The following is a 144,179-nucleotide window of genomic DNA, read 5'->3' on the forward strand; positions in this document are numbered from 1 at the left end:
ATTATAATATATTCTGATTCTTTGTCAAGCCTAGAGCTTCTTTCGTCAGCTTCTCAAAATAAGATGGATATTGACACATTTCTTTGTCTTAGGATTATTGATATTTTTGCTTCAAAAGGTATTTTAACTCATATACAGTATATTCCAAGCCACTCAGGCATAATAGGTAACCATAAGGCAGATGAAATAGCCAAAAATGCTTTAAATATTGACCAGCCAAGTGGGAGACCAATCCCCATTAGAGATATTTACCGCTGGAGATTTACAGAGGTACTGATAATTAATAAGAATCCTACCCCATCACCTTTCCCAAGTAAGCACCTTTCCAAGATTTATCATAGGATTCGGTCAGGTTCAAATGGGCTAAATTTTCAGGCATTTTCATATCAGATTCCTAATTCAAGTGGCGAAGTTCCCTCGTCCCCCCTTTGCAGGTCATGTAATCTTAAGAATGAAACAATAGATCACTGCCTATTTGAATGTAATATGCTGACGTCTGCACAGTATACCCTGCGACGTAAAATGTTAGAATGCTTCAAACACCACAAAATTCCACCAACAGCCAAGAGTCTTGCTGACCATACTCTCCCGCAGAGCACAGAGATCAATATATACTCTCTTATAATTCAACTGCTGGTATCAAAAGATATACTTCAAGAAATCTGAGCAGATACAAATCATACAAGACAAACCAGCTCCATAGCTCTGTCGATCTCACAGAGTGAGCCAAAAGGAAAAGGGCTAAATAGTATCAACTGAAAAGCCCGTCTGCTGAATAAGAAGAAGAAGATCACTTACTGCGGTTACTGCCGGCTGTAACTATTCTCGTTCCCAGCGGGTTGGGCAGTAACCATTTTCCCGCTAGGAACGGAAATAGTAACCATTCGATTACTACAGTAAGTCCCTGGAACAGTAAGTCATGGAACGGTTACTACAGTAAGTCATGGAACAGTAAACCCAGTGTTCTTTTAATCAGTGTTCTGAATAATCAATTGTCTTTCCGTTCTACAATCTCTAATCTGAACGCACTCTTCGCCTTTTATCATTATCATCACGTAATATCTTCTTTTCCTTTTAAATTGCAGATTTTGGTTTGGCCTTGACGTGTCCAATTGTGCTAGGCTTTTTAATTTATATTTACGGTAAGTGTGGCTTAACTACGTAGTTGAACGGTGAAATATAGTGTTTGTCTGTGCACTATAATTTGCTGCATTTTTTTAACCTGAGAAAGGCTGATGAAATGCCGTTGGTTTTTGGAGAACCACACCTCAACTAGAAAAGTGTGTAGGCTACCTTTAGACATTGCTTATACTTATCACAACTGATATCTGAAATTTGTAAATATTTTTAGTCCAAATTTCCATGACAAAGGACTAGGAGGTAATTATATGACTATCCACATAGGCCTATTGACTTAGCAGTAAAGTGAAGATACCACTAAATCCCTTTTTTTTATGCTTTTTACAAACAAAATAATTGTTTATATGACAAAATTCATATGTAAGCATTTTTTGAGCTCTTATAAATGACAAATTTTCAATTGAAGTAAGTGTTATTGTTTGTTTTCTGACAAAATAATACTACATTTTCTCATTGTCTAAATTATTTATAATAAGGTTAGGTAGAGTTGGGTTGAAAAGTGTTTAAATATAAATTTGCAATAGAAGCAATTTTAAATTCAAAAAGAGCATAAAAAGGCATAGAGTAGTAGGCTATGTTCACTTTATTGGTAAGTCAATAATATGGAGTCATATATTTACCAACTAAGAAATCTAGAACCTATTTTAAAATACTGTAGCTTACTTATATCATTTTTTCTAGCTTTCATTTTCTAGCTAGGATGACAGCAGCCCATAAAGCATCTTAATTTTGTAACCACACAAAAAAGTTATCAGTGCTAGTAAAGGTTTTGGAAAATGGTTGTAAACATAGGCCTACCATTAGTTTATAAACAAATTGTACAAAAGTAATACACTGTTAAAAGTACTTATTTATAACAATAAAACTCCACAAAATATAATTCTAAAAATGTAAACATTTTGTATAACCTTTAGATTAAGGTGCATTTCTTCTGTGCAAGCAGAAAAAGTGCAATTCTATAAGATTGAACATGAACAGAAGAAGATCTAAAAAGCAATGAAATGGCAGTCAGTCATTGAGTTTGTCCTAAAAGTTAGCCCTCTGATAACATTAGAGACATAGCTTGTTGAGATGGTCCCTGCAGTAGCCTATGCCTTTTTGCTTGTATATATAAATTTTTTGCTTTTTGCCCTAGTCCTCTTCTGGTCAGGTGAACAAGTATAGAGAATACTCTGCTGACTTTTGTTGCTACAGTATGAAACTACAGTGTAGAGTACCTGTATATTTAATTCTAATAGGTCTAACATTAGACACTACCTTTCAAAGTTCTTAAGGAAGGGAGTTAAGTGATGCTCTAACCATCAAATAAGGCTTCCTAAGAAATAGTCCCAACTGTGTAAGGAGCTGTTGGTGCTGGAATATATTTTCTTGACTTCTTGTTGTGTTGACATTTATGCTTATAAAATCTAGCATACAAAGATAATTACTAGTGGCCAGTGTTGACAGTGACAGCTGAGAGGGCTGTCACCATATGTCTGATCTAAACTGTTGATGCTAGATTTATTTACACTATAAAATTTGAATTTCTCCAGTTTGTCTGAGTATGCATCTATTGTGTTTATGTTGTGCATTGAAGAGATAGAATTACTGTTTTGTTCTGTTTAGATATATACTGTTTTGTTCTTCTTGGACCCATACCAATTGTATTCTTAACACAACCAAAGATTGCAGAACCAGGTTCATGGTCCATGTATAGAAGAACTGCTGCTGGGAGGTTTTGTATGTTCTTGCTTGATGGTTTCCACTACCCTGGAAGAGAAAGTATGTAAAGTTAGAGATGGTTGCTTGAACTGTTTTGTTCATCCATCTTTACCAAGAAACATGCTCATGGGCTTCTTCCAGTGTCTTACAAGAGGAACATCATCTTTGTTCAATATACTTGGTGTCTGGGGTACTCCATATCTGAAGAACAAATTTGACAGGTGTCTACCTCCTCCTCTTTGTTAACAACTTCTATGATGTCTTCTTCAACCTGAAAATTAGGATCCCTTTTGCAATCTTCATCTGTTATACCTGATGGATGGATTCAACTTCTTTACAACACATACTTTTGGACAAGTAGGAATGCTGTTTATCCTGCTAAAAAGGTTGAAAGGCCATTAGTATCTGTATATAAGAAAAGATAATTTTGGAAGTATTGCAGCTATAGTTTCCCTTCAGATATTAGCCATTCAGACCCTCTATCAACCGTTTTTCAAAATAATTAACCCTGTTAGTTTTTTTATGCAAGTGGTTGGGTGGGCAAAAAAAAAACTACCCTAGACCTTTTTTACCTCCTTCCTGGATAGATGCTGAAAATTCACAGGTTCACCAAGGATTCTTTTTATGGCATTTAAAGATTATATAGAGCCTCAGTGGCACAGCCCCAAATGTTTATTGAGAAATCCTGAGAATAGAACTATGTGGGGTAATTTTAACCCTATCCCACCAGTTAAGGATAAATGTTCCATAGAATTTATGAAGGATTGTTTCTATATAAACTGAAATTCTTGTCAGCAATAAATATACTAGTTCAGGAGGTGCACTTAGATCCCAAAGGTTGTAATCTTTTATTGTTAACTTTTGTAATCTGTTTCCAATAAGTTTACAGGGAAATTTTAGACTTCTACAGGATGGGTCTTATGGGGGTATGTCAACAGAACTTCTATGGATTTTATATAAGATAAGATAATATTTATTTGCAAAAGACTGTCACAAGCTCTATAGAGCCAAACTTGCTTTTTTATGTCAAGTAAAAGCTAAAAAAAAAAAAAAAAAATTCAAAACAGTACATTAAGTCAAACACTTAAAATTAAAAGGAATTAAAAAAGCAAAATCATCAAAGATAAAGGGCAAATCAGTAAACTTAACAATTAAATTACAAAAACATTGCAGTAAATAAAAAAAATAAAATAAAAAAACGGCACTAGAGGAAAAGGGGAATTTGGCATGTACATAATCACAAATTATTATTAAGGTGTTCCAGAATAAAGGGTATAAAACTTTTACAAAACCTCTCTGTAACAGCATGGATTGCTAAGGAGGCTGACCGGGGAGTTGGAGTCTAATAGGATTGTGAAAATCAGGGAGTAAGTCCTCAGTACAGGGATTGGAAATGACTGATTTAGTGAAAAGCAGGCAAATTTTTTCCCTCCTTTCTTTTAAGGTGGTAATGCACGCAGCTTTAAGGAGGAAGGAGTATGGAATTTTGCCTTCTTTGTAAATGATCCTGAGCAAATGCTTTTGGACTGACTCGATTTTGTCACTAAGTTCATTTGAAAGTTGCAAATGCCAGACCAGACATGCATATTCCAATAACAGCCTGATAAAGGATAAGTAAACATGGAGGGAATGTATCTTAGGACAATTAAATTTGTTTAGTAGCTTAAAAATGGATAGTGAAACATTTGCTTGTTTAACAATGTTGGAAACATGTGTGTCCCACTTAAGATCATTAGAAATTGTGACACCAAGAAGCTTAACATGTTTCACTAGCATTTCACTTGGGATTGGATTGCAAAAAGCAGGAGTAGATTTCAAGAAGTTGATTGTCATTATTTGCGATTTAGTGGGATTTACTGTCATATTTAGATTCTTGGATTCATCTGAACATTGGGTTAGGATTTCAACGGGGTCACTTTTAATATTCCTATGACATACTTCAAGGATTGACAAGTCATCAACGTATTTCCATCTTTGGGGGAATTCCTTGCCAATTTTGTTAATCATCACAAGAAATAATAGTGGTCCCAATAAGGTTCCTTGAGGTATTCCACAGTACCTAGGGAGGGGGTTAGAGAAGGTATTTTTGTATTTTACAACTTGTGATCTGTCTGAAAGGAAAAATATAACAATATTTACTAATAGTGGGTCAATTTCAAAGTTATCATGTAGTAAACAAATTAGGACAGTGGGGTCAACTAAGTCAAATGCTTTTTGGAAATTGACTAAAACCAGGTTTAGCCAAACATTTGGTTTCTCTAGTTCACTTAGGATTGTGTGAATCAAGTCTACAAGGTAATGGGTGGTGGAGGTTTTTCTTAAATTACCAAAATGTCAGATGTCAATGTGTGGTATAATTTTAATTTTAAGCGAGTCACAAAGGAACCCTTCGTAAAGCTTAGAAAAAACTGGAGTGAGTGTAATAGGACGCATGTTGGTTATAGTCAGACTGGAAGATTTCTTTGGTATGGGTGTTATAAAACCTAGTTTCCAGCAACTTGTGAATTTACCAGATTTTGTAATTTGGTTAAAAATATCAGATAAAGGTCCAGCAATTGTGTCTGAAAAGGCTTTAATCAAGTCAATTGGGATGTCTAATGGGCAAGTACTTGATTTTTTGAGCTTTTGGATTTTATTTATAACATCAGAGGGAGAAATTTGGGGGAAAGAGGTGGAGGGAGGAATAGTTTGAACTGAGCCAGTGAAAGGGGGGAGACTTTGTACTATGGATGCAAGATGCAGATTCAAATTGTTGGCTATCTTGTTAGGGGGCTCAGGGAGATGAAAATTAACTTCACCAGGGTTTTTCCCGCAAATCTCTTTAATTTTCCTGTACCATTGTCTGGGTTTGTTAGAATACAAATCCTTAAGCTTACTATTGTAATACCCAGAAGCTGCCTTTCTCAGTTTTCTCTTCAGGAACTTTCTTAGATCATTAGCCTGTGTGATATGTCCTTGCTTGAACAAATTGATTTTTTTTCCTTATTAGTTTTTTAAAAGTTGCAGTAATGTAAGGTTTATTGGTAGAGCATATTTTAATTTTTTTTTCACTGGAAAATGGGCTTCATAATTACTCCTCAATAAATTTTGGAGGGACAAAGCCTTGAAGTCAACATCATTTGTTTGGTACACAGGGGACCAATTTTCACTAGTGATCCAAGGGCCAAAATTGTAAAGTCCTGAGTCAATTAGAGGTCTAAAGATGGTTTCAGTAATAGTAAAGGAATGTTTAACTGTAGCTAGTGGAGATAGGAGTAGGCTAAAGTGGTAACTACCTCCAAGAGGGGGAAGAATGGTGACGGGTCTGTAGAAATTTGACATATTGGTGCATATTAAATCAAGAGTAGAATTGCCTTTGGTAGTAGGGACTTTTACAATTTGTTTTAGACTAAAAGTATTACATGTAGACTCAAGTTTTAATTCATTTGCATCACCTAAGAGGAAAATTCCAGCATTTGGGTATTTAGATAGTACATAGTCAGCACTGTCATGCAATTTTTCAATAAAATTAATTTTTTCAGCTGCTCTCTGCCCAGGAGAGTAGTAAAAACAACACAGGACAATCAAATTGAAAGGATGTGGTAAGACTTTAGGTCAAACACAAACCCACAAAATTTCATCAAAGGGAGTAAGACAAGGAACTAATATTTCTGAAGGAAAAAAATCATTACGGACAAAGAAAAGAATTCCACTCCCTTTCTTACCCAGAGGGTGGGTTTTGGGTCTGAGTTTAATAAACTGGGTGAAAGTATTCATTTTTAACATGTGTGTATTTTGAGCATGTACTTCAGTAATAGCAATTATGTCTGATCTATATATTTTAGAAAAGGAGTCTAATTCATTAAGTTTTTCAAAATTAAGACTTTCAGCATTGCTTGACAAAAGTGTGGGAAATTTAAAACAACCTGCAAAGGTACCATTTTTACACTTAACTTTATTTAAATTACAAATGGCTACAGGGGGTATGGTGGGATTCTTAGCGGGGGCCGGATTAATGTAGTCAGAACAGGGGACCAAGGGAGCACATTTGACTTTTATGGGATGACTATTAGGGTCAACATCAAAAGGTGAATTATTAGAGTAAGAAAAGGATTTGTCTTGGGGGTGGGGGGATGGGCAATGATATGGATGAAGCACAAGGAGAACAATTAGGATTCATTATAAGACAATTAAAAAGTCTCGGACCTGAGTCAGGTTGACAGGGTAGGCACAAGGGATAAAACGAATGGGCTGGGGGTGGGGTTTTGTAAGGTGCTGGGAAAGGGGGCCTGGTTGGGAATAGTGATTCATGTCCGTCAAGAAAATGCTGGTTTGTGGCAGAGTAGGGAGGGTATAGGGCAGCATATTGTGAGGGGGGAGGAAATAGGACTTCTGTATGCGGGGAGGGGGAGGAGGTAGCAAAGGATAAGGGAGGAGAGTTTGGGATCAGGAAGGGTTTGTCAATTTTTGAGCTGTGCCTGATGAACTTTGATGAGAAATTTTTTGCTTGAGTGCAGTGCACTAAAAAAGGACGGCGGAAGGGAGATGAGTGGCTCTTACAATTTTTATCTTTGGACAGGGACACTGGAACAGGGCCCCAGGGAGGAGAATTAACATCATATACTTTTGGTGCATGGGCAAAACTACAATATGTGTTGCAATGCATGGTGGGAAAAGTGTGTATGGGAGGGGGAGGGAAACTCAAAGGGGATACTAAAGTAGGGGTATTCAGGGAGGGGGAGCTTGTTTTCCGAAAAAAACCCTCTTGTTTTCCGAAAAAACCCTCTTGTTTTCCGAAAGTCAGGAGTGACATAAGCAAAAACACATTCTCTGTTGCTACAAGTTAAGACACTACACAAATCTACATGGTCAAAACTGCAATCATTTTTGTTGCAACATTTTGATTGGAAATTTAAGCATAAATGCAAAAACTGACATTTTCTTTAGTCTGCAAAACCCTCGTTCAAAGAACTGGCAAAGCATGTTGTATTTACGAGTTCTTACGTCACTTTTCTCTACGAGCGTTGGAGGGGGTGCATTTGCACTAGTTGATGATGTATCACCAAGATTCATTTTGTCTGACAAGATCGCACAGTCGTGGGCTAGGCTTGGGCTAGATGTTATGTTTTGCACTTTATTATCAATGGGTGCATTTTGGTTAGCAACAGCGATGTCTTTGTCCGTTTGCGTTGACTGGGTAACTTGGTTATGGGGGATTTGCAAAGGGTCACAAGGGTGTGTTTCAATAGACACCGAGAGTTCTTGTTTCAGCTGGGCTATAAGAAAGTCTTTAACCTCCAAATGGCCTGTCAACACTTTAATTTGATTGTTCTTTTCCTCCATTTCTGACAGAAACGTTGAGTGCCTTGTCTGGATTTCTAGATTTTCTGCTTGACATGCCAATAAACTTGCATCAAGGGTCTTAATTTTCTCACTTAGGCGGGTTGTTTTGGATTCATAGTTGGGAATGTCTACACTTACCACAGCCGGCTTAGTTCCTTTCGGTATATCAGAGTTAGTTTTAGGTCCTGTAATAATCTGTGGTGAAGAGGTGCCAATTCTGCTTCCTCTTACAGGTCTCTTTGCACTAGGCTTTTGTGGGGGTTGAATAAGCCCCCATTGTGGGGGTTATAAAGGTCAAATGCTGTAAGTTGTGGTAATAATTCTGTATAATTAATTTTACTAATTTTATTATTTTTATATGTGCAACACAAGTGGGTAAGATTTTGTGTATTCTAGTAAATAAGCTATTAGAAACTTCAGATAATCTAGCACTTGGTTTGCTAAGAAATAAAAATTAAACTTGGTGACAGCTCAAATTAAGGCAATCCCGTGCAAATTAAGTGCTATTGTTATACAATGGCAAAGTTTATAACAGAGAAACCGTACCCTTAAATACAAGCACTATGAAAATGTTTTACTTTACAATTGCTTTTCAAATGTGGAATTTCATTGTTGTAAATAGGTATGTTAGGGGTATATTACTTTTGAGGAATTTATTATAAACTAATGGTATGTTTTTTGATCAATTTTCAAAACTTTTCCTAATGCTGATAACTTTTTGTGTGGTAACAAAAATAAGATACTTTTGGGCCCCTTTAAGTGCTCATGATGAAGCCTGCCTCAAAAACCATTATTGAATTGTGGAAGAGCATATAAAAAGGCATCAGGTGATATATTCAGTTGCATCCTTGCTAAATTATGTTGTAAATTGCAAATTAATACAAACCTATGTCCCAAACTATGTATACTGCCACTTGATTATTGTTTAGTGCTTCCTTATTGAGGGTTGAACCACTGAATATTTACCCTGAAAATATTTGTTACTTTGCAGAAAATGTTTTAAAAATTTGTCACATTTTGCAGGCTAATTTTTTGTTGACCTATGCTCTCAAATCCTTTTACCTTGGTCTATGATAGATGGCTAGTTTTTCAACACCACCTTATGAGCCAAAACAGTCAAGTTGAAATTGAAAATATTTTTATTATTATTCTTCTGTGGGCAGGTCCTCAACAAGCTGAGTTGAAGATTAGGTGAAAAGAGCCCATTGCCTTAACATCCTCCCCTCAAAAAAGCCTTACCAACAGCAAAGTGGTTACGTAAAGGGGGAGGGCCCCCACCCCCAGCATTATCAGCCAATTAATTTTTGTTTGGTAAATAGTCTGATGGAAATAAATAATGTAAAATAAATGCAGAAGAAGGTTGAACTCAGTTTGTATAAAAATGAAGTAATCTCAGTAGTAAAATCACCCATGTCAACAGGTAAAATTACTGGCCCATTTGTAAAATCAATTATCACCACCACTATCCTCATAATTTTCCCATATAGAGTCCTAGGTAATATATTTGTGTTGCTGTTTATCATTTCATGATGCATTGAGCATTGTGTGTTAAAATGAGTTTGCTGTATTGATTTCACAAAACTTGTGAAAACCACTCTGTCCATTCAGTTTTAATAGAATGGCTTTAATTATGAAGTTCCACCTTGTAGCCCAATAGTACACTGCAAAATCTCTATTATACCACCTATAAAGGGATTGTTTTGCCTTTGGATTTATCTAAATCATTTTAAGTATTTGGTTTGCTTATGTATTGTAAGCATTAAAAACAAAAACAATTTAAATGCTCTGATAGTCAATAATAGAGCCTAGTCACAAAACATATGTTAAGCTTCAGCCTAAACTTGGAAAGTGTTACCCTATATTGGTCATGTAGACTTAGAGTTAAAACAAAGCTAAATTGTGGGTATACTTTATCATGTATATATTCAGTCTAAGGCTAATGCTCTAAAGCAGAACAATTTTACTTCACAGCACTAACAGTATCATCTGATTCTTAAAAAAAGACATTGATACTTAAATTGATACTTAAATCAACATTGATACCTAAATTGATAAGAAATTAGTCTTTATAATAGAGGGGCCATTACCCAATCAGCCTCTCACCTTTTAAGTTTGCAAAGTATGAAAGAGCTGATTCATGTTCCTTCAGTTTAACTGTTTTAAAAGATTGTCAGTAAATAAAGCACTTGTAAGTAGCATTTGGCTATGTATAAATTGAACTAAAAAATGTTTTAATAAAGCACTTGTAAGACTTTAGCATATAGACTTAGAGATTGAAAGTGTAGCTCTCTCCTTATATAATAATTTCTACTTGATTTGAAGTTTAAATATTACCTTAAATCGCAGCTTGGAGCGATATAAGGATTAACTATCCTTGTGATGCTCCATGAGAAAAAAGAATTCGTTTGGTGTAGATTGTGGCTGTTAGATTAGACTCTTGGGGAGGACTCTGCAGCTTCCCAATTGTAAAGCAATTCCTGGCAGAGCCATTCCCTATCAAGGTGGGACTTGAACATGTCAGTTGAAGTAGCAGAAACTGTTTCTTCAGAGAGCTGGTGCCACATATTGATGATTCTTTGGCTGAAGAAGTGGCTTCTATGTCTACTCGTGGAACGCTGCATGGAGAGCTTCAAAGAATGTCCTCTAGTACCAGAATGCAAGGGCTGTGCAAAGAGACTGGGAAGGGTATTTTTAGAGAGGATTTTTTTGGTTAAAATAATGTCACCCCTTTTCCGTCGGTATGTCAGCGTTGGCAGCTTCAAACGACGTAGTCTTTCTTCATATGGAAGTTTATTCATGTTGGTAACCATCTTAGTGGCACAACGCTGGACATCCTCAAGCAACTTCCTATCTTTTTTGAAGAAAGGGGCTGCCAATGACATTCCAACCTCCAGGCGTGGACGTACAAGCGCCTTATATAACTTCATAAGAACTCTAGGGGGTCGGCTGGAGATGGTTCTTTTTATGATACCGAGGGTTTTATTTGCAGAAGATGAAACAGACTTAGCATGGCTGCTAAACTTTAATTGGTGATCTACAATAACCCTAAGATCTCTTTCATCAGAAACAGCAGAAAGGAAGTTGTCTTGAAGGAAATACTTATGATGCTTATTATTTTTGCCAAAATAGATTACATGGCATTTGTCAACATTGAAAGTCAGAAGTCACATGTTAGCCCATCTTTCTAGACTATCAAGATCTGTTTGAATTGATTGCTGGTCAGAGGGAGTAGCCGCTTTTCCAACTAGTTTTGAGTCATCAGAGTAAAGGGTAATAAGATTTGAAAGAATGGTGGGTAGTTCGTTAACATAGAAGTTGAAAAGTGTTGGTCCAAGAATAGTGCCCTGGGGCACGCCACTTAATGCAGTTGTGGGAGAAGAGAAATGAGGAGTTCCTTGCGAATCAAAAACTCTGACACTCTGTGATCTTTCAGAAAGGAAGCCCATAATCCACTGTACAACACCGTCGTTGACACCTGCAGCCCTCAATTTGATTATGAGGAATTCATGAAAAACTTTGTCGAATGCTTTGGACAGATCAAGAAGAATCATGTCGACAGGAAAACCCTCATCAAGCAGTGTAGTCACTAATTCATGTTTGGATAAGGTTAGTGTCCACAGATCTACCAGATCTGAATCCATGTTGTGATGTGGAGAGGATATTATTGACCTCAAGATGTTCAATTAGAGCTTTATTAACAAATCTCTCAATAATATTATCTAACAAATCTTTATTAATATTGCTCTTTAATTTTATTTAGAGCAAATTATATTGGTTTTTATCTGTATCATAAGTGTGCATTTTCTATGTATTTCATTTGTCTCTTTTTATTATATCATCATTTTTTGTTCCAAAAGAATATGTCCTAGTTTTCAAAACAGAGGAATGTATCCCATATATTTTTGCTTCTCGTCTTATCATATAGAATGGCTGATAATTGAAATATAGGAAGGCTCATTTGATAGTAAATTAAAGGTTCTAGTGTCCTTTTTTTATGACTGTAATCAATCAAAGGGCGACCAGTGACCCTACTGTCCCAAATGACATGAAGTGAAAATTTCAAGATTGTCATTCTAATCCCTATGGTTAATGATATGAAAATATTCCTCTAGGTACTACAGTCCTGTGTTGAGATACAGCCCCAAATTATGCAGATTACCTGTATACAACATAGGCTTCACAGTTGTATTTCAGAGTTCACCCAGTGTTACTGACTAATGAAGGAGCAATATTTCCCTAATGTTTTTTTCAGCGACTATATACAAGGGGCAGTAACAGAAAGTGGAGAGGGGCTCATTTGCTTGAAGATGCAAATATATAGCCCTCTTTTTAAGGCCCAAAAGGGAGTCAAGGAAATACCAAGAATAAGTATAGTAACCTTGCTTATCAGGTAAGTAATTACAGAACCCTGACACATACTCTTCGAGTTACTTGTATTTATTTTGAATATTTGTTTTGGATTTACTTATCTTCTTTGTATTTCAGGTCCATTCATATCACCAGAATGGGTAATGTGTTTGCCACCCTTTTCAAGGGCCTTTTTGGCAAAAAAGAAATGAGGATCCTGATGGTTGGTTTGGATGCAGCTGGAAAAACCACCATCTTATATAAGTTAAAGTTAGGTGAAATTGTAACCACAATTCCCACAATAGGTAATGTTTTTCTTCCTTTTACCTACTATATTGACACCTTGTAGATTAGTCTAGGGTTCAAAGATTTCCACTCATGGATAAAAAATGATGAACTTATAGTTATCTGGTCTTGTGTTTTGTACCCTCTCCAAGGAATAATCCTCTTATTTTAGATAATTCACTACCAACAAAATTCATAACTCAACCAAAATCATATGGAGCATGTACAGATGATGCTTTTATCTAAAATCCAACAACACATTTACCATTGTTGTCTAAAAACTAATGCACAAAATTTGCTACTTTTTCTGCAAACATCATGTTTAGCATATTTGGAATCAGTACATAAAGCAAATCAGGTGGTGTTTTCATTTTAACATAGCAAAGTAATAAAAAGTAAATATAAATTTAACCACCTGACTATATCCTGTCTCTTCCTTAATACCTGGATATATTCAAGTTTTTTTCAAGTTGGTGTTTTTTATTTGGGTTTTTATTTGGCATTGCATATCAACTCTTATTGAGAAACAATTAAAAATTATTTGAAATGAGCAAAATCACTAAACCTTTGTTTATAGCCTAAGTCTAAATACAGGCTAACATTTTCTGGTTGAGTACTTAATGAAGAAGAGGGCATTAACAAGACTTTTCTATTCCTCACACATTGAGTGGGGAATAGAAAGTGGTTATTTCCTATAAAGCATTATATTGAATTATGTTCAATTACCCAAATTCTATGTTCAGTTTGGTAATGCTTTAAAGATCATCCATATTGATACCACCCACCCAACGATTTTTCTTTATTGTGAAGGAAAAATTCATCACGTTTTTTTAGTGGAAGAGGAATGAATTATAAAGAAGTGTCTGACCCCTCTGCTAATGGATTAGTCAAGCATTTTTATACAGCAGATAAATTTAAAAAATAAGGTAAGCCCTGAATACTTTTATAAATTTTTTTTTAAAACTAACTCGTTTTATCACCCTTATTTTACCCGGAATCTGGAGGATTTGACTCACGAGAGAAGAAATACAATGAGAGCAGGATTTGTTCTAAGGAACATAGGTGTCAGCGTCTGGAATGACCTTCCAGAATCGGTCAGAGCGGCAGTAAGTCTGGCATCATTCAAGAGAATGGTTAAATTCCATTTTTCAAAAAGGAGAGAAGTGTGATAAGAGGAAAGGGTATTTATTTATTTAGTATTTAATATTAATTATTTTGTTTTTTTTTACCCCCCTCCCCCAAGGATTTTTTTTCTTTCTTCAAATCATTTGAAGAAATGATTTAGCAGATTCATGGTGGTTAGAATCGCGGCCACAGTCAGGACTCTTTTGTCTTAAGAGTGGTCGTTAATGGCAAATTCTTTGTTTAAATTATATGTTTTGGATGAAAATAAAAAATGTCTATGAAAACGGGCTCTTATTTATAGAAATATGTCAAGGAAAAGAAAATGTCATTGGAGTCATAGCTATCCAAATGAGTATTTTAAATTAGCGAAATTGCTATTTTTTCCACATTTATCTTGCCTGAAAAATTGAAAACAGAAACTTAAATCGATCAAAATACAAAGATATGTAATGAGACCTTTGATGGAGGAGCTTCCACCCTCCTCACCCCTTCCTCCCTAGGGCGTACCCCTTTTGAAATCCTTTTGTTTTTTTAACACTTAGTTGAATTTTTCGTTTATGTGTTCACCCTCCTCCAGTCCAACTCTTCTAGTAAACTTTATGTGGAGTCCAAGCTTTTATTACCAAATTCCTATTTCTCTATATTTAGTCATTATTATGCTATAGTCCTTTAGTTTTTTCTAGCATTTCAATTATTTTATTGGTGACTATAAAGAAGTATTAATAGTAAAAAAATTTCCTAGGATTCAATGTAGAAACAGTTGAGTATAAGAATATTTCATTCACTGTTTGGGATGTTGGTGGTCAGGACAAAATCCGACCTCTATGGAGACATTATTTTCAGAACACTCAGGTATCTTTTCAGTTTTATTCATTCATGTAATATATATTCAAACATATAATATATATATATATATTATATATATATATATATATATATATATATATATATATATATATATATATGTCATATATATATATATATATATATATATATATACATATATATATATATATATATATATATATATATGTCATATATATATATATATATATATATATATATATATATATATATATATATATATATATATATATATATATGTCATATATATATATATATATATATATATATATATATATGTCATATATATATATATATATATATATATATATATATATATATATATATATATATATATATATATATATATATATATATATATATATATATATATATATATATATATATATATATATATATATATATATATATATATATATATATATATATATATATATATAATGAGACCTTATAAGATATGTAATGAGACCTTTGATGGAGGAGCTTCCACCCTCCTCACCCCTTCCTCCCTAGGGCGTACCCCTTTTGAAATCCTTTTGTTTTTTTAACACTTAGTTGAATTTTTCGTTTATGTATATATATATATCTATATATATAAAAATAAGTTGTCTGTCTGTGGATGTGTGGATGGATGTGTGGATGGATGTGTCAGGTGACGTCACCTGAAAAAACTGGATTAGGTGACGTCAAAACTGAAAAAACTAAAAAAAGGCAAAAACTACAAAAAAAACTAAAAACTAATAAAAAAAATAAAAAAGCTAAAAAACTAAAAAAACTATAAAGGTAAAAACCAATAAAAAACTAAAAAAAAAACTGAAAAAACTAAAAAAAGGCAAAAACTACAAAAAAAAACTAAAAACTAATAAAAAAAGTAAAAAAGCTAAAAAACTAAAAAAACTAAAAAAACTAAAAAAAGGTAAAAAACTAAAAAAAATAAAAAATAAAAAAAAACTAAAAAAAAGGAAAAAACTGAAAAATAAGCTAAAATAAAGGTAAAAACCAATAAAAAACTAAAAAAAAAAAGGAAAAAACTAATAAATGACGACACTCAAAGAGAAAGCGACCAGGACAAAAAACTAAAAAAAAAGGCAAAAACTACAAAAAAACTAAAAACTAATAAAAAAAATAAAAAAGCTAAAAAACTAAAAAAACTAAAAAAAAGGTAAAAAACTAAAAAAACTAAAAACTAAAAAAAAACTAAAAAAGGTAAAAACTAAAAGAACTAAAAAAGAAAAAAATAAATGACGACACTCAAAGAGAAAGCGACCAGGACAAAAGGAATGCTCGATTAGCAATCAACAAAGCACCGGGACACAGGGAGTATAAATGACGACCAGGACACAAGTAAAAAAAAAAATTAACAAAACTAAAAAGAAGGTAAAAACTACAAAAAAACTAAAAAGAAAAAAAAACTAAAAACTAATAAAAAAACTAAAAAATCTAAAAATCTAAATAAACTAAAAAAGAAAAAAAAAGGAAAAAAATAAAGGAGAAAAACAAAACTAAAAAACGAATGTATATACAGACCGGTACACCGGGATACAAATGACGACCGGGACACAGGGAATATAAATAACGACCGGGACACAGGGACACAACTACAACGGGGACACCGGGGGAAACAGGGGGATATAAATGACGACCGGGACAAAAAAACTAAAAAGATACAGACCGGGACACCGGGATACAAATGATGACCGGGACCCGGGACACAGGGAATATAAATGACGACCGGGACACAGGGACACAACTACAACGGGGACACCGGGGGAAACAGGGGGATAACCTGACAATCTATTTATATGCAAAGACAATGGGACAGCAAAGAATGTTGTATATTCGCAAGTTTTACGTAGTTAAAACCATATATATATATATATATATCTATATTCACAGGTGGGACATAGGGACACAACTACAATGGCGCGTAACTATTATGGCGCGTAACGACTTACGCGCGCGGGGGGGCTTGGGGGGGGCGCGAAGCGCCCCCACCAACTAGGTGTTGGGGTGGCGCGAAGCGCCACCCCAACAGCTAGTATATATATATATATATATATATATATATATATATATATATATATATATATATATACCTAGACCATCGAATGTGACAAAGACCAATCCAAGCAATTGGGGCAAAGTGCATTGAAAAAATATCTTAAGTATTGATAAACGAAAATGAAGAACAAAGAAATTTGCGGTTAGAATACTTGCGAAAACAACAAATACAACGAGTTGCAAACACAGTTTTCATGAAAAGTTTTATTGGGGTTAAAAACTTTTTTGACCCCAATAAAGCTGCTGAAGAATGCATTGCACATCCTTTAAATTACGGGGTCTTTTGTAACCTATTGGATTTCTTGGGAGAAATATTGCGAGACACAAACAACTAAAATTTCTTCCTTTAAGCCATGTTAATACTTCTTTGTATACATGTTTGACCATTAGTCTCCTGAGGATTACAGAATAATTTTAAGGCTACAGCGTCCAAGTTTTCTTGATTACGATGGACGAAGAGACATGCTTTTCAACTTAACCTGCGGCTCTTTTTTGTATTTGATCTTTTTAGGTTTGTGTTCCCAGACGGACGTACGATATTTTTTCTCAATTCGCTTTTAACCGACTAATAACTTCACCAAAGTAGCCATTAATATCAAACCCTTCCATACCTAATTCTTATGTCGTTGTTCTAGTGGTAGCTGCAACCTAATAAAGAACAATCTTGGGCTATATTGACCAAGAAAAAAACGATTTAAAAAATTAATGAAAAAAAAAACTGAAACTAATACAGGAGTGGCAACTGTTATTTATTTTTAACTCAAAATTAATTTGTAGTCTTGAAATTTTCTTTCGGAATTAAAAAAATGTCTGAAAATTCACAAAATTGGCCTCAGATCGAAAAGTACACCACTGGAATCGCCATGTTCGAAAACCCTACATTAGAAGCTTATATCCTCCTATTAAGCCTCCATTTTTTTTTCATCCCCATGTATTCAGGTAGTAAATCATTCCAAACAACGACCGTGAAACAAGAATGTCCTTTCAAGCTATGAAGGTTATCTCGAGAACGAGAGAGAGCGGGGAAAAAAGAGTGAAGAAAAATAATAGAAGCTTGCAGAAAAAGAAAAGGAATTGCTCGCTAAACTTTTTTCCAGTAAGCGAAAAATACATTTATAAGCATATAAATAAGAAATATATATATTGTCTGTCTGTGGATGGATGGATGGATGTGTCAGGTGACGTCACCTGAAAAAACTGGATTAGGTGACGTCAAAACTGAAAAAACTAAAAAAAGGCAAAACTACAAAAAAAACTAAAAACTAATAAAAAAAATAAAAAAGCTAAAAAACTAAAAAAACTATAAAGGTAAAAACCAATAAAAAACTAAAAAAAAAACTAAAAAAAAAACTAAAAAAAGGCAAAAACTACAAAAAAAAACTAAAAACTAATAAAAAAAGTAAAAAAGCTAAAAAACTAAAAAAACTAAAAAAACTAAAAAAAGGTAAAAAACTAAAAAAAATAAAAAATAAAAAAAAACTAAAAAAAAGGAAAAAACTGAAAAATAAGCTAAAATAAAGGTAAAAACCAATAAAAAACTAAAAAAAAAGGAAAAAACTAATAAATGACGACACTCAAAGAGAAAGCGACCAGGACAAAAGGAATGTTCGATTAGCAATCAACAAAGCACCGGGACACAGGGAGTATAAATGACGACCAGGACATAAGTAAAAAAAAAAAAACTATCTATATATATAAAAATAAGTTGTCTGTGGATCTGTGGATCGTGGATCAGGTGACGTCACCTGAAAAAACTGGATCAGGTGACGTCAAAACTGAAAAAACTAAAAAAAGGCAAAAACTACAAAAAAAACTAAAAACTAATAAAAAAGCTAAAAAACTAAAAAAACTAAAAAAAAGGCAAAAACTACAAAAAAACTAAAAACTAATAAAAAAAATAAAAAAGCTAAAAAACTAAAAAAACTAAAAAAAGGTAAAAAACTAAAAAAACTAAAAAAGGTAAAAACTAAAAGAACTAAAAAAGAAAAAAATAAATGACGACACTCAAAGAGAAAGCGACCAGGACAAAAGGAATGTTCGATTAGCAATCAACAAAGCACCGGGACACAGGGAGTATAAATGACGACCAAGACACAAGTAAAAAAAAAAATTAACAAAACTAAAAAGAAGGTAAAAACTACAAAAAAACTAAAAAGAAAAAAAAACTAAAAACTAATAAAAAAACTAAAAAATCTAAAAATCTAAATAAACTAAAAAAGAAAAAAAAAGGAAAAAAATAAAGGAGAAAAACAAAACTAAAAAACGAATGTATATACAGACCGGTACACCGGGATACAAATGACGACCGGGACACAGGGAATATAAATAACGACCGGGACACAGGGACACAACTACAACGAGGACACCGGGGGAAACAGGGGGATATAAATGACGACCGGGACAAAAAAACTAAAAAGAAATAAAAACTAAAAACTAATAAAAAAAACTAAAAAATCTAAAAATCTAAATAAGCTAAAAAAGAAAAAAAAAGGAAAAAAATAAAGGAGAAAAACAAAACTAAAAAACGAATGTATATACAGACCGGGACACCGGGATACAAATGATGACCGGGACCCGGGACACAGGGAATATAAATGACGACCGGGACACAGGGACACAACTACAACGGGGACACCGGGGGAAACAGGGGGATAACCTGACAATCTATTTATATGCAAAGACAATGGGACAGCAAAGAATGTTGTATATTCGCAAGTTTTACGTAGTTAAAACCATATATATATATATATATCTATATTCACAGGTGGGACATAGGGACACAACTACAATGGCGCGTAACTATTATGGCGCGTAACGACTTACACGCGCGGGGGGGCTTGGGGGGGGCGCGAAGCGCCCCCACCAACTAGGTGTTGGGGTGGCGCGAAGCGCCACCCCAACAGCTAGTATATATATAAAAAAAAAGCTTTTTTAAGTCTCTTTTAAAAGTAGAATTTAGAGAAAGAGTCAAACTTTAGCGTAAAGGGCGGGGCGTTGAGGAGTGAACAACCCCTTTCATATACGGAGTAATTTCTGTTCGTTTTAAGTTTTAATATCGCTCCTTACTTTCAATTAAAAAACTCATTTTTTTTTATTTAATTTCTGAACGTTTTTGAATTAATGCATGTTTTGATTTTGGTTCTCCTCACATGGAAAATTAAAACAAAATTTGCATATTAATTTATTTTTATGGCTAAATGGCTTTCTCATAGTTTTGATCGGACTATTTTGAGAAAAAAGGAGCGGAGGAGTAGGCCTACTTACCATCCAATTTTTTGGTTATTTAAAAAGGCAACTAGAACTTTTAATTTTTTACGAACGTTTTATTAGTTAAAATATACGTAACTTACAAATTAACTTACGTAACGAACTTCTACATTCACACCAACTAGCAAAAGTTACAAACCCCTCTTCACTGAAGATGATTGTAGCCTAACAGACGATTATTACTTACAAGTCCCCTGCATGTCTTACCACTGGAAACAAATTGGTCTTACCATCAAATACACCGGAAACAAATAATAGGTACACCAACTAGCCGAAGTTGCAAACTCCTTATTGCCGAAGATGATTATGGTCTAACAGCTGACTGTTGCTTACAAGTCCTCTACTTGTCTCACAATTGGTATCGGCCTATTTTTGGTTTCGGTGTGTACCCTACTATTGAAGTTGTCAACCCCTTGAAACTTTCGAACTAGTATATCTCATGAAGGAATATTTGTACCAAAAAACGGATGACATTTACTATGATCAGCTCATCAAGAGCTATCGATTGCCGTAAAAAAAAATTCTATCTGTCTTAGTTCAAAAGTTGATTTTTTTTTTTTGCCGTAGGCCAACTTTTTAACGTTACCACTTAGAAAGGAGCAAAGGATAAGCTCCAATTTCTTTAGCAATGATAGAAATTTTAAAGTTTAAGAGGTACATTTAATAACATTTCTCTACCTCAATTCCAAGTCCGAAAAAAACAAATGATAAACCCAGCCGAAATCACGGCAGCACTTTCGGACCCGTGGGAAAATGCCGCTTTTTTGCTTCTGTAAATTTTTCTATTTATCGCTCAAAGAAGAAATATTGGCTCTGGGGCTAGGTAACTGCCGCGTATATTTAACACTTATAGATTTTAGTCCATCTTCAATTTGAAAGTGGTGCCTGCCTGCTAGAACGGAGCTTTCCACTTGAAAGCAGAAACATGGTTTGATGAAACGAAAGCTTGGCTGCACAACTTCAGATACTCCTCTCTGACATGGGCTATATAACTCCACTTCACTTCGCACACCATAGTCTCTGGCTCGTGGACAAGCAAAAACCATCCTTTTTGACCCCAGGCAAGAGTTCTGCAGAGCTTTCCAAAATGTAATGTCATATTCATCAATCCGGCCTGAGGTCCACACTTTCCGTAAAAACCGCACAGGTTAGACCCTTACCAGTTTCCAGGAATAAGCCGAGATCGGCGGCATAGGAAAAAAAAACCGGGACAAAACCAAAGTGTTGCTCTCGCAACACAATATATGGGGAAACATATTGTTTCCAAGGGTTTATTTGTTCTCAAAACAATACATCCTATATTGGTTAGTGCTGCTTAAAAAATAAAACTTGAGGAAGAGTGTTGCCTTCTGGCTTAGGCCAAATGACATCTATCAAAATTATCCAGCAGCATTACTAATACTTGTCACTAATTCGTCTTTAAAACCTTGGTTTGTTGAATTTTGTCAGTATTTGTATTAAATGTAAGTAATGCATAGCTTTTGTAAACTTTTTGTAAGTAATGCATAGCTGTACACAAGAGGGGATGGGAGGAAGATCTTCTAAGATTTATCAGATGACTTGACAATGTTGGCAGAGAGGAAAGTGATGTAGTCCCCAGCTAAATAAAACATCATTAAAAGAAGAAATCCATCTTTCAGTCGATAATAAATTATGGAGAAGTCCCTAGACTGTAGTCGAGAATGCAACATTTGAGACTGACAGGCGTTTGGTCTATGCCTCAAAGCATCCCTAACATTCAATTTCAAAAGGGAATCTTACTTTGGGATATCTGCCGCATTATTTGTTAGTAGATTTGCAGTATCATACTTGATTCTTTTGTATCTGGGATCTTCAACCTTGAGTTCATTTACCCTGTTGCTTATCTTGCAAATACGTTTACGAGCAGTGTTTGTTTGAATCAGGGGTGGAAGAAAGGACTGAACCGCGTAGAGACACAGCAGGCTGAGAGTCAAGCCAGGCTAAGGGTTTTGTATTGGGAAAAATATGCTTCAAAACTAAGTAGCTTTTTAGATTTTGAATTTAGGATTACAAATTGATGACTAAATTAGCGGAGTTCAAAGTGTCAGTGCTACTGGCTAGCAATGTTATGGAACTGAGAGTTTCACTTTCTTCTTGAGTACAGTAGACAGGTTGATCGTAGTGGAAAAGACTCTTTTTAGGATTTTGGCTTATCCTCGGTCGACTTTGGAGTGGACAGGTGAAGGTGGTGCGGCTGGTAAAGCGCTAATGGTACGTTTTTGTAAAATCTAGCTGAGGACTTTGTCAGAGCAACGTTTACCTTGCTTGGAAACCAAGAATTAAGGATATTCGTCAGGCTACTCAGTTGCTTAGCTTTGTATGGTTTATTTATATGGAAACATCATTATATTGCCTTGCTGCAATAGTTTCTGGTTGACTTTTCTCTTGAACTAATTTGGCGAGTCAGACACTCTCACAGCACTTGGGAGGCATTTTATTTTCTGGAGATTTGTGATTGCCTCCACAATTGGTCCATTTGGGGGCGCATTGCATGTAGTTGATGAGCAAGATTCTGAACAGATGACATATTTCATTGTTTCAGTTTTTCAGTTTGAAGATGTGTGACCAACTTTCTTCATTGGAATGGTTTGACAGGGCTTGAATGTTTTAGTTTGGCCAAATTGCCAAACTAACGGGAGATTTTTAGAGACACATTGTCAACTAATATTCTGTAATGTTTGAATGGGAATTATCGCTTTTCATGATGCTTCCAATGGAGTTTACTTGTCGAGCCTTACTTAGATCTGCTTATTTAAAAAAGAACATCTAGACCACCATTTTTACTAGTGCTGGCAGTAAGTTTGCATTTTAGGGATTTGAATGCCTGTTATAACACTAAAAATATATTTTGGGTTTAAAGACTGCTCCTTCAATGTTAATGTGAAGCAACGGGCATTGGCTTATCACATATAAAATTACTACCGTCATAGCTTTAAGAAAAGCGAATAAATTCTCAGTTTGTTGATTTTGTAAGTCCATAACTTCCTGACATTAATAGTATATCTTAAAATATTTCGTAACTATAACTGAAACGCAATTAATAATATCATTTCGTTGAAATAGGCTAATCGCCTATGCTTTCCACTGAATGCTTTCAACCATGCTTTTTTGCTGACATGGCTTGTCACGAATTTCCCCTTTATGATGCACTTTTTCACGATAAAAATAAATAGGGAAACAGTTGAATTATAAAAAAAAGTAGGACTGTGACCTGGATTCTCATTCATGGGGGTCGACCATGAAAAGGGGCATTATTTTACTAATGATAAGTGTGTATGGTACAGTCCAGCGTACCTTTGTATCGTAATCAGTATAGTCAATATTGACCTATATACAGTCCCTGAATGTTCCAGTGTAGGAAATCTGTGCACTAAATGCCGCAATTAATCTCAATCTTCCTTTCTCTTTTGTATTTTTAAAATCATCTTACTGATAATTTATTTCACTAACCATATTTATTCTTCATGTTTAAGCTTATAATACAGTCACGAAGTACCTTCAAGAAAATGTTTTCGTGTTTTTTTCCTTTATAGATTATTGCATTTTAAATTGTATTGCGTTAGAATTTTCCTTGTATTAGTCTTTGTTTATACCAAATAATCATTACAACGGACTATTTGCTTGTTAATACCCGAGGTTGGTCTTGTTTGGTATCTTTTATTCGTTTTCTCTAATTTAATTAGTATGTTAAAGGCTACTTTGCCATTGTAGACATGCTTAAGCCGCCCTATTGGTATTGTTGCCAGCTCTATTTGTCATTTGATTCTTTTTCAAGGGCCTCATTTTTGTGGTGGACAGTAATGACAGGGAACGAGTTGGAGAAGCCCGAGAAGAATTGATGCGAATGCTGTCTGAGGATGAACTTCGTGATGCAGTACTTCTGATTTTTGCCAACAAACAAGTAAGGTTCCCCACCCGTGCATCTTTGTCCCTTTTCTTTCTCTCACTCTCTCCCTCCATCTATCTGTCTTATTTATGTGTGTATATGACTTTCTATCATTGTCAATAATGTCTTTTCATGCTTTAAAATATGCTATTCAGAGCCAACACAGTACGCTGGCTTGCTAAAGACCACAATGTCTGGCCGCTTCGTATAGAACGGATGGCTAGTAACTTGGACTCGGTTGGTCGAGAGCTGAGAGTTTTAACTTTTTTTTATGAAATTTAAAAGTGATTGAAGGGAAAACAGTCCCCCTATTCTTTGTATGCCCCCAGTCACTCCCATAACCTGCCTTTCTATCCGGTAAAAAGTACGCATCTAGTGGGAGGTATGGTCCCACGCAGTCCCAGTGTTAAGTGCCCCAAATCGTACGAATTGTCCATTCACAGCAGGTACATGTTTGGGGAAGTGGGATTTTTATTCTTGTCAAAATTGGAATCATGAAAAGAATATACATCTGCTGGATTAGACGTAAATTAAAGCCCTCCCCCCTTCCCCTAATGTGTAGAGTAGGTAGTCAACTTCCCTTAGCTTAAAAGGTATATAGAGTGCGCGAGAAATTCAGAATTTCCTAAAAGCGTAAACTTCTAAACATGATTAGACAAGACATAACACAGCAAAAGAAATTACAGCTTTACTTCTTTCCTCACCAATATTAGGCTTAAGTCAGAACAATGAATGGCGACAAATTCAAAGACAGAGTGAATGCAAAAAATAATTTTTGACACTAGTGAAAATTGACGCTTTTTACTTTGTTGAAGTTTCATCATATGTGTCCCTTTTTAATGTACTATTATCCAATAAAACGCTATATTCTTCCATGCTTCTATTTAACAAGATTTTTCTGCCTTTTTTTTTTAAACTATGTTTAAATAGTTTATTTGTATTTGTGTCTGAATATTACAATTCCCATTAATATCCCCAAACAAGCAAAAATAGGATTTATTTCGCATCAACTCTTACAAAGTTATGACAGTGTTGCTTGTTCATGGATACAAAATTGATCAGTTGTGACCATGGTATAAAACAATCTGTTGCATGTTTACATTGATGTGGTATCCAGACATGTGTCGACTGTCTGGTATCCATTGTGTCCAGACATGTATCTGCTGTCTTGGGAAGTCCCTTCTTGAGCTTGAAAATTTTTGGAATTTCAGAAGAGAGTACTGTTTTCGTCAGGGTCTTTCAGTTGTATACATTTGAAGCACGTGTGTGACAGATTCTCTGTATAATTGCCTCTTTTTCTCCAGGACTTACCCAATGCGATGAATGCTGCTGAAATTACCGATAAATTGGGTCTGCACTCACTCCGCAATCGCAACTGGTACATCCAGGCTACTTGTGCTACTAGTGGAGATGGTCTCTATGAAGGTCTGGATTGGCTCTCCAACCAGTTGAAAAACGCCAATCGTTAAATAAAGCTTATATTGTCACATAAATGGAAGCAGTTTTTTCGGGTGTAAATGACTTATGGACTAAGTGAAATAGTAGTGTTGACCAACTGAATTAACCCGGCATTTCTTGTTTCTTTTTTCTCTTTTTTTACATAGTTGGTGCGAGGTTTATTTGATTGGTTCATTGTTTTAATTTTGGAGTTGAAATAACGCTGCCGAAATGTTCTAGAAATATGGCTCTGTCTCATCATTTGCGATGAATCTATCAAATAAAATGGCTGTTTTAGTTTTGTTTGTTCCTATTGTTGGAGCAAGACTGTACAACCATAGATTATTTATTTGTTTTTTATTTGGGATCTAGTGAGAGAAAAAAAACTGCTCCTGATCAAATATGGAAAAAAATAGTTAAAATCCAACTAACCTTGTAGGAGGACATTCCGTGCAACTTTTTAGCTTTTTTAATAGTCATTCATTGTATATTGAGGGACACGAAATTGCTAAAGATTTTTTGTTGTTCTTTTACCTTTTATCTTGAAATTAAGAAAAGGGCGAAGTTTTGTGTTTAATATTTCCATATTAACTGTTAGTCTTTATTTCTAGTATATTTTTCCCTCTCGTCTCCTCTGTTTAGTAGTGGGTCCTCCTTTCTTTTTGTTTTTTTTTGTATTTTTAAGGAAACAGTCGTGTCTCTGTTTGAGTTGTGTCAGAAGTTGAGACATGAAATAAACCTTGTTTTTTGCTTCCTGATTTTTGTTTATACGTTTTTAAAAATCAGAAGGTTATCAGGAATGTTCAAAGCCAATTTGAAGATATCCATAAAAAAAAACGGTGTGAAAAACTAAGGACGATTCTTTGATAAGTCAGATTCTATAGAACAATCAGCCGCAGAAAAATTTGCGAGTGTTTGCTTATGTCCTTGTAGTTGAAGAATGTCATTGAGTGTATATTGGAACGCGCTGTCATCATGGCTTATAAGTGATTGTTTAGCATTCAAAAAGTGTTCTGTCTTTTTTTTTTTTTTTTTTTTTAATCCTTATTTGTAGGGACATCTTTTTGACACTACTATATAACGCCAATAGCCGATAAAATACTCTAGCATTCCAACCCAGGAAGTGTTGAAATTGACCTAGTCATTGTGGTTTCTGAGATGCTTATTTGTTATCTTGTAACCAAAAAAATCACTGACCATTTTCAATCATTCAAATAAACATGAAAACACAATGTATTGCGTCTTAATACAAAAGCGTAATGTACGATACCAAGTCGAAACGAAAAGTTTATGTAAACTTCTCATTTTTCAGGAAACTTGAATTATGAAAACAATGTAAGTATTACATTATGTAAAAAAAAGTATTTATCGAAAATTGATATGTAGAAATGCCTCCACTGGTTAGGAAAAGTCAAATAAATCAGAGAACTCTCGAAGCAGCAAAGTCATAAAATTTGTAAAAATTCTTTGAAAGTAGGAACCTCTATAACCAATCTTAAAATTTCCAGACATTGGTTAAATTCATGCTATGGTTGCATTTTTTTAAAGTAAAATTAAGGTTTAAGTGGAACATAGTGCAAAATCTAAAATACAGAAAGCATGGGAGTAATGTCTCGTTTTTGTGACATTACTGTTATTTGATTTTCATTCTGCAGAACCAGGACTGACTTGCTGGGGCTAATATATATCCTATTATTTTATGACTGTCACATATAGATTTTCTTGCCATTACTGATCAACCAGATAAAAGATAGTTTCACCATATTATTTTTTTAAATTCTGATTAAAGGAAAAGCTATTGAATCAGGTATACATTTATAATGATAGATTAAGCAAAGGAAGTCAGAAGGACAATTTTGCCTCTTTTTGTCAACACATAGGCAATCTGCTGAAAACCTTTGCAGCTTTGAACTGGTAGAAGCCCCATGACCAACATGAAGACTACATGTTGCAAGGTCAATGGTTTTAAAAAGGCCTTTGTGTGTTTACAGTCTAAAAGTAGTTGTTAACTCCATGTAAAGGGAAGCAGTGGGTAGATATGCCCAAAGCAGGTGAGATATATAACTTTTCCAGGTTTTCTTCCGTTACTTGCTCAAGGGCTCGCGTGCTAAAATCACTGAATAAATTTCAATTGGATGATCAACCGAGTTTGGTATCTTGGAGTTAGTAAATACAGCTCCAAAACTTGCGGCAGTTAGAAGATGTTGTTGTGGGATTTCTTGTTAAAGGAGAATTGAGGGAATATTTTTGAAAAAAAGATGCTGCGTTTTTTCGTCTGCAGGCTCGCGACTTCGTAAAATATATACTCATAAGGGTACTTAAACAGATACCAGCTCATGCTTAGTGGTTTGTGACTTTTCGTCTATTTAAACATTCAGTGTGGTGAATAAGCCAGAAATACCTTGGAAACAGATAGATAAGATTCTTGAAATATTTTTCACTGCTGCTCAGAGGTTCTTCGACAGGAGGGTCAGCAAAGGCAGCATTGACTTGGGAAATGAATTATGTTGGTTCAAGCTGGAGAATATTCTCCGTCATTCTTTATATTTTAGTTCTTTATTGGGCCAGAGGCTGGCTTATGACTATATCTTGTGATCTATGGTTGGTAATCGAGATTCTAGTCTTGAGCCATGATGTATAATGTCTCTTGTGTTTAGACTTTCAATCAGCTAAGATCCAATTGGGGAAAATTTGCAGAAAAAACCTTAATTGCCCAACGTTTAGTGCATGTTGATGTGAGGCAGTACGGGATATGCCAAATGTCTTAATTGATGGTTAAGACAAAAGGCCGTCTGAGACATGATATTTAAAAGCCTCCAAAGTCAGGTCAGTAAAAGAGAAAGAATAAATGGAACAGCCAAAATTGAGCAGGGATGGCATTCTGCATTTATGATAAAACTTCTTGTATACAAGCAAAATTTCGGACAGATGAGAATTCAGCCACTTTCCAAATTTATCAGGAACAGAAAAAAAAGATGGTGACGTAGTTTCTTATTGTGAGCACTTGGATGCACTCCATTCAGATTTTAATAAACGACTCTAGAATAAAGCTTCTAGTCCTGAGCCGTGATGTATAATGCCTCTTGTTTTTAGACTTTCAATCAGCTAAGATTTAATTGGGAAAATTTACAGAGAAAACCTTAACTGCCCGACGTTTAGTGCATGTTGATGTGAGGCAGTATGAGCTATGTCAAATGTCTTAATTACGTATATTGTTGACAAAGACCACGAGCTCATCAAAGTTTAATAATTTTGAACTTCGATGTTCTTAATTTACAACTTTCTTCACTATATTTTACGAAAAACGTGCATACAGAAATATAATAATTATTTTTAAATTCCACATTTTTAGTTCGACATTTATCGAAAATTGATATGTAGAAATGCCTCTACGGGCTCGGAAAAAAAAGAATAAGTTAGAGAACTCTCGAGGCAGCTAAGTAATTAAATTTATAAAAAAAAATTAAAAGTCAGGAACCTCTGCATCCAATGTTGAATGTTCAGACGGTGGTTAAATTCATGCTTTGGTGGCAATTTTTAAAAGTAAAATTGAATTTTAAGCGGAACATAGTGCGAAATCTAAAATACAGAAAGCATGGGAGTGATGTCTCGTTTTTGTGACATTACTAGCGTTTTATTTTCATTCTACAGAAGCAGGACTGACTTTCTGGGGCTGATATATATCCTTCTATGGTTCGACTGTCACATATAGATTTTCTTGTCATTATTGGTCAACTAGATAAAAGATAGTTTCACAGTATTTTTTTAATTCTGATTAAAGGAAAAGCTATTGAATAAGGTATACAATTATAATGGTAGGTTAAGCAGAGGAAGTCAGAAGCCTGGATCCAGGAAAAAGCAGGAGGAAAATTAAAGTGATGCCGTTGTTTTTATACTTATTTTTTAGTGTGATGTTCAAGCATCCTTTTTATTTTAATGATTTTGTTTTTTCTACCTCCCCCTTTCACAAACTTTGCTTTTTAGGGGAGGTAGCAACAGCCTTTATTATATGTTTTGTAAATAAATCCTTTTCTCTAAAAAAAATCTTGCTACTATAACCTAAGTTGTGTTGAAAATTCTGTGCAATTTAAAGATGATGATCATGAATTTGATTAGCTCGTGGTCTTTGTCAACAATATACGTTTGGGTGCTGTGAAATCGATAAGACAACAATCATACCTTAGCCCATGGTTCCCACTGCTGCGATTTCGCGCAGAATCCTGCGACAAATGACACAAATCGTGCGACAAACGACGCAGAACCATCAGTTTTGCTGCAATGTCGGATACGTTGAATAGTTTCAACACATACGACAAATCGCATGCGTTGTTCTGATTTTGAAAAAAGACAATCATAACCAAAGTCATGAAGCTGATTGAAAAGCTAATTTTGGCTGTTAATTAATTTTGTCCGTTTGTCGCAGCGACGCAAAAGTCTGCTTTTCTTTGTGAACCTCTATCCGATTCTGTCGTACGTTTGTTCCGCCAGAAAAAAATCGTGTCGGGATTGACGCAGCAGTGGGAACCAGGGGTAACCGAACATAGTTCAAAGATAAAACACATATTCTGTTTTCTCCTTATCATAAATCTTAATGCTTTAGCTGAAATTGTTGGACCGTCAATTTATATAAGCCAATTTCTAGTTATTCAAAGATATTGGTTTAGAGAATAACTAAAAAATTAACATTTTGATAACTTCTGAGGCATAATTTTTCTATTTTAATAGGTTTTCCTGTACCAAACAATGTTTTACCTTACTTTTCTTTGTATCGGACTTGATAAAGCCATTCTTATTTTTTCTTCTTCTTTTTTAAAATGTCGAATATAACGGTTTTGACGACCAAACAAACAAGGAGTTTCTGAAAATGTTCCAAAATTATTTGACTTTTTCAGATTTTCCCTGAATTTTTCTACCAGAATTCTTTAATTTTTGCTCAAATAACATTTAGATAAGCCGAAAGCAAGAAGACACTCGTGCCATCCGCCGTGGAAATGTAGCTGCAATTCACCGTATTCTCTATCGTAAATGATCAGAAGCCTTTGGATTCTTGTTTTAATTTTGGAGTAGTTAGTCCAACTGCAAAAGGATTGTTTGGCAGAATTAGAACTTGAGCAATTTCACCCAATGCATAATATGCATCTCCACATTCTCAGGGGCTTTGTTTAAAACAGGTGAATGAAAATCTATCTAATGGTTTTTTTTTTTTTTTCTTGCGTGAAAACAAACTTTTTGGAACTTGAACTGTCATTCAAAATCGCCCAAGAGAAAAGGTCAACTTGCACCCGATCAAGTTATTTTTTTTTTAAATGCATGGCTGTTTATACTTCAAAAGCAAAAAGGGTTCTATTTCCAATCTATTAAATTTAGAAAGGAGGGTGGGGTTCCAGCTTTTAATCATGATACAAAAAAGTACCTCTTAGAATTTGAGGGGGGATTTTTTTTAATAGGATTACAGGAAAAGATATTTATTAAAATATCTAGGCAACAACTGTCTCCCTTTTTAAGAGCTACTCTTTATAGCGTATAAAGGAACTCTGCCTTGAAAAGAGACTTTCCTGTCTCTTCCTGTCAAAAGTTACAAAGAAGTTACGTTTGCATGAGTTGTGGATTACGTTTGTGGGCGTTACGGAATTTTTCAGTCTGGTGGTAACCCTGGGCTCAGACTAAGGACAGTAAAGTTAAAGCTGCTTTTGAAATCCAAAGGTGGTAATGTATTAGGCCTATAGCATTTATTAAGTTGTTTAGGTCAATCATTCTAAGTCCATCCACCTATTGATGCCTTATTGGTCCTGATGACGTTAAAATAGATTTTAAACTAGCCTAATGTAAGCTCTAGGTCAGGAACTAGGAGGAAAACAGTAAGCTATGCAAATGGGCAAAATTATGTAAAACTCAAGCCCTCACATCTTGTTACCATATAGTAATTGAGGAGAATCACTATATCAATGGATTGCTAAAAATCTAAGCTATGCATCAATATGGTTATTATTAAGACTAGCCTAGGCCTATTTAAGTCTAAACATCTGAAATTATTTGTAGCCTGTATTGACTTAGCCATCCTAAAAAATCCTAAAAGGTATGTCCTTTTGGACATATCAATCATCCTATTTTGATGTTTATATCCTTTCAGTTTTATCCATATATTAACAGAAAGCTGATTGTATTGTGATCATAAAAATGTAGCCTGAAATTTATTATATAGGACAAAATCACAAATATTTAATATGATTTTTTTCCTTTTCAATTGCTTGTCAAAACAGATCACATTTTGAATTAATGGTGACTTATTTTTGGTAAAGTGAAAACTTTACCAAGAAGGCTGACAAAAGGCAAAATCTTATTGCTACTCTTACATTTTGTCATGCTGTAGTGGAATTGGGGCAGTCTGAAAACCCACCTCTATTTTCTGGAATGCCAAAGAAAAGTGGTAATTCCCAAAAAGAAGTCTTTTACCCTAAACTATGGTCTTAGTCTAATTCTTTTGTAGCCTATGGTAATGCAAAGAGATCTATTGAGGAGGTAGCCTCAATTGCTCCATTTGAGTGAGCATGCTTTCAATTGGTATAGCTGAATGTTAGTAAAAATCATAGTCTAGGGCACCAGTCTGGTTTAGGTCCTCTTCTTAATTGAACACTAGGGTATCTAAACATACTGATATACCCTTTTAAGAACAGTCTTTTATTCTTGCAATGAGCATGGATTTCTGCCAGAAAAAGAAACTTGTAAATCTATTTCTTACATTTAAAAAAAACCTTGATTTGTCTTAGATCCTGCCAAAATAATGGGATTATATTTTCAGAAACTAGACCTAATGAAAAGAGATTAAGGATATAAAAATCTAGACTAACTAGTTTTGTCAAGTCTAGAACAGGTAAAAAGCTATTCATCTATATAACCTTCTAAAGCAATGCTCATGAAGGGATGGTAGTTTTTAGGTAGACAATACTGGTGAGACCTGATAAAGCCCAGGATTATAAGCTTATTCTAAAGACTGTTGATTTTTTGTTCTCATTCTTTTAGATTTGCTTTATTTGGTATTATGCAATAGTTATGTCCTAGTACAGAGTTAATCGTCCTCAGGAGGAAGCACTGTAAGATCCTGAAAACAACTTTTAAAAATTCTTAAACACTCACTTGTATTTTTTCTAAGAGCACTTCACCTTACTTTATGCCCACCTTCCTGTAATGTGCAAATATATAGCCCAAATTATATATACCCCATGCATTTTCCATTTCTTCTTTTCATTGATTATCTTAAATTAACTTGAATCACATTGTCCAGTGAATAAAGAATTATTCTCTTGGTGCTGGTTGGTCAAGATTTTGAGCCAATGTGTCAGCTGCATCCCATTCTTGAAGATACAGCTTGCACAATCAATCCTTGTCCACAAATCCCTTGAAGGCCTCCACATTAGGGGTTTAAGCTGCTCCTTTGCATAGGGAGTTCCAGAGCCCCACAACTCTATCTGAGAAGAAGTTGTCCTATAGTCTGATGTTGACTTGTTTGCAGTACACCTTCTTGGTGTGTCCTCTAGTTCTTGTTGACTGGTCAAATTCAAGCATATTTTGTTGCAAGTACTGAATGTGCAGCATTTTATGCACCATGATGACATCTCCACCCTTCTGTCAATTGGATAGGGTAGGAAACTTCAACTTCTCTGGTGGGATGGGTAGTCTAGGCTTTTACAACCCTCTATTGATTTAGTTGCTTGCCTTTGGACACTCTCTAGTTTTCCATGTTGCCTTTATTTAATAGGGTTGCTATACACATACCAAATTCCAGTTTTGGCCAAACGAGTCCTTTGTATAGTTTTAATATCAGCTTTTGTGACCTACTATGGAATGTTCTTTTTACAATTCCCAGGTTGTGGAGTGCTTTGGAGGCCACTGATTGGTTATGTTTGTCAAACTTTAGTTCATCATCCACAAGTATACCCAGGTCTCTTTCAGCATGGGAGAAACCAATCATTTACCCAACGCCATCTATTCCACACATGTGATACTGATACCTCAAATTCTTTTTGCCAAAATGAATTTTTCTGAATTTCTTAATGTTGAATTCTAACCTCCAGAGTTGTGCCTAATCTGAGAATTTTCCTAGGTCAGCTTGTAATAAGGCTCACTCTTTGATTGTGTATCCCATCCCAGTTTGTGAGCACCTTTCCTAATTTTGCACTTTGGTACAGCAGCTGTCTCTGCAACTTTCAGTGCATGATGGCATACAGCTCTCTGTTTATTTTTGATTACTCCAACTTTATATAGAATTTTCTGCTTTTGGGGTTAGGGACAACTGGCTTGAATGAACTTCGAAACTTAGGCCAAGATGGTCACTCATAGTGTTCTGATTCTAATAGTCTTATGTTGAATGAAACATGGTCAATATTATTAGTTGAGCCTGAATTATGAATAGCCTAAAAGTAAGCTGCTGACTTTTTGCATATGTGGAGACAATGTCAGGTAAGCTGGTGAGGAGTATATCAGTTAGTTTACCAAGACTGTTTGGGTCACACTGAAAATCACCACAAATCACATAGCACCTATTGCCAAGTTTATGGTTGAGCCTACTGAAGTGGTTACATGCTTCTGAGAACTTTTTCTCTGATTGGTCACTGTTAAGGTTTATTGGTAAGTAGACATTAATTAAAAAGAATCCAGAGTGTCCTACAAATTCTACTGCTAGATAATAATCACAAGATTCATGGAAGTTGCAATTGAGTTGATCATCAACAAGTATTGATGTACCACCAGAAGGCCTGCCATGACTATATCAACACTTAGCTTTGTCAAGAAAAATAGTTTTATGAGGAATTTGTTGCAGTAAGCCAAAATTGTCACTTGTGAGGATGTGCTTGGAGACACACAAAGTTAAAATTTGAACACATTTCATGAATATATGCTAGTTTACCTGCATTATGCCCATAAACATTTCTTGAAAAAATTGAAATTTCAATCGTTTGTTTCAGTCTTTCCTCTTCAGGAGTGCTTTCTTAACAGTGGGGCAAGAGAAACTGTAACTTGGGTGGGTGTTGTGCACATTTGGGCAGAGGGCATACTGCACAGATTCTACACTACATGGGTTTTCTTTTGTTGATGTGTAGGAGTCTGCACAACAAGAACACTTGACCTTGTTTGTGCAGTTGCGAGCAGGATGGTCAAAAGACTGGCGACAGAAGCAGTGTTTGGAGACTTCCCTAAATTTGGTTACTCTCAGATGGGGTATTCTCCACATAAATCCCTAGCTTCAGCACTTTGTCTTGAGCAAGGGCATTACCAAAAAGGAGTGTCATGGTACCTGATTTGCCATATTGCTTAGCTTCTAGTGTGCCAGATTTACTTTTGCAGATACCATTTGGTGTAGTACTTTGGGGTACAAGTTTGGCAATTGCAGCAAATTTTAGTTTCTGATATTTCACTTCCAGTTCAGGCTTGCTAGTCATTAAACTGGAGAGGGCTTTGGCAGCCCCTTCTGAATTGAGATAAGTGATGATATCTGCTCTCATTAAGTCATTTTTTTGAAGTTGTTCTTGATCAACAAATTTGCTCAAAGACTCGTTTTGTTTAGAGCATGATTCAGCTGCTTCCAGAGAAATGTTACCAATAAACACATGACATAGATCCTTTTGAGAAGAGGGAAGTGGGAGCCATTTGCTGGGGATAGGCACACAAGCTCTGCATTTGTCAATGAGGGACTCAAGTTTTTCAGTGCATTCATTGACATGTATAGTTAATACTTTTAAAACATCTTGGGGAACTCATGGCACCTCTGAGATCTTCCAGATTGTGAACCTGAACTTCCACCTGATAACATTTTCTGCTGCTTTAAGGCTTTCACAGATATCATCCATCATTATTTCTCTCCCAGTCTGAGCTCTCCTCTCTTTAATCCAATCACTATTATAGCTTTCAAGTATTTTCACCAAATTCTCATGGGCCTCCTTTATTATTATTTTTTTTTTTATTACTCATGGTAGTGATAACTGCCTCCTTTGCAATATCTGGATGTTGCAGACAGGTCTGCATAAAGTTCAGAACAGGCGAGTATACATATTGGTATTCACCCATTCCAGTGATGTCACTAGACACTATCTGTAATCAAGTCCAATTTCATACAAGGTTGTTATCCAATGCTCTTGTCATAAAATACAATCCTAGAGCAATTTTTTATGCTAATCACCTATACACCACAGCAGCTGAATGAAAACTGGGTTGCACTGGATAAAGCAGGTTGCTACCTTAACAGCTAACTCAGCAAGGGAAGCACTGATCCCTGCTCACCTGATCCCCACAATTTAAGGGATTTTACTACCGGCAGGTACATATCTTCTGCTTGCTTAGTCAGTGAATCAACACTAAGGTGCCAACTGTTTGGCTGGATTTTCAAATTCACCCAAAAGCAAATTATATTGGTAACTTCACAGCACCAAGAATGACAGAGTAATGCTAGTTCAAACACAGCTATGCTTGGCTTTTGTTTTGACTGCAGAACATTCAATTTTCACTACAGTTTCATTATTGACTTTTTTGTTTTTAATGGATACAAATTTCCTTTTGATCTGACTTTTGAAAGTTGGAAGTGATTGCATACATAAAAGATGTGCAAGGAAGCTTTGTTTATTGATCATCCTGTTTATTGGTGCAAATCAGATCAGGATAAATAAAATCATCATTAGATGTCACAGCTGAATAGCTGTAGCCAGTTGATGAGCTGAAAGCTTCTGACCAATTGCCTATGGAAAAAATCTAACCTTGTAAGGGGGAGAGGGCTGGGGTGCAATTGCAGTGGTAGTGAATACTGCATTTGGAAAGAGAATTGAATGATATATGTCTTTCTTTCTATGTTTTATCATAAAAAAACTCACGGAACATCACTTCAGCATATACTTTGAAACCACCTTTAGGACTAAAAAAGGAATTTGCTAGAACAGATTAAAGGTAATTAATTGATTTATATATATATATATATATATATATATATATATATATATATATATATATATATATATATATATATATATATATATATATATATATATATATATATATATATATATATATATATATATATATATATATTGTTATATATATATATATATATAGGCGTCTGCCATAAGTTATGGCATCCCCTTGTGTAATGTCACTTGGAAAATAAAACAAAATTATACACACCAATTTTCATCATACCATCCATAAAAAGCTGTTTTCAGCAAATAAATAAAACAACTCTACACCAATTTGAACACATCTCACTCTGAACAATATTCCCCTTATTTGCATAACAAACAAGGGCCAGAAATTTCCAATTCCCATCAGTGAAAAACTTTCCAAGAAATTAGATAAACTTACTCCCCATCAACAGACATGTATCTGGGTTGACACTTACCCAAATGTAATAAATTATAAAACAGACACATACCAGAACAGTTACATTAAAATATCATTCAATATTTCTTGATAATATTTATTATGTTTACTTAAAAGTTCTTGTTCTTTAGATCTGACATTCATTACATATCAGTGCACTTCATTTGCAGATCCCAGAAATATTGGCAAGTACCTTGATCCAAGGGGACGAACATTCACAGGCGTTCAGAGCTTTCCAGCTTCATTTACCTTCCCAATGAAAATGCCAGACTCACTTGAAGTTTGATAGAAGCAGCTAAAATCATGCATTTTTTTAAGGAAATTTGTTTTCAAAAATATTAGTCTGCAGGCTCTTGCAATCCAGGCATTACCAGGGTTCAGAATTTCAAAACTTCAGAATTTGTAGATTCGTTCTATAATTGGGAAGTTGTCAGTACAGAATCTGTAAATTGCCTATTTTTGAAATTTTGGTTGTTAATCTAAACATAGGCTATATGCTGGCTAAAAGCCAAGAAAATTGCATAGCAAATTTCCATTTACCCACTAAAACTGGCAGCTCTCTCACCTGACAGAGCTATCTGCTAGAACGAAACTTACCCTTAGAAGACGGTAACATGTTTGATAGAAACAGAAAATTGGCTGCATCACTTGGGGCACCAACTACACAAAGTTGAAAACTCTTTGCATTTGTTGAATTACATTACGCGTTTAAAATTATTTCCAAATATCATACATGTCAGATACTATTCTAAATTAGCTGTTGCTGTTTCTGCTCTGACTTTTTTTGTGGTTTATATTTATCTTAATATCATTTTTAGATTAACACGATGGGAAATCATACATCTCAGCTTCAGGAAGAAGAAATAGCAGAAATTCAGGCAGAGACTGGATGTAAGTTAGCATTAGCAGCATTGCATTGTTAATAATTGCTTATCTTTCCACTAAATCCTATTCTATCACTGCAGGCTCATTAAGACTCAGCTGACATTGTCATTAAAAATAAACAATTTCTTAAACTACACTGCCTTGTGTTTATAAATAGGAGAAATGAAAACGTTTTTTGTACAAATATGAGTGCATTATCAAAATTCGGAAATAATAAATCCTTGTAGCTAAAAAAGTCCAAATGTTAGCTTAAACATATTAAGACATACCTAAAAAGATGAGAAAAAACTAAAATGCTGTAAAAAAAAAGAAGAAAACTTACATTATATAAACTCTAGTTGTTGTTTAAACAATTTAAGTTTTACCATTGAATTTGACATTCTGAAATGTGAGTTTTTTTGTATTCTTTTTTTGTATAGTGTTTGCGTTTATTCTTAATTTTTTCTGCTTGTGGTAATTTGTCTGAGCTATTTTTTTTCTTGTTAATAAATGCTTCCAGCTGTGGTGCCAAAATATCTGGAGTTCCATTATTATTTGTTTGTACAGAAAAGATTTTTTGTTTTTGCAAGGTTCACTATCTTGTTTCAAGTTTTGCCTGTTTTCAATGTTTTCATCTGCTTTTTAATAGTGACATTAAAATGTTCACCTGTTAACTGAGACATTGTGTGTATTAATGGGTTATAACTTATGATTCTTCTGCATCTATACATTGAAGAAAAAAAGTAATTCAGAGAAAGATAGAAGAAAATAAAACTACTTAATTGAAATTAGTATAATATAAAAATTGGAAAACATTCTAATGGATAATTTAAAACACTTTTGTAGTAACACATGATTCATAGTAACACAATGAGAACTGTTAAGAAGCGTAGAAAAGTGACTATTTATGTAGACATCATGGTTACTATATTGCTGTCAATCCAATTAAGTATTTGTTGCCTATTTGTTCCTGTTGTTGTATTTATTCTTTAATGGTTATAGTGATGAAATTTGTATTTTTAATTAAATTTGATAAAATTAATAAGTTTATATTTAAAACTCATAAATTTACATATAAAATTCATTGTTGGTTATTATGATTTGCTCTTTTTTGCAGTCAGCAGCAATCAAATAGAGCGTCTTTATAGTCGCTTTACATCTCTTGACAAAGGAGATGCTGGATCCCTATCAAGGGAAGATTTTATGAGAATCCCTGAGCTAGCAATCAATCCACTTGGTGAACTGATCATCAACTCTTTTTTTCCTGAAAATTCAGATACTGTAAACTTTCGGCAATTTCTTCGTATTCTTGCTCATTTCCGACCAATCACCAAAAGTAAAGAAGAAGGACTCAATTCCAGAGAACAAAAGCTTCAATGTAAGCCTTTCTTAACTTTCTTTGTATTAAGTATGTGCTTTTGCATCAAGCATCAAATGAGATTGTGACTTCTCTTCAAACTTCGTCAAAGGATTCTATTTATTTTGTTTTTAATGGGATTACTTACACTATTACGTGACTTGAGGTTAAATTTCCGCCTGGATATGTAGCTTTGACAGTTTATGCCATAACTATAAAAAGTGAAATTATATGTTATTGTCCAGACAGTGTGTAGTAAAATAACTGATTATTTTACAAACCAACTGTATTTTGAGTTTCTTTTTTTGAACATCAATCTTCGTCTGCTTTGGCTTTTTGTTTCACTTTCTCTTTGAAGCATAAATAAGGAAATTGTATTTCCATCTCAATTTTAGCTAGCAGTATTTGATTTTATGTAGAAGTATGTAATTATAATCTTTGCTAGTATTTTGTCGCCGATTTTATCCTCCTTTTTCTTTTTTTTTGGAAGTTGAGTTCAGTTTATTAACATCAAAATAAATGGACAACAATAACATTCTACCCCTACAAGGCTCCATGGCCCAAGAAGGTTTAAAACCTGTAAAAAAGTTTTGGTTTAGGAGATTTACACTTACATTAATCCCTATATAATCTTACGCTGTCCTGCTTCATGTCGAACGATCGTTTCCATTAATGTTGATATTGAATTAATTACTGCTGAGTCTGCCAATGTACCCTTTTTTTTTCTTTTCGTTGTCGAGTTCTACCTTTTTACAGCCTTGAATCAAAATTGAAATCTGGATATTTAGTTGAAATGGGGTGTTTAACTTGTTAAGAGTCAAATCTGTTTTTCATCAAAGATTAAGAATTTCTAGAAACAACGTAGTGAATTATGTACTTTGGCATATCAATGTATATTTACAACTTATCTAGTTGTAAATAGACTGTAATCAATTGTGTGTCCCTGACAGATGTGTGAAACATTTCAGGCAAGTTCAGTTAGGTCATTAAAAAAAAATGTTTTTTTTTTATCTTATTGCCAATGGACTAACATTTCATAGACCCATGATCAAACAACCCTACGAACTTTACTGTATATTAGACTTTTGATCAGTTACTGAAACGTTTAGTAACAGAGAAGCGGTGGAGCATTCACTAAGGCTTACCATCAATCTTCGGATCCTTAGGTCGTACTCGTCCTCCATCTTTCATAAACAACTTTTTGTGTCCCTAGCTCTCTTTCTGTGCAACTGGTGACAGTAGGTTTTTTTAAGGCTGCGCTCTCATTATAGGCATGCGAAGCGTATGACTGGAAGTCAAACTTTATACCTCCTCCCCTCTCCAAAACAAACTGACAAATTATATGGTAGCTATAGAGAAAAATTGCTTTGCATTTTTAGAGAAATAAAGTGCTTTGCATTTTTCCTGCTTTTGTTTCGTTACAACTTTAATATGTATTCTATGCGTTTATTTATGCTTGTAGAAAATATCCTAGGATGTGGCATGCCTACATGTGAAGATATTGGAGGAAAGATGAGGAAATATGAAATTCAAGATAATTTGGCTTGTGAACAACCAAAGATTTTCTGTAGTTTTGGTTTGTGTTTTGTATCCTAAAATTCGTATAGGTGTAAGGCCATTGAATCAGTGTTTTGTTCTACAAATTATGTTAACACAGCAATATAACATTTAAGACCATTTTCAACCTAGCCTAAGCTGAATCAGTCTTCAATAACATTTAGAAGTAACATACTTAACGCTGGCTTTACTTCCTTATAACATTTCCTGACATACAGAATTAGAATTTCAAAAACTAACACTCATTATCTGTTTATGTTGCATTGATAGTATTGGATTGTTAGAAAAGTTTATAAAGATTTTTTTGTCTTTTATTAATGAGTATATATTCTAAATGATCTAAATCCCTCTCCAGAGGCGTCCTGATAGAATTAAAATGGGTAAATTTGGTTAAAATGGGAAGCTTCTATACAGCTTTTCTACGTATTAGTCTTCTAAAAAGCTGATCTATATTTAATAACCTCCAATAAATCATGTACTTTTGGAAAAAAGTAAGATAACTTCCTTTGCTACCTGGACTATTCAGTTCACATGCATATTATTTACTTGGTTAGGCTCGTACAAAATAGCTTCCACATTAAGATTTGATAAATATCGCTTAATTGTCCCCTGAGAGCGGTTTTGTCGTAACTAAGGTTTTCAAAATTCCGAGAAAAGCGACTTTGAAAATTTCGTCTTTGCTGGAACTTACACGGTACAACCGATTTTTTTCGCAAATACATCAAAAAAAAAAGAGAAAAAATAACTAGGAGGGTCTCCCGAATATAAGATGAAAGGTGAAATGAAATACAGATACGACAATCCGACCTTACCCAAATTTTTGTAAACTTAGATACAATAAAATGGTGTGGACTGCCTATTCTTTTCACCATAAAGGTACGAAACGAGTTCTGATGCAGCAATACTATTTGAAAAAGTATAAAATTAACAAAAACATCAGAAATGTTCATTTTTCTTCAGTTTCTTTGCTGGCCGCCGTTTAGCTTCAATGAAATCCTCCTCTGGACATGGATCTCGCGCACACGGAGAGGCTCCAAACGTTCACTAGCCCCTTTGGCCTAGTAGTGTTCAATCTTGGTTTCAAAATACTTCTGGTCTTGGTTGGGGATGAACTTCAGGAGATACATGACATGTTTGATTTTCGTATCAGGTAGATCAATATTTTTGCCACAAAGTTTGGGCAAAACAAGACGTTCGACAACACGGACAGCCGAAGTGTTGGGACGCTTTTTATCCGAAGTACATTCTTGTGATATAGTAGCCATTTGCAAGCCTCCAGAGAAGGAAGTTCTGAACCATACTCTCTTAGAGTTATCCTGACGTAACTCAAGTTGTTTTACCTTTGAATGCGTTGCCAACGAGTACTTGTACAGCTTTGCTGGCTTTTGAAAGTCAAAGAACTTTGACTGGGTCATTTGTAGGACATTCAAAGGACGTGTCTTTCTTACTTTCAGTTACTTCCTCACCAGACCTAGTGGAGAAAACAAATCAAGGTGCTTTAGTCCCCGCTCAATAGTGATATGTACAGCATCAACCTCCTGTATAGTCGAATGACCTGGTTCATAAAACTTCATAACCACTTCTTCTAAGCGTGGAAATTTTCTTAGAACACCTTTAATGGCGAAGCTTATAATTGGGTTTCGGTTCTGGGACACGCAGGAGTCCGACCAAGTAATTAAGTGACATATATCAGGGTAAGTATCAAGAGCTTTTTCCAGTATGACCATTAATCCACTAGCTATTTCATTTGCTCCACGCCTAGCCTAAAACTCGGACCAAATGCAACAGTATACCTCATTGATTTTCTTACTGTTTCAGATTGTTTGAGAAACTTACTGTTTCATGATAAATCCAATTTTTTTTATGTTATATAATCCACAAGCACCAATTTTCAACAATTAAGTTGGATAAATAAATTCTATTTTGCCGTTTTCTTCTTCCTTGGCGCCGAATTTCCATTAAAGTATGCGTTTTCGGTCGTTTTTGACAAAATAATGCTGCGTTTTCTCAGCGCCAAAATTATTTATAGTCAGGTTAGGTTGGGTTAGTTAGGTTAGGCTGGGTTAGTTAGGTGAGGTCAAAAAGTGTTTAAATTTGAATTTGCTATAAAAGCGATTATTACATTTATAAAGGACATAAAAAAAGGCATCGAGTGGTATGTTTACTTTATTTGTAAGTCAATAATATGAACTGCAAAAATTTATCGACAGACTGCTGCATTACAAGGAAGCACTACCAAAACACGATCATAGCCAAGATTTATTCTGACCACTGATAAGCAACAAAAATCATAACAATTCAGATATTTGATCATATCAAATTATACTCTATATATGTACAATATATCATATAATATATATATATAATCTAAGATATAATATATATTATATTCTTGGAACAAAATATTAGTCAATTCCACAAAAATGAGGGACCTGGATTCCTGTAAATATTGTGCAGCTTGTGCAGATGTAAATAATGTCCGTTTGTGTCTCATTGTGAAACTTCTACCAAATCTTTTCTTCTTCAAAAGTATATGTCGACGGAGTTACGACAAAAACGTCTATGTATTTTTCCCATATGAGATACGACAAAACCGCTCTTAACAAAACGGCAAAATCTGAGATACGATAAGCGAGAAATCTAAAATTGAGGCACTTGTAGTTGAGATACAATCAAATCGTCGATGGAATCCGGTAGAGCAAAAAAATTCACATTAGATGGCAGTCTTAACTCCACTTCCCGAAAAAGTTGCAGATACGACAAACCGCTCTCAGGGGACGTAATGTCTTTTTTTACAAACTTCTTGAGAATTAGAATTGAGAAGGAGAATTATTAATTTTTTGTTCTGGACATGGGTCTTTTCTGTGTCTTTTCTTTTAAATAAAAAACTAATTTAAAACCTATTTTCTTGAAATTTTGAGAGTCAAAGCAACATTCAGGCTGCTAAATTTTAATTTGTCTTGACAGTTAGGAATTTAATTTCTTAGATTTGGCAACTAAGCCAAGTAGATTTCTGTTGTTATGACGTATTTACCTTATTATCACGTTAGTGATTTTGTTTTCTCTTTAGTTGCATTCAATATGTATGACCAAGACCACGATGGCTATATTTCTAAAGATGAACTACTATCTATTCTTCAGATGATGGTTGGTGGATATATCAGGTATAGAATTGTCGTTTCCAAATATATGCGCTTCTATAAAGCTTATCCCCTTTTTGTGAAAAGTAATGCGTCTGATCTTAAAAGGGAAAAAAAATACCAAAGTCTGATAAGGCTTTTATTATAGGGCTATTGGATAAAAAATAAGATACGAATAATCGCTGTATTATCTCTGGTCTGATAATGGACGTTGGAAATGAGGAAGTAACAAATCATCCGATCTCTTTTATTTTTAATTGATTCTACCAGCCTTTTTTCAGCCTCGGAACGAACTGAAGGCTGAAGCTCAGATCTTTTGAACGCTTGGTAATGACAGGAAAAGCATCGCAAATGATGTAACTTTTAAGATTTTTGAGCTGATTCCTAAGGTTGTAAGGAATTCAGTCATAGTTAGGAAATTAAGTTTTAGTCTTAAAAGAAATTTTTTTTAACAATCCTTGTTTGTTAAATTAATCTTTTATTTGGTTTGAAACATTCTCAATCACCCTGAAATATCTGCATGTTTTCCCAGATCTATAGAAGTACTTAGTCAGGACCTGGCTCGGCTTTTCACAGAGTTGGTCACAGTTTGAACTTGGCATGATTTTGTTCTGAGTTATGCAGTGGCTGGTTTTGTACAGAAGTAGAACAGAGTCTCAGGTTAGGTCGTCCTTGCATCGAGTCAGGTTACACATTAGGCCTAATTAATTTTTGAACCTATCAAGACTTTGCTCGTTATGCACCGAATCATTTTCCATTTTTCTGCATAAGAATGAAAATTCTGCACTCTAATCTAAATTTTAAAAAAGTGGACTATTCAGTCAGCTTTTTTTTAGCAGTAGCAGGGTTTTTGCATTTTTTTTTTTGGTTTTATATTTTTGCTACACGATTCTGTTTGCATTTAAAGGGGGTTCATCATTCATTCAACTGGAAAATTTACGCAATGTTTTGATGACCAAAGAGTGAAGCCATCTTGTCTAAACTGATTGTTTGTTTAAATAAATGCATTTGAAGCTCATTCATTTTTTTTATTTCTCTAAAAAAAAACTAAGGAGTCAATAAAACCACATTTGTTTTTCTTGATTTTTTCATGTTATTGAGGATGCTTTGATCCTAAAATTCTAATTGAAGTGTCTAAATGACCTGAATTATACAAGTATCATCCCCCCCCCCGCAAACAAAATCAGATTGTGGCAACAAGAATCAATACATCTATACTTTCCTTCCCAAATTTATTGTCCTTGTTAAGGTTCCTTTGGTCCAGACAAAATTTATTTGTCTAAATTTGCAAAATTTATCTATAGAATCGATTGACCTGCCTCACTGAGTTATGTTCACCCGTGACTCCATATCCTACCATTTTCAAAGCTAATACATCTACTGGAACAAGTAAATGGGATCCCAGGTAGAAAAATGTTTTTTTTATTTGGGAAATGTAGTGCCCAAGTTTGTAGGAATACGAATAGATGGTAGCCTGGATAAATTTGGTACAGGAAAAGGTTATAGTAAGTGTTTAGACTGCTGTAATTTTTTAAGTTTACCAATCTGGCCTAAAAACTGGCAGGATCAAAAGACTATACTAGTATATATATATATATATATATATATATATATATATATATATATATATATATATATATGTATATATTATATATATCACTCTCTCTCTCTCTCTCTCTCTCTCTCTCTCTCTCTCTCTCTCTCTCTCTCTCTCTCTCTCTCTCTCTCTCTCTCTCTCTCTCTCTCTCTCTCTCTCTCTCTCTCTCTTTCTCTCTTTTTGTGTCTTATAAAGGATGAAACTTGATGCCCTAAATGCTATCCTTCTAAAAGGTTTTTAGAGTGTTGCTAGCTTTATAGGTTTTAAAAAACGAGGGATACGACCCTTTATCAATTCAAAACGAAAGTTTGAGCAATAAGTAACATAGTTGTGTCTATTTACTGGTAGATCCACGGGGAACCCCGCTCCCCAAGATTTTTCTGGCGTCCTCTTTCCCTATCTTTTTTCTTTTTTCACTCTTTTTTAGAATAAATGTGTCAACTTGGTCAATTTTTGACACCTTTGTCACATTCCCCCCCCCCCAAGGTTTTGCTCATCGGCACCTGTGTCACATTGGGCCTCCCTCAAGATTTTGCTCTAGATCCGCCCCTGGGTCTATTGTATGTGTGAAAGTGTGAAATGATAATAGCAAGAATGCAGTAATACGTCATTTTCGAACTGAGTTGACTTAGCTTGGAGAATTTTCTGTATTCTTAACTTCCAAAGATATTCCATGCGTTACATTTTTTAGTATTAATATAAAAATTGTATAAATGAATCAGTATTTACTGTTCCTAGAATTGCTGAATAGTCTTTCCATATGAGGTGGAAGGAGGAATAATTTGGATAAATAGTTCAGAGAATCAGGAGCCAAGGTTTGAATAAAAGATCCTGCTTTTCATAAAAGGGTTATATTTTATCCTGATCATTACAAATAATTGCGATTTTTATATAATTTAGTCTAATATGGACGGGCGGGGAGAAGGGGTGAACTCCCATTGGTGTTATAAAGAGTCTGTTATAAAAACTGATTAACTGGCTCTTCTTCGTTTTGTTTTCAGTGGAGAGCAACTGTCCTGTGTGGCTGAGCGAACGATTTTTGAAGCAGACTCGGATAATGATCAAAGAATATCTTTTGAAGAGTTTTGCAACGTTCTTGCAAAAACTGACGTTGAGAAAAAGATGTCAATCAGATTTCTCGGTTGATTCGGTTTATGTATCCAAGTTATGTTTAGATTGTATTTGTTTGGGTAGGTAAATGAGCTTAATATATTTTGACAGTATCTATGTTTTGAATTAGAGGTATATTTTTCAATGAAGATCCGTGCAGTTTCAGTTTCTGATAGATTGTCTGTTGTCATACGCTATATAAAAAAAAATTAGGACTTTGGGTCACTCGAAGGAATTTCTTCCCATGTTTAATGATAAAAAGGGTTGACTTGGCCTAAATATTTAGCCTGTCTGCATGTCATAGTCTGTTTTTCACAGAATTATTTTAGGGAGGGGGCGGAGATCCTCGTATATGCCTTGGGCGGCAAATATCGCCGTCGCTTGTGAAATGTTTGTATGTTATGTACGAAGTATTTCTGCTTCTGACGTTTTCACCCCTGACTAAATACTTCATAATAACCATGCTCTTAACTTCAATTAAATTATATTAGAAAGGTCGTGACAACTTAAGATTTTCAGTGGATAGCAAGTACAACTAAGAAACAGTTCAAAACGTCGCGCGAAGAAAAGACGCGAATAGCGTTATTAGAAAAGTTGCTTAAAGTAGCTTATTTGAGTTTCTAGTAGCATTATGTCTTTTGTTCTTAATATAGAACAATAAATCATTTTACGGTTCTAAATGATTGTTTTCATTATACAGGAATTCTACACCATTTCATACCGATGTTCCAAAGGAATCTGAAAGAGACAATGTACAAACTGTCGTTGTACTTTTATTCGGCACAAACAGGGAAGAATCTAAGGGGGACGGTCCGTTACCCCCCTCCCTTCAGAAGGTCAAAATTTGCAGTAATCGCAAAAATCCTAGTAAAAATACAGAGGGACAAAATATACCAATGGGGAAATCTAAGTTTTGCCGGTGAAAATTTGAAACATCTACTTAATTGCTATTGAAAATACATGTTAATCATTTTTGTGTCTAAAATACATGTTTAACCCTTGAAAAAAATGTATGGTTGATATTACTAAATATGCAATGGTACAGAGTAAGTATTCTTTTTACAATTAATTGTTATATGATGCTTAGCATTGCTCATATGATAATTAACAGTTTGTAATAATTATATCCAGTATATCTATGTTTTTATTTTTCAAAAATATTTCGCCATTGTAAATCCATTCTAAGCTAAACTTGAACCCTCCTTACTCGAAAGTGTCTTCAGTGAGTAGTATTTCCAGAATGCACTTAACGGTTTATTTCATGCTTACATAGCCCAATAGAAAAAAAAGGTGCACATGTCTGTTGTTTCAATTTTAGCATTACAATATACGAAGTTTGAAATTATCTAGTTATCAATCTCAAAGGGTATACTGTTAATTTGCGAATATTGCCCAAGTTAGAACTTCATCCACATTTTCAGAAGAATTATCTCTTCAATCCTCGAACGAAGATTTCCTATTACATCAGCAATCTATGTGATACTTCATCTTCTTCCTTTTAAGTTGCATAATAGCCTTTTTCGCCCTGTAAGCAGTGTGTAATTTGACTCATTGGCATTCTAGTTTGCAAATTCTTCCACATCTGTATTTTATTCTGTTGTGGTCTCTATAGTTTTGTGAGAAGAGAAAGAGGAAATATTGAACTCATCTCAGAATAAATAAATAATTGTCAAAGTCGTCTAAATTTTCAAATTTAGAGTAATAAGCTCTCGTCATAATAAACTTTCTAAAAAGTATTACGACGTGTATCGTACAAAAGACTTAATTCTGGCAAGTATGCAGGAATTTATTTATTTCAGTGATCATTAGGTAAGAAAACCAGCAACACCAGACAGTGTATATGAAAGATATAGGAATATTTCCAGCATTTTGTGATTTCTAAAAAATTATTTTTCGCCACTGCAGGCTGAATCCGCAAATTTTGTCTCGTTTTTTCATTTCTTTTTCACTTTTCTCTACTTAGTCATTCACGCAAAATAAATCATCAGTAAATCTGAATTGGACTCCTGTATCCATCATCTTTGACTGTATTTCTTCGTTGTAGTTCCGTTTAATATTTCTTATCTCCTTTTTATGTTTCTTTTGTCGTAACAGGAATTAACTTGTCACTAAGTGAAAATTGAATTCTTAAATCGCAGTTTCAGTTTGCATCTTTTTTCTGTCTTTTAGTTTTCTTTACTTTACTGCAGAAACAAGTAATTCGTCATCAAATGGGAATTGACTTCCGACATTTGGTTTTTCAGTGTACTAAAATTTCTCGAACTTTACGAGGAAAAGCACGTACGATGAATTTATTCTTAGTTTTCTCGGGAACATTTGGCTCTACATTTTGGTATGTACTGGTCGGCGTCTCGTATCCGTTATATGTGTTTGAAGTTTTCTGTTTTCTAAAAATTTTCCCGAAAAACCCTATTTCGCGCGTCTTATTTTCAATATTGCGTGGCCTAGCCACTTCCGCCTCTCCTTCATTAAAGAAGTCGCTTTTAAGGATAGGAGATTTCCGATATCCCCAAAGTCTCCTCCTACTAGAACATCCACTTCAAGAGTAGGTACTAAGCCTACTTTTACTGATTGTCTTTGGACTGTACTGTCCTTCTTTGCAATTTCTATTCTCACCCAAGCAGACAGGCTTTGGTGCTTGTCTCCATAATAACGTCTTTTTGTAATCTTATCCCTATGGTTTATTTCTGTCTTATTAATTAGGTCCGTTCGCACAAAAGTTTGCTCAAAACCTGAGTCAATTACCATTTTGGTCTATTTTTCGTTTGATTTTCCTTCTATTTTATGTGATTTCACAAACTCGTCCATATTTCCTTTACTATGGGCTATAGCCCAATTTGTTCTTTTATGGATTACTTTCTCATCTCTATTATGGCAATTTTTAGAAAAGGGCTCCGAGGAATCTCATTTTACTGGATTATTAGCATTCCGAGCTTGAATATCTTGTATTTCGTTTTTTTTTTTTTTTTTAGATAAGAAGGCTTAGTCTCCAATTTTTTGATGGGCCTGTTCACCTTCCCTCCTTGTGAATGATGTTGCATACATTTTCTGTCTTAGCATTTAATGTATGATAAATTTCACTTTTCCTCAATCGATCTTTAGACAAATTATAATGGCCCTCCAAAGGTCTATAAGTCACTTACGATAAAACATCGCTTTCCGAATTTCCCCAGCGAGTTTCTATTAGACCTTTCATGGTTCTTCCGAACTCTTGGCGATCTCGCTCTTCTTATGCCTCCATACGTTCTTGTCTTTCCTCCTCTATTTTCTCTTCTACTGTTTTATGTAACGTAGAGGTGCATACTTTTCGTGTTTTAGAGTGTTTTTTTTTCATTTAATAAAAGATGCTTTCCAATTATTTCCAATTTTACTGTGTTGAAAATTTTGTTTACCTCTTCCTAAGTTTGTGTTTCTTTTTTCCGTGTCTCCTCGTACTCTTCGTGAGCGGTATCTTCCTCCCGAGTAGAGGGGCAAGTAAAATCTAATTCATTTTCTAGATCCCGAATTCAGGGTTTTCGACATATTCTTTCATTAACTTATTTTTCTTTAGCAACCACAATCTTTGAAAATTTCTGATCGATGTTCTTCAACTCTTTCAACAACCTCCTTATAGCTTTGTACTTTCTTCAATGGCCTCCCTGGCCTTTTTAAAATCTGCCCATTCCATCTGAAATGCCGCGTTTTATTTTTTCGCTAATTTTTCCAAAATTTCTTTGTCGCTATCTTTCTGACAGATAGCTTCGATCCTACGCGGAACCTTATCATTATTCAATATGTTTGAGCGAGAGCCTGTGTCCGAACCTCTACTTCATAGATAAGCCAGTATCTTAGAGTCCATATATCTTCGTTCCGTGTCTGTATTATCTCTGACCGATATTATTTCAAAATTCTGCTAACATCAAAATACTTCTTCTAATAATCAATTGCAATTAAATTTTATTTCATTCTAACTACGCAGCGCACATTCAGACTTTTGTAATATTTTAATTGATTCCAACTTTTTCCCACATTTTTTTTTGTATGTAATCACAGTAGGCTACTGTCGGAAAACGCGGATTCTTTTAGCTATCTTCTGATAACTTTCCTTAACTGGCTGCCACCACTATTATAATGGAAAGCCTCGTGGTCAACGCTATTGTAATATATAATCGTTATACAACGATTGAAAGGGCCACACTTGGGGCCAAGGGTGCCACAACCTGGGTCACCACTAATATCTCTAGCTATCTCTTTGGAGGGTAAACGGACCCCCCCCCCCTATCGATCTACTAATGACGGTATTTCTCCTGGGTCCGGGGATCTTACGCTGTTGTAGAAAATAACTCACTTGTATTCTCCCAAAGGTCACTTCACAAAAAGGTCACAACACATCTATAAACTCTGAATGCACACTCTCTAAACGGAGTCTCAAAACCAGACTCTCAAAACAGACAAAAAATAATATTTGAACACACAGAAGAATCTTGGCACTTAGGGTGTGGCTCAATGTGACGTGGGCTAATCTAATGTATCAAGCCCCTCAATTGAATTTGTCCTAGGCATATATTAAGAATCAATGGCCTGAAATCTATCCAGGCCGTGTGATGACTCATACAGAATCAGTCCTGTCAACTTAATTTTCTCTTGCGAAATGGTTGCCTTGACGACGAGAGTTTAGTTTACTTGAAAATTATATTAAAGGCAAATCTAAGCAAATGTAATTAACGAAAAGGAAAACAGGTCATTTATCCGAAAAAAGAAGAGGAATGGAACCCCAACAGGGATATATATCAAATACGTGTTGAGCCAGATCTAAGAAACCTCGAAGAAGTATGAAATTAAAAAAAAAAAACTTTAGACAAGTTCAAAATCAAGGCCTAAACTAAGGAAGTCGCTTGTATCTAAATATGTGCTTTAACTGTTTCATCTCCTTATTTAGTTTCTAAAAGGAGGCTGCAAAAATACTATTTGGTGAATTTCCTTTTGTTTGTTTTGGTATTTAAATTAGATTGTCTTTGATGTACGTTCGGTGAATTTTGTACAAGATGTCGTTTTGGTTTTTGTGCAATTTTATTTTAAGAAATATAATGAGGTTAACTTCTAATTTGAAACTTCTAATGGAACGACTATAAGGTAATAGTCATGGAAGATATCTTTATAGTAAGAAGCTGCTTTGGTTTAAATTGGTAAGTGGCTTAGGTGGATTGCAGGCATGTCCTTAAGAAGGACAAAGAACGTATACCTAAGATAGTTGCACTAACAAGTAACCAGAAGCGTGGTAAAAGAAACCTGTATGTTCTTTGAGGTTAGACTGGGACGAGACAATAGAAAGTTAATAAAAATCTTTGGAGATCTCTTGGGGGATTGCCGAAGAAGAAGTTTTGGACAGAATGGGGTAGAGGAGGAGTATTCTTCAATAAGCCGGTCTCAAGTGACTTAACACTGTCAAGTTTATAGCATTAGAAGTAGTAGGTATCTGGAGCGACTGATTTTAAATAAAATCAGATTCTGAAAATAGCTTCTGAGATACCATTTTCAAAGGTAGGCAAATATTGAGACGCAATTAAAGTCTTCTGCATCTTTCTTCAAGCATAACAATCTCGAGCAAAGTTAAAAAGACATCAGGCTTCTGAGAAAAAAACCTTGGCATAAGATCCATATCTAATAATAGTTAATCGGGCTCGCATAGTCCCCATTTCTAGACTAGAAAAATTTGAAAGAAATAGAGTCCTTTTTAATAGTATTTTTCAAGCACCTTTAGCCATGAAACTCGTCATAAGAATGAAGCTCAATAATATTGTTGCCCTTCCCAACAAGTAATTATTTTCTGGTGAGTTAGTCCATAAATGTCCTAGTTTACGAACAATATGAGTATCCTTTTGGAGTTATCGTGGATAGAGAAGCAGACAGGGTGTAATTGAAAATTTGCCTCGCGAATCATACGCAGATAGCTTTTGAATATACCAAACTTTTTTGGATGAACATTCTGCAAGTAAAATTAATATCAATTATCGCCATTTTTTCTTTATGCAGACAGAACAGGGCAGATTTGAGGTGGTTTAGCGATCATATTAAAATAAAAGCTGTTTTCAAGCTCTCCTTAAATACCGAAAATGTTTTTGGGAGCTGCATTGTTGAATGTCTCATGCCCAATAATGAGAAACTAGTAATTGTGGTAATTTATCGGCATCCATCATCAAGTAAGACAGATTTCTTAAATATTTGCAAAATATATTAAGTCTGTTGACTAATCTCTGAATGCTGTTTCTGGTTCTTGATGACTTCAATCTCAATTTAAGCGATCATGGAATCTTCTGAATTAAAATCTGTTGATTTTTGAATCAAAATCAAGTTGCCATCAATCCATGGATAATTGGAGAAAAGGCCAAGATAGATAGTCTAAGCTAGATGCACAGCTGGCATAAGCCTTATTCAGGAACATCGATTGGACTTGTGTGCAAAAGTTTGGGACTGAACTTGCTTGGACCCACTGGTGAACAAGTTATCTAAGATTGAAAATCTTACCCAAAAAGAAGCTGACAGGAATGTGCTGTATTTTTTTTAAACTCGCTATGTCTTGTTCGACTCGAGTATCTAATTACTCTTCTTCTTTTATTGTGAATATTTTTTGCACCTGGTCAATATGAAGCTACTTTCGGGGCTATGGAAGTTTCTTATAATTTCTGACTTCAAAATACAAAGGATAGTCATAAAAGTAAATCTATAAAAAGGAGAAATTGCACACAAATAAATATAACAGGGTTAAAGTCGAAACTCACAACTACAGACTGGAGTAAAGCTATTAAAGAAGAAGATCCGAATAATGCTTTAGATGCATTTTGCAAGATATCAAACGAAAAATTGAATCTTTGTTGTCCTTTAAAAACTTTACGCATGAAATGACTTTCACCCAAAAAACCATGGAAAAGCACCTCATTCTTAAATTCTATTCATGAAAAGAGAGAGAAAATCGACTGTACAAGATAAGAATGTGATACCCTTTTGGCCGTAATATAGAGCGTTTCAGAACTAAAATAAAGATTTGCTAACAAATATTCTTAGAATAAGTGAAAAGACCTGTTACGCAAATTCATTTCAGAAATCAAACTCACCTCAAACTACTTGGAATTTGATTAAAGGAAAAATTGGGACTAAAAATAAAACAACACACCAAGGATTAAAAGTGGTGTTGAGCTGAAACAGAAATTGTAGCATTGCTTAATGTTTTTGCTACTATTCTTCTAATGTTAGTTCACGTATTACGCTTGATTCTCAGTATGTTCGCTTCATCTATATAAAAAATATCTTTCACCATCTGAAAATTCTAGTATGTTATTACTATCTTTACTCCTAATGAACTTCACAGTGTAACTATGAAGATAAAAAGTGGCAATTCCTTAGATTTAGATAAATTTTCTGCAAATATATAAAAAGAATCTCATATGTCAATTTGGTTCCACCGCTTCGTATTTTCAATACATTCAAAGCACTTGATATATTTACAGCAATTTAGCAAGTTGCCCGAATCCTTCCAATTTTAAAAAAGGACATAGGACAGATCCAACTAATTATCGACCAATAGATATTCTTTCCCCTTCATCTAAGGTCACTGTAGAGAGATATAGACAGCACGATCATCTTCTATCTCAACCATTAGACGAAGCCGGACCGGGATGCTTCTCCTCCGGAGAACAGATAAACCAAGAGAAACATAGCGATATACAATTTTTTCATGGGTAGGCACGCGTGTGGCATCAGTAGTATTCACAGCCTGGAGAACAGGAAAATAAGACGAATCGAGCGTATAGGGGATAAGTAAGAATGAAATACGTTGAACAGATAAAAAAGAAAAAGGAAAATAATTGGTCTGGCTGTAATAATGCAAAACGTAAAGATATAATTGATTTGAGAAAGGAAAGAATGAATTTATAAAGATAATAAAGTTAAAAATAATTTGAACAATGCCATAAGGTGATGCCATTTTATTAGGAAGTTAGGCGCTTTGCATTGATATTTCAGTTCCACAGTTTTTGCAATTTTTTCTCAAAGGGAAATTATGTGATGTGAGTCTGCATGATTACAGACTCGCATCTAAATTAAATTTAGTCACTTCCTTATTTCACATATGTTTGTTTCTATTGGTTTGATTTTTAATTTTCTGTAGTACTCGAGAGCTCATTAAGGAGATAATAAAAAAAAACTCAACCCTCTCCCTTTCTCCAAAGAAGAAAATCTTAGAAGTGCGCATGACTAAAATCCTTTATTTTGGCATCTGCAAAAGTATTATGCTATGTCATATAAAAGCTCAATAATTAAGCTACAGCAAATTATGCAAGCAAGGCCATTGGTGAATCCTCTGGTTCCAGAATCTTCTGGTTCTGGTCCTCCCTGTGGCTCCAATCATTCATTGAACAAACCAAAGTTTGATTAAAAACTGACAATAAACTTGGTAACTAGAATGATTAAATGCTTTGAAATAATCTTAACACAATTCAGAAACATCCCAAGTTTTATACCGAATTTGCACATAACCCGAAACTGGAAAGATACGAAAAGAATCGTGGAGGTTAACTTAATGAGTCATTAAAAAAAAATACTTTCTAAAGATAAGTTTTACGTAATTTGTAAGTTCTGACACAATATTTACAACAATAATAACAACAAGCATTACTTTATATTCTTTTTATAATACAAACACAATTCTTTTGTTGTCCTTCAATTTTCTGGAAACTCACTAGGAATTCCATGACAAACAGTTCTTAACAGACATTTAGCATTTTCTTAGATAGGGCTATTCACCAGTTATTAAAAGAAAAAAAAAATGCCCCACATCAAATTTCGAAAGACATGGCCTAAAAGAGCATAAAAGAGGAAAAATTCAAGGGAACATTTTTCCTTACCATGAAGAAAAAAGTTGTGATGCTCCATGGCGTGATATTACTATCTAAAACCATAGATTATAGTGAAACCTAATAGATAATCTGTGCTAAAACTATCTGGTTTCTCCTTTGTGGTAAAACATTTTGTGGCTAATTTCAAATAGTACCACCACTTCGTGGATCCCTCTCCCATTATTTATGAAACTCGGGTTAGTTCCCTGTTGCAGCGGTGATCAGAAGTTAGCACTGAAAATTTCCGTATTTGCTAAAAATTTAATCCTAACCCCCCTTTTAGAAATCCTGGATCCGCCACTCAGTCAAGTCATACCTGTGAGATAGGACAGTAGCAAACCACTTCGCCTGCTCATCCCCTTTGTTTCTGCTTTCTTAATCATAAATAATATAGGTGCGCACCATTATCCAAAGTTGACCGAGGAAGTGAGAAATATGTAATGGATCGCTTAAACAAAGGAAATGGGAGGAGCTTTCATTCGCGTCAAGACTGAGATGATTGACAATTTTTTAGGTTGATCGTACCGTCTATGTTTCTCTACAGTGTCTAAGATATTAGAAAAATCAATAAAAAATGAATTGTTTTTAATATTGAAAATAAAAAAACAAGTTTTTTAAATGAAAGTAAGGAGCGACATTAAAACTTAAAACGAACAGAAATTACTCCTTATATGAAAGGGGCTTTTCCTTCTCAACGCCCCGCTCTTTACGCTAAAGTTTGACTCTTTCTCTTAACTCTAAATTTTAAAACAGTAAAAACCTTTAGCGTAAAGAGCGGGACGTTGAGAAGTAAAAGCCCCTTTCATATACGGAGTAATTTCTGTTCGTTTTAAGTTTTAATGTCGCTACTTACTTTCATTTAAAAAACTTGTTTTTTTTATTTAATTTCTGAACGTTTTTGAATCAATGCATGTTTTGATTTTGGCTCTCCGCAGAGGAATAATTAAAACGAAATTGGTATATTTTCTTTTTTGGCTAAATGGCTTTCTCATAATTTTGATCGAATGATTTTGATAAAAAAAGAGCGGGGGAGGAAGCCTAGTTGCCCTCCGATTTCGGTTAATTAAAAAGGCAACTAGAACTTTTAATTTTTTACGAATCTTTTTATAAGTAAAAGATATACGTAACTTATAAATTAGCTTACGTAAAGAACTTTTGTATTCTCATTTTTTTATTACATATATGTGGGGGTTCGCCCCCTCGTCAGTACCTCGCTCTTTACACTAAAGCTTAAATTTTGTCCCAATTCATTAAGAATGACCCCTGAATCACAAAAGCCGCAGAATAAATAGTTGAAATTACTAAAAATACTTTAGCGTAAAGAGCGATGTATTAGGAGGAGGTGAGCCCCTCATATGGGTAATAATTTCTGTTCGTTTTAAGTTTTAATGCTGCTGCTTACTTCCAGCTGAAAAAGAAAACTTTTTCAGATTTATTTTTTCATTGTTTTTTTTTAAGTAATGTTAGTAAATCCTGCGCTCCCTTCATGGAAATTTTCTTCCCCCATGACAAATTCCTCGATGAAAAAGTTCCTCCAGCATATCCCCCTCTTCTCAACCCCTGCCTCCAACCAAAAAATCTTCCTGAAAACACCTGTACACTTCCCAATAACCATTACTATATGTAAGGACTGGTCAAAGTTTTGAACTTCTAACCCCTCCCAAGGGGACTGTGGGGGAGTAAGTCGTCCCCAAAGACATAGTTATAAGGTTTTTTCGACTACGGTGAATAAAATGGCTATCTCAGAATTTTGATCCGTTGACTTTGGGAAAATAATTAGCGTGGGAGGGGGCCTAGGTGCCCTCCAATTTTTTTGGTCACTTAAAAAGGGCACTAGAACTTCGTCTCCGTTAGAATGAGCCCTCTCGCAACATTCTAGGACAACTGGGTCGATACGATCACCCCTGGGAAAAAAAAAAAAAAAAAAAAAACACGCATCCGTGATCTGCCTTCTGGCAAAAAATAAAAATTCCACATTTTTGTAGATAGGAGCTTGAAACTTCTACAGTAGGGTTCTCTGATACGCTGAATCTGATGGTGTGATTTTCGTTAAGATTCTATGACTTTTAGGGGGTTTCCCCCCTATTTTCTAAAATAACGCAAATTTTCTCAGGCTCGTAACTTTTGATGGTTAAGACTAAACTTGATGAAACTCATATAGTTAAAATCAGCTTAAAAATGCGATTCTTTTGATGTAGCAATTGGTACCAAAATTCCATTTTTTAGAGTTTTGGTTACTATTGAGCCGGGTCGTTCCTTACTACAGTTCGTTACCACGAACTGTTTGATACAAAAAAAATTTAAGAGTCAGTTTCGGTACAGGTTTGGTAATTCAACTGAAGAAGCTAATGCCACACTTTTATTAAGTATTTATGATTCTCTGAATGATAAAAAAATCAAGTTTCTACCTTTTTTATTATGACAAAAAAGGCCTTTGACATGATTGGCGAATTGAAAAAATCATTTACGTAGGAATTAGAGGTAAACGACTAGGATTATAAAAGCTGTACTTGCATGGCCGAAAAATTCATGTGTAAGTAAATTATCATATATCAGGCCCTAGCTCTCTAGATGATATTGGTGTCTCATAGGGGTTAGAAGGCTTACTAGGAACCTTATTACTCCTAATTTACATTAATGACTTACCAAGATGCTTACCTCATAATAAGACCATAACAGTAGTTTTGCAGATGATACTGAAGTGACAGTAGCAGCTACAACTCCTTCCTTGCTGGCCGAAAATCAGATGACAACAGTGAGTTCCCTTAATACGTGATTTGCTTGTAAGTATTTAGCTCCAAACTTTTCAAAAAACTGAACTAATGGCATTTAGGCACTCAAAGTAATCGCTGGACAAGACCTGAATATGAGAACTGATCTTAGACCAAAATAGAATATAAAGGGGGACTTGTCTGTTATAGCGCCTATATATTTAGAAGCTAAGTAGAAAAGGTTTTCATTAAGTTTTCGATGTGTATTGAATGAAAATATAAGTCTTTAGAAACAAATTTGGGCTATATAAATGCATATTGGGGGGGGGGGATGGGGGCGGGTAAAGTATAAAGGGTCTGCATGCAAATTTGTTAGGTACAATTATCTATATATTAGGTATTAAGATTTGCTTTCTAACTTCACACTGTCCAAACACTTTACCCCCCTCCCACCTAATGTGCAAATATATAGCTCAAATTATATATTTCCCATTTATTCTGTCACTTATCTTTCTCTTGGCTCACGCTAAGCTGAAAGAAACTAACGAAGAAACTGGTTCTACTTAGCTTATATATACATAGGTGCAATAACAGACAATAATGCTCGTAGAGCTCCAAATACCCAACTTGACTTGTGTCCCCAAATGTTGACAATGAGATACAAAAACTCTATCATTCCCTATTTTGTTTCGCATTTTAATAATTGATTTAACTTTGTAACTATGTTTATCCCTTAACATTTATTTTATCATTGTAATTGTTCTGACGTGCTTATGCTAGCTTGTGTGCTATTTTAGCCAATAAATCATATTCTACTCTATTCTAAGTACCAACAAAGGTTTAATCATATAGGTACCTTGCGGTCACTATTGAGGAGATGTTGTCTTTTTGGAAACATTCTGATTATTTAAGTCTGTGGAAATTGCTCATAATTTGGACCGTCTTTATAGACAAAAATTTGTGTTTTCTTTCTCCATTCTTAAAATTCTGCATCGTTTCCTCATTGATTTCTATCTCAAATGTTTTCCTATAAATCATATCAAAACCTTTGCGGTTTCTTTATAACCCCTATAGATAATCTAAAGTAAGGCAGTAAGAACTCTTGGCTCCTTTTTTACTCACCCAACTAAGTTCCGAAATCTATCGGAAACCCAAACGCTCTTTTTATTTCTTCATACTTTTAATCTCAAACAAATAAAAGAATTACAAACAACAATGTGGCATTATACCATTCAATCTCCTATAACTAAAATTAAATAAAAAAAAACGAGTTTTTTTTAACTGCAAGTAAGGAGTGACATTAAAACTTGAAACGAACAGAAATTATTCCGTATATGAAAGGGGCTGTCCCCTCCTCAACGCCTCGCTCTTTACGCTAAAGTTTGACTATTTGTCACAACTCTACTTTTTAAAACAATTAAAAAAATTTAGCGTAAAGAGCGGGGCGTTGAGGAGGGGACAACCCTTTTCATATACGGGATAATTCCTATTCGTTTTAAAAAAGGGATGGGGAGGAGGCCTAGTTACGCTCCAATTTTTGGTTACTTAAAAATGCAACTAGATTTTTTTTATTTTTTTTTTATTACGAACATTTTTGTTAGTAATAAACATAAGTACCTTACGAATTAACTTCCGTAACGAACTTCTATGTTTGTGTGTTTTTTTTTATATATATGAGAGGGTTCACCCCTCGTCAATACCTCGCTCTTTACACTACAGCTTGAATTTTGTCCCAAATGTTTGAGAATGATCACTGCATTTCAAAGGCCGTAAAACAGATAGTTAAAATTGCTAAAAATACTTTTGCTTAAAGAGCAAGGTATTGTGGAGGAGAAGAACACCCTTATATACGTAATATTTTATGTTCGTTTTAAGTTTTAATGCTGCTCATTACTTCCAGTTGATTTTTTTTATTCATTTTCTCATTAAAAAAAAACTCCTCCATAGGAAGATCCTCCAACGTAACCCCCTCCCCCCGACCCATCCCAACGTGAAAGTTCCCCTGAAAACATCTGTACACTTCATAATAACCATTACTATATGTAAATAATGGTCAAAGTTTGTAACTTGCAGCCCCTCCCCCGAGGACTGTGGGGTATTAAGTTGTCCCCAAAGACATAGTTATTAGATTTTTGACTAAGCTGAACGGAATGGCTATCTCAAATTTTGATCCAGTGACTTTAGGGAAAAATGGGCGTGGGAGGGGGCCTAGGTGCCCTCTAATTTTTTGGTCACTTAAGAAGGGCACTAGAGCTTTTAATTTCCGTTAAAATGAGACCTCTTACGACATTCTAGGACCACTGGGTCGATACGATCACCCCTGAAAAAAAAAAAAAAAAAAAAAAAAACAACAAACAAATAAACACACATACGTGATGTCTTCTGGGAAAAAATACAAAATTCCACATTTTTGTAGATAGGAGCTTGAAACTTCTATAGTAGGGTTCTCTGATACGCTGAATCTGATGGTATGATTTTTGTTAAGATTGTATAACTTTTAGGAGGTGTTTCCCCCTATTTTCTAAAATAAGGCAAATTCTCTCAGGCTCGTGACTTTTGATGGGTAAGACTAAACCTGATGAAACCTATAGATTTAAAATCAGCATTAAAATGCGATTCTTTTGATGTAATTATTGGTATCAAAATTCAATAATTACATATATAGTTTCGGTTACTATTGGGCCGGGTCGCTCCTTGCTACATTTCGTTACCACGAACTGTTAGATTTTGATGATAAGGGTATTGCCGCAGTCCCCGTTTTTCTGTCTATGTTCACTTAAAGAAGCTTCATCTTCCTCTACTTAAATCAGAAATCCCTCTACTGGCTGAAGTAATTCCAGAGAATTGTTCGTCAATGAAAAAATGTGTTTTGAAAATTGTTCCTTGTTGGGATGCGGGGATTTACGAGTGATACATTAATTTTGGTTAGATTTATATTCACGCTGGGATGGCTTCAACTTTAAATAAAAAAAATTGATTGCGAAAACAAACCTGATGATTTTGAAAGAGCTGGAAACTCAAAAGTGGCGGTGAATTGAAATGAAAAGTGCAGAACTGAAATCGACGCTGTCGAAAACCATTACCTGGAGACTTACAGCCCCCTACCTTGAACAACAAGGAAAATCATTTTTTTTAACGTGTAGCACTGATTTGTCTCCTTCTCTTTTTTCCGCTTTTCTTTCCCAAGAGTGATCGCATCGAACGAGTATTCCTAGAATATAGTGAGAGGGCTTATTTGAACGTAAATCGCAATATCTATTGCCCGCTTAAGTAACAAAAGAGAACATGCCATAGCACAGTGGTGTTTTCTGCCGTTTTGTGCCAGAAAACATTGATTTTCGTCTAAATAGGGTCAAAGCTTCGGGAAGTGTGGATTATAAGATGGCTAATCAATTTCATGGTCTAAATCCCCAATCAGAAATTCTGAGCCCCTATCTTCAAAAATGAGGATCGCTTTTTTCCATGGTTTGCATGAATCTCCTTATGTATTTCTAATTTGATTTTTTTTTTCTGCCAGGGTTATCAGGCTAGCGCATGAGCACAGAGATGTTTAAAACCTTGTTTACAATTTACTTCTGATGTCGTAAATGCCTATTATGAAGTCAACTTAATAATTGTCGTAAATAGCCATATGGCAGCAAATATGAGCTTTTTTGGCGCAATTTCTGGGGTGGAAAGGCAGGGAAACTTAACAAGGGTACCATTGTAATCTCCATTGTCAAAAATCCTTAACCGGAGGTAATACCCGTTTAAAATGTTTTGGACTCTTAAATGTCATTGACTTATGATAAGTCAATAATCACTCAGAGGAAGTTTAGAGTCCAGCAGAGCTTCTTTCTTAACAGGTTGGGTTGAACAGGGTTAAGGCACATAGAGTTTGTGGTGAATGGGGTTGAGTTACACGGACACCTTCAAGGCTTTATAAGATTTATTTTAATTAATTGTGTTTTGAATTAATACTCTATTCTGTGACTCTCCATTTTTGCTGTTGTAACAATAGCTCTGAGAGGAGAAGCCTCGATACAAGGTAAATTGCAATATTCAACAATATGATTTCATGTTGCGTTAAGATCAAGATAAAACGGCGAAACTTAGGGAAAGCTTGAGACAAAATATTGAATATATTTCAAAGCGAAGCATATGAGGTAAAATCCATGTAAACGAACGTATGGACACCCCTAACATTCGGATAAATGCTTAAAAACAGTCACTAAGTGAATATTGAAATTGGTTCAACATATTTTGCAAGTTTAGTTCTAACAGATATAAATGTTCACAAACACTTGGGCTTGATTGCCTAATCGTTGTTTTAATCAAAAATTTAGTACAAAAATAAATAAGGAATGCACGAATTTTGAAAATGACTAATAAGATATTTGATTAAACATGGAATTGGGTAGTTAGCATCAAGACAGCATAACGATTTCTCGTTATGTCGGTATCTACATACCGAAATTATGCAAAACGTTTGTAAAACTGCACACAGTGGCAGAACGAGAATCAGTTATACACTCTTAATAATCTAGACATTGTGCCTTTTTACCTGACTCTTAAAATATAATTGCACTCATACTTATGCTGTTCCGAAGTAGCAGATCCGTTATAGAAAATTTCTATGTCCACAGAAAAATTAAGAATGCGTTGACTAGAATAACTGAATCATCAACTAAATATTGTCCTATTTACATTTGCTAAATTTTAGCTTTTTGAAATAAGTATTTTTTCTATTCTTTTTTTTGGTTTCAAAAACATTATAATACTAGGTCCCAAATATTTATAGAAAATGTATCAGATACGCTTAAATAGAGCTTAGAGAGCAAAATTAAACTTGCCTGTCAAGGACATGGCACTAATAGTCAATAACTCTGATTTAAAGCACCGCTTAAATTTGTAGCTATGTGTACTAAGCGCTAAGAACTATGCCTTTAGCTATGGGAATACGATGCTGATCGCTATTTGATGGGTTCCTGTAACAGAGAAACAAGAAAACATTGACTTTGCGGCTTCTCCTTTTTGGCTAGAATATCAAATAGGTGCAACTGCGATTTACAACTTTAAGAACAGCAAACATAAATGGAAAGAAAAGAGAAAAGATGATTGAAGAAAGTACCACTACTTGGGGTCTAAAAATGCAAGGTTTTGTTTAAATTTTTTTCGATTTATCTATTTTTTAATTTTTTATTTATCTGGTCTCTTTTTATTTCTTTGCGAGCATCTAGCTAGAATATGCCATTCTTTGTCGTTTTCATACTCAGTAGCTTTTTATTGTGTTTCATAACTGCATACAGGAACGATACTTAATAAAGGCAGAGGATTCAAAATTTCTTACTTTAGGTTCTTAAAAAATAAAAAAAATATGTTTGGTGCTATGTGCAGGTATCGTCCTTTCTTATTAGCTTTTTAACTTCCTATTTATTTATTTTTCTTATACACTCAGTTGAGTTTTAAATATTTACGTTCTTTCCAGATCTGTTTTAAGGGTCTAAGATTTCATCGGTAAAAACAAATAAATAAATAAAAATAAAAAAGAAATGTAAAACAACTGATCATGACCGCTTTTTTTATATATTCACTAAAATATATAATTGAAGTTCGTGTACGTCATGAATATACAACATTTTGACAACGTAAGGAGGAGGTTTAAACTGTCACTTCTAAAACACACAATTGTGGTAAATCTTAGTTTTTTCACGTATTATAGTATAAATACCCCTCCCGATAAAATCTTATTTTAGCGCCTTTATATCCAAAAACTAGAAAGGATTTTAGATAGATGAAGGCATGGGAAGGGGCTATAGGATTCCGAACCTCTTCACACCCTTAAAACTACCGCTTGACTTTGGAATATAGAAACATTAAACTTGGAAACTTCTGGTCTACATATTATTCAGTTAACTTTTTGACCCATAATATCCCCTCCCCTGAATACGCTCCTTTCTTATTATTCTAAAAAAGTGAAGTCTCTAATTTGTTTAACAATAAATTGCGAGACACGTTTTTTTTTAAGCGCAAAATTAAATATGAATTTTTCTTTAGAGAATGGCCAGGAATAGCGAAATAAAAGCTACTCCAGAATATCCTAAATGTAACAAAACCCAAACTAGAATACAATAAGCAAATTCACCACCGCCAACCTAACTTATACCCAAGATTAACCTGTATGCATTTCCCTTCAGAAAAGCATTTTTTTTGTAATGCAAACCAAGATTTTTCACAGACGCAGTTTTTTCCGTCACTGACGCAAGTTCGGTGCATTAAAATACTTATATGCAACTTACAAGACGTGACCAACAAATCAATGAAATAAAAAAAAAAATTCAAAAGGAATTCACTGAGCAACTAAACATATTCCCTTTCCTCTTAAGAATCGAGCTATGGACTGCTCATCCGTTGAGATTGACAAATCGTTCCCCGGTGCATTTTTTTTATCACTCGTTTAATATAAATACATAGTTAGAAAACCTTCGACAAAAATATGGAATATAGATTTTTCGGCTGGAAAAATGTCACATTTTAAATTATCTACTGCCAAAATGTTCAGACTTTTGTATGAATGAATAGAATACTTCTTGCAACATTATTTTATCTCAATTCAAACATTATGACTATAGCTATAGGCTAAGAAAATACCTAGTCTATATAACTAGCCATGTACCGGGAAAATAAACAACTCATCATAAACAAAAGCCTAAAAAATTTGTTGTGAATCATACTTTTCTGACGGGCAAGGCATGTGATAATAGCGACATGTAGAACATCTTGATGCGATATCTATATAAGCCAAGGGTTAAACCTCTTTTTCTGGAACGACATTTAAATGTTGAATCACAGTAGTATTATAATGTACACTTTCAGTCACTTTGACTTGTCTCTTCACTGGGTTGAATTGGACACTGTCCTCTTTCAAGACACTATTGTTAATAGCTTTTTCTCCCAAAGCTGGCTGTTGAATAGCATTAATTGATGCATCTGCTTTATCAAGTGAAAGAATATCTCTCCCTCCACCATTAATCGATTCTTGCTTACTTTCTTCTTGGATTAGGTTAGATCGATTTTCTTCACCATCCTTTTTGGTAGCTAAATTACCTGATTTCTGCAGACTCTCTATGTTACCTCTAGGATTGTCTTCATCATTTACTTTGTTATTCATAATGTTTAGATGTACCCCGTCTTTTCCGGCACTTTCAAGTGTATATTTAGGATTAACATTTTCTTGATTTTCCCTCGTACTTTTTTTAACAGCGTTAGATTTTTCTTCTTTAGCAATAATCCATTTTTCTTCTATATTACTCAATTCATTATGAATTTTTTTTGGAATAATTAAATTTAAATTTTTATTCAATGCTTTCCTACCTTTAGGAATAAACTTGTTTGCTTTTTCAATTTCTTTATTGGGCTGGTATTCACCTGGTGAGATTCTGACTTTTTTATATTCAGATTTGGCAATATCTCTTTCCTTGTTTATAGGTTCTTCCTTCAAATTCTCAAATTTAACCATAAGCTTTTTTTCAGCGTTTCCATCTATTTCGGGTTCATTAACTACACTTTCAACACGTTCTTCGTTTTTAGTCTCTTCTTTGATAATCTCCTCTACTTCCTTGTCTTCTTCTTCACGTTCAATATGTTCTTCGTTTCTAGTCTCTTCTTTGATAATCTCCTCTACTTCCTTGTCTTCTTCTTCTTTTGTTTCAACAGGTGCACCACCATCGCTTTCAAAAGGTAAAGCTGGCTCAACACGCTTATCTCCAGTTGGACTTTCATCAATAATTCCTTTAAAAAGTAAAGAAAATAAATAAATAAGCTATAGGAAAAAATGACGATAATCAGAGCTAATTGAGTTAAACTGTATGTTCTTCGAAAAATAGAATAAAAATTACATTAGGAACTAATATCAAGCTTAGATATACTGAAAAAATGGTCATCCAGTCCGTAATATTGGTTGTCTGGCCTGGAAAAATATTACGAGACTTTTATTTGAGGTGCCAGAGGTTTTTGAACATGGTCCCCTATTTCTCTTTGCTTGTATTAATGATATGAACAATGCATTGCATGGTCTTGATTCTATTCTAAACATACATTTACTAGACCTTGGGACTGGAATGAAAAACAATATCTGTATTCGCATATCGCAGAATCACAGTCGTTACGAAAAACAGGAAACCATTAGATGGAAGCCCATGAACGGACTAAAGGAAACTTATGAATAGCACAAACAACAAACTGGTTTCTAGCTAAGTTATCAAAGTCGTCTGATTATTTATAGACGGTCCAACAAAATTACTACCCAAGAACAACAGGAACAATCTTTGGGGACTTTACTAAACTCAGAAATGGAGTTGTTCTCGTATTAAGCGGTATATACAGACGAGATTTTAGGTTTTTTTTAGATATATACAGGTAACAACGGCAAAATAGCTCATAGTATTAGTAATGTACATACTACTCACAACTCACTGCAGCACCAGGCTGCCTGAGGCCAAGTGGACACACGCTCCTCCTTCATCCCATCTTTTCAAGTCTTCCATCTTTACAACAGTCCAAAAAGTTCCAATTCCCCTTAAATCTTTCTTCCTCCAATATTTTTCTCATACATAGCACTAATCACTTTAATGTATTTATCTGGTGTACCATACAAGGATGGGACCTTCGTTAAAGCTCTTCTATCGGCTAAATTAAACGCTTGCTCACAACTTATAAAACTGAGGACTAAAGGGGTCTGATGAAACTGGCATTTCTCAATTATTAATCTAAGTGTGAAAATTTCGTCGGCGCATCCTCTCCCCTTCGAAAAACCACATTATTCTTCTCTTAAAGCTTTGTTTACATCATATATACATAAAAAAAAACTATTTTAGTGTTACGCAACATTTTATTGTAGTTCAATTCGGTCTAGTACACTTGACAACTTGTGATTTATCTTAAAGAGTGTCAATGCAGGTTTGTTTTTCTGATAATGTTAAAATCGTACATCACATTTTGAATAATATTCTTGGAACACATTTTTATAATATATTTTCTATGGGCATGGAGTCCGTGGCTAAAATTCTAAAAAGACTTTAAAACTTTAGGATACCAATACATTTGTATTCACATTTGGGATCGTATTTCTATTTCTAGAAACCAAAATACTAACCCAAAGTCCAAGGCGATTTAAAAAAAGGAGCTCATATAGCGCAAAAGCTGCAGATCAATCACAATGTTGGCTATATTTTGTCGCACGTGCTAATGGGAGATAAATATACTTGTTGAGGAATAGTTTGGGCAATGGAAATTGTTTCAAAGAAAAATAATGCGAAGTAAATCTTCCGGTAAAAAACCGCTGTTTGCCTGCAGCATTGACATTTCTGCTGCGTATGACCCTACCCTCCATTAGTAAGTATAGTGTGCCTCATGGAATCGCGCATTGACCCAACACAGTTCTCCATGATAGGTGCTCTCATATACACTTTTGACTCGTATTAGGATGGAAAGTAGCAACTGGACAACGGAAGCAAAGGCAGCCTGGGCCGATTAAGCTCTTTATGGGACTGCGCAAAAGATCTGCTATCTATTCCGAAACAAGAGTCATACGAGGGACATCTTTTGCAGATGGCTTGGATCTCAGTTTCATTTCTAATGCGCACCATTTGCTGTACATGAACAGCTCGTAAATTGTCTACAAGATGATCTTCATCTCTTAGAAACTCATTGCAGATGTGCCTAATTTGACTTTCGGCGCTTGTTTGCCTGTCATTCCACGCAAATTAACGGTCCTCTGTCAATTCTAAATTCTTGGTTCAACCTGCCTAAGACCAAAGGTAGGCGTGCCTTGTTTACCTCTCATTCCAGGCAATCTAACGGACTTATGTCAGCTTTAAATTCTTGGTCAACCTGACTGAGACTCTTGGCGGGTGTGTCTTTCTAAAAGCTAATACACGAGCATTGGTCCAATAAGAGTAATACTTACTCCCGCCGTTTACCCGTGCCATTTAACCAAACACTTTAAAACTACAGATTCAATGGCTATCTTAGTTCTATAACTTAATTCAAGTAGAATTAAAATTAAGTAGTTGTGGGCATCAAGCCATGGCTAACTGTAGAAAAGCCAACACAGATAGTCCGATTGAGTGAGAAACAATTAGTTTTGAACTAAGATCAAGTAGTTGTGGGTTCAGATTCTTTTTAATAATAAAATAAATAACAAAAGGTCCAAAGCCCGGCTGAGAAGACAAATTCAAGCCATGTCATCAAGTCATGGCTAATTGTAGAAAAAGCCAAGACAGATAGTCCGATTGAGTGAGAGGCAAATCTGGCATTAACCCCTTTATTAGGATTTTATAAAAATGGTGTCAGTTCATTTGGTAATAGATAAGTCCATCTATTATCCGTCCATGTGTTATTCCTAGTGCAGAAGAACTAGGGTAGATAGTCATAGAGCTAAGATAGCCATAGAACCTACAGTTTTCCAAGTGTTTGATTAAACGGCACGAGTAAACGGCGGGAGTAAGTATGACTCTGTTATTGGACCTATACTTGTTTGTTAGCTTTTCAGAAAGGCACGGCCGCGTAGAGTCCCAGGCAGGTTGACCAAGAATTTAAAATTGTCATAGGACCTATACGAACAATTAGGGTTAAGGGTCAACATCAAGAAAACAGAATTTATCTTTTTTAGTGAAAACATTTAAAATATTTCTACCCTGTTCTCGAAGATATCAGAATTACTTTGGTCCCCTCTCACAAGATCCTCAAATAATTAACGTTATTTTACAGTTTCCTCGCAGCCTGATCTGGGCCATTCTGCCCCCATTTTGCCATCTTGTGTGCTAGGAAGTTTAACCTTTCTTGGTTTGCAGTCTTTGCTTATTTGGAGGAGATGACCAAACCTCAATAAATGCAATAAAAAAAGGACCATGGCAACAATAGAAGCAGTGAAATATAAGTTTGGTAACGATATTTAAAGTCGAATAAAAAAAAACAAAAAAAAAACTGAAAGTAAGGGGCGACATTAAAACTTAAATAGAAACTATTCCGTATATGAAAAGGGTAGTCCCCTCCTCAACACCCCGCTCTTTACGCTAAAGTTTGACTCTTTCTCACAACTCTACTAATTTCTCTTCGTTTTAAGTTTTAATATCACTCCGTACTTTCAGTTGAAAAAAATAGTTTTTTTATTTATTTAGTTTCTGAACGTTTTTGAATTAATGCATGTTTTGATTTTGGCTCACCGTACATTAATAATTAAAACAAAATTTGTATATTAATTATACTTTTTAAAAATTAAAATAAACTTATAATAACTTAAGTTTGATTTTTGTTTTAGTTCAGGGCTTCTTAAACTATGGGTCGCGACCCCATTTGGGGTCGCGTAGCAAAATTATGGGGTCACGAGTGATAAAAATACAATTTAACGAAAAATGTTTTTTAACTTGTAAAATTATTGTTATAAAGAAAAATAACAATCATCGTAGATAAATATATCATAAAATCTTCTGGTTCGGAAAGACTGTTTATACCAGCATTTCTATTCCGATCATTATAATATATTGTATAAATTTACTATGAATCAGAAGATGTTGTAGAGATTTATAAAAAATGTAGATTTATTTTTGTCAATCTCTTAAAACCGAAATAATCCTGATAAATATTATCAACAAAATTTCTAAGTGTTATTTCGAAGAAACTATATAAACATTTCGTGTTATTTTCATTTAGTCATTGTATGATTGTGAGCGAAGTGAATTTTATTCCGAATTAGTCAGTTTAACCCTTTCGCGACCGACAGGACCTTAAAGTTCCAGCATGTAAAAATCCTTTGGGTGCTTCTTAATTGATTGATAGCACCAGAATTGAACGATGTGCTTCAGGATGCTGTTAAGGTCATAAATTTTATTAAGAGCCATACCCTTAACAGTCGCTTATTTTCAAATCTCTGTAAGGATACGGATTCCAACTACACAACTTTTTTATTACATGCAGAAGTAAGATGGTTGTCAAGAGGTCACAGTTTAAAAAGATTATTGTTATTAAAGGACGAGATCGAAATATTTTTAACTGAACGAAAATGTGAATTTGCTGCTTTTTTTCAAAATGGCTTGTGGCTATCCAAGCTGTGTTATTTGTCAGATATTTTTGCGAAGTTAAATGATCTTAGCTTTTCTCTTGAAGGAAAAAAATTGCGATATATTTACTTCAAACGATAAAATTGAAATTTTTATTAAAAAGATCAGCATTTGGAAAAGTAGGGTTGAAAAAAATTCGTTCGAAATGTTTTCCAGGGTCGACAATTTTGTAATTGAGAAAATTCATCGTAAAACTTTTATTGCAAAAAGTATTGTAGATCACTTAAAAGCGCTGGAAATACAGTTCCGGACATATTTTATATTAAATATTGATTTACAAAAAAAATAGTTTGGATTCAAAAGCCGTTTTGGATTGGCTTAAGTGAGATTGATCATCTGCCACTTTAAGCTCAAGAGGAATTTGCTGAGCTTTCGTGTGAATCAAACTTAAAACTACAATTCCAGAAACAAGCCCTTGGGTGAATTCTGGATAAGAACTAGAACTGAATTTCCCACAATCGCCGACATGGCGTTAAATGTACTTCTGCCATTCAACACCACATATTTATGTGAAGTTACTTTCTCAGCTTCAATACACATTAAATCCCAATATCGTTCAGCGATAAAAAACGTTGAAGAGGTCTTACGTCCAGCAGTTTCAAACATTACACCAAGATTTGATTTTTTATGCAATCAAAAACAGGCACACCCATTTCATTAAATTTTTAACGTAAACTTTAATTTAATATTAAATAAAAAAACAAGTTTTTTTAAATGAAAGTAAAGAGCGACATTAAAACTTAAAACGAACAGAAATTACTCCGTATATGAAAGGGGCTTTTCCTTCTCAACGCCCCGCTCTTTACACTAAAGTTTGACTCTTTCTCATAACTCTACATTTTAAAACAGTAAAAACCTTTAGCGTAAAGAGCGGGGCGTTGAGAAGGAAAACCCCTTTCATATACGGAGTAATTTCTGTTCGTTTTAAGTTTTAATGTCGCTCCTTACTTTCATTTAAAAAAACTTGTTTTTTTTATTTAATTTCTGAACGTTTTTGAATCAATGCATGTTTTGATTTTGGCTCTTCGCAGAGGAATAATTAAAACGAAATTTGTATATTTATTTTTTTTGGCTAAATGGCTTTCTCATAATTTTGATCGAATGATTTTGAGAAAAAAAAGAGCTGGGGAGGAAGCCTAGTTGCCCTTCGATTTTCGGTTAATTAAAAAGACAATTAGAACTTTTAATTTTTTACGAATCTTTTTATAAGTAAAAGATATACGTAACTTATAAATTAGCTTACGTAAATAACTTTTGTATTCTCAAGATTTTGTCCCAATTCATTAAGGATGACCCCTGAATCATAAAAGCCGCAGAATAAATAGTTGAAATTACTAAAAATACTTTATCGTAAAGAGCGAGGTATTAGGAGGAGGTGAGCCCCTCATATGGGTAATAATTTCTGTTCGTTTTAAATTTTAATGCTGCTGCTTACTTCCAGCTGAAAAAAACTTTTTGATATTTATTTTTTCATTGTTTTTTTTTTTTTTAAGTAATGCTAGTAAATCCTGCGCTCCCTTCATGGCAATTTTCTTCCCCCATGACAAATTCCTCGATGAAAAAGTTCCCCCAGCATATCCCCTTCTTCTCAGCCCCTGCCTCCAACCAAAAAATCCTCCTGAAAACGCCTGTACACTTCCCAATAACCATTACTATATGTAAGCACTGGTCAAAGTTTGTAACTTGTTGCCCCCTCCCACGGGGACTGTGGGGGAGTAAGTCGTCCCCAAAGACATAATTATAAGGTTTTTCAAATACGCTGAATAAAATGGCTATCTCATAATTTTGGTCCGTTGACTTTGGGAAAATAATTAGCGTGGGAGGGGGCCTAGGTGCCCTCCGATTTTTTTGGTCACTTAAAAAGGGCACTAGAACTTTCTATTTCCGTTAGAATGAGCCCTCTCGCAACATTCTAGGACAACTGGGTCGATACGATCACCCCTGAAAAAAAAAAAAAAAAAAACACGCATCCGTGATCTGCCTTCTGGCAAAAAATATAAAATTCCTGACTTTCTATGACTTTTAGGGGGTTTTCCCCCTATTTTCTAAAATAACGCAAATTTTCTCAGGCTCGTAACTTTTGATGGGTAAGACTAAACTTGATGAAACATATGATATATGATTATATATTTAAAATCAGCTTAAAAAATGCGATTCTTTTGATGCAGCTATTGGTACCCAAATTCCACTTTTTAGAGTTTATGTTACTATTGAGCCGGGTCGCTCTTTACTACAGTTCGTTACCACGAACTGTTTGATTTACCACGCAACTACTTGGATATATTCGAGAGAATTAAGACAGTCAAAATCCACTTTTGTTTTTGAAACTATAATAAAAACATTTCTATAACATTTTGTGCAAATTCCAATTTTAGATTTTTATATTTTTCAAAACGAATTCTAAATTTATATATTTTCGTATGCATATGTATATTGTTACCTAATAAATATATCATCAAAAAATATTAATTTATTTTTCTTTTATATTTGTTGGGGTCGTTAAGAAACTCGCAATCATAAATGGAGTCGGGAACTACAAAAGTTTAAGAAGCCCTGTTTTAGTTGTTTAAGAATGACTCCTGAATCACTAAGGCTATTTAATTAGAATAATAACCTATTTTTAAGTTTGAAAAGAAACTTTAGCGTAAGAGCGAGCTACTGAGGAGAAGCAACCCTTGTCATATACGTAATATTTTCTGTTCGTTTTAAGTTTTAATGTTACTTCTTACTTTCAGTTGAAAGCGCTTGTTTTTAATTTAATTACTGGCTGTTTTTTAAATAATGTCGAGGAATCCAGCTCCACATCCATGGAAAATTCTCCTCCCCGGAAATGATTCTCCACGGAAAGATTCTCCCACGTAGCTTGAATTAGCGATTTTTGCGGAACTAATTTTGTAAGGCTTAGTAGCAAAACCACCATAGAGGTCGAAACTATTTTTATGAAAATGAGAGTAATAAGTTGAGCAATTCTCAAACGACTGAAATGAATGAAAGAAAGGTCTTTAAAAATATACGTGATAATTTATGTTCGTTTTAAGTTTTAATGTTACTCCTTACTTTCAGTTGACAAAATCTTGTTCTTTTTATTTAATGACAACCACAAGCCGAAGACACACACTATTTTTGGTTCATCATCACATAAAAATCATAGTTATGAAGCTGCTTTAGGTAAAATCAAATGCTAAGATTAACGAGATGACAAACTTTACCAAATACACAATATGAGAGGGGTCATCCCCTCGTCAATACCTCGCTCTTTACGCTAAAGTTTCAATTTTTGTTCCAATTTTTTAAGAATGACCCCTGGATCAAAAAGGCCATTTAATTAGAATAAATAGCTCTTTCAAAACTACTAAAAATACTTTAGCCTAAACAGCGAGGTATTAATGATGGGACGAACCCCCTCATATACGTAATAATTTATGTTTGCTTTAATTTTTAATGTTAATCCTTACTTTCAGTTGGAAAAACTGTGTTTTTTAAATTTCATTTCTGATCATTTTTAAATAATTCTGGGATATCCAGCGCCCCCTTCATAGAAATTATATTACCCCATGAAAAGATCCTCCCACGAGACCAAATCCCCCAACCCCCTCCCCACCAGAAAAAAAAAACTGAAAACGTATGTACACTTACCAATAACCAACACTATATGTAAATGGACAAAGTTCATAACTTGCAACACTTTCCCGGGGACTGTGGGGTATTAAGTCGTCATCAAAGACATATTTCGACTATGTTGAACAAAATGGCTATCCTAAAATTTTTATCCGGTGACTATGGGGAAAAATGAGTGTGGGAGGGGGCCTAGTTGCCCTCCAATTTTTTGTCACTTAAAATGGGCACTAGAACCTTTAATTTACGTTCGAATGAGCCCTCTCGCGAAATTCTTGGACCAATGGGTCGATAGCATCATCCCTGGGGCAAAAAAACCCAAAAAACAAATAAACACGCATCCGTAATCGTTCTTCTGGCAAAAAATATAAAATTCCACATTTGTGCAGAGAAACCTCTACAGCAGGGTTCTCTGGTACGCTGAATCTAATGGTGTGATTTTCATTAAGATTCTGTGACTTTTAATGGGCGTTTCTTCTAGTTTTCGAAAATAATGCAAATTTTCTCAGGCTCGTCACTTTTGATGGGTAGGACTAAACTTGATGAGAATTATATATTTGAAACCAACATAAAAATCTGATTCTTTTGATTTATCTATTGGTATTAAAATTCCTTTTTTAGGTTTCGGTTACTACTGAGCCAGGTGGCTTCTTACTTACAGTTCGTTACCACGAACTGTTTGATATTGTCTTACCTTTATTCAGTATTTTTGCTTGTTCAATTTCCGGTTGAACCTTTTCCATAAGCTTTATGACTTCATCGTCTTTGACGAATGAGGGAATGTCATTAGCTAGAGATATATCCACTTTGCTTCCTTCTGGATAAATGGAGTAATATGTACCAAAGAGAAGAATGGTCAAACCAATAAGCAAGACTATCTATAAGATAAATCAAAAGATAAAAAGAACGAACAAAATAAGTTAGATGAAATTTGCTGAAAAAAAAACTGTTTGCAAATATTATTGCTGAATAAAACAAACTGTCTACTCAATTAGTACCAACTGTTATGCTTACAAATTTTTCTCTGTGGCTAATTCACATAAAAAAAAGTATAGCCTACTTCATAAGTACAAAAACAAAGTAATAAGTCACGATTATTACGAGCTCTTCTTTTAAAAGTCTACAGAATAAGAAACTTATTTTTTGTTTCTTGTTTTTTTTTTTCAGATTCTGTCATTTATTTTCAAATTTCTTGATTTAGCTTCAATTTTTAGTTGTATGAAATATATTGTAAACAGTAAAATGTATGTTTCATAACTATACTTTGCAAGTAGCTCAGATAAGACATTCTACGGCTCAGGAGCTTATCCTAGGAATTTTTCTTCGGACCACACACCAATTCTCTTACAAAAAGGTTCCCTCAATAAACCAAAACTGATCAGAAAAAGTATTTCAAAATATGATTAATACCTGAGCTTTTGGTCTATCCTTTGATGACTTATCAACATCTGTAACTTGCAGCAAACAAATAGATGGTAGTATAACGCATACAACTGTTCCAATAGTCGCCCCAACCAATCCAAGCACAAATTCGATATTAGGCACAGCCAATCCTACAAGTAATGTAGATCCAATAATAAAGGCAGTCATTGCTTTGAAGCGAAATTCAGGTATTGATTCATTTCCATTAGGGTCATACGGGGATACAGTCACCTGTCAAAAAGGTGAGAACCAGTATTAAATTACACAATAGGTTAGTACAATGAACTGACAAATTAGATACTAAATTAACGATGCTAAGCAAAAATTTTGAAGAGGAACTTCTCGCTAACTTAGAAAAGTGGGGTGCTACTTGAAGGAAACTTCAAGGAATAGATCAACAGTCAAAACTAGGCTCTGGGAAGGTTTTATAAATTCTTCCACCTACCCTTTCTTGTGAGAAAAAAACGAAATAAAAACTAAAACTTTGGCTTAATGACATTTGGCCTTGGAAAAGCGATACCCATGCATTAAGCTGAATCATATATCTTGTCAACATTAAGACAGGTCAAGCTTGACAGAAATAGTATGCTTCCATTTTGTCTTTTAAACCTAAGGGAAGGGGAGGTATTACCTTATTTTAGACCATAGATCCAACTGTGCCACCAGAGGCACCTAGCGTATCTACAAAACTTCGCCAATCTTTTCTGAATTGGGCAGCTGCGTATACGTCTTCCCAGTTGGGTTGAAGAAAACATGAATGCTGCGCAGATCAGACTGGTATGGTCGTTGCAAAGTGTTCCAAGGTCTTCCTCGTCGTCGACTTCCATTTGGGCTCAATGTAAAGTGGCTTTTGGGATCTGTGTGTCCTGCGTTCGGAGAACACAGCCCAAGTATCTCCAATTCCAAGCTTTGATGATATCAGTCACCAGAGGCTGGTTGGCAAATTTGCGGACTTTTTCATTTGTGATTCTGTCTGACCAATGAATATTTAAAATTCTTTGAAGACAATTCTTCTCAAATACACGGATTCTCTTCTCCTGCTGTTGGTTCAAACTCCAGGTTTCGGATTCGTAAAGGAGGACCGGGATGCTGTTGAACAGACGTAATTTAAGCCAGATAAAATGATTTTTCAACTTCCATATGCGCTTGAGCCTATTAAGGGCGGCGTTCGCCTGACCTATTCTGGTCATTACTCCTTCGGATGTTGATCCCGTATTTTCCACTATGCATCCAGGGTACCTGAGTTCCACGCTGTTCAATTTCCTCATTTCTAAGTCTGATATGAAATGGGGAATCACTAGTCCCCATTGTTTTGGTTTTGCTCAGATTTGTTTTTAGGTGAAGTTGGCTTGCTTTTTTGCTAACCTGTTTAGAAGCTCTTGCAGACGTTGCTTGCACGACTGTAGTATTGTAATGTCATCTGCAAAGTCCAGGTCACCAACTGTTACTTCGGCAGAAAGTTTGATACCATCGGTTGCGGAGTTGCGGAGAATGAACTCGATGATTATCACGAAAAGTAACGGCGAAAATTAAAAGCCTTGTTTGACGCCAGATAGAATTCGAAAGTATCGGATTTGGCCTTCAGTTGTCTTGATGCAGCACTCGCTGTCCTCGTAAAGAGCTATTATAATTAGTAGTAGTATTAATTTATTATCCAAAAGAAAAAAACAGAGACGAATCACTCGGTAACACACCAAAAGCGTCGCTTGCGAGGGTGCGTTACTAACAAAAATAGAAAAGTACAAAAATAATAAAAACAAAGAACAAAAAAAAAAAAACAAGTTAATCTATAATACGCAGAAGGGTGAAACCGTGTACCGAGAAAAAAAAACTTACATAGATAATACATATATAATAAAACAAAATAATGTCATGATCCCGAAGCAAAAAAAAAAGCCAAAAACAAAATCAATAAACAATTCCATCAATCTTAATCAATTTCAAAGGTATACTTATCAAGCAACCACACACGCAGCTCGGTTTTGAATTGATTAATGGGCAATTCTTTGGTACTTGGAACAAGCTTATTCCACAGCTTAGCCCCTCTATAAATAACTGAAAAAGCAGTCCTACTTGAAACTAGGCGAGGAACCTCAATATCTCCACTGGTTCGAGTTTTTTGACCATGAACATTTGATCTTTCCCGAAAAATTCCTACAAAACATTCTGGAACACACCCATAATAGCACTTATACATAAAAATCAGTGTATAAAAATCACGTAATCTGGCAGCAGACATTATATTAATTATACTGTAGATTGACCTAACCGAATCCCGGTTCACTATTCCACAAAGTGATCTAATGGCATTATTCTGTAGTACGCGGATCGGGCGAAGTATTGAGGGGAATGTCCCAAGCCATACAGACGAACAATACAAAATATACGGATGTATCAGAGAAAAATATAATAACCGTAAAACATTTGAAGGAAAAAAATGTTTTAATTTACGGATAATCCCTAAATTCCGCGACAGTATTCTACTTATAGCTTTTACATGGTACTTAAATGATAAATTTTCATCAATAATGATCCCAAGGTAATTAACAGAAATTGACCTTTAACCACTCCCTTTGGTGAACCTATTTCCCGTAATCCAAGGATAATAATTTGGGGATCGTGAAAAGATAACAAAATTTGACTTATTTATATTTAGGTCAAGTCGATTTATCTTCAACCAAAGACATGTCCTAGTCATTGCTGCATTAATTGTTGAGATAAGTTGTTGTTCAGTTGAAGCTACACACATCAATGTCGCATCATCAGCAAACAAGAGTGTAGTGATCCTGGATCCCGACGCTGCAGGATCCACTAGATCCCTAATTCTACAAGTAGTTGCAACAGCATTAGGCAGATCATCAATAAAAATCAAAAAAAGAGTAGGACCTTATACACAGAGCCCTAGGGGATACCAAATTTAACAAGGCTTTTACTTGAAGAAAACCCATTAATGTGAACATACTGCTCTTTATTTCGGAGGTAATCACAAATCAAAGCCAAAGTAGCCCCTCTTAGTCCATAAAATTCACATTTACGAAGTAGTAATTGGTGGTCAACAGTGTCAAATGCCTTAATCAGATCAAGAAACAGACCAGCTACTCTAAGCTTATTGGCAAAAGCTCCATTGATTACCGAAGTTATATATGATAATGCCATCTCTGTGGTTCTCCCCTTCTTGAAGCCAAATTGAATTGGATTTAACAGCTTATGCAGTTCCAAATGATCATAAATTCTAGTATTAATACACTTTTCAAGCACACGAGAAATTACAGGTAAGACCGAGATAGGCCGATAATTTCGAAGATCATTCTTGGATCATACCGCCTTTAAAAACAGGGGTAATCTTAACAACTTTCAAGCAATCAGGAAACGTTCCCGTTTAAAGCACAAATTAATGAGGGAAGTAAGAACATCAGCAACTTAAGGAAACGCTGTTTTTAACACTAGAAGATTGAGTGAATCACTACCTGCCGATGTGTTTTTCATCCCAAAGATAATTTTCTCTACTTCATCACGAGAGAAGGGTTTCATATACATTGAAATATCAATTGGAGTCTTCACAAAAAACCCGAAGGGAGGATCATCATCAGAAGATACAATACGGGAAGATAAATCTACGCCAATATTAGCAAAATGTTTAGAAACAGCATCACATATCTCTTTAGGTTTCTTTGTTGGCAGGCCATTCTGCATTACTACTTCATCGGGAATAATAGAGTTCTCTGTCGATATCACACTTCTAATTATTTTCCATGTTTTGGCAGGGGTACCACACGCCTCAGTGAATTTATTTACGAAATATTTTTTTTTCACATTTCTCAGTAATTTATTTAGGGCATTCCTATAATTTTTATAAATTTTTAAACAAATCGGATCATTTCCATTATTTAAGGAATTCTTATAAAGTTGACCTCTTTTATTAATACAACGCAACAAGTTAGGCGAGACCCACGGCTTCTTAGGAATATTTTTCCTTGATGGCGAACGAACACATGTTTTAGTCACTAACAACATCATCTTATCATAAAATCTTTGGAAACTTGTATTTATATCATCCGTAAGATCGACCAAATTATTCCAATCGACTTCTACAAATGCCTGCTTAAATTTTTCAAGGTTACCCTTGCTAAACACATGCATTGGACTCTTCGAAATTATTGGTGCTGGCTTTTGGGGAGTACAAACATCAAATCTTGTTGAAATCCTAAAATGATCTGATGCATCAGTAATAATAACTCTTGGAGTTGAATAAGACAAATTTGAAAAAAATATTATCAATAAGGTTCGATGATGAGGAGGTTACTCGTGTGCATATATTTCTAGTTGGAAATAAACCATAGGATATACAAAGCTGCAAAAAATCTTTTGAAACGCTCGTATCAAGCTCATGAAGGTCAATATTAAAATCCCCGAGCATCATAAATGGATGTGAACCAGTTGCTAATTTATCCAGCTGCCTATCCAGAAGATCCATAAAGATTGGTATGGAGCCAGATGGCGGCCTATACAATATAATAACAAATGCATCTTTAGGTTTCAGCTTAAGCTGGAGAATAAATGGTTCAAAAACCATTTCCTGATATATTACTAAGTCATTTCTAACCAAAACCTCAATATCGTTTCGAATATATGCACCATTCCTCCATGTTGTCTAAACTGTCGATTCCTATTATAAAATTTATACCCTGGAATATTTAAAAGGGCTGAGTTGTGGTCATTCAGCCAGGTTTCAGTAAGACCAATAACATGAAAAACCGAAAGATCACATATTTCATTTCAAAAGTTAAACGAAGTATTTAGCCCTTGGCAATTAAGATGGAAAACATTGAGGCCTCTCGCATCACCATACTCAGATTGAATTCCATCTTTAAACAAATAATTGGAACTAATAGATTTATAATGCCCTGCTACCCCAATGACATAACTCCAATGTAGTCGCTCCGTAAATATACCCCAAAATCTACGATGGAAGCTTCCAAAGTATTAAGACGGCTCCGGGAATCACGATCATAATTATCTATTGTCATTAAAAACAAAATAAACCTCATTACATGGTTTCAAAAAAGATAATAAACAGACACAAAAAAGAAAAACAAAAATGATCCACTTAATAACACTAATAAGAAAAAGAACAGGCCAGGAAAATATTGCCTGTAACCCGTTCATGTAAAGCTCAAGCTCCTTAATAATAACCACAAATCACAACATCGTAAGAATACTTAAAAACTAACTTAACAAAACTTCAATAAGACTTGATCGCCAAAATACACAAATTACGGTATCAACAGATCCTTTGCATTGTACCAAAGCACTTTAGCTACAGTGTTATTTTTTTTACACAAATAACAGGGGGTAAGGTAGGGGGTACCCAGCATTCCACTCATTTATCCACTAGACATTTACAGATGCCCAGGAGTTCCTTGCGTACAATACGCACACGAGGCGTAACGTCATCACCAATAAAAACATTATTATAGCTATTACGATGATTTTACTTGGGATCCCGTAAAAAGAAGGATCTTCCACAAACTTGTCCGATCTACACAGTCGTAGGCCTTTTCAAAGTGTACATAATCAAGCAAAGCTTTGAACACCATTCTCGACTTTCTTTCACGAGGAATCGCAAAGTAAATACAAGCTCGGCGCGAGAACGGTTCAAGCGGAATCCGTATTTTTCATCCCTTAGGAGCTTTTCGAGCTCATTTTGGATCCTCTTCAGATTGACATGACACAGTAGTTTACTGGGAACCGAAAGCAAGCTTATTCCTCACCCGTTTCCTGGGACAGTGGCATCGCCCTTTTTGAACAGTCGCATTAGTATACTGCGCTTCCAATCAACTGGTACCTTTTTCTTTTCCCATATTGTAGCGAAAAAGGCGGTCCAGAATGTTATTAGTGCTGCAACTGAGACCTTTATCATCTCTGCTGATATGCGGTCTTCTGCTGGGGATTTATCATTCTTCAAAATGGTAATTTTGATGGAGGAGTTAGGAGCTTGAAAACAGCTTCCCAAGCCTTAGTTCCGACCACAGTACGTATATCTACAGTACGATCATCTCCTATCTCAACTACTAAACAAAGCAGGACCGCGATACAGCTCCTCCGGAAAACATTCAAACCACGAGAAAATGAGGACAATGGATTTTGCATGGGTAGTACGCGTTTGGCATCAGTATTCACAGCCTCGAGGACAGGAAATAAGACAAATCGAGCGTCTAGGGGATAAAGAAGAATGGAATATGTTGAAGAGATAAAAAAAGGAAAATAATTGGTCTGGCTGTAATAACGCAAAAAGTAAAGATAACAATGATTCGAGAATGGAAAGGAAAACAAAGAATGAACTTATTAGAATAGTCAAGGAAAAACTATTAATTTTTAGTATACGACAAGAGAAAAAAAATCCATTGTCGCACCTTACTCTTGAAAAAAATAGAAATGGAAACACTGAATTGATCAATAAAAAAAAAAAAAAAAAAAAAAAAAAAAAAAAAAAAAAAAAAAAAAAAAAAAAAAAAAAAAAAAGGGCACAACTGTTTCCGGAGGTCATGAGGATCTTTCATAGCATTAGCAACAAAACTTTATTCTTTTTTCGCACCTTGTGAGAAACCAAGAGGATTCCAATCCTTAAAACTAAGAATTGCTGTAAGTCCTTGAAAAGCTAAAGATCGGGGCTAGCTTTACAGGTGGATAAGACAAAGATATTCAAAAACAGAAAGGGGTACTATAAAATTATGTTAGCTACCGCTCAAAATCTAAGCGAGGACAATTGTTTTAGAAAGCGAAGCTGCCAAGACAGCTAGAACGAGAACTGAATGTAAAGATCAAAAGAAAAAAAAAACTCAAACCCCTGCCTTTATCCAAAAAGGAAATCCTAGAAATTCAAATAACTAAGATCAAATGTTTTGACATCTTTAAAAGTCTTGTGCTATGTCATATTACAACTTAATAATTAAACTACAGCAAATTATGCAAGTAAGGCTATTGCTGAATCTAGTGAGGGGCCATGGCCATAATCCCTCACCCCCGTCCCTTTGGCTCCAAACATGCTCAGGACAAAACAAAGTTTGATTAGCAACTGAAAATAAACTTGGTAACTAGACTGATTAAATAATTCTAAATAATCTTAACGCAATCCTGAAGCTTTCCAAGTTTTATACGAAACTTGCATGTAACCCGAAACTGGAAAGATAATGAAAAGAATCATTAGGGTTAACTTACTGAGTCATTAAAAAAGGCTTTCTGATGTGAAGTTTTACGTAATTTACAAGTTCATGGCCAAATATTTAAAACAATAATAAAAACAAGCATTACTTTATATTCTTCTTATAATACAAATACAATTCTTCTGATGTCCTTTAATTTTCTGAAAAGTCACTAAGAATTTCATGACAAACAGTTCTTAACAGACATTTGGTATTTTATTGGATAGGGCTATTCCACCAGTTATTAGAAGAAAAACCAAGGTCCTACATAAAATTTCGGAGGACATTTTTATGGCCCAAAAAAGAATATAAAAGAGGAAGAATTCAAGGGAAAACTTTTCGATAACCAAGAAGAAAAAGTTTTTCCGCTCCATGGTACGATATTGCTATCTAAAACCACAGACTATTGTGCTAAATATTAAGTTGCCCCTTTGTGATAAAACAGTTCATGGTAAATTCCAAATATTCCCGCCACTTCGCAAATCCCTCTCCCATTATTTATAAGTCCGTCCCATTACCCTGTTGCAGCGTTGATCTGAAGTTAGGACTGGAAATTCCCTTATTTGTTAAAATCTAATCCAAATCCACCTTTTAAAAATCCTGGATCCGGCACTCAGTCAAGTCATACCTGTGAGACGGGCAGTAGCGAACCCTTTCACCGGGTCAGCCCTTTCTTTCTGCTTTCGCAATGATAAATAATAGAGGTTCGCACCATTTTTCATAGCTGCTCGAGCTACTGAGAAATATACAATGAAGCGCTTAACCAAAGGAAATGGGAGGAGGTTTATGCTCGCGGAGACCCTTGGTGACAGATATCTTTCAGTTTGATCCTACTGCCTAGATATGTGTTTTGTGGTTCTGGCTGATGAAACAATCTTGACAGTTTCATTCACGCAGCCCCTCAATTTTCTGAGTTCAAGAAAGTCACTCTTCTTGGGATTGGAAAACGGTCGAGACGCAAACTTAAAATACACAGTTATGCCATAATTTTGGGTATGGATCCACCCTTGAACTTTTCATTAATACATCACAAATATGCCCCGCTTTAGTAAGAAGCTACCGTTTTGCCTTTTTACTTGGCGTGTTGTCTACAGAGGGAAATTTATGAATGAATTATTTAATACGGCTCCAGTCCCCTTTTTATCTAGTAATCCTCGAAAACTCCCAAATTAATTAGATAATACCACTTAGAATGTGCATACAGAAAATATTGAGATCACTGTAGAGCACAGACTTCCTTGCTTAAATGCATTTGTGGAAGCACAAAATTAAGATTTGATTTCTGAACAATAAAACTTATGATCTTTAGACTTGCCGCTGTCAACATGAGCATTTTATTTCCTTAAGATCACAAAGATAAGTGCAAAAGCAAAGCAACAAACAGAAAAAGCATAGAAAAATAGATAGTAGAGAGAGAAAAAAAACAAATACAGGGATAGTAAAAACGTAGAGGTGACAAAATAGAAAAAGAGTCCATAACAGCTGTCGATAGAATCCCACAAAAGCAGAACATGAAAAGCTAAGATGATCACGTGTATCAAAGTTAAACAGAAAAGGCTTCAAAACAGAAAAGCCTAAACAATTTCGAGAAGATTTAACGTCTTTCAAAAAAGTTCTAAATATTAGAGAACAATAACAGCTATGTCTACACTATAACAGAAAATAAATGGAAAGAACACACAAAAGTGAATCTCAAGGGGGGGGGGGGAGCAAGTGAGGATGGAAAAAAGTTCTTCTAAGGATCGTTTTCGAAATAATTTCCAATTTCGGCATACGACCTAGGTGTAGTTTTGGCTCAAAAGGGCACAGCACTTCTAATCCCCAGCTATACTGACGAATACTGTTTCAAATCATTTAAAAATATGTTAACAAATTCAAAATTAATCCAGGCCTTTAAACTCTGTAACCAATACACTTTCTTTTCTCAATTCTGTCGATCTTTTATTATTCTTTTATGCTTTTAATCTACATTCTCTTCTATTTTTAGAATTACAGTGAAAAACAAGGGAGGGAAACAGGCAGAGACAGACTGAGAGGACTAGTCGATCAAAAAAATAATCAGAAATAGGCTCTTCGAACAATTGCGGTTATACATTATATACTGATATTAACTTACCCTTCCAAAAAGCATGGAGTATATACTGGAACGACAAGGAAACACCAGCAATGGGAAACTTAGTAGCACTGACATCACGAAACCAAATTTTATGACTTCGGTGAACATCGATGGTTGCAGATCGAGAATAGCATTGCCAGATGCTGAGTTGCCAAATGCTACATATCCAAGAATTCCTGTTGCTGCATAAACAAACGTGCAAAGATCTATAGCACGGGAAACAATACGATCCATCGTCTTTAACGAAGGCTCGTGAAGAGATTCATAAACTTCAAATACTTGCCTAAAATGAGTTAAAACCGGTAACAGACCTTTCAAGTTATAGCTAAAACAGACGATAGCGATCCTCAATATTAGTTGTCTTCTCTAAAAAGCCTATGGCTACAAATAATATTATGTAGACCAGACTATTAGCATCTGGCAATGATTGATTTTTGAAGACAGGGGAATACTATACCCGATACACGTTTCATATGACGACAGGAACCTGTAACAACAACTATTTGTCACAGAACATAGCGGATCTTTTATTTATTTTCACTTATCACTCTTTCAGAAACAAAAGATCTCAATTTGGTTCTTACTCCGTTCAACATTAATAAAACAAAAGAATTGCATTTATCACCTTGGTATCTTGATATTCCATATCCAACAAACTATTTCTAAACATTCATATATTTTTGTTGTCCAGGGCACAGCACCACAAAGGGGTGGCCTTCTTTGTCTCTTCCCTCCTTCAAATTTTTCTTGTGTTTCTGTTTTATTGGAAAACTCAATTTAATTACATGAATATTTAAGAAAAAATTTATCTATTCAAGCAAAGTCCTCTATTGGCTCTTAGGTTCTGTATTTACTGTTATCAATGAAGGTTATTTAATCTAAAATAAGAATATCAGAAAACTAAACTAGACACTTTCGTTAGCAAAAAACAAAGATGCAAATACCATTATTCGTAACACAGGTCATGCTACTCGTTGCACAGATCATACTTTTTTTTCTCAAAAAAAAGAAAAAAAGCAAAGATTCTAGACAAGCTGGAATTCCAAGCTTTACTTTAGGAATTTTTTTCATCTTCACATTTATTACTCCAAGGTCGACATCTTTTAACAGTATTTGAAGATTTCATGTTAAGAGCAGCATCGAGAAACAGGATTGATGAAAACTTATCTGCGGCCTCAATATTATAAGCTTTCATTAATATGTGCAAGCTGTTACATCTGGCGAAAAATACAGACACATAATAGTCAATAGTCATCAACACCAGTTTTGTTTCAAGCTGACCATAACAAAACCATTTTATTCTCCATAACCATTTCCCAAGAGTAGGCTAACTGTATAAACGGATATGCGCAAGAAAATAGTCGAAGAGATTACCATGGACTGACAAATAAGTATTTGAGTTCAAGTTCGAGTAAAAGTTTGTTCTTTTGAAGTTATCTTTGAGAATAGGGTTAATTCTGCCTTTCGGTCCAAGGGGATAACGATTAATCCCCAAGGAACACCTACGACGAGGAAAGAGACAAAGAGAGATCAAAAATCTGAAAATATTGCTCGTAAAGAGTAAGAAAAAATTACTGTATCGTGAATGTAAAACTTGGCTGGGATTAGTCGGGAATATAGGTAAATTTTCAAGTTATATAATATAAACCCTTTTCTTACTTTTTTTGAAAAAGTAGTGGTATCTACGCTTCCGTAAATTTTAGCAATACAAATGAGACCTCGTTCATTTATTTTCCTTTCTTTGAGCGATTAAGCTCCAAATCAAAGAAAACCCCCTTTTAGGTTAAAAGTGAGTATTATTTAATTTAATTTAAAAGAAAAGAGTGCTAGTTGAAACAAAGAATAGTTCTAAAACCGTCTTCGACAGCTTTTAGACTTATAAAAGACAAATCAAAATGTTTCTTTTTATCCTTTCTTTTACTAAAAGGCTTACAAAGCTTTCCTTTGATTTTGTTGATATTTCTATTGTCTTTACTTCCAAAAGCACTTAGTCAAACTTCATCAATAAAGAAAGCAAAATTATACAGCATCAGTTGCAACTTTTTATGCTTTTTTTTTACTAAAAAAAGAAAATAGACCTCAAAGAACAATTTTTATAATTGGAGCATTTTTAATACTTCTTAGTTTAGAGGTTATTTAACTACAAATCTAGGTTTTATATAGGTTTTTAATTCTATACAGGCTTTCAACAGCAGTTAATTCATTTCGAGTTAAGGTGGCTGCGCTAGATAACCTCATGGAGAATATTTTCTTATTTCTCGGGACAGCAATGTATCTATGAAAACTGTAAAACCCAAATATTATTATAAGATTAGACATTTCTTCTATCCAACAGCCAACCAACAGTGTAATTTCGACCGTTCAAGCAAAAATTCAAACAGACAATACTCATGTTCATACAGGCACAGAGAGAACAAAAGTCTAGTTGAAACAATGGTTGAAAATGACCCATGGTTGAAACGCTCCAATTTTTTCTCCTCTAATTTTTGCCTTAGACCGGTATTACGAGGCTTATCGAGTTCTTTACTTATTAGAGACCTACACTGTCTTCCAGATGGGCTTCTGGAAGAATCGGAAGCAGAATATTGGACAATAACAGAAAACAGTCATGTTTTTTTTTACACAGGTTAACTAGGCTCATGAGAAAGCCCACAAAATAGTAAAACCTATTATGGGGATTATCGGACTGGCAGTCAATAGTAATACCGGAATCACTAGTAATATCGAAATCACTAGTAATATTGGAATGCCAATACCTCTGCTTTTTGATGTGCGACCAAAGAGCGAATCTGCCTATACCTTGTAGGTTTTGGTTCATGTCATTTTGAGCACGGGATCCAATTAAGGAAAATTTAGATACAGGGTGGGTGTTCTTTACAAAAAAATTTTTAATGAAGATACCAAAAACAGATATTTTTCAAAGAAAATACAAAAGAGGTATTTTTTTAAATTTAAAGAAGACCAGGGGGAAGGGTGGTTAGCTCTCCCCCCAAATTGACGCAATTGCTCTTAAAATAAATTGGGAATAATAAAATTTTATTTCAACCCTTTGTGCAAACACAGAATGCTCTTAGAGAAGTATAAAAAGGAAATTAAATAAAAATAAAAGCATTATCAAGAAAAAACTCACGACAAAAATAACATCTCAGCACCTTAGACAAAAAAAAACTGAACTATACATTTAAGTCTAAAGTTGACTATGTTTACTCGACGTTTACGACACCTGTCCACAAGATGGTCCATTTTGAAGAAATATGAAAAACGCCATACCTACTTGGAATGTACCTGTTGGGAGTCCAAAGCGGCAACTGCAGAAGATATTTGCAAAAACTGAAGAATAGATTTTTATTTTATTTTTTCTGCTCAGATAATGTGAAAAAGACTCCGTAAAGGGATGAAGAAGAAGACATATGCGGCAAAAAAAGTTGTAAAGTCTAGCAATGTAGCGTTGTAAAAGCCTTTAACTCAAACACACAGCCCGCACGATTTCCTAAGGATTTTTTGCAACAATGCAATAAGACGTGTTCTAGTAGTTTTAACATTTTATCCAGAAGCGAGACCTAAATATTTCAGAGAAACCGATGCGTAAATAGTTGCTGGTCAACAATGATAGTTACGGGAGGTTGCTGAGACGAACCACAGACGAGAAGATCAATTTTAATGAAGGCGACTTGGAGCCCAATTTTATTGAGACCAGAGACGACTATGTTAACTTTATTTTGAAGAACTTGGAGATAGTCTGATAGGAGAAGGAGATCGTCTGTGTAACGGAGGTGGTTGACATCAATATTGGGCTCAGTCAGGAATGGAGGAATATTTTTAGTAAAGGTTTGGATGGTATTATTAAAAAGAGCTGGACTAAGCACAGAGCCTTGTTTCAAGCCTTTCCGGAATAATGGAGTTGCTAAGCTGGCTACCTAGCCGCACCTGAAATGGACGAATTGCTATACCATTTCAATAAGAGACAGCGGAGAAAAGGGTTTATTCCACTTCTCAAAAGAGAAAGAATAGCTTGTGAATAAATAATGGAATCAAGTATCTTTGAAATGTCGATCGCATACGCATGCAGATTCTTTTTCAGCATCCAATAACAGCCTAAAATAGACAAAAAAGTTGTGTCAGTGCTTTGCATGTCCAAGTTTTCGCAGAATCCGAACTAGTTATCTCCATAGTCGCACCTTGTATAGATGAAAAAAAAAGTTTTTTTTAACTGCAAGTAAGGAGCGACATTAAAACTTAAAACGAACAAAAATTATTCCGTATATGAAAGAAGTTGTCCCTTCGTAAACGCCCCGCTCTTTACGCTAAAGTTTGACTCTTTCTAACAGCTCTACTTTTTAAAACAATGAAATTTTTTTCTATTTAATTTCTGAACATTTTTGAATTAATGCATGTTTTGATTTCGGCTTACCGCGTATAAATAATTAAAACAAAATTTGAATTTTTTTTTGGATAAATGGCATTCTCATAGTTTTGATTGGACGATTTTGAAAAAAAAAAGGATGGGGGGAGGCCTAGTTGCCTACAATTTTTGGTTACTAATAAATGCAACTAGAACTAGTTTTAAGTTTTAATGCTGCTCCCTACTTACAGTTGAAAAAAAAAAATTATTCACTTTCTCTTTTTTTAGATAATGCTAGAAAATCCTGCGCCCCGTCATGAAAATTTGCTTCCCTCATGATAAATTCCTCCATGGAAAGATCCTTCCACTTAACCCCCCCCCCCCCGCCGCTTGATCCACCCCCACCCAAACGCAAAGAAGTCCCCCTGAAAACGTCTCGACACTTCCCAATAACCACTTACTATATGTAAACAATGGTCAAAGTTTGCAACTTGCAGCCCCTCTCCCGGGACTGTGGGTGATTAAGTCGTCCCCAAAGACATAGTTATTAAGTTTTTCGACCATGCTGAACAAAAAGGATAGCTCAAAATTTTGATCCGGTGGCTTTAGGAAACAAATGAGCGTAGGAGGGGGACTAGGTGCCCTCCCACTTTTGGTCACTTTTGAGCCCTCTCGCGAAACTCTAGGACCCACTAAGCCGATACGATCATCCCTGGAAAAAAAAGAAATAAATACGCATCCGTGATCTATCTTCTGGAAAAAATATCTGGAAGATCGTATCTGGAAGATACGAGCTTTTTTGTAGATACTTCTACAGTAGGGTTCTCTGATACGCTGAATATGATGGTGTGATGTTCGTTAAGATTTAAGGGGGTGTTTCCCCCATTTTCTAAAATAAGACAAATTTTCTCAGGCTCAACTATTGGTCCAAACTTCCGTTTTTAGAGTTTCGGTTACTATTAAGCTGGGTTGCTCCTTACTACAGTTCGTTACCACGAACTGTTTGTTTCCTTTGGAAGATCAGTTATCTTTGCATCAACAAGTGTGGAACAAACGTCCGTTTGGAATGTGCATGAGACTTTTCAAAACAATGTCCTCTGCTCAAGTGAAATGCTTTTGACAGCATCGATAATAAAAACAACTTTTTCAACGAGAATAAGACTAAAGCCAGATCACTTCTAAGGAACAAAACTATGCTTTAAGCAACTTATAAATTTGTAAGGGGAAACATTTGTCTGCTTGATGAGTCATTGGCATTTCCTCCTGCGCTATCGTTCAATGTGTCAATTAATTATTGTTGCAAATCTGATCTATTGATGTGCACTATGGAATACAGAGAAAATTTGCTACATACCGTCAATGAAGGCATTGCAGCACTCTTTAAACATAGAACTATCATTATTGACGGTTCTGAGCTTATAAACACTCGTTTCTGTGGAAATTTAAAGCTAAAACGATTCTATTAAAATTCTAGGAAAACAACAATCTGCTTGCCAAAAATACAGAGTGACTTGAAAAGGGGGGAATATTGTTTAGTCAGCATCATGTAGGGACAATTAAAAGATTCGTCAAAGAAAATAGACATGATAAGACGCATCTTGTCTAGCAAAAGACCCCGGAAAATTAATCTCGGTAGAGGAGGATAATAATAAGGAGCTTTTCTCATTCTTGTCAATAGAAGTCGCCAAAGTAAGATTTCTAGACAATCAATTGGTATATATCACATCTACGGATCAAGTACTTCCTTCTCGACAGGGTCCTCTGATGGGACACTTCGACCACAAGCAGGCTTATGGTCACATACTGATTCATCTTCTTAGTATTTACGACGATAACCCGATGACCATGGTACATACCGGATATACCGACATTATCGAAATTTTTTGGAATAAGTTTCATCATACACTCAAAGCGAAGCCCATTGTACATGTATGTGCTTCGTGTAAATCAGGGAAAGCGACAAATTGCTCAACTTCAACACCATTGAAAGAAGCTTAGGTGGCACAACATATGAAATCATATTTATTTTTTAATCATTTACTGGAGCAGAAAGCCCTTCCTCTTTAAAATTCAATGGAAATTTTTTTTTTAAGATGACGGATAGAGTCACCTCCATGATGCAAAAACATACAATTTTCGTAAGTATCTTGTACCTTTGTGCAACATAGTTAATTGCAAAATTGCAACATGGACGAGGTTCAATGGCATCTGTTTTCCAGTCTAGGGATGTAAAAAACAAAATCCTGTCCCTCTCAATCAAATGAAACATTTGACCAGCATCTGAAAAAAATATTTATCAGGCTAGTATTTGGCTCACGGCCCCTGTCCATGGCAAGAGTTAAACACCCCCCAAAAATATTGACTCGAGGGAAATGGATGGCAAGCCTGTTCCCATATATGCCTTTTACTTAAACGAAACCAGAATTATCAATTCACAATACTGGAACTCTCGTTCATTAGCCGGTTCGTTTTTCTTATATCTTTTTATTATTTTTTTTTTATAGTTAGTTAAGTTAATTATATGCTTTGTAATCATTGTAAATATATGGTTGTTATTTAGTGAGAATATCTTACCCATAGGGTCTGTCTCATCGATTAAAATTTTAATACAATTTTTATCTGACTTATGGGTCACCCATACCTAATGTTTAACAAAAAAGTTTTACAATCGTGCCCCCCCACCACCTCTCACCTTTCTAAGAGCTGTTATTTGGTGAAAATATCTTTCCCACAACTTAATAGCTTAGACTTACTTAGGTCTTCCCTCGCCTAGATGTGCACAAAGCAGCAACATATGATCTCCAATTAAGCCAATCTTGTGCCAGGGACCAGAGCTCATTCAGTGTAGTTCCAAGATTTGCTGCCACTTTTTCCATGTATCAACCTAGTGTTTTGTGCTGTCTTACCCACCTTCTAAAACCGGATGGGGTCTAACACCTTACATCGTGCGGGAGACGTGCTTCGTTCGTGCGGATAATATGCCCCAAGTGCCACCACCTCCTCGTTTGAATCTTGTTGGTCACCAGCTGTTGTTCAGTATCTGGCCTTATCAGGACATTCGTCACTCTATCGGTCCAGAGGATCACAAAGATTCTATGTAAGCACTTGTTTTGGGGGTTGATGAATCGTTTCTCCACGTCCCATCTCATATTTAACAAAAACGAAAGTTTTACAACTGTACTTCCCCTACCCTTTTACCCAGTGCCTTCCAAGGGCAATTTATGTTTTAAATTGTTTTAAATTAAAAACACTGTCTATTGGAATCAAAATTGGTCTTCATAACCTATTCTACAAGATAAAATCAGAAACAAAATTACATGAACTCGAAATGACTGATGGTATTGTAATCCGCAAGCGGTACCAAGATCAGTATTTTGCAGTATTGCGCAATCAGTTCTGTTCAATGAATCTATTAAGGAGACTGGTTCCCTATTAAAGACCTTCAAAGTAAAGATTGATTCGGCAGTCCTCAAAACAAACTCTGCTTTCACAAGAGGTACTTTCTCACATAAGTCCAACAACTTTGTCTGAGGCTTAAACTCTGACAAAACTTGCGTCTACTACTACATATTTACCTGGTATCAAAGTTAAATCAATCTCTCTGGCTATTTTAACCCAACAGAGAGGCAATCACCCGGAACAATGAGTTATTTTGAGGCGCGAGTCAGGACGTTCACAGAGTTAACAAATTTGACCAGATCAAGGCTTATAGAATTAGAGTATTTTTCCAACTAACGGGTTTTGAGTTTGACTGCAAATATTCGACCCTTCATCATTACCTCTGTAGAATAAATGGCATTTCAAAGTCACATACACCGGCAGGATTTTTAAGATAGAAAATAGAGCTTTTAGAGGAAAAATCAAATGTGACCTACTAAAAATTTATAAGCGCAAATCAGACTTGAAATCCAAACTTAGTCACTGTATGCCAGTGAGAGGCTTATTCTGCTGAGTGACTATTTATTGACACAAATAGAATCTCTGGAGAAAATCTGCCAGTTCAATCAAGCACTTTTTCTACATATTCGATCTTCTGGCTTACATACACTATACCTGCCTATTCAGAGCATTCCAATTTACAAATGGCTAACCTATTAGCAAATTTAGCAAAATTATTACTTTAGTATAATTTAGTTAATTTAGCAAATGTTTCACCCATTCTTAAAGCAAGATTAGAAATATTAAGAACTGACCAATAACAGAAAGAAACTATGTTTTGTATACCTAGAGAAAATAAAATTTCACAAGACTAGAGGTACAACTTCTGAAGCTAGTGGTTGTAGCACTATTTTGTTGGAACAGAAACTTATCGGGAAGGTAGAGGCAAAAACCAACGAAATAGGTTTGTCCTAATACTTTAGAAGGGACTGTTCTTCTTTCGATTTTCCTTATGAGCAAATACAATGTAGACAGTAATAAATGTCAATATTATGCAACTTACTTACGTTTGGCATGACTGGGCCATTGTTAATATTGGAACAACAATCAAAAATCCTGATGAACGCCAGATTTCCATTTCAGAATAGGGCTCAGATACTTTTGGTGCAGCTTCAAGCAGAATCTGTAATATTATTAGCAATCCAATTTAATTGAAATATACAAGAAATGCACTCATAACTGACCTAGCCAAAATTTTACTTTTTATAAACCTTCACACTGCTCTATAGGACCTCTAACGCTAGCAAAACTTAGACTTCAGGTGATTTTTATTTGATCTTGCAGACCAAATTTTTTCCGTAACGAAGGCGGCACCAAGCAGACTCGAGCTCTGCATAGTATTTAACGTTACATAAGTTTATATTGACCCTGTTTAATTTCTATTTAAATTGTATATATAATATAACAATATATATATATATATATATATATATATATATATATATATATATATATATATATATACGTTTGGTGATAGCCGCTTCAGGCAAACTAGTGATAGCCACTCACCTATAAAACAGATCGTGGTTACGAACTGTAGTAAGGAGCGGCCCGGCTCAATAGTAACCGAAACTCTAAAAATAGAATTTTATACCAATAGTTACATTACAAGAATCGCATTTTAATGCTGATTTCGAATATATAAGTTTCATCAAGCTTAGTATTACCCATCAAAAGTTACGAGCCTGAGAAAATTTGCCTTATTTTACAAAATAGGGGGAAATACCCCCTAAAAATCATAGAATCTTAACGGAAATCACATCATCAGATTCAGCGTATCAGAGAACCCTGCTGTAAAAGTTTCAAGCTCCTATCTACAAAAATATGCGGAATTTTGTATTTTTTGCCAGATGGCAGATCATGGATGCGTGTTTATTTGTTTGTTTATTTGTGTTTTTTTTCCAGGGGTAATAGTATCGACCCAGTGATCCTAGAATGTCGCGAAAGGGCTAATTCTCACGGAAATTGAAAGTTATAGTGCCCTTTTTAAGTGACCAAAAAATTGGAGGGCACCTAGGCCCCCTCCCACGCTCATTTTTTGCCCAATGTCACCGGATCAAAGTTTTGAGATAGCCATTGTGTTCAGCTTAGTGAAAACCTAACAACTATGTCTTTGGGGACTTCATCCCCCACAGTCCCCAAGGAGGGGCTGCAAGGTACAAACTTTGACCATTGTTTACAAACAGTAATGGTTATTATGAAGTGTACGGACGTTTTCAGGGGTGTTTTTCGCGTTGGGTCCGGGTGTATCGGGGGAGGGGGTAACGTGGGAGGATATTTCCATGGAGGAATTTGTCATGAGGAATAATTTTTTCAACTGGAAGTGATGAGCAGCATTAAAACTTAAAACAAACAGAAAATATTACGTATATAAGGGAGTCCGTCTCCTCCATAATACCTTGCTCTTTATGCTAAAGTGTTTTTAGTAATTTCCAATATTTATTCTACGGCCTTTGTGATTCAGGGGTCATTCTTAAAGAACTGGGACAAAATTCAAGCTCTAGTAAAAAGAGCGAGGTATTGACGAGGGGGCGAACCCCCTCATATACATAAGTTAATTCGTAAGTTACGTATATTTATTACGAACAAAAACGTTCGTAAAAAAATAGACAAATCTTGTTGCATTTTCAAGTAACCAGAAATTGGAAGGCAACTAGGCCTCCTCCCCCGCTCCTTTGTTTTATCAAAATTGTCCGACCAAAACTATGAGAAATCTATTTAGCAAAAAATAATGTACAAATTTCGTTTCAATTATTCATGAGCGGTTAGCCAAAATCAAACCACGCATTAATTCAAAAATGTTCAGAAATTAAATAAAAAAAACAGTTTTTTTTTTAACTGCAAGTAAGGAGCTACATTAAAACTTAAAACGAACAGAAGTTGTTCCATATATGAAAGAGGTTGTCCCCTCCTCAACGCCTTGCTCTTTATGCTAAAGTTTTGTATTGTTTTAAAAAGTAGAGTTGTGACAGACTCAAACTTATGGAAGGGGTGAGTATAAACTTATTCCATTTTTTTATGGAAGGGGCGGTCGTATAAACTTTAGAGGAGGCTCATTTGATTGGGAATTGAAAGTTCTAGTTTCCTTTTAATATTCAACAGTGATTTGAGGGTGACGAACTCCCCCCTCCAGGCCCTTTTACCCCTAATGTATCCAATAAAATTTAAGATACCCAGTTTATTCAGACAGTTCAAAGGCCAAAAAGTATGCCTCCAATTGCACATTGTTAACACATAAGGTTGTTTTGGAAGAGGTGATCGTACAAACTTTGAAGAAGGCTCATTCGATTGAAATCGAAAGTTCTAGTTCCCTTTTTAAGAAACAAATGTGATCGAATGGAAACTACAGTCCCCCCATGTTCTTTTTCCCAAAATGCATCCAATCAAATTTTGAGATAGTCATTTTGTTTAAAATAGACCAAAATAGACCCAGTTCCTGCTGCAAAAGCTGTAAGTTATGTTGGTTGCCCCACACCTCTCACGGCAAGGGCTATAAGTTATACGAGTTGCCCATTATTAACATATAGTTTTTATGGAAGGGTTGGTTGTATAAACTTCGCAGGGGGGCTCATTCGACTGAAAATTAGAAGTTTTAGTATTCATTTTACGAGTAAAAAGTTATCGGAGGGTACCCCCCCCCGTCCTCTTTTTCCCTAATACATCCAAGAGAAATTAGAAATTTTGTGACAGCCTTTCAAAATAGTCAAAATATTATATAACAAGGCCTTTGGGGTTGAAAGAAACTCCTAGACCTTAGGGGCAAGGCTTGTAGGTTTTGCCCCATGAACATAAAGTGTACTCATGGAAGGGGAGGTCGTATAAACTTTAGAGGAGGTTCATTTAATTGGAATTGAAATTTCTAGTTCCCTTTTAAGAGTCAAAGGTTATGGAAGGCAACTATCCCCCTCCCCGACGCCCTCTTTTTTCGAAACACATCTGCCCATTTGATTGGAAATTGGAAGTTATAGTGACCCTCTTAAGAGTCAAAAGTGATTTAAGGGTACGCAGCCCCTCATATCACATGATACGACATGAGTCTCCCTGGCTTTAGAGAAAAATGTCAAACAAAATAAAGACATAATGTGTCCAACCTGGTTGTCAAAAGGGCGTATCAGCAATATCCAAGGAGCGGCTAAGGGTATTAAGTTGAAACTTATAGGGTATGTCTCGAGTATGTTGAAAAGTAACTAGAGGACTACAAGCCCCCCTCCTTGCCCTTTGTAGATAGCCTCTCCTCTAAACACTGATCAAAATTTTGAAAAGGTGACTTTGTCTAAAATACGCAAAAAATCTAATAGTTATGCCTTCAGGGATGTAATGCCCCTCAAAGGCTCATTTGATTGGAATTGAAAGTTCTAGTTCCCTTTTAAGAGTCAAAAGTGGTGGAAAGCAACTAGCCCCGCAAAGCCCTCTTTTCTTGAAACACATCTGAAAGAAAAATTGTGAGATAAACTTTTGATGGTGCTCATTTGATTGGAAATTGGAAGTTATAGTGCCCCTCTTAAGAGTCAAAAGTGATTTGAGGGCAACCAACCCCTCACATCACATGATATGACATGACATAACCCCGATAGCTTGAGAGAGGAATGGCGAACACAATCAAAACATAATATGTCCAACCTGGTTGTCAAAAGGGCGTATCAGCAATATCCAGGGAACAGCTAAGGGTATTAAGTTGAAACTTACAGGGTATGTCTAGAGGATTTTGAAAAGTGATTGGAGGACTGCAAGCCCCCCCCCCCCACTTTGCCCTTTGTAGATACCCCCCTCAACATGATTAAAACTTTGAAAAAACGATTTTGTCTAAAATAGGGGAAAAGTCTAGTAGTTATGCCTTTGGGGATGTAATGCCCCCAAAGCCCCCAGGGCAAGGATTGTGAATCCTTGCCAAAAGGGCAAGGACGTAAGGATTCCCCATAACAATGCTTCGAGGATGATAATTGTCCCTGTAAAAGGAGCCACTCCAAGCATTTGTTAAGAGGGGGAGGGCCTGAAATGTCAAATGAGTTCTAAGGTCATCATTTCCATGGCTTCCAAGGTGATTTATACAAATAATTATTTTTTAGGGATCTATCTCATGGATGCTGGCAGGAGACAGGAAATCGATGCCTGTGGACAAAAGAAGACATACAAATCTATGGTTAGGAAAATGAGGAATATTACCATTTCAACTTCGATAAAAACAACGTCCTGGTAGCAATTACGAATCCCCTCATACTGGGAAATTTCTTGGTGGCACTCATGATGCCTCTCCACCATTTATGCCGGTAAGTATAAGAATATGATCTCTTGCGTAACATAGGATCATTTTTTTCCGGAACAAGAGGGGAGCTATCGCCTTGTAGCACCCATATTTTAGGCTTAAACAACAAAATTCTACAAATGAAGGGAGATTTAGAGGTTAATTTCACTCCCACCCCTCTAAAAAAAATCCCTCTATTTTTATCCAAGAGCTTACGGAACATAAGAAAAACTGGACATGAAAACACAGTTTTTGGGCTACAGACACGCTAACTTCCCCCCCCCCCCCCCCGCAACGTAAAGATCCATTCATTCCTCCCTAGTAGCTGATGCGCAAGCATACGTTACTATTCATAACTTTATCAAGCCACAAATAAATAACTTTAATTAAATGAAACTTTAAATGAATGTCTCAATTTTTTCTTTCTTTTTCTTTTTTTTTGTATAGATTACGTGCATTTTTAAAAGAATATGTATCACCGCACGGTATTACTGCCTCTGGAACTGGAAACCATAACATAGAGCTTTATTATACCATTAAATCGATTGGTCATTTCAGGATTCTCAAGCGATAGTTCTTTCTCTTTTTTCGGGCAAAATTCTTATTTTGTGTCACAGAATGGAAGAAAATACCTCTTTGCTGCGGCAAAATCTTTTTTGTTACTTAAAAATGAACTAGAATTTTACTTTCCGTTTCAATAAGTTTTCTCTTGATTTTCTGGAACCACTGTTTTGATACGATCCTCCCAGGAAAAAAGATTTCTTCTTAGAAAAACTAAAACATTTCACATTTTTGTCAATGGGGGCTAGAAACCACTCAAGTAAGATTCTCTCATACGCTGAATTTGACGGTGCATCTTTTTAAAACAAAATCACCCACTCTTTTTGGATGTTTTGCCCCTTCTTAAAAAAACGGGGAAATTTTCTCTGGCTCGAAACGCTTTGTCTGTAAGCTTAAATTTACTGCATTTTACATATTTAGAAGCACCATAAAAAGTCAATTCTTTTAACATATATACTATTATCACAACACATTCGATCCCTAATAGTACAAGTTGCTCCTTACTTAAGAATTCCAAATATTTCAAATCTTAATTAAACTATACAACATATTTTAATAATTGACAGGTAATTTCATACAAATCCCAATCCATACGAAGTGATTTTCAAGAATGTTTAGAATATCTCACAGATTTGTGACAATGTATTTAGAAATCGAACAAAAGTATATTTAACACGCAACTTACAGCCTACAACTAACAAAATATAAGATATACAGCCTTTGCGGGAATCAATGCATTAAATTTGTTTGATGTTTGTTTTTTTAACATATTTTATTTTATCTCCAATAGACAGAAAAAAAGCTTGCCTACAGTGAAAAAAGTATATACAACAATAGTAAAAAACAATGAATGTAACAATCTCAAAACCAAAAGCAAAAAGTACTGAAAGGATTCTTTTTTCTTTTTTTAGAATCGTAAAATGCTCACCTTAAATACGAGAAGAAAATAAAATCCAATAGAAGCAGTACAAATTCCTCCAAGGCTCTGTATGTCTCTTAACAGAGAAAGCGGATATGCTATTCCACATGCTGAACCTATAGTAAAAATTGTATACTAAGTCACAGGTCTTTAAGCAGATTTTATCGCTACTGGTCATTAAAACCCCTCAAAAGGGGCAATGTCGATCCTTCATAAGCATAAATATAGCACTGTGTATCGCAGATTTGGTTTCAGGAAGGATTCAACCCAGTTTGGAGAGGGGTTCAACTTCAGTAATGATACAAAATGAAAACAAAAGATATTCTTTTGTTTTATTTGTAAAATATCGAGTATGGGGGGGGGGACATCGAAGCTTTTCCCCCGGCTTCGTCACGGATAATTAGTCGTAAAAGAATGTTACTTTCCTTATTTCAACAGTGAATTTTGGAGGACTTGAGTTCAAAGCGGCGTGATATGTCAAATTTATCTCAAAATGAGAAGGGTTAACTAAAATTTGGGAGATTTATTTACTAAATAGAAGAAGATTAGGGAGTAAAGTAAATAAATTCAAAAAAAATTTTTTTGACATATGATTTTCCAAAATCTAGCTTTACAGACACACATGGACTCAGGTTACCTTTATACTAAACTCTCCGAATTTGATTTTTTATAGTAAATTTTGGTTGATTAATTGCGTCTTATAAGAGCAATAATATGAAAAAAACTTCGTTTTCTTAAAGAGTTAAAGAGGCTGCGTCCCAAAGTCGAACCTTAAAACGTACAGGAATTAGGAGAGGCAGTTGGGGGGCTGCCGCCCCCCAATCCCCCCACTTTTAAAGACTCTTATGTACAGGTTTTTTTTGTGGGTGGACTTCATTGTTACTAATTACTAGTTTCGGCGCAATGGTTCTCCTGTCCTTTTGTGTTTAACATTTTTCGAAGTTATTCCATTATTCATTCATTTCAATTTTTTGTTAATTAAAAGAGGGCCTTTCCGAAGCCAAGAGCGGGGGGTTAGGGGGCGGCAGCCCCCCACAACAAAAAACCTGTACAAAAGAGTCTTTAAAAGCGGGGGGTTTGGGGGGGGCGGCAGTCCCCCAACTGCCTCTCCTAATTCCTGTACGTTTTAAGGTTCGACTTTGGGACGCAGCCTCTTTAACTCTTTAAGAAAACGAAGTTTTTTTCATATTATTTCTGTACGTTTTTCTACAATCCATGGTGGATGTAATTTAATAATTCCTGTACGAATGTTGATATTCGTAACTTTTAAGAATTTCAAAAATTCTTGATAAGAATTTCAAGGATAAGGATTTTAAGAATTTCAAAAATTCGACGCGGAATTCTCCGAGTAATTTTCCTGGAAAGTTTCTTTGGGAAATCTTAACCCCCCGATTTTCTAGCTTAGATTCCTGTACGTTTTAAGGTTCGACTTTGGGACGCAACCTCTTTAACTTTTTAAGAAAACGAAGTTTTTTTCATATTTTGTGAAAAAAAACCGCCCGATAAGGGACTTGAGCCCTTGACCCGAGGATTAAAAGTCCCACACTCTACCGACTGAGCTAACCACCTGCATGTGTGTAAATATAACTTTTAAATAACTTTTAAAAATTTCAAATTAACATGGGCTCTTATGGAGAAACGGGTTAATTAAGTGGCTAATGCGTGGTTTCTGGAAAACAGGGAAGGAGTTATCGGATCGAGCTGAAATTTCGCGGATAAGCTCCTGGGCCATAGGGGACCTTAACTTGTGAATTTCAGCCCGATAGGACAACGTTAAAGGGGGGTGGGGTGGGGTTGGGGGGTCGAAACTTTCGGGGGGTTAAGATTTTCCTACGAAACTTTCAAGGGCACTTACTCGGAGAATTCCGCATCGAATGAGTCTTCGTACACCCAGATCCGATGTCGGCTGTGACCTGTAGGCGTCGAGAAAAAAAAAAGAATATGAAAATTAAGTGGCTATGCGTGGTTTCTGGAAAACAGGGAAGGAGTTATCGGATCGAGCTGAAATTTCACGGATAAGCTCCTGGGCCCTAGGGGACCTTAACTTGTGAATTTCAGCCCGATCGGACAACGTTAAAGGGGGGCTGGGGTTGGTGGGTCGAAACTTTCGGCCAGATTTTCCCCATGAAGGAAAAGTCGGAGGGGGATGAAATTTGGCAGGTTTCTTAGTTGGAGCTCGGGCTACGAAATGCATCCCTCCCCATCCATCTGCGACCACTGGAACCGAAGATCGCTTAACATTGTCGTGGTTCGCCTCTTTATAGAGGCACGAGTGTGCCTCCTTGATACTATGGTTTTTTCCTTTTTTGTCTGGACTTTTTTTTAAACAACGTTATTTAACGATCTAACTTTGATGGTTTTTACGAAATATGTAGATACCAAGCCGAATTTTTGCATATGACAACACATGTAGGAAAGTTGTGTGTAATTCTTGTCTAGGACCGAGAAAGGTGTTGTTCCTTTTATACCCCCCGCCACCCCAGATTGGAGCCTCTGGTGCGTATGTCCTTATGCTTGGATCTCCTTAAGATTGTACAGTAGGATTGGCGGTATAAATTATGTCCGTAATCCTTTCAAAACCTCCTTCTAAAACCAGTTTTTAGCAAAAAGATTGGCGTGTTGCAGCTTATTTGAAGTGGAAACATAGCGATTTTAAATTCGCTTGACTTGAGAAGCAAAACGGGGCATTTGCCTGCCCAATACAATAAGAAAATGGCACAGAGAATTTATCTCTACTCCCAAAAAGAAGGACCTGGGACGCCAGCTAGTTTTCTGCAGTTAAGGTTATCATTAGAAAACAGACATGATAATAACTTGAGGCAGAAGCAACATCAAATTAAAGCTTTTTGTTTTTAGAGCACTGAGGAGCCTTTTTCAAATTAAATCACAGTACCACAGATGTTCTTCTACGTTGTAACTTATTATAAAGCAATGTGTTACTTTTTACCCTAATAACCATTCTCAAACTTCGCAAGGTCAAAGTTGCTACAGATTTCATCTTTGAGGTACAATTGGCTGTTAAATCACGGCCATTTATTGCACTGATGGTTTTTGGGGGCTCATATAGACTACCTATTATTGTTTTTTTTATATACGTTTGCAAACAATAAACATTTGTATGTTTCCATCTCTATCACGAAGAGTGACTTGTAAAAAAGAAGCATCCAACACGGTCAAAATAGGTTAAATGAAGTTATCTATTCGTATTAGCACACGTTACTAGTTTCCAGTGTACATTTGAGGCTAAGGAAATAGTATCCTTAGGATTAAATTCTGCTTCGCGTTGAATAAAGCAGAAGTAGATAATATATATTATAGAAGGAACAACATTAGTTGGGTTGCATAAATAAAATTTCTAAAACCTGGAGTGAGTTGTCTCTACAAGGAATTATAGTCAAGTTACAAAGAGAAAAAGTATACATCATTGCAAAACACGGAAAGATTTTTCCGGGTTCGACATTCAGACCAAGTTAATTGAACCGTGAATGCGTAACTAATTTTTTTTCTAATTGAGTCTTTTATCATTACATCAATACGTAATAAAGGAAAACTAAGACTAAATCAAACTAAATTTGAATTGTAGCGGAAACGTGAAGTGTTATGGTAACTTTTGATCGGTTTTATAGAGGACATCAAACTTTAAAAATGGTATGTTTAAAAAAGAATGACGCGCAACAATAAAATGACGACACTTATTGCCGCATAAAATACTTACTAGTAATTGCCAATTTATATCATTGTGTAACATTATTGTTTATAGTCACTGCGTTGTCATCTGCATAAATACAAATTTCTCACAACTAAAATATTTCAGAAACGAATAGAAGTATATTTGATGCCGCCGAAAATTAAAAAGCTTCAAGCTTCTTGCCTACAAGTTAATTTATGCAATAGAGGAGAAATACCCGAATAACTTGAAGCCTACTAGCAAACAGGCTGTAACGCTCAATGGTTCATTTTTGATCAACATATTCTTTGCGGTAGACAACCTCCTACCAATTTTCAAGTAAATAGAGACTTAAGAGCTGAAGATAGGTGAGACACAAGAGTTGTGGACACCTATTAAGATTCATCTACTTCATTGTTCTTCTCCTTAAATAACAGGTCCCATAAGCTTCAGCTGATCTGAAGGTCTGTGAAGGGAAGCATGTCTCTGAAAATCATTTCAAAGACGATTTTATCCCATGTCCATGTCATTCATTTCATCCATGAGCCGCTGGTCCAAGGTATTTTTCCCATAAATTTCAATCCGATCAGTGAAAAAGAAATACATGTCTACCTTTCTGCAAACTCACATTATAAAAACAAAACTCCTGCACTGACGGTAATAACTATAGAATAAAACTAAAGCAATTGTATATAATGAAACTTCCCTCTGCCACATTCGGAGGAAAGTTTCATTATATACAATTGCTTTAGTTTTATTCTAAAGTTATTACCGTCAGTCCAGGAATTTTGTTTTATAATATTCCCATTTATACACCGAATGTGGCAGAGGAAAGTTTCATTATGTACAATTGCTTTAGTTTTATTCTAAAGTTATTACCGTCAGTACAGGAGTTTTGTTTTATAACGTGAGTTTGTTTCTTATTTATTTTATTGTTTATATTTTTGTGGTGTTTTATTTGTCGTGGCATTTTATTTATGATGTCTTAAAAAAAAGTCTTAAATTGTCGGTTTGTAATTTTTTTTTTTTTTCCGCTGAGAAAGGCTCCCGGACGTGGGGCCGAAATATTCGGAGTATTTTTATTTTTTTAGTTAAAGTGTAGTTTATATATTTTATTTTTGTTCACTGCTTTATAGAAATTAAACTCGTTTTTTCTTCAATCAATTTTTCGTAGATTTTACCCATCAAAGGTTATGAGCCTGAAAAAATTTGTACGATTTCCGAAAAATCCAAAAAAAAGGGAGACTCCCCTTAAAAGTCAAAGAATCTTAATAAAAATTACATCATCATATTCAGCGTATCAGAGAACCCTAATATAGAGGTTTCAAGCTCCTATCTGCAAAAATATGGTATTTTTGTATTCTTTTTTCCAGAAGAAAGATCACTGAGGCATGTTTATTTGTAGTTTTTTTTTTGTTGTTTTTTTTTCTCCAGGGGTGATCGGATCGACCAAGTGATCCAAAAATATCGGAAGAGGGTTCATTCTAACGGATATTTAAAGTTTTAGTACCCTATTGGAGGGCATCTGGGCCACCTCCCACACCCATTTTTACCCCAAAATTATCAGATCCCAATTTTCAGATATCCATTTTGTTCAGTACACTTAAAGATCAAATAAGTATGTCCTTAGGTGTAAAATAATCCCCACAGTCCGTGGGGAGAGGTCTGTAATTTATGAAACTCGCCCACTGTTTACGTATAGTGTTTGTTATTAAGAAGTATACAGACATTTTTTGGAGGGGGGTGCTTTGGGTGGATTTCTATGGGTGGAATCTTCCTTGGGGAGGGAATATTCTGGGGGGTCAATATTCCAGAGAAAATGTTACACTGGGGGATAAGACAGAATTACTAAACTAAATTCCTTTTAATTGTCTTACATTCTCTTTGGCAAATTTTTCATGTGGAGATGTTTCGGGGGAATTATCCAGGGGCTTATTCCTGCGTTTTTTGTTTTCCATGAAATAATTTCTACAGAAGGGGGTATTTCTGGAGTGATCGAGAAACCGATTAGAGTTTAAAGCCTGATTCAAATGAAAGAACGCTACGAAGAATTGTTCAGGCTGAATCGTCCACAACGATTTTATAGAGAGGGGGAACTCTCAGCGAAAATGGAAGTGTCTGGAGGGAATTTGACGAGGGTTACTTGTTACGTTAGAAGAAATTTCTATGGAGGAGTTTTCTGTGAGGGGGAGTAATATACTTCATGTAGGGTGAGCCAGCTTTACCAACATTATTTGAAAACAAACAGAAATTATTCCATATATGAAGGGTTGCCCCTTCTTAGTACCTTACTCTTTACGCTAAAGTTTAATTGTTTACTGAAACTGAAATAGGGGCTGTTTAATTCGAATAGTTTTTTTTTTTAATGCAACAAAGAGAGAGAGAACAACAGAGCGAAAAAATTAAAACGCCGCCGATATTTCGCCAGTATGAAAACGAGGCATCTTCAGCATAAAAGAAATAAAGATAAAAACTAATATAAAATAAACCCACCACCAATATTAATAAAATACAATTGCCGCAACTGATCCTCATAGGTCACAGGAACACCAATGCAACTGGATAAAAAAGAATAAATAAGGAAAAGAAGTTAATTATTTTGTTACGAAATAATCATTTTGGTAGCTATCATTGAAGCAATTCTTCTTGGTCTGGTAGGTAATCTCGTACCCTAGTGATTTTGTAAAATCTTGATTTCCTTAGTAACTTGTTGTTCTTCATTGAGTTGTTTTCTTTCTTTGTTGTTCTTTGTCATGTCTGGCCAGTTCGGCTTAAGATCTTTCATTTTTTAAAGTGCTAACAGCTTTAGCGTAAAGAGCAAGATTTTGAGAAGAGGGCAACCCTTCATATATGGAACAAATCTTCCAAAATTAATATGCAATTTTTTTGTCATGTACAGTGAGCCAAATTCGAATCTGAATTAGTTGAAAAACGTTCAGAAATCAAATAAAAAAACTAGTTTTTTTAACTGAAAGTAAGGATCGATATTAAACTTAAAATGAACAGAAATTATTCCGTACATGAAAGGGGTTATTACGCTAAATTTTTTATTGTTTTAAAAAGTAGAGTTGCGACAAAGAGTCAAAATTTAGCGTAAAGAGCGATGAGTTGAGGAAGGAACGGCCCCTTTCAAATACGGAATAATTTCTGTTTGTTTTAAGGTTTGATGTCACTCCTTACTTTCAGTTAAAAAAAACTTGTTTTTATTAAATATTTACCAAGCATGAAAAACTTACATCAGAAGATTTGACTCACCAATCAACAATACCGCAAAATTGAATTTTCGACGTTGCACTGAATTCATTGATAGATTGGAGCTTTCTCAGCTAAGAAAAGGAGAAAAATTACCTGATAAACATTATTCGGGAGCTGAACATAATCAATAGAAAATGTTCATCCAGCTCAAATTAACAATATGCTAAAAATTAAATGCCACAGATGCAACTGAACTCTCTTGAATAATGCATATTAAAAAAAGAAAAGAAAAACGTCAAGTAACAGTAAACATTTCATTATTCAACTAAACTATTTCCTCACAAAACGGCGAATTGAAGAAGTACTACTGCATAGAGATTTGATTATCTACTCTCAGAAGCAGATTTACTTCAAGATAGAATTGTTCAACAAGGATGTAACATATTTTTTTACGAGAACCCGCATTCATAACCGAGTCATTTCAAAATCAGGAAAATTTTCTTGATCCCGGTTTCAATCCTCTAAAAAATCCTGACTGTCCCCATTTTGATTCATCGCAAGGTCATTAAAGAAAACTCTAGTTATTAAAACGGAATAAAGACCGTAAGAAGACCACAGGAATAATCACATACGCCAGTAGATAATACTGTGATGAAGATTAGCTAAACGATTTATCTATACCTATAAGGTGCCTCACTAGTCCAAAACAGATTTCCACTCCCCAAATAAATTATATAACTTTCAAAAACTTACAGGCTGTGACAAAATGTATAAGAAAGAAACATACTGGTCATAACAAGATTCCGGATCCATAACGGGCTGCTGTCAAATCCAAAAGTATTACCAAGAATTTGTGGCATCAGGTCCCCAATGACAACAAAAAAGGCCACAGCACATCCCATCAAATAGCCAATAATACATATTTCCACCATCCATTTACCAGCCAAACCAAAAGTCTCATACGCTGAAAAATAAGTAGTTTAGAAACATTCACGGTCTCATCGTTAACATTCACGACATATTCGTTAAATGAACTAACTAGATACAAAATGAAATGTGGCTGTAGCAGTTCAAAAGGTGTAATGGATGCCAAGCGGGATTGCTGGAACAAAATTAATGAGTCTTTTTTTTACTTTCATTGCTTTCTAGATGTAAAAGACATATCTCAAGCTGAGTATTCTGTTACTTTACGGTTTTTACCTGAAGTAACTTAAATGCATACCTTACCTAAATACTAGGGTAACAAGATTTAAGAGAAGAAAAATTTCATCAATTTTTTGGACTCAAACATTTTATATATTTGTCTTTTTTTTCTGATTTTAATCTTCTTTCCTTGTTTTATTCCTTTGTTTAAAATTTTTATTCTTTTGTATTTGGTTTCATTCCTTTTTTTTTCTCAGCTACTCTGAAAGGCCTCGAATAGTACATGGGAAACATTCGCGTTATTTTTGTCTTTCCCTGCCTTGTTTCTGACCTTAGATCCGCCGCCTCTTCACTTAATCTCTGATCCAAAGACCTGTATATTTCAAAGAGATATACATATCTGCTGCAGTTGGTTTAAGGTTTTTTTTAAGGATAATCGATAGTGTTGACTTCGAAAATCGGGAAGTGTTGGCTCGCAACTATGTAGAATAAGTCAATTTTTGTCTAAGGGTCCAAAATTGGCATATAAGGACATCGTTATACAGCCTATTTTCTGAAGTTCCGGAATAGAAACCAGATCATAACAATCTGCACATTCTGAATCTCATGAATAATTCTGAAGTTTTAGGGTACGGTTGTTACCATATAATTTAGTTCTACAGGAATTAGAGAATTAGAGGGCATAGCTGTGGCACATAATGACTACCAAATGTACTTACCAAGCATTTCATAATTGCGTCTTCGAGCCAACAAAGCTGCTTTGACCAAATGGTGACAGACAGTCTTTGTCAGTAATCCAACCAGCCATAGAGCAACCACTCCTAAGACTATACCACACTGCAAATTAAAAGTTAAATTTTAAGAAAGTCTATTTGCATATTATAATAAGAGTTATGTTGGAGACAGTGAGGCTTTGTAGCCTAAGCCTCGACTCAGTTTGGTACGTCCACAAATAATGATAATGATAATATATAACTATTGTTTTTTCAAAATTACATGAAAAACGTGTATGGAGGCAATGAGGCTTTGTAGCCTAAACAACGACTCAGTTTAGTATATCCACAAACAATGATAATGATAATAAAATATAATTATTGTTTTTCCAAAATTATATGGAAAACGTGCTATTTCTTTACCTCAATTTAATGGGTGATCAGCTGGAAATAATCTATTTTAACAAAGCAAAACTAGTTTTCTCTGTTAGTAGCAGCCCTGTTTGGACAAAAGTGACCCTACCTATGCATTGATGTTAAGTCATTCATGCCTGATGACTAAGCTTATTCTCATATTTAATCAAAACTTGCCATAGTCAAAAGATTACTTAAATAACAAAATTCAGGGTGCCAGGCAGCTACAAAGAGAAGAGTCCTGTTATTAGCAGTCCTATTAGACCAAAAGCGATCACACGTACACATTGACGTCCCGTTTGACCAATAGTGATTACAAGATCACATTGATCCCTAGCTATTCATCCCAAAGGACTAGGCTTATTCTCATATTTCAGCATAATCTGCCAGTCAGAGGATTGTTAATGACGAAATTCATGACGCCAGGCCGCTAAAAAGAGGAGTTTTGTTATTAACAGTCCCGTTTGACCAAAACGAGCGTCAAGGCAAAAAAAACCTAGGGGCAGATATGTCGCTAGTCCAACATTTACCAAAGATTACCCCCTGTAGCTGTGGCTGTTGAATGTCTTTCTAAAGGAACCAACAGATGGGTTTTCAGGGATGGCATCCCTCGGGAGACTCATGCCGTATTTCTACTTGTTTGCCTTGTTGGCTTGGCAAACAACAGTACAAATAGAGATAGCTTCTTGGAAGAAGGACGGTGGATGTACTTGTAACAAAACAGCCATCGATATCGCATCAAACATCTTGCTTAGAGGCTGCAAAGGTACCAAGTTGACACTACAGCTGACATTTGTGACCCTATATTTGATATTCTGGAGGGGTCCCAGTATAGTTTTATGAGGCCCTACTAAAAGCGGGCATTCATATTCAGCCATAGGCGAACACACGACATGGCTTTTAGAGGGGGATACTAGATCTGTATGGATAAAAGTTCTTAGACCAAAGAATAGCACGAAGCTTTCTCGCGCAGTAGGATTCAAATGTACAGACCTAAGATAGGTCTGGGGACAGGGACGTCTGTCAGACATAGCTACATAGAGGTAACTCTTTGAAATTGACCCAAAGAATACTACTGAAACAAACAAAAATTCTGCTCTGAAGATTATATTTCGCATTTTTGACTCCCTCCTCTCCGACTAAGCCTATACTATGTTTATTGTATATATACTATGCTATACTATACGTTGTTATATTATACTCTATAATACACTTTACTGTATTATATACTATTTTTGTGTTTATTATACTATGTATATTATACTTATATAGTAAGACAGATAATAAGATGCTTAGAAGGGGAGGTTGGGGAAGGAAGAGTAAAAAAGGCTGTCCGAAAGAGACCCTTACCTTAGGTCACCTTGGGCTAGTCTCCCATCCTTAAAAGTTTGTAACTTTTCAACTCCTCGTCATAAAAGTTTTGGTATGAAAACAGTTTTGATAGAGAACTTGAGCATTGTCAGAAATTGAACATTTTGCTGAGTGTGACCACAAAAATGTTAAAAAACAATGCTTAACTGAACAGCTAAGGTATTTGAGGGTGTTTGATTTTGTGTATTGTTATATATCATTTAAACTGTGTTCCACATATTTATTCTGCTTTAAGCTGTAAATCTAGTTCTCAGAATAGACCTTTTAAACATCCTAATAATGGTCCTGCATCTCTATAGGGTATTCCAGAAAAAACAAGTGCACCTTTTTTTTTTGGGGGGGGGGGCAACTTTTCCAAAGAGGCAAATTATATAAATATTCTTTTTTCCATATGAAAAGAGCCATAGAGATCTTAAGGAATGCAGGGTTGGGGCTTGGAGCCACCCCTCCCCCTCCCCCATGCATATCGTGAGATGGTCACTGTTCTTTAAATACTATAGAAAGAAAGAATAATAATGTTTAATGCATTAACATATGACACCAAAGCTAATATCTAACGTTCCTAAACTTCTGAGATAACTGCCAAAATCTATTTGCTAAGCTGATCTCTAAGAAGGACTCAGCAATGCAATGAATACTAGGAGAATCAAAATGTGATTGAATGTTAAATGCCCTGCTGACCCTCCCTTTAAGAACAGTTAGCAAACAGATTTTGGCAATTATCTTTGGAGTGTCAAAATGTCAAATATGATCTTTAGGCATGATAGCAACAATATATTGACCTGCTGATCTTCTCTTTGAGAACAGCTTAGAAAACTGTTTTAGCAAATATCTCAAAAGTGTGAAATCGTCAGATCCAGGCTTGTGGCATGACAGTGATGATTTGTTGATATAAAAAAAAGTAATATGCTAAAAACAGTAAAGTGTAAAAATAAGTAAATAAACTTCTATACTGTGTTAGATGATTTCCACTGTTTAATCTTGTCCAAGTCACCATTAACATATTCGTTTTATTTTAAGTCATACATCTAACTTTACAAAGGACGTTTTAGACACATTAAAGATAATCCAAAAACATTATTTGGGATTAAATAGAGAGGAGCATATTATGTAGCTTAAGTTTTTTTTTTTTACTTGTCAGTGAAAAGTGATGATTTTTTTTTCAATACACGTGTAAGCTTCTTGAAACAACTCATTAAGGCCTTCCTCTAAAATTTGACCCAGATCAACAGCTTGATAAGGTTGAGGTTAGGTTAATTTTAGAAACCTAGTTAATTTTCAAAAAATATCTTCAGTAAATATTTTTTTGTCAAAAATAGAGGTATTCTAGGAATGTTTCTGTAGGCCCTTTGAAGCCCGAGACTCACTGTTTACATTTCAATACCCCCCCCCCCCTCCCCCACCCCATTTTCTGGTTGACATATCCCCAGAGAAAATGGATATTTTTCAATTAAGAAACCTAGCCTGAAAGGATTTAAGAAGACTAGCCCAAATACAAGTTATACTTATTTTATTAAAATGCAGTTAGTCAACCATTTCCATTGATTCCAAATTTATGTCAAGAATAAACATGACGAAAAGAAATCTACCATCCAGTCATGATTAATTTGTTTAATTATGTTGCATAATTGTAAAAAGCTTCATTTATGGAGTACAAATATTACACAGATAAATGTCCACTTAGGATGGTCAAAATCTTACAACTTACCTGTTTAAAACAGTATGGCATTGTCAAAATTCCAACTCCAATTATACTATTTGCCAGATAAAATATTCTAGATGATTCTGTCATTCTTTAGGATATATTGTCCTCTTACTTAGGTGACTGTTCAAGTAAAACTCAATTTATTATATTCGAAGTCTTTGTGGAAATATGCAGATTTGGTCCTACAAAAAAATAATTAAATTGAACAAAAAACTGGAGATGTTGCTGATCATTTGTTCAAGATGGTATTGGCAGCATGACTCTGTAAATTCACTCTAAGTCAACTTAGCTCTAAACATGGGTACCTCTAGAAATCTAGGAAATGTAAACAGGGAAGGTATGTGAAAGCACTGGATGGATGGCCCCAAACCATTGCACTTCCTGGCTGAAAGGCCAGGAAACACAAACTAGCCCCATTGGTATAGACTGTCAAGGCCAATGCCACATCTGGTGAATTTCATATATTTGACTCTTTTCTTTAACTGGGCTGACATTTGATGGCAAACAAACAAGATCAATATAATCAAGCAACAGAAAAATTCATGGAGAATACATAATTTTGAGTGTACATTGAACCATAAGAGGCAGAGGGTTAAAGCAAATAAAAATATTTTTAAAAGTATTATTTTAGGAATTTTAAAGTTTTTTTTCAGAATTTTATAGAATTTCTTTCTGAGGAGGTCAAGCACTACACTAGTACCGGGTAATCTGATAATCCTTATCAAGATGTATGCTAGTTTATCTCTTAGTGTGACAGGTCTCCCAATTGGCTGGTCAATATTTAGCAAATTCTTATCAATTTCATCTGGTAAACACATTCATATAATTTAGCTAGGAAGAAAGTGAATACATTGCTTGATACCTTTTTATGGTATTTCCAGCTCAAAAATAAATTGTGGGCAAATTCCATTTTGAGCCACTACAAGAGCACCAAGGCTACTAAGTTATAAAGTTAAAAAAGTACTTAAAACCTAATTAGATCTAAAATTAGCTTTCAAACAATGCCTTAAACATCTCTCTAAGATTTTTCAGTGCCCTGTTAGCATAAAAAAAAGCAAACAGAATATGAAAAGAAAAAGAGGATGCATCAGTGCTACCCATGCTAAAATTTAATTTTCCATGTTGTTCAAGGTACTGGCTGTAAGTTCCCTATTTGCAGTTTTCAACTATGGTGATTCTGGTGGTGGGCTTTTTATTTTGCTGTGATACCTTTTTTGGGTGGTTTCAAACTCTTTTTTAAAATTCCTGTTTTTTTTTTCAAAATAACCTGTTACTATTAAAAATAATACGTACCATTCTTGAATCAGCAATAAATGACATTTTTTTTCTCAATAGACAGTTTTTTTTACAGAACGTATCTTTAAACTTTTGGTTACAATATGCTGTTTTTGGCCCCCACAGCAGCTCAAAATGGAATCTGCCCTGGAAATGGTTATTGAGTTTTAAAAGAACATAAAAAGGCATTAAGTGAGGTATTCACTTTCTTCTTAGCTAAATTAGGCTACATGAAAAGGTTATGCATAGGCTATATGTACATTTGCTGTTACCCATAATACTTGAGTAAGTAGGAATATAACCAGGATGAAGTTATCTTTGGGCTCCTAGCTTTAGGTTTATCTCCATGATCAAATAATACTTAAACTTTAATTCGTTATAAGCAAATTTAAACTTAAAACAAACTGCTAGTCTAATCACTTACAGCTATCAAATGATATAATGTTTTAGAAATTTTAAGTCATTCTTGAGGTTTTACTTCGCTTAAGCATTACTAGAATACAAAGATAAACTCAGAGTTCAGAGAAAACAGCGACTTCATCCTGGTTGAGTAAAGGTCACCATTGTTTTATCTTTTTGAAATTGGAAGCAAGTTGATTTGTACATGCTAGACAGTGAAAAGCATCAATATGTAAATAAAAGAATATATCGTGATCCTGAATCTAGGAGCTTTAGGCTTGACATTGAATATGCATAAATTGCAATAATCTATTTTCAAAAATAAAAATAAGCAAACAACTAATATAGCCTAATATATCCCAGAGCAGAAGAGGTATTTTGTAAAACTTGAAAAAAGTTACTTTTTACTATCTTGGAAAGTGATTAGGGTAGGATGCCCAGTAGCTAGCCAGCTAATCCACTCTTTAACAGCTAAATCATTTTAAAATTTCTAAAAATTAGATTGTTTGACCATTCAATGTGTCAAAATAATTTTAACAAGTATGTGAATTAGCTTGAATATTTTAACCTACACACCACTCACAATTCCAAATACAGGGGAGACAGGCCAGAGCCACATGGGGGCAACTCCATACATTGAACCTCTTGTCTGAAGCTTTTAGCTATCTTATTTAAATGGATTCTATTAGATGCTTTTTATGTAATACCCAGTTGCTGCAAGCTTTAGATTTTTGGTATAAGAGAAAATCAAGAAAAGAGGTAAAGAAGTTTGTCTATGCTTGCTAGAAATCCTGACATTTTTAGTCTTAGTCAAAAATTTTCTAAGTTAATTTAGCTCTTGGGTTGCAAGTTAGTAGAATCATACAAGGTATGCCTCTGCTATTTGCATGTCACTTTTCATCAGTAAATGCCATTATCTAAAAAAAAAAACTTTTCAAAATGGCATCAATAAGGGGTGACACTGGACACTATTTTTGGAGTGACTCTGGACACTTTTTGCAGCATCCAATTTTGTTCTATACTAATAAAAGAGTATTTCCTAACCAGGAAAATGGGTTTATATGTAGCTGGAGGTAGTAAACTGAAAAATGTTTCAGTTTTGTTATAGAGGACTAAGAGACTTTTCTGTTCCATGCCTCAAAACATGAAGTGATATGATCTATGTAATTTCTGTGTTGTTTTCTTCAGATGCCAGTGTTGTAATTTTCTTTTAGTGATGGTTTGCAACTATATTTGAAAGGGAGTGGTCCTTCTGATCCAAAATTAGTCAGGTGTACTGCTAATCAATTTGTAAATGGAAAATGTGTTTTTCTGAACAACCACAGAAGAGTTTTCTTTAAAGAAGAGTACACTTATAGATGCTATGAAACAATATAAGGCAAATATGCAAGGTTTTGAGCAGTGGTGCTAGTAGTAGCAATAACAACAATGACAGCATTCTGGAGAGAACTAAGCTTGTTTTAACTCCCAGACAAGAGAAAGAGCTCACAGCATACCTCAAAAATGCTCACTACTGAACCAGGGCCTTACTCTTTATACAACAAGAAAGTTAACACTGAAGATCAATGAGCAGTAACACTGATGATCAAATTCCCTTCAAGCCGGGAACTAAATCAGAGAGCAGGAGTGGACTGGATAAAAGGGTTCATCAAACAAAACACACGTTTGTCCAACCAAAAACCTGAAAATACAAGCCAGGCTCATGTTGCCAGCTCTAATGCCATTGTAAATTGGTTCCCTATTTCAAAATTGTCAGGAGTTGTATTGCAGATATCATTTTCCCTGGTCAAATTTGGAACTGCAACAAAAAGGCGAACCAACAGTTGTGCAGACCCCAAAGGTGATTGCTAAAACAGGAGCAAAGCAGATGGCTCACACCATGTCACCAGAAAGAGGGGAAAATACCACAATGCTATGTTTTGTATCTAAAACTGGTCAGACAATTCCACCATTGTTTGTTTTTACAAGATTCAAAGCTTCACAGAATAAGCATCAAAATAGACTGCCAGGATACATTGGCTTTGATCATTGTAGTGGATCAATGACATCAGAAAAGACCTTTGTTATGAAACCCACATTTTAGTAGAAATAATTTCCTTGTGCAAAGATAACCACATCCACAACCTGCACCTCCCCCCTTTACTCCTACCATCTTCATCTCCTTGAGAGTGTATGCACCACTGAAATACACCATTGGGGAGTCATTTGATAGCTGGATGCAGTTAAACCCTGATCAGAGAATTTCTATATATGAAATAGCAAAGTTCTATGCATCCATTTCTGGAAGAGCCAGACCCTCAAAACATCAAAGCTGATTTTGAGAAGGTGGGAACTTGGTCTTTAATTCTGAGCATTTTCACAGAAATCAACTTTCTGTCAGTTGAAGTGACAAACCACCCAGCTCCAGCTGAACAGAATGCCCCAGATGCTTCTGAAATAGATGATCCATAGCCTGGTTCAATTTGTACTTCATCTACTATCGTGATGGATCAGTATCAGTCAACACCAAACTTACCTAAGGACTTAACTCCTGAAAGCAACAGACCATATCCAAAGGCAAAAATGAAAGTGGGTTTATACAAAACTGCTGGAAAGGCAAAATTAGAATTCTGACATAAATGCCAGAAAAAAGAGCAGTTGAAACAGAGACTGAGCTAAGGCTTGCTAAGAAAAAGAGAAAGTCACTAAAAAGTCAAAGGTATCCTTCATTGCTGAAAAAACTGGAGACTGCATTTCAGACATAGCTATCAGATCAATGATGACTCAAATGGTAAGCCTTTATATAGTGAAAGTATTAGTAAGCTTAAGGCTGATGAAGAATTTACTTGTGGGACTTTTGTTCTTGTAAAATTTATGGTGGGAAAGAAGCAAAACTCTGCTGTTACTATGTTGGTGACATTAAAGAAGTAAGTTACAGAGAAATAAGCTACAATGTTGAGATTGTAGGATACTGAAATTAACTTTTAAAACCTTATCATAAGGCTTCATTAATTGGTTTCAGTAGGAAAAACTGGGCAAACAACCAAAGCTGTTGTATTTGGCCTAATTTCCCATTATACAAGTTAAATGTTAGGCAAAATTTAACTTGTATGACAACATTTGTTGTTTATTAAAGGACCAATGACTTTAATAGTCAAATTTTGCTTACCCTAACATTCAAGATTAGGAGCCTGTTGTCTATGTAGACCTGTAGGAATGAGAATTTTTAATCAGAACATCTGGCCAAGTAGGCTGATAGGGTTCATATCCAAGGAACCTTCAGTAATGAAACCAAGGCTCAGAAAAAAAGGTATTCCAGAAAGGTATTACCAATCTAGGCTACTATTTTACCCATTTTCTGATTTCTGTGTTTTAGAAACTTGCCTACTTGACCTATTGGAATTTTAACAATACACCACTATACCTTAATTTTTTTGTGTTCAGTCTCTTTTTCTCTGGTTTTAGTTCTAAAAATGCAATTCCTGTTATTTTAGTAAGATTTTAACCTATATCAAAGGGATTTTCCTAATTTTAGGAAATATATGTTCAGATCTTTGAAACCTCATAAATTAGAATTGAGCTGAAAATGAAAAAATTGAGCAAAGATATGAAGCCGAAAATACTTCTTTGTAGGCTAGCTTTACTTCATAACATCAGAAGATCTAGGCCTGTTTTGCAAGGTCTTTTTTAAAACAGAATTTTTAAAGAGCACCAAAGATTAGTGCCTTATAAATGGAGAAGTACTGGAGGTAGGGGTAAAATTCTAGTTAATTGACTTCTTGCTATCTCAGAAAGAGTTTAGGTTGGGAAAATGAAACTTTCAGGGACTACAGACTAAAGCATGTCCCAGGAAGGTATTTTAAAGTACCAACCTCTACTACTTCTCCCTCTAGAGGGGGAGTCTTGAAATTTATCTAAATGACAGGTCTATACCTATTGAAATTTTGATAAAACAGCATTTTACCTTAATTTTCAGTTCCTAGTTGCTTTTTCTCTGCCTTTAGTTCTCAAAATGCAATTCCTGTCATTTGAGTAGAATTTTGAGCCATATCAATGTTTTTATTTCAAAATTTAGGAAGTGTATTTGCATATCTTTAAAACCTTATAAAATGGAATTGAGCAAAGTTATGAAGCTAAAAACAATTCTGCTGTAGGCCTACTTCAATTAAGCAGAATTTCTATTATGCAAGGTTTCACTTTTATTACACACATATATTTAAAGGTCATCAAAGGTCAGGGCCCTCTAGCGGGAGAAGGAGTGGAGGCAGTTGCTCCAAAATACCTTTCTGGGACATTCTTTAGTCTGTAGCTCCATCCCTGAAAGTTTTATTTTCCTAACTTAAGCCCTTTCAGAGATAGCAAGAAGTCAATTAACTAGAATTTTACCGAGGTAGGTACAATTTTTCTCTACAAGGCATAGGCCTAATGGTCTGTAGGTTGATTTCTGAAAGTTTCGTTTTTTTAACTAACTACTTTCCCAGATATCAAAAAGTAGAGTGGTTTAGAATTTTACCCCGTATTTAGCTGGCATAAAACATCAGGGTCTTAGCTGTCATAAAATTGTCAAAGGGCTTCTCCCATAAAACTACTGCAAACAGTTTTTCTGTTTCTTCTATTCTACTACAGACAAATCCTTTGGTGAGTCAGAAGATATTGGGTGTGTTCCAGGGACTTACTGTAGTAACCGAATGGTTACTATTTCCGTTCCTAGCGGGAAAATGGTTACTGCCCAACCCACTGGGAACGAGAATAGTTACTGCCGGCAGTAACCGCAGTAAGTGATTTTCTTACCGTGCTCAAAAGAATGGTTAGCGCAGTAAGTACATAATTCACCTTCTTCAATAAAAATCTCATTCAACAAAAAATAAATATGGACAAGAATGAAGTAATGGAATATGAAGTTATTTGATTGGAAGAAGGTGGGACAGTGATTTTGCAAAAGAAAGAGGGATCTGAGCCAGGTTAGTAAATCACCATATTTTGGGATCAACATTAAAGGACACCCTGAGTAGTAGGCTATCTATTAGCAAGTAGGTTAAATCAATGAAAAACTTATTATTTAATTCAATGTTTTCTGGCACATCCAGGCAAAATTATTACCTTAAATTGCCATTTGGTATCATTCTAAGCATTGACTTCTTCCAGGTAACATTGAGGCTCCATTAAATTGCCACATGGTAGCATTTTAAGCATTAACTCCTTTTAGGCTCTGTAAACAGGCCTAGGTGAAGTATTACAGATAAGTTGAGGATTTATGGGCTGCCAAATCATTATTCTGAGACTGTCTTTAATCCTATTGAAGAAGTAGGCTAGGGTAGACTATTCAGAGTCTATTCCAAAGGATGGTAATTTTATCCAGTAAAATTCTAGTTGATTGACTTCTTGCTATCACTGAAATGGGTTAGGTTAGGAAAATGAAACTTTCAGGGATGGGTCTTCAGGCTAAAGTATGTCCTGGGAAGGTATTTCAAAGTACACATCTCTACTCATTCTTGCTCTAGAGGGCCTTGATCTTTGATGACCTTCAAAAATATTTATAGCAGAAGTTACATGTTTCCCATTGATTCTGCCAATCTATCCCTCAACCTTTAACTCCCTGTTAATTGAAGCAACTGTAAACAAAGCAAGAATGGGGGAAAAGGTAACAGGTGACAGAAAACATTGGAACTACATAATTTTGGCTATATATTTGCACATTAGGCAGGTTGGAGGTAAATTATAGTATAGAGATGCATGCTTTTCCCTTTGGTATGTAGGCTAAGTAGAAGGTCACTTGTACCTGATGCCGTCCATGTTGTTTTTAGTTGGATGGGAAACATCCAAAGAAAGTTTCCGTTGAAAAGGAAAGATGAGAATGCCCAAAAGTGAGATTGAATTTGTCAAAGCTTGGAGGTTTGCCCCTTCAGTCTGTTTAAAGGAAAATGGATTCATAATTGAAGCTTTGTTCATTTCAATCTTAAGGGTGACCTATATTTGTGACAATTCATTAAATGGTTGCAAAGGGGTACTTTTGTTTTTTCATTTGTCTTCTTTATTTTCTAACAGTTTTTTTTAATCTTTAAATTGATATTCATTTCTTACAAATTTTTATTGATACCAGAGGTTCATTTGCAAGTTTTCACCTACTTTGTAATCCCTGGTCTCACAATTACATTTAAATTTACTGAAGCTAGGAAACATGGAGCTACTATCTGTTTAAGAAAATCAATGGATATAAGTAGGTTTTATTGTATTTAAGCCCTAGGGCCATGGCAATTAAAGACAAATTAAAGAAGATTAACTTTAAAATACTGGACATTAAATAAGCATGATAGTCACAAAGAAAAACAAATAACAAAATTATACTTCTGTGTTCAGTTGCCAACCTGAGCAACAGTCATAATTTTTTTTAATCTTGCAGAACATTCACCCCAATTATATTCACAAGCTATCTCTCATGACCCACACTCTTGTCCATACATCCACATTTCAGGGAAATAGAAGGACCATCATACTGGTATTCTTCATTTTTACTTATATTTAATGGGTTTGAAAGAAAGTTTCTATGGCTAAGTCAGTAGGCCAGTAAAGGACCTGGTGGTCCTTTAGCCAGGTAGTGCAATAGGAAGCTAGGGACCAGCCAGCCTATGCTCTTGCATGCCCTTCCTTCTTACTGTCCCTAGATTTCCATCTGTACTCATTTAAAGTTAGGCCAATTCTAGCTGAGGTTAGTCATATCACCAACCCCTATCCAAAACAAAATAAACTGACAATGCCAGGAATTAAACCTGTACCCCTTGGACAAAGCATTCCAGCCCAGAGAGCCTACCACTTAGCAAGGAACACAAATTTGACCAGACAACAATAATTATTTTTAAAAAAGTAGAAAATTGAAAAACAAAATTTGCTATAGTTGTCCCACTACTATCCTGTAAATGCTATAGGCCCATTTTATTTAGACAAATCAATTTAAGACAGGTATCAACAAAACTCCATCAGGGATTGTATATGCTTAAGATACAATCAAGCTATTTGAATGATTAGTTATGTGATATTCTAGTCTTCAAATAATAAAAAAAGAGAAAAAGTATATGATCTATTTATTTTTCACCAGCTCATTTGAGCAAAATCATTTGTGACAGCCAAATGCCCATGGTTGGCTTAGAACCTCTCTAAATGCTCTGAAACAGAAGGAATAAAAATATTATACTAATCAGCATTAAACTGTCCCTTAAATTTAAACAAGTGCGTTTAATTCGAAAATGACGCTACTGCTAGTCAGCTTACTGTGCCGTTCCCACTGGCTCTACCGCAGTTAGAAATGGGCAGTTACCGCGCAGTTACTGCAGTTACTGAAAAACCGTCAGCTGGAACACACCCATCATGGAACAGTGAACCCCGTTTTCTTTTACTTGTTCGATTACTTCTCACTACGCATATGACGTCAGAGGTTGCCCGGATTACAACCTCGAACGCTAAAGATTACGACCGTGTCCGAAATCTTTATTTCACAAAGAATGCTGCATCCGGATGCAGGGTTAATTTTGAATACTCAGTCCGACTCCGAAAGCTGTTTTTATCATTTGTTCTTTGAAGCTCAAATCCCTACTAAACAGCAACTCAGTAGTAAGGGAAGAAACAGAAATCAACCATCAGATGGGAAACAGCTTCCATGTAGCTCTTGATCACTTTGCTACTACTGCAAATTAAAGTACTGGACATTCTTTTGCTCTGTCTGATGGGGGAGCAATTTTTCTCTTACGGATAATGCATGCACAATTGTCAAGACTTTGATTTTGGATAGCTTAGGTCAGACACTGGGTATATCTAGCATTTACTATAGTTTTTGGTAGGCCTATGCCTAACAATAAGTAAGGCCCATGACTTTTTTATGATGGCAATCAAGATCAAATGTATCACTAGATTCAAGGATCGAATTTTCTCTGGCCTTTGAATTCTAGTGGTCATGCAAATTGGGTGATCATTAGATTTGTAACATAGTGCATATCCACTTATGCACTAAATATATCTCTAGAGAAAATAAAATGTAAATGTCTCCAGAACCATCTAGACCATATCTAGTAGGCTAATAGAACTGAGTTTTTCCATTACAAAGCTGCTGCTAAGAATCAGAAACACAAAGATTTGAGATTAGAAGGCAGTTGTGTTTATAGGCCTTGATTATTTAGACCAATTAGATTTGTCCTATATTTTACCACCTTTTAGCTGAATTCTTTTGATTTGCTTTGCTAAGAAGTTGTCTTAAAAAGTTCCAAGTTTAGAGAATTATGTTAATATTTTTCTTTCTGATCAGAACAATTGTTTTTACAATTCCTTCTGTTTAAAGCATTTTAGAGAGATTATAAGTGCACCATGGGCATATTGCAGTCTTAAATGAGCTTTCTGATCTTCACCCATTAAAGTTTCTTATTTTAAATTTTGTAAATGTTTACTTGGTTTCCCTTTTTCTTTTAGTAACAATGAAATTGTTTTAAAGCTTAATGTGAAGGATCCTGTAGTCTTTATAAAGAAAAAATATAAAACATCTGAAGATAAGGCGAAAATTAACCTTTTAGGCCACAATTCATTTCTGTTTTTTAGTAACAGTTCTGGCTCTTCATGATTTATAGGCTAATCTATTTAGCAAGTGTTTTTGTATCTTTTTTTAAGTATTTGATCAATATTTGATAGGTTTTGATTTGTGAGTGTTATCAGAGTGTTTTTCTTTATATTATATTGTAGCGTACTCCTCATTTTTTGAGGGAAATAAAGAAAATAAATAAATAAAAAATAGAACATATAATGTTTCTTATTTTGTATTATTTCAAGTCTAGAATATCACAAAACTAAGCTTTCATATTGCCTATTGTATCTTAAGTAAATACAATTCCTGATGGAGTTTTGTTGATACCTGTCTTAAATTTAATTTGTCTACATAAAATGCATATTGTTTATGGGCAGCAACTATGACTTGAGTTTTTTTAAATATTTTCTTTTTTCAAACAATTGTTGTTCTGTGGTCACATTTGTGTTCCTTCCTAAGTGGCTGGCTCTCTAGCTTGAGAATCCTTTGTCCAAAGGGCACAGGTTTAATTCCTGGCATTACCAGTTTGTTTGGTTTGGGACAGGGATCAGTGATGTGACTCTGTTAGCTCAGCTAGAATTGGCCCAACTTTAAAAGGTTACCTAAAGAAATGTGGGGACAGTAAGCAGGAAGGGCATGCAAAAGCACAGGATGGCTGGCCCCTAGCTTCCTATAGCACTTTCTGGCAAAAGGACCACCTGGTCCTTTACTGGGCTTCTGACTTAGCCATATAAGCTTTCTTTTAAACTTATTAAACATAAGTACAAATGAAGAAATGTCAGTAGGGTAGTTGATCCTTTTCAATGAATTGTTGATGTATAGACAAGAGTGTGGGTCATGAGAGATGGCTGGTGAATGTTTTGCAAGGTTTAAAAATTTAGGCTATTGCTCAGGTTGGCAACTCAGCACAAAAGTAAAATTTTGTGAATGGTTTTTCTTTGTCACTGTTATACTTATGTAATTGCAAGTATTTTATAGTTAATCTTTATTGTTTTGTTTTAATTACAATGGCCCTAGGACTTTAGTGTAATTAAACCAACTTACATCCATCCATTTTCTTCCAACAGACAGGAGTTCTATGTTCCCTAGCTTCAATAAATTTATATGCAATTTTGAGATCAAGGGTTACAAAGTAGGTCAAAACTTGCAAATGGAACTGTGGTGCAACTAATTGATTTGTAAGGAATGTATATCAATTTAAAGAATCAAAAAAATCATTTAGAATTCAAACAAGACAAATAAATAAATAAAAGTATCCCTTTACAATCATTTAATGAATTGTCACAAATGTAGGTCATTCTTAAGATTGGAATGAACAAAGCTTCAATTATGAATCTGTTTTCTTTCAACAGACTGAAGGGGCAAACCTCCAAGCTTTGATAAATTCAATCTCACTTTTGGGCTCTTTTCAATGGGAACTTTCTTTGGATTTTTTTTTTTTTTACCAACTAAAAACAGTAGGGAAAGCATCAGGTATAAGTGACTTAAGAGACTTGACAACATTTAGAAAAAGCTACATGCAATCTGATCTAAATAAGGATGATATTGTAGGGTATCAAAGAGAAGCCTACAGATATATCCCAAATACAGTAAAGGCATATTACAAAGAACAAGAACAGGTTCATAGAATACCATTGAAGTGGTAAAGAAACAAGAAAATTGCAAAAATTGAGATTATAAGATTAACAAGAAACTATGAAAATTGCAAGTACAGTACTAGTCTCCTTCCAACAGGACAAATAAGGGGATTCACACCCCAAAGCTCTGACTATTTTCAACTACACCTTTAGGAGCCAAAAAAAATTAAATACATTTTTTCACATATATCAAATATGACAGTTGACTCAGGAGCTTAGGGTCAGGGATTCAATACTCTGTGGTGCCACAAATGGAAGGACCTTTGCTGTCATAAGCATTGTTAATCCTAGCACACACCCAAACTCAAATATAACATTCTGTAAAACCATAAACATCTTAAACAGCAAAAATAAAAGACTTTTATTTTTGATAAATATTCTTTGAAAAAGGACACTACAAGGCAAATATCAGGTTCATCAGCATGCTAAATTTGATGTGACAATGATAAAATTTGTTAAATCTTTTCTGGGATCAAATGTGTTAACTATAGATAACACAAACATTGCAATATCTATTTGTCCATCCATCTGTTTGATTGAGATTCTGAGACTATGACCCTAGGTCAAAAAGGCTGAGGCTTTTAAAGTTTTTTTCATTGACCTTAGGTCAAATAGGGAAAGAGGAGGAGGTTCTATGCACAAAAAGTAGAATTTTTTGTTGATTTGCTGAAGTTAGTGAAAGGAGTATCAAATTTAAATGAAAGATGGAATAAATGTACATAGCAAAATATCACCAAATTGGATCCAACTAGAATTTATCAGATTTGTTTAGTGTAATTTCAAGAATGGCTAAGGTGCTGTCTCTGATAGTTGACCAAGTTTAAAAAAAAATCCTTTAGATCAAAAAGCTTAAAAATAAATTTGTGTCTGATACACAATATAGTTAAATATATGTAGTTAAAGGAAAAGCTACCATATTTTTCATCCCTGGGAAATTAGTTTAAAGCCCTATCCTGATTAGAAGGGGTAGCTCACATCAGGTTACTCAAACATAATTCTAAAGGAGCTAGACCATGGTTAAAATGCTAATACTGCACTGATACGTAGTCAATTAGACTGCTATTTCAGCTTATTTGCATTGTGATGTTAACAATGGGTTTGCAGCTTTAATGTGATGATCGCTTGAAGACAGGATTATCACCCTATTTAGGGTAGATCAATTTTATTTGAAAGAAAATCATTTGGTAAAATTCTAGTTGATTGACTTTTTGCTATCTCAGAAAGGGGTTGTGTTAGGAAAATACTTTCAGGGATGCATCTACAGGCTAAAGTATGTCCTTGGAAGGTACTTTGAAGTACCTACCTCTACTCCTTCTCCCTCTAGAGGGCCCTGACCTTCAAGTATATGTTATAAAAGTGAAATCTTGCAAAATAGATCTTCTGTTGAATGAAGTACAACAAAATTGTTTTCAGCTTCACAACTTTGCTCAATCCAAATTTATAAGGTTTCAAAGATATACCAGTACATTTCCTAAATTTTGAAAAAAAAAACATTGATATGGTTCAGAATTCTACTCATAGCAGGTTTTGCATTTTCTGAACTAAAGGCAGAGAAAAAGCAACTGGTAACTAAAACTTAAGATAAAATGTTGTTTTGTCAAAATTTCAATTTTGACAAACCTGTTAAACTTGTCAAACCTGTCAGATAGGCGAATTTCAGGGCTCTCTAGAGGGAGAAGGAGTGGAGGTGGGTATTCTAGAATTCCTTCCCAGGATATACTTTAGCCTGTAGACCCACTCCTGAAAGTTTCATTTTCCTAACCTTACCCCTTTCTGAGATAACAAGAAGTCACTCAACTAGAATATTAACAATCACTTTATTAAACAACTATCAAAAAACTGCTGATCAGCAGAGATGATCCTTTAGCAGGGTATGAGCAATTTTGTGTTTTCTCTTTGTTTAAAACATCTTTATTTTTTTGCTTCAAGAATAACAGAATAAGAAGTCAATGATCATTGTATTTAGCAGTTATCATACAATTAAAGCTCTATGATCACTGAGCAAGGTGAAGATCTACATCCTTAATAATAATCATGTAAAAGCTGCTGATCACAAATAATTTTTTTTTAAACTGAGATATTCTTAGTCATTTACACTGGAAGTTTTTTTGTCACACATTTTTGGAATTTGAAATCTCTCTGGAAACAGATCTTTCTTCCTTATGCTCTGGTCTTCCTTATGCTTTGGGTATGGATCGCCACTATCTTTCTTTAGTTTCTTCTGAAAAACCTCAGATAAATGCTGCAATTTCGTAGAATTTTTTCGTGGGGTTTTTGACGTTATAACCCTGCGATAATTACAGATGAAATTCTAGTCCGGACTGAGAATTCTTCGAAGAATTCCAGACGGATGCGAAATTAATTCTGCATAATTGAGATTTAGGACACGCTCTACTTGTCTGTGGACTTGCACTTTCTAACCCCGAAAAAAATAGATTATTGAGGACACGTGACGTCATTGTTGCATATTTTTTTAAATGGATATACATGTGAAATCGTAAAGTCTAAAGGAAAGACAAGGAAACTGTAAATAGTGGAAATAATCTTAGCTTTTCAGTGGCCTGTAAGTAATCTTATGCATATTCCTTAGGATCAAAAGGGTTTTTGGTGTTCTAGGCCCGTCTTGCATAGGCTAAGCTTCATAAGGAGTCAGAAGAAAAGTTTTTTGGTTATTAAAAAGGTTGGTTCTTAGGAAGGCAGCTATCATATTGGTGAGTTAGTCAAATATTACTATATGAAACAGGCCTAGTTCTAAACTATCCTATAATTTTTAACTTATAGGGGTAATTTTATTTAATTTTTATTAATTTAATTTTTATATAATTTTTATTAAATTATTATAGGGGTAAAATTTTACTTTAGCTACTTTGGCTATCTTTAAAAGAGGTTAGGCTAGGAAGATGAAACTTTCAGGGATGTGTCTACAGGCTAAAGTATGTCCCAGGAAGGTATTTTGAAGTACCTATTTCTACTTCTTTTGCCTCTAGAGTGTCCTGAAATTTTTGGGTGCCTTATTTTTGGTTATAAGTTTCTTTTTCTCTGGCCTTAGTTCTGAAAAGGCATTTCCTGTTGATTGAGCAGAACTTTAAGCCATAACACTGTTTTTTCTAATTTTAGAAATAATCTTTACACCACCTCATTATAGGTTTATTATATGGCTTATATTATTTATTCTTCATGAATTTTCGTTTTATTTGTTTTCATTGATGTCAGTTGCTTTCTGTTAAAAATACATTTATTTTTTTACATCAAGCTTCTTCTTTTGTGAAAAATTTAAACTGTTTTTCTTTTTACATGTTGTATAAAATGTAAAGGAATACCTGGCCCTTCATTTCATAGATTCAGCTTAAAGTCTTTGAGGCATCTTATATCAAAATACATCTGACACATTTTAATTTTTTTTTAGATGACATAGGAAACCATTAAAGTTTTTCATTTGCTTTACTAAAAATTGTCTTAAAAGTGCCAAGTTTAGAGAGTTATGTTAATATTCTTCTTACTGATCAGTATAATTGTTTTTAAAATTCCTTCTGTTTAAAGCATTTTAGAGAGATTCTGAGCCAACCATGGTTGGCTCAAATGAATCATTTGAGACCCATGGTCTCAAATGGGCTGGTGGAAAGCAAATAGAACATATAATTTCTCTTTTTTTATTATTTCAAGACTAGAATATCACAAAACTAAGCATTCATATTGCTGATTGTATCTTAAGTAAATACAATCCCTGGTGGAGTTTTGTTGATACCTGTCCTAAAATTAATTTGTCTAAATAAAATACATGTTGTTTGTGCGGCAGCAGTGAAAAATGGGAGCAACTATGACTTGAATTGTTTTTTTATGTTACTTGGTATTAACCAAGTGACATATAGCATTCGCAAACTCTGTTGGTCTGTTGATCCTGGTTGTGTTACTTTATGCACTTCCTGTTAAGCTAGGACAATGAAATTTGGCAGGCGTATCAGGGACCAGACCAGATTAAATTAGAAATAGTCGTTTTCCCGATTTGACTATCTGGGGTGGGGCCCCTGTTAATTTGGGAAAAATAGAAAAATTGAAGTATTTTTAACTTACGAATGGTTGATCAGATCTCAATGAAACTTCATTTTTGGAAGGATATCGTGTCTCAGAGCTATTATTTTAAACCCTGACCGGATCTGGTAACATTGGGGGGAGGAGTTGGGAGGGGGAAACCTAAAACTTTGAAAACACTTAGAGTAGAGGGATCGGGATGAAGCTTTGTGGGAAAAATAAACGCAAGTCCTAGATACATGATTGACATAACCGGAACGGATCCGCTCTCCTTGGGGTAGTTGGGGGGGGGGGGTTAATTCTTAAAAAATTAGAAAAAATTTGTTATGGTTTTGCGTCTTTTAAGAAAATTTGGCTATCTGTAACATATTTCCATTTTATCTCTTTTCATGATTACAACAGTAGCTACATCAAACAGTTCGTGCTACATCAAGTTTAGTCTTACGAGCCTGAAAAAATTATCCTATTTTCGAAAAAAGGGGAAAACACCCCCTAAAAGTCATAGATTCTTAACAAAAATTACACCATCAGATTCAGCATATCAGAAAACTTTACTTTAGAAGTTTCAAGCTCCTATCTGCAAAAATGTGGATTTTTATATTTTTGTCAAAAGAAAGATCGCGGATGAGTGTTTATTTGTTTTTTTTCCCCAGGGTTGATTGTATCGAACCAGTGGTCCCAGAATTTCGCGAGAGGGGTCATTCGTACAGAAATAAAAGCTCTAGTGCTTTTTTTAATTAAAAAATAAGATTTAATTAAATTAAAAAACTTTTTTGCTTAAAAAACTGTATTTTATGTTCAAACTTGATGAAAAGATGCTATCAAACTGAATGCTAAAAACAGACATAAGAAGGATGAGAAAGCAGCAACTCTAAGGACATGTCAAGTTTTAAAACAATACAGGATCAAACAGTTCATGGTAACAAACTATAGGTAAGAGGTGACCGGCTCAATAGTCACCAAAACTGTAAAAAACAGAATTTTTATGGGAATAGATACATCAAAAGAATTGGATCATTATAGTAAAGATCGAACTCAAGCCCAAAGGAACTGAACCCAGTGAGTTTTTTTGTTTTAAATTTAAAGGATACGCTTTAAATTTAGTACATTAAAAATTTTCCGCGATGAGAATTCGAATCCTGGTTTTTCGTGTGACAAGTGGGTATGCTTTCAGTTCTACCATCATAGAATCATGAAATATAAGTTACCTACACTTAAAGTAAAGAACAAATAGTAAAGCATATAATAACTGAATATTACTAGGAGACTAAAAATTTGTAATAAAACCTTAGTTTCAAAGAAACCAGAATCATCCATTTATAATAGGAGAAAAAGTTCCTACGGTTGAGGTTCGTACTAGAGATCTTCGAATCACTAGACCTACGCTCTACTGACTGAGCCACAAATGCTTTTATTTTATGAAAGAACATACATTTTGAGAAAACATTGAAAAAGAGTTACTTACATAAAGGACCAATATGGTTCATCGAACAGTTCTTGGTGACAAACTGTAAGTAAGAGGCGACCCAGCTCAATAGTAACTAAAACTCTAAAAAATTTAAAAGCTCTAGTGCCTTACTTAAACAAAATAAATAAATAAACCTTAAAACGAGTAAAGCTTGAATTGAAAATGAAGCTTAAAACAAACAAAAATATTGTGCTATTGAAGTATAAATGGAAACAAATACGAACAGAAAAAAAAACAATCTTAGGAAACGAAAAGTACAATAGGTATTAATATTTGTTCGTTTTAAGCTTGACTTGCATATTCAGTTTAAGCTTTACTCGTTCCAAGATTTATTTATTCATTTATATTAGTACCTGTTGCATGTTTTTGCTATGATTGTTTATTTAATTTCTGTTCGTTTTGGGTTTCATTTATTTTTAGTAGTAATTTTTGGTTGTTTTGAGTTTTTTTGTTATTGTATGTTTTTATTTCTTCTGATCTTAAATTTAAAATGGCCTTTACTTTTCTTGGAAGAACTTCTTTTTCTGAGAGTTTCTTTTAATTGATCAAGAAAATATTAAACTACTGTGAAAATCTCCGTAACTTCTAGTATATACTTCAATTTGGCACGAAAACTCAAAATTAAAAGAGATTTATGATACTGATTTACACAAGAATGTACGATTTTTTTCCGAATGATTTTACACCCATGGTTTAAGTTTTACGCTGATGTAAAGTAGGATAACTGGATGCCTTTTATGAAATAGTGCAACAAGTGAAGCGAAAACACACCATCGGCACATTTTTTCTATTTCTTTTTCGGGTGTTGTGGCTAAGAAGTTTGGTTGACATTAAATAGTACAGGAATGAATGCAAAAAAAAGCGAAGAAGTCAAAGTTAATAATACCAGATGGGGCAAAAGTATGCATATTATGTCTTTCAGTATGCTAGAACTCAAAAGTGGTAAAATACAGTCTTCGTTGACAGAATCTCGTGCCTGATACCAAATTCTAAACCAGAGATGCAGTTCTCGACTGAATACATATGCTTTAGTGGTCAAAATTGTTTTTACTAAGTTTTAAGGTCTCTAGTTTGACAAGAAAAGTATTTTTCTCAGTTCCCTGGTATGCCAGAGAATTAAAATAAGCGCCAATCAAATAATATCCCACAAAAGAATGTTTGACAACTTCTAAGGTCGTATTTTACATTTGTGTCTGACTGACATGCAAAATTCTTACCTGTGAACAACGGAAAATTGTGATTAAAGAACTAAAAAAGAAATGGGGACTCTGTATGTTGGTCTTACAACTTATATTAAACATTTCAAAAACGTGGAAGTTGGAGGAGCATTTGACCCATATAACTAGTAGATGGAATTTTACCATGAAGAAAAAAAGAGAAATATGTGAAGAACAAAAAAGAAGGTCGCCTCATCGGAAAATGTCATTTAGATAAGTGATATGGGAGTTTACTTCCTTATACAATTGTCGTATGATATTGCAATTCTAAGCTTCAAGAAGCTTCATTTTAATGAACTTCGAATTATTTTGTACATTAAAAAAAATAGTTTCTATCTTCGATTAACATTCAAAATAACTATCAAAGTTAGCCAACAAATAAAGAAAATGTAATTTTAACTTTTAGAAAATAGCAAAACCTCCTTCCATATCGCTCAAATATTCCTAGAGGATGTTGTCTTCATTTCCATTCTCATCTGTTATTTTTTGATGTTATTAATTATGTCACTGGTAAATTTATTCAGTATTGCATTGCTGACGTTGGATCGACGTCTCTGCAGTACTTTCCCTGGCAATTAGCAAAAGTCGGATGGTCATAATAGAGTCAAGTATTTTTAGCTGCAACCTGTCTCAAATTTTGTGCTTCACAGCATTCATGACAGAAAATACCCTCTCGAAGAAGGCACTGCTGATCAATAAGCTTGAGATTGAAAAAGCTGCGGAGCTATGTCGAGCAAAATCCATTCTTTTCTCTATTTTTTTTCGATCAAATTTGCCCACTTTCCCATATAACGGGTTTTGCACCCTACCGATAATGCACGCTTTGATAATTTAAAATTCTAATCTTCATCTCCATTATGGAACACGATATAAGAATTACCTTCTGGTTCCTGAAAATAAATTTGTCTTCATTGACATAAACCTCAGTATAATGGGAGTTATCAGTAACAACTAAACTTTACATACATCGAGTATTGGCCTTGTTTTTGAAAATAAAATCCATCCACGTTGCGCCGAATTTTTGACACGTGCAAAATCGACACATGGTGTAGATACGCCGCGTCTGGCCACAAAAATAAGTTGTGGGTGGAACTTACCATTTTTAAAGTGGGCGATATGGAAGAAATATAAGTCAATAAAATTAATTATCATGGGTGTGTTCCAGGGACTTACTGTAGTAACCGAATGGTTACTATTTCCGTTCCTAGCGGGAAAATGGTTACTGCCCAACCCACTGGGAACGAGAATAGTTACTGCCGGCAGTAACCGCAGTAAGTGATTTTCTTACCGTGCTCAAAAGAATGGTTAGCGCAGTAAGTACATAATTCACCTTCTTCAACAAAAATCTCATTCAACAAAAAATAAATATGGACAAAAATGAATATGGAATAATGGAATATGAAGTTATTTGCTTGGAAGAAGGTGGGACAGTGATTTTGCAAAAGAAAGAGGGATCTGAGCCAGGTTAGTAAATCACCATATTTTGGGATCAACATTAAAGGACACCCTGAGTAGTAGGCTAGGTTAAATCAATGAAAAACTTATTATTTAATTTAAAGATTTCCATGTTTTCTGGCATATCCAGGCATAATTATTACCTTAAATTGCCATTTGGAATCATTCTAAGGATTGACTTCTTCCAGGTAACATTGAGGCTCCATTAAATTGCCACATGGTAGCATTTTAAGCATTAACTCCTTTTAGGCTCTGTAAACAGGCCTAGGTGAAGTATTACAGATAAGTTGAGGATTTATGGGCTGCCAAATCATTATTCTGAGACTGTCTTTAATCCTATTGAAGAAGTAGGCTAGGGTAGACTATTCAGAGTCTATTCCAAAGGATGGTAATTTTATCCAGTAAAATTCTAGTTGATTGACTTCTTGCTATCACTGAAATGGGTTAGGTTAGGAAAATGAAACTTTCAGGGATGGGTCTACAGGCTAAAGTATGTCCTGGGAAGGTATTTCAAAGTACACATCTCTAGTCATTCTTGCTCTAGAGGGCCTTGATCTTTAATGACCTTCAAAAATATTTATAGCTGAAGTTACATGTTTCCCATTGATTCTGCCAATCTATCCCTCAACCTTTAACTCCCTGTTAATTGAAGCAACTGTAAACAAAGCAAGAATGGGGGAAAAGGTAACAGGAGACAGAATACATTGGAACTACATAATTTTGGCTATATATTTGCACATTAGGCAGGTTGGAGGTAAATTATAGTATAGAGATGCATGCTTTTCCCCTTGGTATGTAGGCTAAGTTGAAGGTCACTTGTACCTGATGCTGTCCGTGTTGTTTTTAGTTGGATGGGAAACATCCAAAGAAAGTTTCCCTTGAAAAGGAAAGGTGAGAATGCCCAAAAGTGAGATTGAATTTGTCAAAGCTTGGAGGTTTGCCCCTTCAGTCTGTTTAAAGGAAATGGATTCATAATTGAAGCTTTGTTCATTTCAATCTTAAGGGTGACCTATATTTGTGACAATTCATTAAATGGTTGTAAAGGGGTACTTTTGTTTATTCATTTGTCTTCTTTGTTTTCTACCAGTTTTTTTTAATCTTTAAATTGATATCCATTTCTTACAAATTTTTATTGATACCAGAGGTTCATTTGCAAGTTTTCACCTTCTTTGTAATCCCTGGTCTCACAATTACATTTAAATTTACTGAAGCTAGGAAACATAGAGCTACTATCTATTTAAAGAAAATCAATGGATATAAGTAGGTTTTATTGTATTTAAGCCCTAGGGCCATGGCAATTAAAGACAAATTAAAGAAGATTAACTTTAAAATACTGGACATTAAATAAGCATGATAGTCACAAAGAAAAACAAATAACAAAATTATACTTCTGTGTTCAGTTGCCAACCTGAGCAACAGTCATAAATTTTTTTAATCTTGCAGAACATTCACAAGCTATCTCTCATGACCCACACTCTTGTCCATACATCCACATTTCAGGGAAATAGAAGGACTATCATACTGGTATTCTTCATTTTTACTTATATTTAATGGGTTTGAAAGAAAGTTTCTATGGCTAAGTCAGTAGGCCAGTAAAGGACCTGGTGGTCCTTTAGCCAGGTAATGCAATAGGAAGCTAGGGACCAGCCAGCCTATGCTCTTGCATGCCCTTCCTTCTTACTGTCCCTAGATTTCCATCTGTACTCATTTAAAGTTAGTCCAATTCTAGCTGAGGTTAGTCATATCACCAACCCCTATCCAAAACAAAATAAACTGACAATGCCAGGAATTAAACCTGTACCCCTTGGACAAAGCATTCCAGCCCAGAGTGCCTACCACTTAGCAAGGAACACAAATTTGACCAGAGAACAATAATTATTTTTAAAAAAGTAGAATATTGAAAAAAAAAACTTGCTATAGTTGTCCCACTACTATCCTGTAAATGCTATAGGCCCATTTTATTTAGACAAATCAATTTAAGACAGGTATCAACAAAACTCCATCAGGGATTGTATATGCTTAAGATACAATCAAGCTATTTGAATGCTTAGTTATGTGATATTCTAGTCTTCAAATAATAAAAAAAAAGAGAAAAAGTATATGATCTATTTATTTTTCACCAGCTCATTTGAGCAAAATCATTTGTGACAGCCAAATGCCCATGGTTGGCTTAGAACCTCTCTAAATGCTCTGAAACAGAAGGAATAAAAAAATTATACTAATCAGCATTAAACTGTCCCTTAAATTTAAACACGTGCGTTTAATTCGAAAATGACGCTACTGCTAGTCAGCTTACTGTGCCGTTCCCACTGGCTCTACCGCAGTTAGAAATGGGCAGTCACCGCGCAGTTACTGCAGTTACTGGAAAATCGTCAGCTGGAACACACCCATCTTACAAGGAATGCACCGAATTATCTGTAAAATTTACTTAGATGCCTCTGTAGCCAACTAAAATTTGAATCACAGAAGTATGTAAATGAGACTAAAAGAAAGTGATTTGAGCCTCACACCCTTGCTCAATCCTAGTTTATAAAGTTTTTGGAAATTCAAACTTGGGTAGTATAGGCTATTTTTTTTTTTTTTTTTAAATAAGAGTCATTTGTATAGATAGAATTTCTGGAAAGGGTATAGATTTATTGGTTAGTCTCTCAAGAAAGAAACTCTTGGCTATAAAATTCTAAGGTAAAATTCTAATCCATTGACTTTTTGCTATCTTGGAAAGTTTGTTTAGAAAACATGCTAGAACAAAAAGAGAGATATTTCTAGATTGTAAATTTTATGCTCATTTTCATGATTTGGTTTGGATTTGTGACAATTCATCCTCAGCCCCTCTCTGATGGTCTCATATAGTCTTAGGCTATGTATAAGAAATGTCATAGTAATTGATGAAAGCTGATTGAAAACAGATAACAGTAGAAAAATTATGGAAATATGATTTGTTGATGCCTGGTTAATGTCATAAGCTAAGATTTTTTTTTCTTTAGTTTCTTTATAGGCTATAGCCTGGAACTATATGAAATTTTTTAAGGGTGAATGGTTAAAAATTTTCAAAAATGCAATCCAAACTATACAAATGAGCATAAAATTACCAATAAAAAAACATCTCTTTTTGTTCTAGTATGTCACTTTTTGGAGAGATACTGTTCTTGACCTTTACTGCATGAGGGCAGGTTCCATTTTTAGTCCTTAAAGGGACCCCAAAGGTTTCCTATTTTTTCCACCACACAAAAAAGTGATCATCACAAGAAATCAGTTTTAAAAGTGGTTAAAATCATATCATTTGTTTATAAATAAATCATTTAAAAGTGGTGTATTCCAAAAGCACTGATTTATAACAATCTTATTCTACAAACATTTGATTTATAAATGTTATCCTTAAATATAATATGTCTCCCTAGTGTTTGTAGATTAGGTCATTTTCTGTATACAAACCAAAAAAGTAAGCAATTCTATGAAATTGATGGAATGCAACAGAAGAAGGCATTGAAAAATATCAGCATTGGTTTATAATATTCATTATATTTGAATGGATTATAAAATTCATTTTAATCACTCATGTCCTTGAATTAGCTTCAGTCTCCAGGTCTTGAGCTGGTGTTAGTCTCTGGACCTTGAGCTGGCTTCAGTCTCCAATGATTTGTAACCACATCAACAAAGGTATGTTTCACTTCTTTTCTCAGCTTTTTAATTTTTAAAGTTAAAAAGGATTTACACAGTATTTTTTTTAGTTTTGCAATTTTCTCAAGTGATGCATTCTGTAATCTAGCTTCTTTTCTGTCATTTTTGTAGAAGAAAGGCCATTGATTATTTTTACTTATATTTTTTTTAATTCATGCTTAATTTTACTGTTTGCTATTATTGTGCTACAGCAAAATTTATGCTGCAAAAAAAAAATGCAGCCTCAACTACAGAGTTTTGGGATTAGTTTGTAAATTAAAAAGGTTATTGAAGTAGCTAGTATACATTTGAATGATCAAATCAAGACTTTTGCAATATATTGCTTTAAAATAGTGGATTAAATAATTGAATTGTGAATTTTTAGCTAATTTTTAACTTTACATTCTAGTATAAAAAATATGGCCAAGATATTTTTTTATATTTAGGCTCTTTAAGGGTTCAAAATGGAGTTTGTCCTAAAAGCAATTATTGCAGTTGAAAAAAAAACAATAAAAAAGACATTGAGTAATGCATTAACTTACTTTTTAGTTAAATCATATGATAAAGACAAAAGTTTACCCATCACTTTACTTTCCCCCTCCCCTCTCTCTATATACTGTGAAAATATATAGCTCAAATTATGTGTACTCTATAGATTTCTTAGGAACTTCTAAAATAGTACCTTGCTAATATCATAGGATTTTGTCTACTCTGCAACTAATCCAATACCTAAATTGTCTGTCAATGATTAAATATTCCTTGCTAGTCTTGATTTAAAAAAAGACTAAAGGGCCAGACAGGACACAACCTATCATTCTCATGTACTGTTGAAACCGTTTTAGCTCTCCTTGTGCAGCCTTTTTCAGCTGTCTCTCCAAAAGCTGCAACTATATTCTTATGAGAAAACAGCAAAGATTACTCCAGTCTACAAAAAAGGAGATAAAGATGTAACTGAAAATTCCCATCCCATCAGCATAACTTCTGCTGTTGTCATAGTTTGAAGGGCTTATGAAAGGGTCTAGAGTAGGTAGGAGATAATCTATTAGACTAAGATTTCTATTTGATGTCTATTATTTCTATTAGACATCAGGGCATTGTGGCCACAAAGCCTGGATATGAGATGCATCCCTTTTTATTACACAAACTATTTTTTGTATATTTATTTTAAAGCTTCATTTAACTAAACTGATTTGCCTAATATTTCTTAAAAATTATATGAATTAACATGTAAGTACACTTCAGCTTTATGAAGGAGTGGTAGATGCCTCAATGGGTGCATTTTAATGCCCAGATGTTCTAACTCTTGCACAAACCTTCTTATAAATATAGAATGAGTTTTGGGGAAGGAGGGGGAGTTAAATATTGATATCTAATCCCTCTTGATTCCCAGAATATTTTTGCTCTACACCTTTATTATAAGTACTGGGAGGGGGTTATAATGTCATTCTCATTGCTACAATCTTTTTTTCTATATAGTGTAAATATTCCATTCACATGCCTACTACCACAGAGGGGGAAATCAAGACAGGGCATTGTGGCCCTTACTAGGAAATTCTTGGGGGATGGGTTGACAAATATTATCAGGGCCTTTGTTTTCACTGATTTTAAATGATAATTTTCCTCTTTTCCTATATAAACGTTTAAATGTATTAAGACACATGTATACAATATATTTTAACATCAGAGAACACTATTGTGGTGATTGTGATGGCTTCAGCTATGTAGAAAATCAAGCAATGTAAAACTTCCGTCCACATGAACAATAATACCCATCTCAGTCCACCCAATTTTCTTTTGTAAAGTTATCATTCAGAACTTATTCAACAAAACCGCTGCTCATCAAAAATTTTGACTAAAAAATCAAGTCTTGTCCAAAAGTTTTATTTATAATCCAATATTTGGTTTCTTAAGCAGAAAACTGGGAAGCCACTAAGTAACCAACCAATTTACAATTATTGGTACATGCACTTTCATAGGAATAAATCATGCGTTTATTGGGCTGGTAGCCAAATCATATTTTGATTAAGCCTGGGCATGTTTTGAAAAGCCACCAGAACTTAAAAAAAAGTAATTTAAAATTTAAATAAAAAGAAATTATTCCATATATGAGGGAATAAGGTTTTGAGAAGGAGGGAACCTTTCCTCAAAACCTCACTCTTGATGTTAAAATCAGACATTTGGTCATAGTTCTTTAAAAACGACCACTGAAGCATCAGGGGTAATTGAACTGGAATAACAAACTTTTTTAAACACTGTAGTTGGTAACAACTCATTTAGCAGTTACAAGTTGAAAAACAGGATAAATCTTCATAAGGGCACTGGAATTTTTGACTTAATGAGCCCCTTCCAAAGTCTATTTGACCACCCATCCCATAAAAACCTCGTATCTTAGCAATGGGCAGCTCACATATTGTACAGCCCTTGCCCTGGGGACTGGAAGAGGGGCTGTCAATACTGGAGGTATAGTATGTGATCTTTGGAATATTTTGAACAAAATTGCTGTCCCAAAATTCTGATTGTATTTGTTTGAAGGAAAAACGGCGTGGGTGGGTGGCCCGTTGCCCTCCAATTACTTTTTACTGTTAAAAGGGCACTAGAACTTATAATTTTCAATCGAATGAGCCTCCTCTGAAGTTTGTATGACCACCCCTTACATATGAAGTGCCCCTGGAAAAAAATAATGCATTGAACCCTTATGGCTCTTTTGTGCCAATGCTATATCATTGTCTTTTATTTAAATAGGTGAGTAGAACTTTCAATTTCCCTTCTAATGAGGATCCAAAATTTTCCGGGGGGATTTCTGCAGGAGGATTTGTCGGGAGGGAAATGGCTAGACCCCATCAGAGATGAAAAATTTATTGTTCAGTCAGCAAAATTGCATTGAAAACAGATCAAAGCTTGCAGTTCTTCCGCTGGTAAAAATACAACATAGGGAGTCTTTTTTGGGGGGAAATTTCCTATGAAAGCCTCAGAGATTTTTAATTTAGTTGCACCAGCCAGAACTCACATTGTAAGTTCAGACGAACAAAAGGACACTAGTATTGAGATTTTTTTTTTACTACAGAAATTGTCTTGCTGGTCGTTTTCTGTCCTGTTTTGGTATTCAGGTATATCGTTTCATTCTTATAGAAAATGAATTGCTTGGGCATTTTTGCTTGGCAAAATTGCCTGCCTTCTGTCAGAGCCTGGCTATGGAAGTAAAAAAAGATGTATTTTTGTGTAGATACTGGTTGCCTTAGCAGAAAGTGGCTGTTAGGATCTAGTAAAACCACCTTATTATTTTTTTATTTCAGGCTTGAACGTTTTTACTTAATTATAACTGTATTGCAACAACATGGAACGAAAGCCTGGTGACTCCGTGTTATATGTAGTCCTTTTTGTTACCCTTTTCATCCATTACCCAGTCCATGGACTGATTCAAATGCCTAGAAGTCTTAGGCTTAAGGATGAACATCAAGTCCACACAGAAGTTATTGAAGCTAGTTGTGATCACTTATATCGAGAGTCAACTAACCGAACTTTGGAATTTATATACCATTTTGTTCATGCTAATGAGGTGAGTTATGTTTTTGTCATCTTTTCAGCTGCCACAACCTTTTTAAAGGATCTAACAAGATACATTTGTATAATATAGCACACAGTAACTTGTATTTCTGACTAAACTACAAAATTCGTTGCTGTTATTTTAAATTTTAACTTGATTTTGTTTTTACTTGTTCCTCATTTTCCCTAATGTGTGTCTATGTATAAAATAAATTTCTTTTACTTGGTTTAGATGCTATCAAGGACATTGCCTTTCTCCACTAAGGTCCCCATTTCTTCCGCTCATGTACACTCCAAGAAGCTTCATCCACCTCTACTTAAATCAGAAAGGGATAAAGTTATATCAAAATGCCAGATCTCTTATTTTTCAAATAAATTTAATCCGGATGAAATAATTACAACTAACCGTTCATCAGTAAAACAAAATGTGTTTTGAAGATTAGGTCTATTCTTTGTCAGGATGTTGGGAATTGCAAATGATGGATTAGTTCTAATCTTGGATTGATTTATTTTTGTGCTGGGACAGTCTTCTTTTTTCTCTCTGCTCTTTCTTTTTATTTTCTATTTTTTATTTCCTTTTGCTGCTTGTTTTCTTTATTTGTCTAGCTTTCATCTGAAGATATTTGTGATAATTTGTGTTTCTCTCCATTTACTTTGGTATTAAGCTTACTTGCAGAGCTCTGCTCTTTGTTGGCTGTAGCGGGAATTTTTGTAATGACAATTTGTATAAATTAAAATTTACCTTACCTTAGGTACAAAAACACTACGCATATTGCAATTCCGAGTGAAATCTTGCTTAGACCGATGTTTGTGATTTTCGATCTTTGTTCTAATCACTTCGAAGTTATATTCTTTGATTTGTTAGCTAATTCGCTCTGGTATTTTTGTCTTTCCTTCCTTTTTTTAATTAATATAAGATTTAACTTTTCAAGCAGTTGAACTTGTTTTGATTAAGCCTTTTTAAAGACAAAACTGTCGAATTCAGGTTGCAAAGATTGACATCGCCATGTTGAAATCAATTAGGGTGGGTTCTAATATTCTGTTGTTCTTCTTCTTCAAAAAAGCAACTGGAATCCTAAAAGCGCTCTTTTTGGCTTCCAATTGCACTTTTTCTAATCGTATTACAATTTAAAAAATAATATAGTACAATTTTCAAAGACAATTCAGTACATAATACAGGATTTGATGGACTTGTGGAAAGTGCGTGTACTCAAGCTGCCTGTCCCCTGCAGTTTAAGGCCAACATGGTGGCTTATACCAATATGGCTGTTCCTGCTCCCTTAAGCTCTCTTCTGCACAAATATACAATAGAAGTAATAAAAAGCAAAATTAACCCCTAAAATTTGACAATGTGGAAGATGGATGGAATAATTTTAGAAGAAAAATTTGTGAAGTTGCTGATGGTGTCTTAGGGTGGAAAGTTAAGACTGCAGCTAGGAATATTAGTGAAAAAGCTTTATGTTTAATAGAGAGTAGAAGAGGTTTGTACAAGAACAATCTGAGTGATACATCATATGAAAACAAAAGGAATGTAAAGAAAGTTGAGAAAGCATTAAATATGAACTAATGAGGTGTGAAGTGGAGGCCATGGAAAAAATTGCCGAGGATCTGGAAGTTGAAGCTAGACGGAATAATAGTAAAATACTAAACTGGCATGTTAATAAATTGAGAGGGAGTAGTCAATTCAAACTAGTCCCAGCTAAGATAGGAATGGGCCCACAGTTAGTTATAAGAAAAGAATTAAAGAGAGGTGGGTAGAACATTTTGAGAATGTGCTAAACTGAGGTACAGTTGCAGGAAAAGATATAGATGAAAATGAAAAAGTTTGTGATACCTTGGATGTGAAGGAAGATCTTTTTTTTTGTAAGGAAAAATTAGCGGAAGTACTAAAAGGATAAAAAAATAATAAGGTTTCAGGTGCTGATAGTGTGATAAATTAGTTTCTAAATATGGTGGCGCTGAGGTTAGAAATAAGCTACTGAAGACCATGAGTATGATTTTTGAAAAAGTGGAAGTTCCTAATGATTTTAGGAAAACCTTAGTTAAACCACTGTATAAGAAAGGTTACAAGAGTGAGTGTCATAATTATCGAGGCATTAGTCTGGTCTCAGTAGGCAGCAAATTACTTAGTAATGTAGTACTTTTTAGACTGAGAGATGCTGTAGACAATGCTTTAAAAGGAGAACACTGCGGTTTCAGAAAAGGTAGAGGATGTGTCGACCAAATTTTTACTCTTAGGTTAATAATTGAGAAGTGCCTTTGTTTTCAAACACCTTTGGTCCTCAGTTTTATAGATTATGAGCAAGTGTTCGATTCTGTTGATTGAGGAGCTTTACCAATGGTCTTATCCTTATATGGTATACCAGACAAATACATTAAAGTGATTTGTGCTATGTACGAGAATAATACTGCTGCGGTTAAGGTAGGGAATGAGGTTAGCGGCTGGTTTGTATTGAATCAGGAGTTAAGCAGGATTGTGTTCTATCCTCCTTGATATGGATCATTTTGATGGACTTTGTCTTAAGGAGCACAGGAATTATGCTAATGATTTAGACATATTAGTAATAAGTGAAGACGAAAAGCTGACGTTGGGTAACGAAAAGTTTGATCAGGTGAGCAGCTTCACTTACCTTGGCAGTATTGTTAGTAAAGACGGTGGGAGCAGTGAAGATGTTAAAAGCAGAATAGCTAAGGCTCAGGGTGTTTTTTCACAGTTAAAAAAATTTGGAAGAATAGGAAGATAAGTCTGCAAACCAAGGTTATTATGTTATTGAAAGCTACAGTGATGACAGTGGTCGAATATCGCTCTGAAGCATGGGCGCTCCAAAAAATGGATGAAAATTTACTAGGAGAAATTGCCTACGGATTGTTTTGAGTACTCGGCTGACTGACCGAAGATTATCCTTTTTGGCCATCCGTCTGGGGCTAAACGGAAAGCAGGTCGTCCTTGTCTGGGGGGGGGGGGAGGATGTCATAAATAAAGATTTAAAGGAAATGAGAACTTCCCGGGAGGGTATAGATTGGGCTGGAGGAGCGTGTATAGCTGTTTTGGCCTCAGGCGGCATGATGCTGCGGTGAGTTATTATTATTAGTAGTTGTACTCAGGTTGATTAAATCAGGATCAGCTCGAAAGATAATAAAAAAAAAGGAGTTAAGGGTATCTTGTATATACTACTCAGACCTGCACAGTAAATGGCATATAGCCACATTTAGTAAAACCAACGCTACCGTTCTAGCCTATTATGTGCCTTGTGAAGTGCTACACTTTTGTAGTAAATGAAAGAAAAGTTTGACTTATTAGTGGAATTTTCAGAAGTGAGCATCATTGTTTTTGCAGATGGCAATACTCGCTGACAAAGCTTTGTTGTACAGCCTACTTAAAGATCTTTTCCGAATATTCCAAGTAATCACTTTTCATAGAATATTTTCGTTACGTAATATGACAATTTTGACAATTCTGGACAAAAGAAAAGTCTAGCGTCCGCTCTGGACTACATAAAAAAAGAAAAAAGTAAAAGTTCTCTAGATGCCCAAAGGAACTTTTTCCTCTGAGTTTGTTCTAAAAAAACAAAAAAAAAATAATGGAGTTTTTCACGGGGCATTCCTTTTATTCTATGTTTTTATATGAAATGTTTCTGGACATTAAAAATACTGAATGGTATTTTCTCCATGCGGGTTCATTTTGGAATAATTAAATCGTCGATTTTCAGAATTTGTAGTGAAACTTGTTGAAACATTTAAATTTACTCCTCGTACCTTAAATTTTCCACATTGGTCAAATATATTTTCATATTTTATTGTTCTTCTTAGCTCTTTCCTAGATATCATTGCTCTTATGTAAATTAATTTACATAAATTACAAATAAAATAGAAATGTAAATAATTTACATTTATATTCAGAGCTCAAAAGCTGTGAGAATCAGTGTCGACACCAAAGAAGTGACCCAAGAACACCCAATATTATTTGTCGTTCGCCAACAAAAATCTGTGAGCTCTTGGCAACTTCCACATTTTATTGACACGGCTAGTGGAATGTAAGTGCTTCTTTTTTTTTCCTATTATATATTTAGCCTATCCACTATTATCTGTCACTTCTGTACTTTGAAGACAAGTAAATACTAAAAAAAAACAAATGCTTACCACCGATGGTGCCTACCAATTTTTTATTGGGAGAAAGAGAGGGGTTCAAAATTCAAAATATTTGTTGTAAAAGGACCACATTTTCAAAGATAATGCTATTGATAGTATTATACATGTTTTATGTCTTCTGGAGTTGGAGTAGGTGCCCCTCACTCTCTCCTGTAAATGCCCTTGCTTTTCACCTTAATTAAATGATAAAATAACATTATGTATTTATGCAAAGGTTGTGGCTTTTCAAGGGAAATTACAATTTTTTTGCCGGATGTCATTTCCTAATTTCTGTTGATGAAATTCTCAAAATTTTCTGCAGCAAATAAACTTCTTAATGGTTGGTATTGCAAAGACTATTTTTCAGTCTCTATCGTTATATTAATTCCAGCGCCAGTATAACCGGCGCTTTTTGTGGGTATGATTTTTTATGAATTCAAATGCTTGTGGTGCAAATGCTTGTAGATTCTAGCATAACCAGAATCACCTTTTTGCCGTGTTCTTTTCGAAAGATTGGCACTAAGTTTGAAGAAAAAAGGAGAAATCAATTGATGAAAATTTATATTATTGATTTCATTTATTTTCTGAGTAAAAGGAACTAAAGCTCTTCCTACTCCTTTTGTTTGAGAAGTATCCTTTTGCTTTTTCATATAAGTTTATTGCGTGGTTAGAGTTTCTGGAATTTCCCTCTCCTGAATTCAATGTTTCCTAGCTCTTCTAGCCCCCTCAGGGAAGGGGGCCAATCATCTAATTGGTTATCAGAAGCGGATATTCCTATTGTTGTATCTCCAATATCCAATGATGATAGCCTGAATGAAACCATGATTACTGTCTCTGAGTCACCAATCTCTGAAACTGATAACCTGCTAAATGAGGATTTTCAGACAGTGGGCAGAAAACATAAACGAAAAAAGCCTTCTATGAGTCCTCCTGAAACAATTGAACTCTCAAACTCAGTCCCAGCTGTGGAGATAAAGGACAAACCCATTATCCTTTTTACTCCAACAGTAAAAGATCAATCTTTCTCTATCAAAAATATTACTAATATTAGAATGAATCTCTTCAAAGCTTTTAGATGCAGCTTCACTGTGAATGTGAACAGAGATGGTTCACTAACGGTTATGTTTCTAGACAGAAATGAAGCCTGCAAAGCACTTAGCCTACATAAAATTGGCAGTATCCCTGTTACAACTGAATGGTGGAAACCAACCCTGAAAAATTCTCAGAAAATAGTGCTGTACAACATACCATTGGAACTGTCAAATGATGACTTGAAAGATGGTCATGCGAACAATAAGGGGGAAACGCTGGAGGTTCTGGATATTCATCGCATGGGCAAGCTAGATCCTAAGGGAACAAGAAGTAGTAAGAGTGTCCTCTTTATCTTACCTGCTAGTTCCCAGTTTGACTCGGTTTTCCTTTTTGGTCAGCAAAAAGCTCATAAAATATACCAAGAAAAACCTCTTCAATGCTCTAAATGTTTTAAGCTTGGTCACTCATCTAAGTATTGTTTTTCTTTTGAACCAGGGTGCCCTAATTGCCTTGGTAATCACTCCTTGTCTACAGAAAATAGATGCACTGAAGTGCCTAAATTTACAAACTGTGATGGTAGACATCAATCAACAGATCACAATTCATGTCCT

At 34.9% G+C, this 144,179-nt stretch overlaps 4 protein-coding genes across 8 annotated transcripts in view; 3 read left to right on the forward strand and 1 right to left on the reverse strand.

The window, feature by feature from the left end:
* The first annotated feature begins 1,014 nt into the window (after positions 1 to 1,014).
* On the forward strand, positions 1,015 to 26,214 carry LOC136027277 (ADP-ribosylation factor 1). Of its 2 annotated transcripts, none has more exons than XM_065704362.1 (5): positions 1,015 to 1,142; positions 12,649 to 12,815; positions 14,663 to 14,772; positions 23,909 to 24,034; positions 25,324 to 26,214. In XM_065704362.1, exons 2-5 carry the CDS (start codon positions 12,668 to 12,670, stop codon positions 25,486 to 25,488), a joined length of 549 nt encoding a protein of 182 aa, XP_065560434.1. In that variant the 5' UTR covers positions 1,015 to 1,142; positions 12,649 to 12,667; the 3' UTR covers positions 25,489 to 26,214. The 2 variants fall into 2 exon arrangements, with proteins under 2 accessions (XP_065560434.1, XP_065560435.1); XM_065704363.1 differs by having other exon boundaries at positions 1,140 to 1,280.
* A 4,810-nt stretch (positions 26,215 to 31,024) lies between these two features.
* On the forward strand, positions 31,025 to 46,559 carry LOC136027278 (calcineurin B homologous protein 1-like). Of its 4 annotated transcripts, none has more exons than XM_065704364.1 (5): positions 31,025 to 31,159; positions 37,636 to 37,708; positions 38,799 to 39,059; positions 43,666 to 43,759; positions 46,334 to 46,559. In XM_065704364.1, exons 2-5 carry the CDS (start codon positions 37,645 to 37,647, stop codon positions 46,476 to 46,478), a joined length of 564 nt encoding a protein of 187 aa, XP_065560436.1. In that variant the 5' UTR covers positions 31,025 to 31,159; positions 37,636 to 37,644; the 3' UTR covers positions 46,479 to 46,559. The 4 variants fall into 4 exon arrangements, with proteins under 4 accessions (XP_065560436.1, XP_065560439.1, XP_065560437.1 ...); XM_065704367.1 differs by having other exon boundaries at positions 31,138 to 31,162; XM_065704365.1 differs by lacking the exon at positions 31,025 to 31,159 and adding an exon at positions 31,170 to 31,281.
* Positions 46,560 to 62,312: 15,753 nt separating this feature from the next.
* LOC136027280 (putative sodium-coupled neutral amino acid transporter 10) lies at positions 62,313 to 117,516 on the reverse strand. The gene is made up of 10 exons (XM_065704368.1): positions 117,353 to 117,516; positions 111,190 to 111,368; positions 107,703 to 107,820; positions 106,628 to 106,804; positions 98,988 to 99,094; positions 93,264 to 93,379; positions 84,477 to 84,759; positions 75,147 to 75,389; positions 74,431 to 74,614; positions 62,313 to 65,793 (listed from the first exon to the last, which is right to left on the reverse strand). The coding sequence occupies exons 2-10, from the start codon at positions 111,271 to 111,273 to the stop codon at positions 64,811 to 64,813; spliced, it is 2,295 nt and encodes a 764-aa protein (XP_065560440.1). The 5' UTR covers positions 111,274 to 111,368; positions 117,353 to 117,516; the 3' UTR covers positions 62,313 to 64,810.
* Positions 117,517 to 133,651: 16,135 nt separating this feature from the next.
* Positions 133,652 to 144,179, forward strand: part of LOC136027718 (SID1 transmembrane family member 1-like) — a 97,279-nt gene continuing 86,751 nt past the window's right edge. The window contains exons 1-3 of the mRNA XM_065705172.1: positions 133,652 to 133,764; positions 138,159 to 138,421; positions 142,309 to 142,442. Coding sequence (XP_065561244.1) covers positions 138,200 to 138,421; positions 142,309 to 142,442 — 356 coding nt within the window. The 5' untranslated portion in view covers positions 133,652 to 133,764; positions 138,159 to 138,199. The remainder of the gene's footprint in view (positions 133,765 to 138,158; positions 138,422 to 142,308; positions 142,443 to 144,179) is intronic.

Source organism: Artemia franciscana, chromosome 5, assembly GCF_032884065.1.
Source record: "Artemia franciscana chromosome 5, ASM3288406v1, whole genome shotgun sequence".
In the NCBI taxonomy this organism is placed as follows: domain Eukaryota; kingdom Metazoa; phylum Arthropoda; class Branchiopoda; order Anostraca; family Artemiidae; genus Artemia; species Artemia franciscana.

Excerpts from the sequence above, each read along its gene's own strand:
- LOC136027277 (XM_065704362.1), top strand. The coding sequence starts at position 12,668 with ATGGGTAATGTGTTTGCCACCCTTTTCAAGGGCCTTTTTGGCAAAAAA. Across the intron at positions 12,816-14,662 it reads AACCACAATTCCCACAATAG|GATTCAATGTAGAAACAGTT; the intron begins GTAATGTTTTTC and ends AAAATTTCCTAG. Across the intron at positions 14,773-23,908 it reads ATTATTTTCAGAACACTCAG|GGCCTCATTTTTGTGGTGGA; the intron begins GTATCTTTTCAG and ends TTCTTTTTCAAG.
- LOC136027278 (XM_065704364.1), top strand. The coding sequence starts at position 37,645 with ATGGGAAATCATACATCTCAGCTTCAGGAAGAAGAAATAGCAGAAATT. Across the intron at positions 39,060-43,665 it reads CAGAGAACAAAAGCTTCAAT|TTGCATTCAATATGTATGAC; the intron begins GTAAGCCTTTCT and ends TTTTCTCTTTAG. Across the intron at positions 43,760-46,333 it reads ATGGTTGGTGGATATATCAG|TGGAGAGCAACTGTCCTGTG; the intron begins GTATAGAATTGT and ends TTTTGTTTTCAG.
- LOC136027280 (XM_065704368.1), bottom strand. The coding sequence starts at position 111,273 with ATGACAGAATCATCTAGAATATTTTATCTGGCAAATAGTATAATTGGA. Across the intron at positions 106,805-107,702 it reads ACGCAATTATGAAATGCTTG|CGTATGAGACTTTTGGTTTG; the intron begins GTAAGTACATTT and ends CTTATTTTTCAG. Across the intron at positions 84,760-93,263 it reads ATGGCCCAGTCATGCCAAAC|GCAAGTATTTGAAGTTTATG; the intron begins GTAAGTAAGTTG and ends AACTCATTTTAG.